The 143,799-nt window shown below is 45.3% G+C and overlaps 2 protein-coding genes across 3 annotated transcripts; both read right to left on the bottom strand.

Moving 5' to 3' along the window:
- Positions 1 to 19,878: 19,878 nt before the first annotated feature.
- SLC14A1 (solute carrier family 14 member 1 (Kidd blood group)) lies at positions 19,879 to 44,637 on the bottom strand. 2 transcript variants are annotated; one of them, XM_016225041.2, is made up of 10 exons: positions 44,560 to 44,637; positions 43,837 to 43,900; positions 38,210 to 38,366; positions 37,474 to 37,663; positions 33,746 to 33,874; positions 31,766 to 31,958; positions 29,056 to 29,203; positions 28,722 to 28,856; positions 23,846 to 23,895; positions 19,879 to 22,182 (listed from the first exon to the last, which is right to left on the bottom strand). In XM_016225041.2, exons 3-10 carry the CDS (start codon positions 38,343 to 38,345, stop codon positions 22,009 to 22,011), a joined length of 1,155 nt encoding a protein of 384 aa, XP_016080527.2. In that variant the 5' UTR covers positions 38,346 to 38,366; positions 43,837 to 43,900; positions 44,560 to 44,637; the 3' UTR covers positions 19,879 to 22,008. The 2 variants fall into 2 exon arrangements, with proteins under 2 accessions (XP_016080527.2, XP_016080526.2); XM_016225040.2 differs by lacking the exons at positions 43,837 to 43,900; positions 44,560 to 44,637 and adding an exon at positions 41,320 to 41,550.
- Positions 44,638 to 68,805: 24,168 nt separating this feature from the next.
- SLC14A2 (solute carrier family 14 member 2) lies at positions 68,806 to 116,826 on the bottom strand. The gene is made up of 19 exons (XM_016225039.2): positions 116,653 to 116,826; positions 113,653 to 113,833; positions 112,478 to 112,667; positions 110,432 to 110,560; positions 106,253 to 106,445; positions 102,167 to 102,314; positions 100,960 to 101,094; positions 99,211 to 99,260; positions 98,544 to 98,718; positions 82,821 to 82,943; positions 80,643 to 80,725; positions 79,769 to 79,928; positions 78,912 to 79,101; positions 78,452 to 78,580; positions 77,390 to 77,582; positions 74,664 to 74,811; positions 73,885 to 74,019; positions 72,742 to 72,791; positions 68,806 to 69,858 (listed from the first exon to the last, which is right to left on the bottom strand). The coding sequence occupies exons 1-19, from the start codon at positions 116,824 to 116,826 to the stop codon at positions 69,658 to 69,660; spliced, it is 2,787 nt and encodes a 928-aa protein (XP_016080525.2). The 3' UTR covers positions 68,806 to 69,657.
- Between the last annotated feature and the right edge of the window lie 26,973 nt (positions 116,827 to 143,799).

Here is a 143,799-nt window from a genome sequence, read left to right as displayed (position 1 = left end):
GTTCCCAAGTTATGGATGAAGAAACAGAGACTTAGAGAAGATACGGAATTTGCCTGAGGGCACACAGGTAGAGAGAGGCGGGGGTAAGTGTACACCATGGTTGTTTGGTCGCTAGCACCTGTCCTCTTGCCACATGCTAGAGGGTGTCCAAGAAAAGGGGAGAGAGATTGCAGCTGAGTGCTGAGCCCGGGCTTCTCAAGGGTTTGGGAGTCAGGGGTGACCCGGGGTGGGGTTGCTTTGATTTCGGTTTTGGATTTGGCCTCACTGCTTCGGTCCCCAGCCACTGGGATGGTGGCCAACATGTGGCTGAGGGGTGTTTGCTCAAGGCTGTGCCTCTGCAAGGACAGATCTTGCTGTAATTCCTTTTTATTTTCCGGCTTTGATATATAATTGACATATAACATTGTGTGAGTTTAAGGTATACAGTGTAGTGATTTGAGATATGTATATATTGCAGAACGATTACTACAATAAGGTTAGTTAACACATCCATCACCTCCCATAGTTATAATTTTTGTGTGTATGTGAACTTTTAAAATCTATTCTTTTAGCAACTTTCAAATATACAGTCCAGCCTGTTAACTATAGTCAACATGCTGCTCGTTATATCCCCAGGACTTATTTATCTTATAACTGAAGTTTGTACCCTGTGACCACCATCCCCATTTCCCCCGTCTCCACCTCCCACTCCTGGCAACCGCCCATCTGTTCTGTCTCTATGAGTTTGATTGTTTGTTGTTGTTTTTAGATTCCACACCTGAGATCATACAGTATTTGTCTTTGATTTATATCACTAGTATGATGCCTTTAAGTTCTATTGTGCTATAAATAGGATTTTCTTATTTTTTTTTATGGCTGAATAGTATTCATCTCCCTGTCTGTCTGTCTATCGCATTTTCTTTATCCGTTCATCCATCAGTGGACACAGCAGTGTTATCTATGGTCATCATGTTGTACATCACATCCCTTGTAGTTATTTACCTTATAACTGGAAGCTTGTACCTTTGACCACCTCTCTCTAATTCCTCCCCCCCCATTACCTATAGTAACTATAAATCTGATCTCTTTTTCTGAGATTTTTTTTCTTTCTCTCTATCTATCTCTCTTTTGTTAGGTTCCACATATAAGTTAGACCATACAATATCTATCTTTGTCTGGCATGTCACTTAGCGTAATGCCTCAAGAGCTATCCATGTTGTCACAAATGGTAGGATTTCCTCATTTTTATGGTCAAATAAATATTCCATTATATATAGATACCACAACTTCTTCGTCCATTCATTCATCAATGGACATTTAGGTTGTTTCCATGTCTTGGCTATTGTAACAATAATGCTGCAATGAACATGGGGGTACATATGTCTTTTTGAGTTAGTGTTTAGTTTCCTTTGGATATATTCCCAAAAGTGGAATTGCTGGATCATTTGGTAGTTCTATTTTTAATTTTCTGAGGGTCCTCCATACTGTTTTCCACAGTTTACTTCTTTTTTCTAACTTAAAATTATCAGAGAGGCCAGGCAAGACCTTATCAGGTATAGTGGTCCCTCAGTTTTCGAGTGTAATCGTTCTGGAAGACCGTCCGAGTTCTGAAAGGTTAGAAAACCGAGGGATCCACAGCCAACAGCTGGGCTTCAGGATCTTGCCCTCAGCCGAAGCCATGTGGCATGTTCCACTCCCGAGACGGGTTCGAAAACCGAAGCATTTACTCTGGGTTTAAGGCGTTCATAAACTGAAATGTTCATCACAGGAGATGTTCGAAAACCGAGGCACCGCTGTACTTTGATGTTATCAGAACAGGCCTTCCTGGTGAGACCCTCCCTCAGCCCCAGCACCAGCTTGCTGATCTGGGTTTGTGGCGCCTCCCGGGGGCGGGGGCCCTGGCTGCGTGCGTTCGTGTGTGCGCTGCTGGCACGAGTGCACGTCTGCCTTTCCACCTGCCTCACTGCCACGCCGGGCCCCTCAGGTGAGTGGATTGCCCCACAGAAGTGCACTTTCATACTCTGGTGTTACTGTATTTCCATTCTTCTTGCTCAGGAGTGTTATGGTCACAGTCTTTGGGATGGAACAGATCTGGATTTCAGTGCTGTTTTTGGCACTTAATTATGTGACCCCAAATAAGTTACTTAGCCTTTTGGATCTGTTACTGCTCATCTGAGGAATACGGATAAGTTGAGCTGAAAGTGAGAGTTGGGCTTTTGTGATGGGGGTGATAATGCTCAGTCATCTCAGGAATCCCAGGGAGGAACCCCTCCCACCCCAGCATCACAAACACCACTCAGAACTCCACCCTTTCCTGTGCCCCAGAGGAGGACGCGTTTTTCTTCCTTTTCTTCTAGAACCAGAGATAAGAGACTCTAGCTCCTTGAAACTATTCTAGGCTGAGAGGTCAGTGGCTGATAGCAGATCTTATGAGAGTGTGTTTTGTTAAGGAGTAAAGGAGAGAGAGAGAGATCTTGAGGGCTGTGAAGCCTGAAAAAGGGGTGGGGGTGAGAAAATAAAAAAGAGGACAGGGTGGGAGGCAGGCCATAGGTGTCTTAGCTTCAGATGCTCTGATGATTGCTTCATCTTTAGCTATTTCCTGGACATGTTTACTGAGCTGATGCCTTATGGCAGAAGCTCACCCAGGCCTACATTTGTGTTTGTTTATTTTTTTAAAGATTTTTAAAATTGATTTTTAGAGAGAGAGGAAGGGAGAGGGAGAGAGAGAAACATTGATGTGAGAGTAGAATACCTATTGGCTGCCTCCTGCACGTCCCCTACTGGGAATTGAGCCGGCAACATGGGCATGTACCCTGACCAGGAATAAAACTGGCAGCCTTTCCTTGCACAGGACAACACCCAACCTACTGAGCCACACAGGCCAGGTCTACATTTGTTGTCCTGAGCTGGTTTCACTGGCCACTCTTTGTGTACAATAAGATGAATGGTTTTGAGGCAAGGAAAACAATTAGATTTCAAGGAGATGTCTCCTATCAGGATGGGCATAAAAAGGTGTGCAGTGAATCTGAGCCACAGGGTATCTATCATTTACTTGAAAGAGTCCAAGAGGGTGGGACTCTCTGGGTCCTGAGCTTCCATCCTGGGGACATGCTGGTCCTCAGAGGACTTACATGTGTGATACTGGGAAGTTGGGCTGAGCTGCTGGGAGTCACAGAGGGGCTGACAGGTGATGGATACAAATGGACAAACAGTTGCCCAGCACCTGCACCTGCCTGCTCAGCAAGGGTGAAGGCTGGCATCCCTTTCTCTAGTTTCCAATAGCCTGCAGAATGACACCAGATAGAAGGCTGGTGAGTATTGAGAGGTCCTGGGTGTAAGAATGTGATCGAATTTAGGAGGATAAGTGAGTGGGTAAGAAAAGGCACCTTCTCTGAAGACTTGGACAAAAGTTTTTGAGGACAAAAGTGGGGCAAGAGAACCCAGGAAAAGAAGCGTCGACTAGGCCAACTTCTTTCTTTATTCTGAGCAGAAGACTTTGCTGCCAAAGAGCCAGGGTAGAATTCAAGGACGGCCAATGTTCATTCACTTATCCAACAAATAAATACCCATCTGGCAGCGACTGATGTGTGTTAGGGATACAGAAGAGGCAGTCTCTGTTCTCAGGTACCTCATTTCTCATTTCTATCCCAAGCATTTGCTCACACATTCGTTCTGCCTGGCTCTCTCCCTTGTCTTTGCCTCTATTTCAGGGTTTCTCAGCTTCAACACTATTGACATTTGGGGCTGGATAATTCTTTGTTGTGGGGCACTGTTCTGTGCATCATAGAATTTTAGCAGCATCCTTTGGCCTTTACCTACTAGATGCCTCCTCCCAGCTGTGACATCCCAAAATGTCTCTGGACACTGTCAGATATCTCTCAGGGGGCAATGGAACCACTGTTCCATTTTGAGTTTATCCATATTTCACAACCTCACTCCAGTCCCATGTTCTCCATGAAGCTTGCACTGGCTACTTTCGCTCATGTGGGTTTCTGGTTTCTGCTTTCTTTGGTCTCCTGTACCAATCATTGCTGCTGCAATGCAACTTACCATGTCACCTTCCACTCCCCTCATGTGACCTCTGTGAGAAGACAGTTCCGGAAATGGTCCTGGGGATATAGGCTTCATTCAGGCACCGTGGCAGACTCATTACTCTGGGACAAGCTGCTTCCATTGTGCCAGGGAGACCCCAGTTTCCTCAATTGTCAAATCAAATATGGTATTAGATCAGAAAACTTCAACCATGTATCATGAAAGATATGAAGGAGCCAACTGGGCAGGTTTCTAGGTATCAACTCTCCTTAAAGTGAAGCAGATTTTATGTTTTAGACATTGGGTCCTGTCTAGTGTTTTGTCAAACACGACTGGATTATCGTTAAAGGCTTTTCTAATGTTTGATGAGATTTTATTTGTATTAATTGTATCTCACTTAGATGTGAACGCCTTCAATGCCTGTTACCTTAGTGATTGGCAGCCGGCTCAGTGCTGGGCTCACAGAGGTTTCAATGAACATTTGCTATTTGATCATGTTTTTATTCTAAAGCCAGAGATAATTTTGCTCTGAGGCTGGGTCCTGGCATTTGAAATCTCCCTACATTAGTTAGGAGTGTTTCATTTGCAAATGATAGAAAGCCTAATCACAATAGCTTGAACAAATAGTGGTTTTTATTTCTCACCAAGGAGCCACGTCAGGGCTGGTGTCTTAGGGACTTTCTGGGCCTCTCCCTCCTCTACGTCTCCTCACACAATGGCTGCTCCAACTCTGGGCAACACATCTGAATTCAAGTCTGGAATTGGTGCCAGCTCCCTTAGTCTCTTTTATCGGGGACAAGAACTTTCGCAGAATCTTCCCACCAAACTCCTGATCAGATCTTATTGGTCAGAACTGTATCACAAGACCACCCTAGGATGAAGGGAGCCTGGGAAAGTGAAGATTTAGCTCTCCTTCCCTCCACAGTGGAAAGAGCCAAGGGAAAGGAGGTGGAGGGCAGACACCATTCCTGTTCAGCAAAACCTCCAGCAAAGCCTCAGGCCTGGAAGGCAGGCAGCCAGAGGGTCACATGCAAGGCCCTGGGCCTTGACTGGCTGGCGCTTCTGCCTCAGCGGTGCAGCTCCTGTCCCTGAGCTCCCCCATAGTCCCAGCACAGCCTGGGGTGGCTGTCTGAGGGCAGGGACAATGAATGGTTCATGGTTCCTGGAGTGAGGGTTAATCTATCTGTAGCTTAGGTTTCCCTTTTCTCTTGGTAGACTTTACAGCTGGAATTGAAGGCTCCCCAACAAGGAAGCAATTAAGTAAGTTAGACAATACTGCCTGTTTTTGAAATCCCATGGGTTTAACTAAGCTTAGAAGTACCAAATTGGGCATTAACCCAAAAAATTCTTTGATCCTGTATGCTGGCTGAAACAAGGGAAGGAAACCAATAAAAATAATCTTTTTCTTCTGTTCTTACTACTCTACTGACCCCTGCAACAGTCCCCTCAATCTGTACATCACTTTTGAATTAATTTCTGCTCCTATGTCCCTCCACTGCTCACAAATTCTGATCTTCATCTCTAGCCAGAGCCCATATCAGACTTCTGCTTCTAGCAGCAGCAGACTAGGTAACCTGGACCAACTTTCCTTATGAAAACAGCTAAGAAAATGAGAAAAGAAAAAAAAAAATTCCCCCTAAAACATCAAAAAGCTAATAGGATAGCAAGGAATCAGCAAGCCCAAATCTAGAAGAGAGAAATCCAGAGAGGTGAGCTTGGCATGTGGTGTTCCTTTTGCCCAAGGGGCACTGGCTGAGATAAGAGGAGGCTGAGAAAGGAGCTGTGCTTTTGAAAATCCTAAGGGGCTAGGGGTCTAAAAGTTGGTATCTACAGCTGACTTTCTTTTTCAGAGTAGAGGCCCAGGCAAATTACTTGGCAATTAGAGTTGGGGCCCTACAGTGCTGCACTGTAGGAAGAAAGTAAACCAGAAGTAAACTGCTCTCCTGTGGAGTGCAGTCATGTGAGTGGCCTGAGTCTGAAGCTTTGACTTTGGATTGAACTAATCTTGGAATGCTAGTATCCCTGGGTGCCTGGCAGAGCAAGTGAAATCCTGGCTGGAGGAAATTACTATCTTAGGTCTCAAATTATTTCTACAGATTATTTTTCAAAAATAATGCCCACCACACAATAGAAAATAACCAAGCAAGCGAGTAATGCCATCAAGCCCACCTTCAGTGGCGCATGTAGTGGGTACACCAGTTATGTCTTTGACTTCCACAGCTCCCTTTCATAAGATCTCCGCTACAGCTATGGGATCTAGTCACTGTCCCTGACTGTGCTGGGTGTTCCTGTCCCTGTTCATTTATTAATTTAGTGCCTTCTCCTGGGAGGCCCTGACCAGTCTTCATGCATTTCTGCCTCTGCCACAGTGATGTGCCCAACTAGCTACTCTGCCACCCGTCGTCGCTCCTCTGGCCACCAAGATCCTAGAGCCTTAATGGACCAACTCACTCAAGATTGGATTTATTATATACTGTTTTATAATGTGGTTTATTTGGAGGATACATTTTATTTTTCCTAGAATATAGGTTTACTGGAGGACAAGGATCATGTCTTTAATAACTTTTGTATCTTCCATTGCCTATCACAATACTTTACACAAAGAAAAAACTAAATAAGTAATTTTTAAAGAAATAGGTTACCATGGAAAGCCATTTAATATTTGTGAGTGGCTTTGTCATCTGTTAAAGTGATTGAAACAATATCTACTCTAACTTCATTCATTAGATTGCTGAGAGGCTCAAATGGGCAAATAGTTATGAAAGAACTTGAATTATGTAATATGCTATAAAGAATTAGTAACAGTGATAAGCATGATGATGGAGGGAGCAATCATTGGGTATTTACAACATGAAGAACATTAAACTATCAATGATTAGAGATGAACGAGAATCCAAACTCCCCCTGGCCCTGTGTGGCTCAGTTGTTTGGGTGTTGCCCTGTGCACCAAAAGGTTGCTGGTTTGATTCTCAGTTGAGGCACATGCCCAGGTTTCGGGCTTGGTCCCCAGTGGGGGTTGTGTGGGAGGCAGCCAATTGATGTCTTGCTCTCACATCAATGCTTTTTTCTCTCTTCCCTCCCCTCTCTCTAAAAATCAATGAAAAATCTTAAAAAAAAGAATAAAAATTCATTAGCTGAACCCTCAGGTAGCTGACACCAGGATTCAAGTCATCCATTCACTCACCATGCAATGATGCTTACTGAGGACATACTATATGACTTACATTGTGTCAGAAATAAAACAGTTTCTGCCCACACCTAGCTCAGTCTGGTGGGGGTCTAGATAAAAGTGGCAAGTGATATAACAGAGGTATTTATAAAGTTCTAAAAGAGCACAGAGGGGAGACACCTGACCTGAGAAGGGAGGTATTAGGAGGCCTTCCCAGAAGAAGTGACCACTAAAACAAGTCTAGAAAGACAAACAGGAGATAGGTGATGGAAGAAAAAGCCTTCAGGAAGATGGAACAGCACCTGTAAAGGCCCAGAGTTTCTAAGCGCAAGTCTCTTTAAGGAAATGTTTAGTAGTTTTATGCAGATGTGGGGACTTGGCTGTTACATGGGTGCCAGATTAGTGATGGCCTTGTGTGGCCTTATGAGCCATACTAAGAAAGATTAGTGCTCCTTTTTCCAGGGGATTCTGAGGATTATCTAGTCCAGCACTTCTCAAACTTGAGTATGAATAAGATCTCTTGGAGGGCTTGTTAAAAGACAGATTGCTGGGCCCATCGCTGAGTTTCTGATTCAGTAGGCCTGGGGGGACCTGATAATTTGCATTTCTAATAAATTCCCAGGTGATGCTGATGTTGCTGACCTGGGAACCACTTTGAGAACCACTGCTCTAGTCCAACCTTTTTTTATTCTAAATGAACAAGCTGGGACTTGGAGGGGAAGTGCATTAACAAGGTCACATAGCTAAGTAAGGCAAAGTGGCCAAATGACCAGAGCCAGCACCTTCCCCTCCCCTCTCACAGAAGAGTCCCGCATTTCTGGACCTTAAATAGCCTTACTTCCCTCCCTTCCCCTTAATAATCCTACCTTCTCATGTGCCACTTTTAGCCATCCATAAGGGAAAGGAATTAGTTGTCCCAACTTACGTTAAAATTCTTCTTTAAAGAAAGTCCCTAAAGAAGGTTTTGGTTTTTTTAGAGAGGAAGGGAGAGAAAGCAAGAGAGCAAGAGAGAAAGAAACATCAATGATGAGAGAGTCATTGATCGACTGCCTCCTGCACGTCCTCTACTGGAGGTTGAGCCAGCAACCCAGGCATGTGCCCTGACCAGGAATTGAACCTCGACCTCCTGGATCTTGGGTTGATGCTCAACCGCTGAGCCAAGCCAGACGGACAAAGGCTTTATTTATTTATTTATTTATTTATTTATTTTTAAAACTATCTTTATTGATTTCAGAGAGAAGAAAGGAGAGGGAGAGAGAGAGAGAGATAGAAACGTCAATAATGAGAGAGTCATTGATCGGCTGCCTTCTGTACACCCCTGACCAGGAATCGAGCCCACAACCAGGGCATGTGCCCTGACCGGGAATCGAACCCTGATCTCCTGGATCCTAGGTCAACGCTCAACTGCTGAGCCACGCCTGGCAGGGTGGCTTTTTTAAAAATCATCACCCAAGGATATGTTTATTTATTTATTTATTTACTTATAGAAAGGAAGGGAGAGAGAGAGAGAGACAGAGAGAAACATTGATGTGAGAGAGAAACATCAATTGGTTGCCTCCCATATGTGCGACTGGGGAGTGAACCCACAACCTAGGCATGTGCTCTGACTAGGAATGGAACCTGCACCCTTTTTGGTGCGTGGGACAATGCTCCTACCAACCCAGCCACCTGGCCAGGGCTATGTTTTAACCTAAGGGAGTGCATCTTTATTAGCAGATGTGTAGGCAAGCACCCGGGCAGATGGCTCCTGACACACTGGTGGGCACTGTCCAATCTCTGTCCAGAAGGACATCTTGCTGCATATTGTGGGGGCACAAAGCTGGGGCACATGCGAGTCCTATGCCCAGCAGCTCAGTGAGACAAGCCCTGCACCCCAGAAGGAGAATATAAGAAAGCACTGCAGCTGTGACAAGCGCGGGCTTAGCCAAGGAGCTTAGCAGAGGGAGGTGTGGCGATCCTGGAGGACTCTGTGGGAGATCAGTAGCAGGAGGAGACAGTCCCGGCTGCAGGGTAAGCAGAGGAGGTGCGGGGGAAACTTAGGGATGTACAGGGGGTGTCAAATAAGGTTCTTGTGGGGCAGGGGGTTAGCTAAGCCTGGGCGGTCAGTGGGACAGACTGGAATTTCTGGAATTCCGTTCTAAGCCTTTATTCTGCTTGCTAGTTTTTCATAGTTTTCTTCTGAAATATTCTAAACAAAGAACTGGCTAGAATTTAAAGGGGCAGCTGCAAGCAAGGCATTTCACAGAGGTTCATGTGACTTTTGCATGCTACTCAACAATGTTTCCGTGTTTATTTTTGATATAAAACCCCCTCCTCCTCCTCCTAGAGAGAGAGAGAAAGGGAGAGGGAGAGAGAGAGAGAAACCTCAACCTGCTGCCCTGACCGGGAATCGAAGCGGCAACCCTTCAGCGCAATGGAAGATGCTCAGCCGAGAGCCACACGGGCCAGGGCTAAAAATCTTTTCAATTACTTCTCACTGGATAACAGGGAAGGACGTGGTGTGTGTTATCCTTCAGTTTCCCTTCCTCCAGGCATATGGCCTCACCCTGCTGAGCCTGGTGTGAGATGGGGGGCCCTGGGGTTTGAGAGGCACAGATGGAGTGAAAGCAAACGCTCACAGCAGCCTGACGGGCGTGGGGACCAGGGAGCAGTCGCTGGAGAAGAGGGCCTGGGAGCCCGAGATGAGGCCTCCCTGGAAGAGCTGAGAATAGACACCTCGACAGCTGCAGACCAAACCCAGCTGCTGTTGCTGCTTGTGTGACCTGGCGAAGGTGTGATATTTCTCAACCTCAGGAGCCTTCGCCATCCGGACAACGAAACTCTAACAGGGCCTACCTCGGAGGGCTGGTGGGATTTGATTAAAGGAGATAGTGTGTCTACAGCGCCTGCACCTCAGAGATGTCGGGAGCCCTAGTCTTCCTTTCCAGTCCTCTTTCCTTCCTCTCCACTCTTCCCTGCCTCCCTCCTCCCGCCTCCAGCATGGTAGAGCGGCAGTGGGAGTGCAGGGGAGGAAGAAATGGCTGTGTCTCCTGTTCTACACCCTGCCCCCAACTTCCCCTGTACCTCTAATCATTTATCCCTAGCCCCAGCTTCCTCATGTGTGGAATGGGAAAACATCCTCATGAGGTTATTATAAGGTTCAAATGAGATCACATAGGAGCCCTGGATAAAATCTCAGTCATTTCAATGATCCCAAGTGCCTCCCATCTTTAAAATAATCACCCTCCCATCTCCATCCAGCTCCGGTTGCTGCCCTCGTTTTGAACTCTTTAGAAACTTGGCCAGTGTGGCTCAGTTGGTTGAGCATTACCTCGTGCACCTAAGGGTCACCCATTCTATCCCTGGTCAGGGCACATACCCAGGTTAAAGGTTTGATCTCTGGTTGGTGCCTACAGGAGGCAACCGATTGATGTTTCTCTCTCACACTGATGTTTCTCACTCTCCCTCTTCCTTCCTGTCTCTTGAAATTCAGTTAAAAACATTTTTTAAAGAAACTATCAAAGGTTTTCCAACTCACTATCTCTACTTCCTGCCTTCCATTCTCTCTTAAATCCACAGCTCTCCAGCTTTTGCTCCCACCATGCCAAGCTCTGCCTCCCAGGGTCACCAGAATCTCATGGACGTCCTTTCAGAAGCAGAAACCACTATCAGCTCCCTTCTTAAAATCCTTTCTTCTCTTGGGTTTTGCGGCACCCACTCTCCTGGGTTTCCTCCCACCTCTTTGGCTACTGCATCTCGGCCTCTCCCCTTGCCCCCTTTCTTCTGTTGCAGTTTGAAGGCCAATTTTCTTGGGGCCTCATGTTCATCTTCTTCTTACTTCCTATGCTCTCCTGGGTCATTTTATTGGCTTGTGGTCATGCTTAACTGATTCAGTTGCCTATTTTTTTTTTTTTTGGAAATACAATCTATTGAAATTAAAGCTCAATAAAACTCATCAGGTTGGCAAGCATATACAAACAGAATGGGGAAGTCTTGTAAAAAGCTGGCCGGTTTCGCTCAATGGTTGGAACGCTGGCCCGCAGACTGAAGGGTCCCGGTTTTGATACCTTGGTTTCAGGCTCGATCCCCCACCAGGGCTTGTGTGGGAGGCAACCAGTCTATGTGTTTCTCTCACATCGATGTTTCTTTCTTTCTCCTTCCACTCTGAAGAGCAATGGAACAAATATCCTAGGGTAAGGATTAAAAAAAAAAAAAAAGCTATGGTTTAGTAAAGTTCAACTCAAATGTCCAAGGTTCGTTGATTAGTTGGGACTCTCAGGTGAGAAAAGACAGCTATACTTTGTACACTAGTTTACGCAGAAAAGGTGAGGAAACTCACAGAATCAAAAGGTGAGGAAGACACCAAGAATTAGGAATTTATGGGCACCTTGGGGACTGGAACCGGAGACTTGGACCTTCTAGAACAATCACAATCTTAACCAGGTGCCTTGCTCCCTCCTATTCTAGATGGCCTTTCCCCACATAGTGGGGAATCAGGGCCACTGACAACCTTAGACTCACATTTTCTTGTGTCATCGAGAAAGGAAGAAATTTTTGCCCACCAGCTCCAGCCAGAAGAATTGAGATCAGCAGCTGCTGCCCTGTGACCTTCCTGAACCAATCACTGTGGTAAAGTGCAGTGATTGTTCTAACTCGGCTCATGGGCCTCCCTCCGCAATCAGGGGTTCAAGGTCTGTGACCAGAAGGGTCAAGTGTGGGAGGTGGGCACAGACTGGATAAAGCTAACAGTCATTTTGCTGCCCAGCTCATACACCCCCTTCTTTCCATATACACGATTTAAAAAATGTCCCTGTTTAAGATAAAACCATATTGCTGCCTGAGCCAGTGTGGCTCAGTTGGTTGAACAGTGTCCCATGCACCGAGAAGTCGCTGGTTCAATTCCCATTCAGGGCACTGGCCCAGGTTTTGGACTCGATCCCCTGTAGGGGGCTTGCAGGAGGCAGCCTATCCATGTTTCTCTCTACCTCTCCCTTCCTCTTTCTCCCTAAAATCAATAAAAATGTATTAAATAAAAACCACATTGCTTATACCTCCTTCCCCCTTGGAGACAAGCAGAAGTCTATTGACTATCCCACCCTGTCAGATCTGAATGTGCTCCTCATGACCTTATAAAGGATAGGTGTTCCACTCCAACACACCCAGTATATAACTGTTATGGGGGAGGGACAGGATAGCAATAAAAACTGCTATTTTAAAAAGGGGAAAGGGAACAGGAGATGACAGCCACTGGCCCAAAGGACAGCATATCCTGCTGATCAGGAACAGTGAGTAAGTGGGCAGACATGCTTGTCGACTCACTGTTGGCTGCAGGTGAGTCCACAGTTGGTCACTGTGGCTTCCCTGTGCTCTGCTTGTTGGAGTCTCCATCTAGGGTTCACCTTGGCCACACCTGAGGGGCAGGATTTTGCTGGTGGGGCTGGGACTTGAGGCTCACTCCCTCCTGACTTGGGCCCTGGTACCTGGGTTTGCTTTGCAGTTGACAATCAGAAGCTCTTATTTGTTGAGCCTACAGTGTCTTTGGCAAAAAAAACTCTCACTGATTACATTTAGGGACGTGTTATTGACCAGTAAGTTATGATGTTAAATCTAGGCTGCATCCTTGCAGCTCTGTCCTTAGCTCATCTCCCCAGACCTCAGCTTGATGGCTTTGTCTGGCCTTTGCCTTAAATCCAGGGACCAGAGCTGATTTGCTTCCTACTGGGCTCTTCCTTAACATTTGCCGGGCAGAGACAAGAGCGCAAAGAGGTCCCTGGTCTATCCCCTTCACCCCTTCTCTTCCCACTTGCCTCTGCCCTGCAGAGTGGGGCCTCATATACCCATATGGACAACTCAGTGGGCATATCTAAGCTCTATTCATTCCCCTGACCCTGTCAACCATCTCCTAGCAAGTACCACGGGCAAAGTGGTGTGTAACCTGAAACTCAGTGTTTACTCAGAACAATGACTCAGGGAATGGGCCCTTGTGGGCCCAGGGAAGCAGGCTATGGGGCGTTTGCGCAGGGTATTCTGTGATTTTGGGTGCTTGAAGTATGGTCTAGAAAAAGGTGTTAGGCTTTAGGTGGACATATCCTTTTGTGTCCATGGCTCCTTGTTCTGTGGGGAAGGGCATGAGCCATAGGAAGGTCAGATTAGGACATTTTAAAGCATGGGGACTCAGGGTAGGGCCCTTCTTGCCCTAGTTAGAAGCCAGTACTGCCCCTGTCCCCGGACTGTTCCTCAGTAGGTGACACAGAATCATGGCCATGAATTGCTAATCTTTTTTGGCAATGAGTAAATTTTATAACAGAATGTGTTTGGGAAAGGCCTGAGACCAAACCTCTCCATTTCTCTTCATCTTCTCAGGTAGCTGCTTCTTAGTCAGGCCATTAATTTAAGTGCAGGGACAGAACTCAGCTGAGGAAGGGACCTCCAAGGGCGCATGGTGGGTCAGGTTACGGGAGAGTGACAAAAAACTGGAAACTACTGTTGAAAGTGGCAAATCCCTTTCCTCTCATCCTGCCTCCCAGTTCCTGCTGGTGCATACTGTTAGCAGAAGCCAGCCAGCAAAGGGGAAATGTGGGTTGTAGAGTCTCAGCCCCAGCATCACAAAGCAGAGTACAGAAGGGTGTGTTTGGAGCTGGGAGACAATAGCTTAAACCGCATATGCAGGGTGCACAATTATTCAACCCCCTAGGGGTCTGTTGCATTTGTTAAAGGCAGAAAAAGAATCTCAACATACATCCTGCTTTAATATAAGTCAGGAAAAGTAGCCAGAGAATGCCAATATCCTGACATTTTCCTGCCAAGCCTTTTCTAAAGCTCTAGCCATGGGAACACATGGTTTGGATCACAATATACATAAATCAGTTAATAGTTTAACCCCATATAGCAAGGACTATCAGATTCCCAACTGGGGTGGTGGGGGAGGGGGCGGCTCGCTTAGTTCCCTACCCCATCTTGACTTAGCCTATTTGATGTTCTAAATATGCCACTTGCAATGTTCTGGATCAGTTTTGGTTGATGGTTGCAACAGAAACAGGTTCTGATCCATTTAAGTACCAATTGAACTTATCAGAAAGATATAGAGATCATTCACTACATGAAAGTAATAGTCACCTGGCCTTGGTGGGTGGGGTGGGGGAAGAAGCCAGGATGGCTTTGAGTGTTTTCTGCCCTTTCTCCAGATCACCTTCGTCAGATTCAACTCCAGTTTCCTTCTACCCTGGGATGTCTGCTCAGATTTCATATTCCTACAGGGCAGAATCTGACTGGCTCTGTTTGGGTCAGTGGGTATCCCTTGGGCCAATCCCTGTGGCCAGGGAATTAGGGTACATTGATAGGCCAGGTTTGAGCCACTGTACCTGGGAGTAGGTATTGAGGTTGACAGCCCCAAGAGAACCCCATGATCGAGGAGGGAGCAGGTCCATAAGGAAAGAGAGGTGCTATTACCAGAAAGTGGGAAGTAGTTTGGGGAAGTAAAAGCAACAAGCAGCCATGAGGGCAGGCAAGCTAGGATTTCAAGATTATGGGAAGAGAAAGTAGCCACATTCTAAGTGGCATGAAGGAGGGAAGCTGCTTCTTAGCCCACATGGACCCATAGACTGTCCTGTTGGCAAAGGCACATACCTGATTGGACTCCTTGGTCCTCACCTCCTGGTTTCTCTCTTTACTCTGATGTGTTCAGCAGGGAGTGTGTTTTGATCATGCATTGTCCTTGGTTTTCTCTTTCTGTTGTATGTCCTTCCTCCTGCTCTTTCCTCTTCTTTGCATGATCACTGCCTTAGTTCCGGATGACGGCCTTCCTTGGATTTGCCCATCAAAACTAATCTTTCTAGAATCTTTTTCCTCTAGGATCTGCTCTTGCCAACTATGAGGTGGCAAGAGACCAGATAAAGTAGTTCCACAAGGATTTTAATATCAGATCTTTATGAGTTGCTGCTGTCACAGCATAATGTTCTTTTACTGAGAATTCAAAGGAGAACTTTTAGGCTTCATGGAGGACTGCCAGTGAAGGCATATTAGGGTCTTGGTACCTCTCAGATCAGGCAGGTGTTGGCCTGATCTGGTCCAAGTGTGACTGTGTTGATCCTGATACCAGGTGTATGCATGTCCCTCATGCACCTAATGCTGAGGCCTGGGTCCTGAGAGCCCACCTTGAAACCTGGAAAGAAATAATGCTTTGTACTAAATTACAACCAGCTTTAGGCATGCAAAGTCTGTGCATTGAACTGTTTGACCAAATGCATCGCGGGGTGACATTTGTAAACTTTAACAATTGGTCTGGCAAGGATACTGAGCGATCAGATCCAGGATGCTGAAGAAGGGTCTCCTCAAGCTACCTTGGGTCTGTGTCTCAGAGCCTCTGAGGGTCCTGTGATGGGCTGCAGGTGACAGGATACAGTCCATGAGGAATGTGAAGGTCAGAGGTGGGACAAATGAGACAGGTGTAGACATTGTAGGAGGTCCCGGGAGAAGAATGGAGAAAGGCCTCCCTGTTGGGTTGGCTGCTCCCATGGCTGGCCTGTGTGTGCTCTTGTTGCTCCAAGATGCGTTTGCTCTTGGGCCCCTGACTCATGCCCTAGCTGCCATTGTTTTCTCTGGTCTCAGAGACTTAACTTTAGCCAGATTTCCTGGCACAGTGTCAGCTTTCCTCTGTGCTTCATTTCATCCCTTTCAAGTCCTTGCATGTCACTGTAATATAATTCAAAACCTTTATGGGCTAGGATCCAATGAACCCAACCCAAAGAGGAAACTGGCTTTCTCATTGTTTATTTGGAGCCATGAAGCAGAATATGTTGGACACTTGTTTTCAATGCTTCTTTGAGCCGGAAGTGAATTGAAACTCAATTATTTCCAATGGGGCCTTCCAACGTGGAGTGATTTAGAGGCTTCAAATGTTAGATCAAGAGGACTAATTAGAATATGAAGTGACCTTAAACTTTCATTGCTCCGATCGTTATCACAGGCTGTCTCACCCTTTGCTTAGATTTTTGTGAGTAAGTGGTTACAAAACCTTGTATGGAGCTGGGTTATTTTAAAGTACTCTGGGAATATTCCAGTAAGTACCCCACTAAGTGTCTTTGTGTAAAAGATCTTGGTCTAGGTCTCTGGCCTAACCTTCTTTGTGAATCTCACAGCAGTCTTATTTGTCACTACGTGGCCCTACCCAGTGTGACCTGGGCCGTAGGCACTGCGTAGTGTATGGTGGTGCTGTACGCTGCTGCAGCAAACATGCTGGTTGCCTGTCCAACAGCCGTTCATCCTGCTCTGGCTGCAGTATAGCAGAGCTCACCTGCTACAGTAGAGGTTGACAGTACTAGATGCATGCTTTCCCAGACTCTTCTGCAGCCAGAAATGGCCACATGACCCAGTTCTGCCAAAAAGACATAAATGAAACTATTCCCAGAAAGCTTCTGGGAAAGATTTTCCTCCCTGATAAAAAGAGAGTGACATGAGAGAATTGCCCTCTTACAATTTTTGTTGCCTCCTTCTTCCTGATGTGATGTCTGTAACCAAGGCAGCTATTTTGGGACCATGAGGCAACAAGCCCAAGGATGAAAGTGGAGTCTTCTGAGGATGCTGAGAGTGAGGAGGAAGATGGGAAGAGATTGCATCCTTGATGACATTGTTGAGCAGCTGCACCAAACCTGGGAAACAACTTCCTACGTTTAGGAATGAAACTATTATTGTACAGAGCTCTTTTAGGCAGGTATTCTACTTACTGCCAAAAGCATCCTATTACTATGGCTGCCTGGTATTTAATATGTTCTTGTCTTCTGTTTCTTAGAAGGAAGACGTCACTGGACCTTGTCGCCTGGCTACCTCCTCCTCAGCCTTATCACCACACTATTCCATTTGCTCATTTACTTGTTAATTCACCTCACAAAGTTTTGGTGAGGGCAGAATTCATGACTGTTGGGTTCACTACTGCAGTCCCAGTTCCCATTATGTAATGAGTAGTCATTCAATAAATATTTGCCAATGAATGAATGAATGGGGGCTTTCGAGGAGGTAGAATGCTTAGAATGTAGCTTTTGCCTAGAGGCGAGAGAATGAAGTCAAGGGTGTCATGCTGTTTCTGGCTTGTATGTGTGGCTAGAGGGTGCTACCCTTCCCCACTCGTCAACATGGTGGGGAGAGCAGAAGAGTTGAAGAAGACAGGTGTTATCCTGTGTGTAGCATGAGAAGCGACTCTTCAGTGCTCCCATCTCATTGTGTGGCACCACCATCTATCTTGTCACCCAAGCCAGAAATCAGGAAGTCATCTTGGGTACCTGAGTCTCCCTCAGCTCCCACATCAATCCATCACCAAGTACTAAGGCTCTACTTACTGTCTCTCACCCATAAACTTCCCTCCACCCCCCTTGCCACCGTTGGAGTCCAAGCCGACCACCTCTCTCCCGCACTATTGCAATGGCCATCTAATTGGTTTCCCGAATCCACTCCAGTGCCCTCTCACTCACTGTATTCCAGCCACACCAGTCTTCCCTTGCTCCTTGAAAGCACCAATCTCCCTCTTGTCTCAAGACCTTTGCTTATGAGTTTCCCTCTGCCAGGAACTCTGCTCCATCCATCCTCCACCTGCCCATCTCCGGTCCAGCCTCAGCCTAAACATCACACCCTTGGGGTTATTTAACTATCTTTGACTATTCCCTATTCCATTCACCTTTGTAGCTTCAGAAATTTAACTTTGTTGGAAAGTTAAATGGGGTGATTGGGCTTTTGGTGACACATAGAGACAAATAAAATTTTAAAAGACTTACGTATCAAAATTAAATTATTAATTTAAATGAAAATGTAAATATTGAGGATCAGAAACTTACGAGTATGGACAAGTACATTTTTTCCCCCAGAAGGCAAATCTACACAGAAAGTCAAGTAGCTTGTGAGTACATGAGCAGACAAGGGCAATAGCTGCATGATTTAAATGATGAAATTTGCTAAACCATGTTACGCCAGCACACCCATTCCCACCACAGAGATCTCCCCTGATACCTGTTCCTGGGACACCACCCCAGTGCTGAAGACTCCCTGCTAATGCTTGCTTCCAATTCCTAAGCTTCAGTAGTTAATATGTTACCTCATCAGACTTAAGTTGTTTTAGATATGTTAATTTCTACTTGGTTAATACTTAATTCGGTTAAGGTCAGACCTGGGAGCAATTTTTTCTTTTAGATGACTTTGCATATATCTGGCTCTGATCTATTGTATGTATTTTATAGTTAAATTTTAAGAACTGTGAAAACAGACTCTTGTAGCGCTGGCCCAGGTTTCGGGTTTGATCTCCTGTCTGGGTGCGTACCGGAGGCAACCAATCAATGTTTCTCTGTCACGTTGCTGTTTCTCTCTCTCCCCCTTTCCTCTCTCCCAAGAAAAGAAAGGAGATTCTTATAGGACTTATTATATTCGCTTCTTTAAAAGTCTATTATTTACTCTATTTGTTTAGATTCCTTCAGGATCTGCATTGCTGATTGTTTTAGCAAACATTGGTCTGTGGGCATGTCAATGCAAGTTCAAGTAGATTTAACTCTAAAGATGAAAGCCTTTTGGAAGGTAGTTGTTAGATAAGGGACAAGGCCAAAAACATTCATATACATAAAACTTTGTTTTGTACTCAACAACTACAAAAATATTCTTGCAAAGTTGTCTGTAAGAGACCCCTTGGAAAATCCTCATCTTCTGTGGAACTTAACCGTCTAGCTGAAGTGATTCTATGCTAATCAGGTGTCCTGGGAAACAAGCAAATTTGCACCTGGAACTCCTACAGGTGAGGTATTCAATGGCTGGAGTCCTTAGCAGAAGAGTCTCAAACCTTTTCTCTATTTTCTACCTCAGATCAAAGGGGACACTTAATGACCAGATCACTCTGGTAAATTTATTATCTTGAAACAATAAGCAGGGAGGTTTTGTTTTGACCCAGGATACCGCAATGGGCCAACACATTGTGGCCTCCTTTTGTTTCCTGTTTGGGCTGCTTTTGAAACGTGGAGTAAATTTCCATTCTTACCATGCTTTCTTTCAAGTATGCTAACCATGGATGAAAGGAGGTGGAAGAGAAGTGCTCAGGTGGCAGAGACAAGCACTGGCCCCACGGCTTGTCCTAGAGAGCTGGCCCCTGAGGAGTGCCATGGCCCAGCGTCAGCCCTGATGGGGCGCCCAGGGCCTGTCTGGGAATGCATGGAAGCTGGCTCTCAGGATACGCATCCCTAGTGTTAGGAGCATGCCCTGAACATCTATAACTCTCCTCAGTCATCCATTCTCATCCTTGAGTGAGGAGAACAATGATAGTTGAGGGGATACTCCAAGGGATGGGACCATAAATCTGAAATTTAGTCCGGCTGGTGTGGCTCAGAGGTTGAGCATTGACCTATGGTCCAGGAGATCACGGTTCAATTCCCGGTCAGGGCACATGCCTGGGTTGTGGGCTTGATCCCCAGTAGGGGGCTTGCAGGAGGCAGCTGATCAATGACTCTCTCATCATTGATGTTTCTCTCTCTCTCCCTTCCTCTCTCTCTGAAATCAATAAAGTCATAAAAAAAATATCTGGAATTGAACAGGCTTTGCTCAAATACACCTCTGGAGCTACTACCAAGTATAAGAAAGGAGTAGGATTCCAGCACCTAGAGATAAAAGCAATATATATTTACACGTCATTGTTAATGTACACGACAGCTATAAAAGGCATGCAACTTTTAAACAAAATTTACACCAAACGGAGCTGTGAGTATAATTTATTCGTATTCTTACATTGAAATTTGTTATGCAGACAACAGGAGAAAATACAAGTGCTCCTTAAGAAAACTCATAAAATACTCAATATCAGGCAAATACTTAGTAACAAAATTAGCTTGAGAAAATCAATACCTTTTAAATTAGACAATGTGTGAGGCTTTAAAATGTTCCTATTTACAAGTCCGTGTGAGCACACAGGAAAAGGTATGTAATTAGCACACTGGGTAGAGCCCAATCTGAAGATGGCCTTGGAGACACCTTGGAGGCCTTTGGTTCACGCAGACACTGCCCAGGTTCTTCACCCTGGTTATCCTTGGTGATGTGCCCTCCTCCCTCAAGTCTTAGTTCGCAAATTCCCTAATCAGAGAGATTTCAGCTCAAACACTGAAAATTTAGTTTTTCCACAGGAATATGTGTGACTCTATGACAGTCGCAAAGTCATGGTTTCTAAAGGCTTTGGCTACAGGGTTTTTAAATTAGAGCAATGTTTTCCTGAGAAAAGGAAGAAATGAACTTCTCCCTATAATATTTGTAGGTTTACTTTCCTTTTTATGTTTATTGATTCAGCAAACTGTATATTTTGCACCCAGCCCTGCAAACCCAGAGGAAAAAAACCTTTAAGATTCCACAGTTTCACTTTTTGCATCCTACAAAATACTGAACTGATACATGCTGAAGGGGGAGGGGATAACCAGAACTTTCCACCGCCATCTCTAGCACATTTGGTTATACAATCATTATAGAACTGATAACTTTTAAATGGAAAACAACAACAACAACAGAAAACACAGGCGAATCCTTTATCTGGATGTCTTTTTGGTGGATCAAATATCATTGGTTCCTGAGTGAGAATATTGTGAGTGCTCAGAAAATAATGAATTTTTTTAAAAATTGAAATTCAACAGCTTCTAAAACCCAGAAGCAATCTGATCTTAACTTTTAGTCTTTGTAACATGTAAGATCTCCTCAAAGGAATTAAAAATGTAATTTTAAAGGGCCCTTGGGTGTTGATGACTTAATTCTATGCATTCGTGGCATTTACAAGATCAATGTGGGGATTAAAGTAAAAATAGCTCCCTGCCAGAGTGGCTCAGTGGTGGAGCATCTACCTGGGATCCAGGATATCGAGGTTTGATTCCCAGTCAGGGCACATGCCCAGGTTGTGGGCTCAGTCCCCACTGGGGCGGTGTGCAGGAGGCAGCTGATTAATGACCCTCTCATCATTGATGTTTCTCTCTCTCTCTCTTCCTTCCTTTCTGTAAAAGACAATTAAAAAAAAAAACCAAAACCCTAAAAAAGAAATGTAACTTTTCTATACTATTTAGGAACTGATTAAGCCAAGAACTTCCCTTATTTTATCTCACTGAAGACAAATCCATTCTCACAAGAAAAAGAGAATAAACTCCACCTAAAAAAATCCTTTGCAATCTCCAAGAAAAGTAACAATACAGAATAATTTTGACTGACAAAAACCCTTTCTCCCTAATGCAGCTCTGTCACCCTGAAAAAACCAACCATCTCCAGTAAGTGAAATCTGCATGACAACCCAGAGGCTGCTGGCAGAGGAGCCGGGGAGCCAGCTCAGCAATCAGCCGCCCCCCTGCCGTGTTGACCCAGGCTGCAATGTGTAACTTGCATTGACTTTTCACAATCCAAACAGCTCATCTGAGATTTCTGGGTTGACTTTGATTTTATGACCATGAATTCCATTTCCTTAAGGCTTAGTTGCTTTATAGAGTTTAATTTTTAATACTGTTAACACCATCTAGCCAACCAAACATCAAAAATATCAATAAATATCAATAATTAGCTCCAGTCTCAGTTCCTCCTTCTGCTGGAGCATTTTGGCTTTATAAATATATTACAGTCTTCTTGCCAACACCCCATGAAGGTTTAAAATTCCATAGCCAGAGCACATGGTCTGGGTGTGTCTCTCATGTTTGGGGATGTTCCTGAAGTCTAAAAGAAAATTACAAAGTGAGCATAAGGACAGATGGCGATGGGTTAGTGGGAAAGTGGTTACCAGCGAAAAAACAATGATGCGCTGAAGTTCTGGAAGACAACTGGGGCAGTCAATCAGAAATGGCTGTGACCATGGCTGCGGAAGGAGGTCGCTCTCACAGAGGGCTTTCGACCATCCTTTTCTTGGCTTGCAGGTAGAAGATGCGGTTTTCTTCAGGGTAAGTGACTTTACTGAGGGGCATCTTGTAGATGTGGGGGTTTTTCGTGGTCAGCAAGAGGAACAGTAGTGCGGCCAAACAGAAGGGCCAGGTGGCAGACGGCAGTCCGAACTGAGGAGGAAGAGACAAGCACACCCTCCTTTGAGATCCCCAGGGAAAGCTAATCTACACACAGCACCACCTCTCACTCCACCCTCACTCCGCCCCGGGCTGGGCCCAGGGAGCGGGGCGGGGTGGGTTGCTCTGGACTCTGCGTCTGCCATGGAGACTGAGCCTGAGCTTAGGGCATTTAGCAGTTGAACTGTCATCATCGGTTCTTTCAGGGGGTTGGTTATGTTCCCATCTTGTATATCTTTCCCTTCCTCTCATACACTTAGACTTCTGACACCAGATGTGCAAAGATGATACCTGGCACACAGAGATGACACTCAGCAAAGCCCAGTGGCTCCTGACCACTCACTCCATTCACAAGGCCCACAATGACCTTTCTCTCCTTGACTTTCACCCAGACTAGGTCTTGGACTCCACTTGCTTTCTTCTTTTCATTCTGTCTCCCAACTAGACTCTGAGCTCCTTGAGGGTAAGTCTTTTGTGCTATCCATGGCAACTGATGGGATTTTGAGCATACACTGTGGGCTTGATAGTCTGTCCCTATGCAAGGACCCTGTGGGTGGGACGGTACCCAAACCTGACTGCACATCAGAATCCTCTGGGAAGGGGGTTAAAAAACACAGATGCCCAAGTACCAGGTCAGACCCACTCTATCAGAAACTCCAAGGAACTGGGCCTAAGGATCTGTATTTTTGCAAATCTCCCTAGCTGACTCTGTTGTGCAGCCTGTCCAATTCTGGTCCATGGACTGATACCTGCGGACCTTTGTTGGGATGTGAAGGGCCCCACAATGCTCAAATGTACTGCCCATCATGCCTGTAGTGGCACTTTGACTTTCCACCAGAGAGATACTGTGTCTCCAGAGGACCCTCCCAGATAAACTCTCTGTGCTGCTGAGAGGACTGATCCTGTCTTGACCCATTAGCAGCCGTGACCACACCCACATGGACTGAGCTATCAGAAGCTGGCTCTGCATGGCCTGCAATGGTGTGTGAAGAAGAGAGAAAGTCCAGGGCACTGGGAAGTGGGGGATCCTGGAACAGTCATACTGGGTTCCTCAGGGGAGGGGGAAAGAAGGTCAGAGGGCTGGACAGGGCTGAAAAGAAAGAAGAAAGAGTGGTAGGGGATCCTTAATGGGCAATGATTTTGCCTATTAATTAATTCAGCCAGGACATGGGTCTAAATAAGTCCTATTGGTGACTGACTAGGGATTTAAAAAAAAGATAAGGGGTATGAAAAAACTATTGGCTTGATTTTTTAAAAATTTGAGTTTTTAGCTAATTATCCTTCTTCTCCCTTTCCTGCTTTCTCAACTACTACACAGTCCTGGCTTTCTGTTTAAGTAAAAGATATTCTAAAGTCAACTTCCTGACACTCAGAGTTATCAAGTATAAACTTGATAATATGTTATACAACCTAAATTTTACTTCCTTAAATCAAACAATCTGATATTCTTAACAAGCCAGGTGATTGTAATTTGAACTAAAATTTACTATGGTGCTGGAAGGTGAGGACAGACAGGTGCAAGAAAAGGGAAAGTGGTGGCTGTCACAGTCATGGATGCTGCCACGGGACACCACCCACATGGACTTCAGGAGGGTTTCCATATCACTGATAACTGATCAGTCGTGCTGATGATAAAGCGAGACTAAAGCAAACTCACCACAGCCATCAGGTGTGACATGCTGATTCCCAGGTAGGCAGTGAACAGGGCTACAAAAAAGGAAGACAGAACAATGCTTGGTAGGTTTCATTTCATTGGGAAAGGCTGCCTTCTGGCATAAATCCCCTGGAATGTAAACATCTACCTTTTGCCAGCTAGACCAGTACCCTGGTTTCAAGTATGAGTTTCGAGTCAGCAGCGCTGGGTTCAAATCCAGACTCCACCACTTTGGAGTTTGGTGGCCTCTCTAAGCCTCCATTTCTTCACTTGTACAAAGGAGGTTATGTTTCTCTCACAGGGCTGGTGCGAGCACAAAAGAACGTAATGCTAGGGCTTAGCACACAGAAAAGGTAGCTTTTCTGTGGTTACTGTCTTGTTGCTGCTTTGCTGATACTTAAGGAAAAGTCCTTCCATAGCAGATAAACTTCCCTGTTATTTTACCCAGGTGTAGTTGAATGAAAATGAAACTTATGAATGCCTCTTCAGATAGTATGGTTTCTATACTGCATCTGACTGATCTAAGATTCTCAAACTAATTCACAGTCACCAAAAAATCATGGTATTAAAAAAGAAGGTACTAATTCAGAGATGAGCAGAAACTGAACACAAACTTGGGATTCCTCCCCAGAGTAACTTTTTCCCATATAGCATTAAGTTTGGCATCTAGGTCAATGAGTAGACATGCTATTTCTAAATTTACTTTGAGCACAAATCATAGAGTAGCCAATTTGAGTGTATGTGTGATTTCCAATGTAAAGCAACAAAAACAAAGATCTCAACTAGCCAATCATTAATTCCTCAGTTTTGGTAGAAGAGGGGGCTCGAGAAGGCTCAAGGAAGCAGCCTGAAGAATGACGTGCACACACCCTTGGGCCACCAGCTCACACTGTTAGACACATTCATCACCCAGTTTTCCTGTCTGGTGAGAAACCACATCAGCTACTTGGGGGCAGGAGAGGAAATGGTGGGAGGAACTCTGTGATCTTCATTTCCATCCTTTTATCAATATTCTGTCTTTTCATTCTGGTATTTTTGTTCAACAATACACCTAATTCTTTCACATATGAATTGTCTCATGCTAGTGGGAAAGGCTTGTCTTTGGAAACAGTCTGAATTCAAACACCACCTCTGCCATCTTGTTTGTTGTACAACAAATCACCGAACTCAGAATCTAGTTTCATCGTCTGTAACAAGGCCACTTGGAGACGTGCTTTACAAGGGGGTGGTGAATCTCAAATGAAATCATGTATTTCCATAACAGCAGCTATCAACTCACCCCTGTCACCATGCGATCGAGATACTGCCCTGAGCAGAAGGGTGCAACAGCTTGGGTTGAAAGGGTTTCTGTGCTTGGTTTCCATAATTTTATTCTTTTTTTTCCTTCCATTTCATTCATTCATTCATTCATTCATTCATTCATTCAAAAAATATTCACTGTCCCTCGGTTAAGCATCAAGGACACTCTATCCTTGCTCTCTTGAGTACCAGCTCTTCTATGACACCTTTTCTGAGCACATGAGACCTTATTGCCATTTCTCTCCTTTTAATACCTATTGCATTTCTAAGGCACAATCTTGGTGTTCAAGCCTCATACTGCTCTACTGTTGCAAAGTGATCTACAATTCCAAGTTGTTTTTCTGTCCATAGTGAAGGTCAGACTATCTAATAGCAACTGCCCATCAATTAAAACTTGCTGAGTTGGACTGGGAGAGCCTTCATTAGAGCTGAAATTCTGCACACCATAGTATCTGGCTGATGACCCTGACAGTGTTCTGGATAGTTGAGGGAGAGAAAAGGCCCTTGAGTACTGAAGAGAAGATTGGATTTCCACTCTTCAAAGACAATGTCCCTCCCAAAAGACCACCATGTGTGAGTCATATTATGATACCCTGGCCAAGCAAAAAGAGATATGAAATGTGTTTACAGTTTGCATTGATAAAATAACAAAATTGAGGAATTCCCTGGCCATACGGTTTCTGGCTAAGAGGCAGGAAGGCAGCATTGCCAGGCTCTATCAGAGTTAGCCAAGTCTTCTTTCCTGATAAAGCCATATAAAAGGGCACCTCTGTAACAAATGCCTACTATTTATTTACCTTGGCTGACAAGGTTGGCTTTTGTTTGACAGCATCCGGGTGATGTGGGGAAGTTGAAACTTGCGTTGGCATTTTATATGTGATATTTACTTTACAAGAAGGTGCTGGAGGTCTGTCTCAAAACTTGATGTCTAAAATGAAAACAACTGATGGGACCCAGTGTGGTGAAACGGACACTCTTGCTCACTGTTGGTGGCAGAGGAAATTGATATGGCTTTTGTAGGGTAATTTGGCATCTAGTAAAATTAAAATGGGCAGAGCTGGAATTTTGGCACCAGGGTCTGGGCTCTTAACTGATTCAATGTACTGCCTGAACTATTACGCTAAACTAGTAAAGGAAATCTCACCTCTCAAAGGAAGGGAGGCATGGTGGGCGGAATCAAGGTCCCCAAAGATGTCTAGGTCTTAATCCCCAGAACCTGTGAATATGTTACTTTACATGGTAAAAAGGACTTTGCAGCGGTGACTAAGTTAGAAATCTTGAGGCATGGAGATTATGCTGGGTCATGCAAGCGGACTCAGTGCAACCACAGGGTCCTTATAAGAGGAAGGCAAAAAAGCTCTATCCAGGGAGCAGGATGAAGATGATCACTGTTCAATAAGCCAGTGCTACTTGTATAGTAAAGAAAAAAAATGAAGATATTCCTGCTTTGGGGAAATATACCCACAAACATCTTTGGTTTCACCCCTTTCCATGGTCTGTCATCAACAACTCTTGTGACCAAAGCAGTTTCTGCTTGATCTTTAAGGATGTGCTCAGGCTGCCCCAGGCTGGCCCGACCACCCTCTCCGCCAACAAGGATTTCTCCTCCATGTTAAGGACTTATGGAAAAGCCAGCTTCTCTCAGAGGTGCTCCTTGATTCTGAACTGTAATGTTCCCCCCAAAATCTTGCACTGTAGATGTCTGCTCGTTCTGCTGTAATCATCGCTACGGGCTCCTGTGGGCTCTCTCTTACTCACCTGGCCTCCTCCCTTAACTGTGACTCTGTGTGCAGGAGCCACCTGGGATCTAAAGCTCCTAAATCTCCAGCTCTTACTACTACTGTCTGGGCCGTATCATGAGTGTTGAATATGTATTTGCTGCTATTGCCAACACAGAAAAAGATAAAGGTATGCACTCCAAACAAAGGTTGAAACCTCAAACTAATCTCAGAATAAAGGTGCTAACCCAGCTGAGCGCAGGTGGCCATGTAATCTGTTACAGCTTTCTCTTTTGCCCTAAACTGATGAACAAACATGGAAAAATGAACAAAAAGTTTTGACAGGGTTATTAGGGGAAATTGGCAAAATGACATATAAGTGGCCACTTGAGTTTTGTTATATTTGCTACCGGGCCAGGAGATCAGAATTGAACAAGGCCTTAGAAATCCTTGGTCGCATCCCACCCCCACTGCAGAAATCCGTCCATTCTCAACCTTGCCTGACACATGGCCCATCATTTTAAGAATGACTTAGATGCCTTGGGTTGCTTAATCTGGTGATAATCTGACTCTAGACAAATATTCCCATTAGATTTGAAGTAATTTCTGCATTTCCACTATCTCTGCACCCTTTATCCCCAAGGGAGTGTCATTCCCTTCAGTCTAGCACAGAGATTTTCAATCGGCGTGCCGTGGCACACTGGTGTACCGCAAGAGTTTTGAAAACATGCAGTACCTGACTATTTAGTCAGGGGCTCTGACCTCTTTTCCCTTAGATTGTCAAATAAAAAAATTACAACAGCCAACACAACAATAGCTGTCCGGTGTGAGTGAATCAAAATTAAACCTTTTTTTTTTATACATAGGCCAAAAAATATAATTTTTTTGTGTGTAATTAGTGAATGAAAAAGGTTGAAAATCCCTGCTCTAGCACATTATTTTAAATGCTTTTACTCGTATTGAATTAGGAATATCAGAGGTGATGGGGAAATACACATCCCTTACAAGGGCCTGAGAAGTTCATCAGCTTTTCAAATCTAAATCACTGGAGTCTGTTTTTCTTCCCTAAGGCCTGAATGCTACTAGAGGGAAGCAGAGTAGCATAGTGAGTGTAACTCTTCAGGTTGTTAGCAAAGGTGGATTCTGGGTTTGCGTTTACCCCCAATTGACTGGACGTTGCCAAGAGTAAAATGAGAAGAATGGAGTGGAGCTCTCCAGAGCCCCTTCCAGCTTTCACTGGCTGAGTCTGGCTGGAATACAGTGGTCTGAAAGGGTTAATACAGCAGATCTCAAAATGCAGTCGGCAGAGCACCAGCATCAGCCCCACCTTGCACTTGGTCAGAAATGCAAACTCCATCCTCCACCTCTAACAATGGAGTAGGGCCTGAGGGTGGGCCCAGCAGCCTGCATTTTAACAAACCTTCCAGGTAATTCTGATGCACACTCAAATATGAGAGGAGCTGGATTAATGTGATTTTCAAAGGGCTGCACAAAATTCTACCTGATTCGCCAGGGGAAATAGCTCTGTATTTAGCTTGAGTAATTTCCTTTTAGTTTCTCGGATGAAATGATTATTATGAAGAAGACGGGACAAGTTGAGCTTTCATCCCCTGACATACATATATTGTAAATGGCTAGTACCGCTTAACAGGCTCTCCCGTCTCAACAACCACCCAGCTAGCAGAGCCGACCTAGATACTCCCAGAGAAGAGATGTCACTTGCCCTGGTCACACACTTAGATAGCATGGGGCCCAAACTAGAACCCCAGCCCTAGTTCCTCATGCATTCTTTTTTTACTGTTTGTTCTAGATTTGGATCCCATAGTCACGACAACCCTCCCCCAGATACTTGGGACACTCACCACAGGCGAGAGCCAGGAGGTGGGTTTGCCAGGTGAGCGCCATGAACATTCCTCCAATTGCAATGCAGGCCAGAGAGCTGTTGAAACCCCAGAGTCCAAAGTAGATGTCCTTAAATGGAGCCGAAAGACTGAGTGCTGTTAGATAAGACAGGAGGAGTCAGAGTTGCGGACGAAAGGCAGGATGCTCTGGAAGGAGTCCGGGTGGTGGGAGCAACTGAGAACTCCCTTGGAAGTATTGGTCCCTTGGAAGCAGAGACCTCAAGAAAGGTCTGGAGTATAGAAGATGCCTGACACAACACCTGGGGCAGAGGAGGTGCTCTCAATGCCTGCTTACCTGCTGTTATCCCCACCAACGATCCGATTGTAGCATGCAGGCACATGAGTGGGGAGGAAAGTAGGACGGCACATAGGAAAATGAGCCCTGTCCACAGACTGTCACAACCATATATCTGAGCAACACCCACAGGCAGGGATTTCAGTAACTGCAAAAATAATTTACGAAATAAAGTCATTAAAACAACTGGATAGAAACCAATAGGACACCTACAAGCACATACAAAGTAACTTTAGATTTAGCATATCTAAATCTAAAATTTCATATCTCAAATCTTTTGAAATGAGTGCTATTAATTTTAAAAATTCTCCCTCTTTACAGAAAAATCTGTCATATTTCTGCTTTATTCCCAGAGATAGATCAGCTCTTCTCTGGAGCATGCAGAGCATGCCTTCTCACTCACTGCTCTCCTACTTGTACTGACATTTGGCCTTTGTAACTGCTAAGCTCTGTGTGTTGTCACTGTCCCCACTGTGAGGATCTCCCATGCCTCCCCGTGAGGATGGCAGGGACCTCAGCTTATAATACTTCTACTGCTTTCGACTGTTCGTCCATGCTGAGGCCAGCCCATCCACGCATCTCTACAGTCCATAGAAATATTATTATTCGTATGCAATCTGACGGTTAATGCTAAGGCCAGAGACCCAAATTCAGGTTATCTTATCCACAATTCAAAAGCAATTATCAGCAAGTTTGTGAATCAAGACCATATTTACACTTCTGTTGTTTACTAGAATGTGTTGTTTTAAACTAAGATATCCTTAGCTTATTCTAGTTATCGACACTGTCAATCCTCAAAGCACAAGAAAACATGTAAGTGTCACCATTCTACTTTCTGGCTGAAGCCTGAATTCAGTTAATGTGTTCACAGACTGGCATTTAAGGTACAGGGTCTGATTTGAGCTAACAAATGATGATTCTTTTTAACAGCACTCAGGTAGGGCCAGGATATGCACAATCAGTCATGTCAGCTCCCTCATGATCAAGGCCATTTACTGAAAGATTCCTTCCCCAGGTCATGTGAGCACCTTTTGTCAAGGACCTTCAGGGGGTAGTGACTCTGAAACCGAGAGAGTCCCAGTTTGGGCATGAGGAAGTGTCCTTTACCTTCATGCATTAGGCTGGATGGAACATTGGCTTCCAAATGCTGGCTTGGTCCTTGCTCACTGCACAGGTCCATACTGTGAGCTCGATTCTACCCTAAGAAGGACCCTAAATTCTTCCTGCCCATGCTGGATTCTCATGTCTACACAGGATCATTTCCTGTTTCTTCCAGACCAGGGGACTCGACACAGGCACATGCAGCAGAACTATCCCTGAGGGAACCAGGGAGGTGTGGAGTCGGGTGAGGTGGGAAATAAGTGTGCTGATGCTGAGGTGGTAGTTCAGAGGGAGGGGAAGGACTAGGCCCCCACTTCCCTGGATCAGCACTGCCCAACAGATTTAGCATATCTAAATGATATGCTTTCCATGATCTTGGAACATTCTGGATCTCTGCTGTCCAGTACATGTGGCTATTGAGCACTTCAAATGTGGCTAGTGAGGCTAAGGAACAAAACAGTAATTCTAAATTTAAATTAATTTTGCATTTAAATTAAAATAGCCACATGGAGCTAAAACTACTATATCGGACAGTGCAAATATAGATCAATCAACAAATTCTATTTTATAATATTTTGATATCATTTTCATGGGGAGTTATAATACATTTTTAATTTTCCTTCTGAGTTATTTCCAGATACTGCCATTCATTTTCTGGGCAAGAAACTAAAGAAAAGACTACTTGAGCTTCTCACATGTTTTGATTGCTCAGCACAGACAGCAAAAAGTGTTTTATAACTGGATAGGGGGAAAGCCTGTCTTTTGCACAAAAGAAAAGGTAAAGTTTCTTTGGTTTTCTTCTGATTTCAAGTGCTCTTGTTTTTAATAATCAAGCCAACTTAAAGAGATTTATTAAATGAACACCAATAGAAAGAGCTGGAACTTTATTTGAGTTAGCCAGGTGTTTAAAAATGGTGTTCTCTCTATGCACATCTTTAAAGAGATATACAGTATCCAGCCTTGATAGTGGTTCTCAAACTCTGGCCCACATTACAAGTGTTTGGGGAACTTGTTATACAGGTTCCTAGGCCCCACCCCCAGAGATTATGATTTACAGAGTCTGAGATGGTCCCTATATAGGTATTTAAAAAACAATGATTCTGATGCCCATTGAAGCTTGAGGGTCTGAATTATTATTGTACTTATTCTGTGAGATCGACCATAAGAAAAAGCAGAACAGAGAGGTTCTGTGGTGGATATAACATAAGCAGCCAGTTCTTTTGACTGGAGGAGGGAGGCCATGGAGGACTCAGCCCCAGGCTGGAGGTCCCTGCATCAGTGGCTGGCCCCCACCACACCCTCCCAAACAAGGGCCAAGTTTGCAATACAGTGTCTGATTTCCAATGGAGCTATACTCTGGAATTAGCACTGCAGATCTTAGGAAAAGAGGGGGGAAAGTTAGCTTTGACCAAATAGTCATTTAAAAAAATCCCTTAGAGCCCAAAGCTTTGGAGCAGGACAAATGCTTTAGCTGGCAAAATGAAAATAGGAAGCTCCCCCTTGCCCCCCAAGCTGAGTCTCTATAAGGCTCCGTTGCCCTCGAATGAGTAACCAGGTGGACACTGGCTGTCTTCCAGAGCTGGGGGAACATGAAGAGAGTGTATCTTACCTGCAGGCCACTGAGGTCAGACCAGGTGACATTGGGAACCGAGGTTACAGGTGTGAACAATATGCTTGGGAAGAACGGATTGTAGTGTCCCGTGGCCGAAAGGTACATGGACAATGCCATGTTGAAGGGAAGGGTGAAGACAGGGAGGTCCCATTTGCTGAACACGGAGCCCAACGCACTTGATAAAAGTGGACTGAAAACAACAGAACAGAATGGAAGAGTATGTGTGACTGCCATGTGGACAAATTGAATCTCTCTACTATGGAGGGCCTTTGTTTCATCATAAAATATGTCCCTGAAGTGCTGCATTGGAAAACTTTTCACAGAAAAAATAAACAAACAAAAAAATCCAAACACACTTGGAATAAATTCTGTCATAGAGAATAATTCTTACATCAAGTAAAAAAATCAACTCCGTTTATTTGGCTTCTGAAAAATTACATCTGGGATTGCTCACAGTGAGCTGTAAGACTCTAGGTTTCATAAATATTTTTCTAGTATTTATTTCATATGTCTTATTAGACACATGAAAGACATATGAAATAAAATATTATCTACACAGTTACAGTCGCCTGTGTAACCTATTTGATCCCATGCCCTTCCCTCCCCACCAGAGGCAACCATGATCTTGAACTTGTCTATAATCTTCACAAGTCCTTAGTGTATGTATTTTTGAAAAAGATAAGCAATTATCCAAGGGAGGATGCAGGTGATGTGGGCTGGATGAAAAAGGCCTTAAACTCAGGGGGGCAGAGTTTTAGGGCCTTGGACAAGGCACTCACTGCTCCTCAGGATCCTTGTCTGTAAACTGGGGGGTTGGATTAGTCGGTCTCTGGGATTCTTTTTCTTTACTCACTTGTTGACTCACTCAAAGGGCCATCACTTAAAGATCAGAACTCTGGATTTCGTGGGTTGTGGGAGGGGTTGTGGCGAGCACCTCAGGCAATGACTCCTGCCCTTGAACCTGGTCTGCAGAGCAGGCTCTAAGTTACTCCTGGGCAGGCTGGCTGTGCTTGCAGGTGCTCCCCCACACACCTGCAGGTGCAGTCAGGGTGGGTGGCTGTCCTGCAGGCACTGTCCATAGTGGGCTTTACTTCTTATTTGTGTGGGAATTAGTATTTTATATTCTAAATATGCTATAGTACGAAGGAAATGTTTGCTTCCAAAAAAGGAAAAAAGATTTAAGACACTGTCAACATAGAAACTAGTTTGAAGAATTCAGGTTTTTAAAAAAATAGGAACTGAATTCAGTAAAGTGTTTTTTCTCACTCTGCCATGATGCTAAAGCCACTCCTCAGTAAAATAATTTTTTGAAGGGGTGGGGCAGGTGGGTAAGGGGAGTTCATAGAGGCACAGTGGTTCTCAAAGCGGGATCCCTGGCTTGGCCATGTCAGCATTTTCTGGGAACTTGTTAGAAATGCAAATTCTCAGGCCCCATCCAAGAGGAACTGAATCAGGAACTCTGGGGAGGGGAGCAGCCACCTGTGTTTCAACAAGCCCTGCAAGTGATTCCGATAGTGTGCAAGTCTGAGGACCACTGAGGCAGTGAGAGGTTTCTAGAACTTTCTGGGGGCCTTTAAAACGCCCAGGCAACACCCCCAACCAAGGCCGATTACATCAGAATCGGGGAAAGGGGAGAGAGAGGTGGTATGAAGGGCCACATGCATCAGTGTGTTTTAATGTTTCCTTTTTCCAATAGACATAACCTGAATCTAAATTTTAAAAAAATATTTCTCTAGGAGTTGTATTATATACACAACATGAAATTTACCATTTAACCATTTTAAAGTGTGCAGTTAAGTAGCAGTAGGTACTTTCACATTGCTATACAACGATCACCGCCATCCATTCTCAGAACATTTTTCATCTTGCAAAACTGAAACCCTGGACCTATCGGCAGTAATTCCCCATTCCCAACCCCCACCCCCACCCCCACTATAATTTTTTTTAAAAGCATTTAGAAGACCAGGTACAACTTACCAAGTCATGGACATAGCAGCTATAGGGAGTAACAGCCACCAGAAATAGTCTCCCTTCTCTGAAAAGACAGCCATGAGTATTCCCACGAGGGTGGCATTGTAGCCGTGCAGCCCGGCTGCAATCGCTGACCTGTGAGTGAGAGGCACAGCATGGACATTTCCCCTGCGGATGTTGGCTGGACTTGCACGTTAGTGACACTTGTCAATTCCAGATCATATTCACATTAGAAAAGGAGATTATATTTAGAAATCTATTTCAAAGACTATAGAAGCCGAATATGAATAAAAAAATAAATAAATAAAATATATGTAGAAAAAATACAAATGTGCATTTGGAACAACCCCTTACAGAGGCATCATAGCTAAAGATTGAACTTCAGCATCTAGGGGAAAAAGGGAAACCAGCAAGGCAACCGGTTCTGTTTCCTTTTAGCCTTTCCTTTGGGAAGATATTATTTCTTTTAAATCGTTAAGGGCCTCTGACTTGAATAAAGCTTTTAGATGAAACTGTTTCCGAAGTCTGATTTTCTTGATGAGAGATGTAAGATTCTTGAAATGTGAATTCACTGTCATAGTGTCTTTGATCTTATAAACATTAATCTTCCAATTTAGCATCTATTTTACCTTCCTGTGCTTCCATTTTGTTGTCTCCAAGTACACATTTTTAAGTTAATGCAAAGAAAGAAAAACAATTACTTTTCTTTTACTTGGCAAAGTGCTCCATTTGGTTTGGTGCATATTTAGCACCTAATCCTTTCTGGGGTCCCTCTTTGCTTCAGGGCACAAACACTGCACCAAAGCAGAGACCACAAACCCCCTCACTGTTATTATTACCATGTTAATTGTTAACTGCTAACTATCCTACACTGGCCAAAGTAAAAGAAGTATGTAACTATTCCTTTTACTTTTTATCCAATCCCAGAGACTTCCCCCTTTGCTTTCTCCCTCCTCCCTAATCTATCATCAATGGGTTTCATGTAACCCCCTTACCTCTTCCCCTTTGATTCTAAGGTATAAAATAAGTGGTAAAACTGCCATTCTCTGGAGCATTTTCTCAGTCCCTTGAGATTTTGCTTCCTGGCACTTGCGGTCAGTTTGGCTCAAATGAAAATTCTTACAGGTTTGGACACTTCTTATGTTGACACTCTGGCCCTGTAGCTGCATGTCATGAGATTTAGGGATTCTAAGGGAATATGCTTTTTAAAAAATTCAATTTATTGGGGTGACATTGGTTAATACAATGATATAGGTTTAAGGTGTACAATTTTATAATACGTCATCTGTATATTGTATCGTGTTCACCATCCCAAGTCATGTCTCTTTCCATCACCATTTATCCCCTTTACCCTTCTCTTGCCTTTTCTCGCCCTCATTTCCTCTGGTACTGACCAGACTGTTGTCTGTCTGTGAGGTTTGTTTTTTTTCTTAATCCCTTCACCTTTTTTACTTAGTTCCCCACCCCCCGCCCTCCTCGGATAGCTATGAGTCTGTTTCTATTTAGTTTGTTGGTTTACTCTGTTCATTAGATTCCACATATAAGCAAAATCACACGGCACTTGTCCCCCTCTGACTGACCCACCCCACCCAGCGCAATGCTCTCCAGGCTCATCCACGCCTCTGCAAAAGGCAAGATTTCCTTTCCTGCCGTTGCCGAGCAGCATCCCACTGTGGGAATGCACCACAGCTTTTTTATCCACTCATCTGCCAATGGGCACTTGGTAGCCTCACTTCTAAAAGCTGTCTTATGTGTAAAGTTTCTACTCCTGGTTAAAACGGTTCCCATGTCATAATTGGGAACTAGCCACTGGCAACATCTGTCACCACAAAGGGCCCAGCATTCAAGGTTGAATGAGGCCACAGATGTGAAGATCAAAAAGTGAGCGGGTGAGCTGAAATGCAGGGCCTGGTGGGGAGGTGATGCAGTCAGTGAGCCACACCGCCGGGTATCAGAGGATGGCCTGAGAGCTCTTTCTTGGCTGTTCTTAACTGGAGCAGGATGCACCAGTGCATCAGCAAGAGTGAGGACATTAGAGGAAGGACTCCCTGATCAAAGGTCCTTTGTGTACCTTTAATAACCCTCCAGGCTGTGTAGGAGGTGATGCAATTTGTATTGATTTAACCCAGGAAGTGACAAGCTGACTCCCTACAGAATTGGGACTAAACATGAGGACAGTGGAAAACTAATGTAAAGACTTATCCTCTCAACAAATGACTTTCAGAATTAATATTTGCGTTTGGTCAACACACTTAAGGGCAATGCCTGCAAGTTGTGGAACAGCCTGGTTAAAGCAACAAGATGCGTATTCACTTAAAACAGGATTGCTGTTTTAATGTGACCCTTTTTAAGACTGGGGAAAAGAAAAGAGATTTGTAACCTAGCATTGTGAATGTGGCTGGTCTTCTAAAATATACCTGATAAGGAAAATAGGTCAACTTTCATTGGAGTAAAGCAATGAAGGAATATCTGATACTGCACAGTCCTGGACCACATCTCCAAAGTGAAAAGATAATTTCTTGCCATGCACTGGAATAGGGTTTAATCTAAGATACTAAATCACCCTCGACAGATAACAAATCAGGCTCCTAGGACCTGATGCAAAAGTGGAGCATTTGCTGACTCTCTCACCAAGAATCTCCTAAGGCGATTCACAGGAAGAGTTATAAGAACTTAGTTGTGTCATAACAATCCACTGGGGATTATGCATTGACCTTGAACACCTGGAAGGCTGGCAGCCTCTCTGAAGGAACTGGTGAGTCAGTAGCCTTCTGCACCCCTGGTGGAGTCAGCTCATCCCTCTTCCTCCTTCTCCTCCTCCTCACTTTTTTTTTTTTTTGAAATATATCTTTATTTATTTGAGAGAGAGGAAGGGAGAAGGAGAGAGAAACATCAATGATGAGAGAGTCACTGATCGGCTGCCTCCAGCACGCCCCTGACTGGGGATGGAGCCCGCAACCCGGGCATGTGCCCTGACCGGGAATCGAACTGCAGTCTCCTCCATCCTAGGTCAATGCTCAACTGCTGAGCGCCATCTGACCGGGCCTCACTTCTTATTTTAACATTTCAATCACTTTTAATTCAGTAGTTTTATTATAAAATGAGACTAAGACTGCTCATCAGAGAGAGGTCACCATATAACAATATATTTTCAAATTGGACAATTTCCATATATTTATTATTTTTTAAAATACCATAAAATATTTTAGCCACTTGACAGACCAATTTATAAAGTAAGCGCTGTTTCTAACCGGGCACGTAGTTCAGAAGACATCCCAACACTAAAGTCAGAACGTGCTGACTTGGAAAGTGTGGTTACTTATCTCTCTAGAATCTGAGCAGACGACTTTACCGAACGAATCTTGGAAACGAGATAACGGGGATTATCAAGCCAACAAGACTTTTCATGAACTCATGCATTTTTGCCCAAACAAACAAAAAAAGTGTTGATGATAACTAATTGATCCATTATTAAAGAAGATCCCATCAGAATCTCTCCTAAGATTTCCTTGTAGCTCAGTTGCGGTTCCCATGTACTGCTATAAGAATCTGGCATTGTTCAGGCTGGCTACTTATTCAGGTACCAGGAGTAAATGATACCCTAACCTTTCAGTTAAAACAAATATAAAGAGTTCTGTGGAATAAAGGTGGTTTCTCCTGAGTGGGCCTTTATTAGGGCTGCCCAAAGTCACAGGTTGGCTCAGTGAGAAGAGGGCTTAGATGGATGCACCTACCTGTCCTGACTGAGGATCAAGGCTGTCAGGGTGGAGACCACCGTTGCCATACAGCCACAGAGAGCCCACCAGGGGTTCTGGACCAGGAGTCCCACCAGAATCAGGATTCCACTGATGGAGTTGTTGACGAGAACCACCTGGGATATGCCCCGAAGAATCCAGTCCAAGAACTGGAGCACTATGGGTTTGTCTGGAAAAGATGAGATGGGCAGAGCTAAGAAAGCAGCTAAGTGCCCCTTCCCAAGTCTAGGGCCTTCTTGAGCAAAATCATCAAAATCCTCTCTAATTTTTGATATTTTTTGGAAACTTTTCCCTTTAGTGGCACCCAGATTCCTAAAAGCATCCAATTTTATTATGTTCAATCCATACTGCCCCTACTAGAACCTCAGCTCCAGAAAAAAAATCAAATGCACTTATTTACATGCTTAGATATACATACTTTTTAGCCAAAGGACTGAATTATCAATAGTAAAATTTTAGATTTTAAGTACTAAAAGTATAAAATGGAGCCAGTTGCCTTCCTCTGATATTAGCAGGACAGTGGCCCTGACCACTGTGTCCATAAAAAAAAGTTTGAAGAGGCTTGCAGGTTGGAAGATAAAAAGTTAAAAAATGGAGAGGAAAGAGGTAGGTAGAAGGTAAGTAAATATAGCTAAAGATATGAGTAGAAGAACCAGCAGACAATTTCTCCCAAAGTCAATTCTCACATCTCTCCAAGGGATGGGAGCATAAATACCTTTAAGCCAGCTGGCAAATTCTTTCATATCACCAGTGACATAGCCAAGAGCCTTGGGAAAGCACCTTCTCCTTCCACATGGTGAAGTCTGGTTTCTACCCCGGTCCTCTTTAATCATAGAGGGGCTGTCCTCCATGGCTATCTCTTCTTCTGGCCCCTTGAGGAAAGAAGAGAGCTCATAAATACCCTAATGCAGAATTCTCCAGACTGTCCAGCATTGTGCCTGGTCACAGCAGCCACAGAGGATGAGTTTAAAGGCATTATTTTATCTGGACCATGACATCCCATCATACTAAGAAAGCACCAATTTCCTCTTGAAATATCATCATGGAGATTATTGCCCACACCCAAATTCCATCCTACTTTTGTCATTACTGTCTTTGATGCTACCATGAGAAGGGTCTGGCCTTTGTTTTCGAAAGGTTCAGTTTCTAATTCAACAAACATTTATTGAGCACCTATATCCTGTACTCAAAGATCTCACTCAGCCTAATGGAAAGACTGGGAAACAGTTAATTTCATCATAATGAGTCAAATAATAATATAGAAAGAGCTAACATTACATGCTTAAGCTTCATGGTGTCGATTAAAGGAGACAGTTATCAGATTACAAAATGGCCCTCATTAATACAGACCAATTGGCTACTTTCTAATACCAATAGCCTTTTTAAATTAAAATTTAATTTTATGAAAAAAGGATTTATTTTTAAAAGTTCAAAGAGAAGAAAAAATTTAAAAACAGTTTGTGTGTGTCAACACTGCTTAAGAAACCCCTTCACAAGTATTCTCCAAATTCAAAGATTTTACTTGAATATGACCTCACATCAGGCAACTGTCAGATATTCCTTATTTTTGGAATTTGTTATTTAAGTGTTTTAAAACAAGCAAGAAAAACATTACACAAAGGTATAGAAAACAGGTAAGGTGGGAGTGGACCAAGCTGTTGAAAACCAAAGAGCTGTAATCTAAGAACTATACGATATAAATATATCCAGGGCATAATTATAATAAACATGCTTCAGAAAAACACTAACAACATAGCCATGCCTTGTGTTTGCTTCTCATGATTAGTGTTAATAGGAAAGCATCAACATCACCAGAATATAGTGCTCTTTAGATAGAACCGGTTCACGGTGTCGATGGTAGACACAAAGGAATACCAATGATGTAATCTCAGAGGTAAGCAAAGGGAGAAGACAATGGCAAAACCACCTTGAGCATGCAAGAAAAGGCAAGTGCACAATCAGGAGGGTGTGAAATAGGTGGACACCAAAACCCTCAACGCCAGGAAGGCATAACTGAAGCCGCAAGAACATAAGACACGACCACAGAAATACCAAAGCCCATGTGGATAAGCCAGCTCACCTTCTACCTGTGGCCAGGCTGTGAATAAGGGATTCTCATGGCTACCTTTGGCCCCATCACTGTTCCATTTACCATAGCAAACAAATGGCTATTAACAGATAAAAAAGTTATAGACCAAAAAAAAAAAGTTTTTTTCCCCAATCCTGATCCTAGTTTTGCCTTCTATTTTTATTAATCCTAGTAGGGAAATCAATGTGGGTAAACTGATTTTTTACTAAGTAACAATTGTACTTTAATTGTATTATTCCACTGCCCAACTAACCATCCTGCTTTCCAACAATGGTGAACCATTAATCATAACACAAAATAGAAGATATTTATGGAACACATTCTAGATTAAGCTCATTTTGTCTTGGCAAAATTGTGTTAGATTCTTGCATTTGTGAGACTTCCAATGAACCTTTGCATTAAGAAACTCTTAAACTGAAAACTGCTGGAGGTCAGGAGCCAAAACTAAGTCTATATGGAGCTCACTGGCCCCATAAACATACAAAACTGAATTACTAAGCAATTATGAAAAGTTGTCGTTTACTTCGTAATCTCAGTGATGGCTATCATTTATTTTCAGATATTCTCTTTTTTAAATCTCATTACTGAAAATATTGCTTGGTAAGCCCTTTCCTCAGCTACAGTGACTCATTTTAAAAGCCAGGCCAACTTATCAGAGGCATCAGGCTTCACTCCAGGCAACCATAAAAGGCTCAGATACAACTGCCTTAGGTTTCTCTAAGTGAGCCGATCAGCTCACTGGGATGGAAACATCAAAGGGGCATTTTCCATCGCGTACAGTAATGATTAGGTATATATGAGTGATTCCAGGATGAACAAATTCATGTGCTCAAAATTTCCAGCCTATATTTATTTATCTTAGAGAGTTTTAAATACACCATTGCCTCAGAGATTTTGGAGATATAGATACAAAACTTGATAGCATAACTGGCCGGACGTGATTGGGAACCTGAATGACCTGAGTTCCCTGTGGAGCCACCCAAAGTTAAAAAAAAGACTGAATTTTCATCTGGATCCACAGTCCACCATGAAGAAAGCTCATTGCCAGCTGTCTCTCCAGGATCCACACACTGGGATGGGTGGTATGGCCTCCGTGTCTTACACAGGGGGACCCTCTCCTGAGCTCACCAGACAGTTGCTGTTGATTCGGAGCCCCCAGGAATCATTTGTTCTGAATGATGAGAAACTTCTGGAGGCCCTGCGAGCTCTGTCTACTCACTTTGGAACTCAGGCAAGAGTTATAGTTATATAAGAGAAACTAGTAGCTTAAAGGCTACAGTTCATCCTAAAATTTTATCGCATTGATTGTATGCATTTCTTTAGGGAACTTGAAGAATCCACACATCCTAATTGGAAAGGCAGTGGAGCAGGGACCACCTACTGATGCTCAAACTTCTCAAATTCGACTACGTAGGAAGGCCATTAAACTTTAACAAAAATGCAGGACAAGAAAACGCAAGGGAGAAACCCCAACAAAACAAAAGCAGGATAAAAACCTCAGGCTACATTTGCCTAGCTTTTCCACAGCTACCAAAACCCCGCAGCTCAACTGTCCAGCATCTGAACCATGAGAAGTGCCATGGGAGTTCCTGGACCAAGCCCCGCGTGCATCCAGCCAGCCCAAGCAGCTCTGCTCAGCAGAGCACGAGGACCCCACTTCCCAGGCTCTGCTCAGGAAAGACACCGGAGCGCAGGTGCTAAGCCCCCGGGGACGGGGCTGCAGGAGGGGAGCATACCTGTTCAGGCGGCCCGCGGGCCAAGGCTAACTTTAGCCCGGAGAAGCCTCCATGCGTTGCCTCACCAGCTTTATTTCCAAAAGGGCCCCTCCAAAGAGGAACGGGAGAGGCGTCACCAGTGCCGCCAACCAAAGAGCGTCCACTCATCTTCCTCTCCACACTCTCCATATACGACAGAGGGCAAAAAATACAAGAATCAGCAGGCCGCGCCCTGGCTCCGATGAGCAGCTGAAGCTGCAGGCTCGGGGGAGGCAGAAGCGCACGGGCGGGCTCCTGGGAGAGGGGACCCAGACAGGGACCCAGACCAGGACCTCCGAAGGAGAGGGCCATCTTCTCCACCAGCCAAGACCTCCACCAGCAAAGAGACAATGAGCTGCCCACAGACACCGTGGTGTGTTCATTTGACTTTGCTTAGAATGAACCAAACAAAAAATGGTGGCGAAGCGTTCTGCACAGATCTTGTTCTGCTGCGTTTCTTCCACTGCCAGGAAGCTGGCAGATCCGAAGCCTGTTCCAGTGGGGGGGGGGCCTTCGGGCTCTGAAATGCTTCAGGGCAAACTGTTAGGGCCCCATCGTGGGGATCAAGGCCAATGCAGCAATCCCCTCGGTCTTGTTCTTTACAAATGTGGGATGGAGGCATGGTGTGGACTCTGTTTTCTGTAATGAGATACCAGCTACCCTTAACCCACAGCAGTGCATCTAAGAGAAGGACACCCGACACTTTTTTCTTGTATGTGAATAACAATCGTTAAATACTGGACATCATCTTGTTAATAGCAAACAATTCTTTGCTGAATTCCACAAGTGTAGCAGCTCTTTATGTTTTCTTTTTTTAACTTTTCGTTGCATCCAAGGATGTCTTTCTTCCTTCAGTATTTCCAGAGAAGTTGTATGTGTGGCATTTCTTCCCCCCGCTATTTAATTTTTACTTTCTTTTACCAGCTGGATATGAAACCTGAGAACTTAAGCGCTACTAGAGTCGTTCAGAACAATCTACAGTTGTGGAAAAGATCACTGCCACATCCTAGAAAAGCACCGTGTGCTTATCCGTGGTTAACCTATCTGGTTAGTTAAGCACCAAACTGATGTGTCCATGGGTTACATTATGCATGTTTTTGTTTGTGAAAGAGCAATGCAAGACTCTTGCCTTATACAGGGTTAAAAAAACATAAAGAAGAAAGAACGAGAAAAGGAAAGAAAGGGAAGCGCAGGAGCTGTCACATTTGTCAGTGTAGGTGCTTAGCCCTTCTGCCCCTGCGGGTTCCTGCCTCTCCCTCACTGCCAAAATCACACAAACCTTGAAGAATCGCATTCTTTGAGCTCAATATCAATATTTTCTTAGAACCAAGAGATGAAAAAAATTGAGAGCTAGGTGCTGTTTTGGTGAGTGCATAGTTCAAGCCTTCATTTTACGGAAGACAAAACTGAGGTTCAGAGTGGGGGCCACCCAGGTTCACTCAGCAGAGTCAGCCTTACGGGAGAGGAAAGCCGTGGTGGTTCCTTGTCTGCCAGCCTGGAGCACATTAATGCCTCCAAAGATTCTGTTCAAGTCAACAGGCTGAGAAGGAGCAGCTTCCGAATGCAGCCTGCAATAGGCGCTAGGGCTCCGCGGTGTCGCAGACGCAGCCTGACTCCGCGGCTGCCTTGAAATAACTCTGAGGTGGGGGTTGAGCAATGACAAAGGGCTCGACCATCCCCAGTTTCACCCCATGCCCTTGCTGGGACCAGTGATGGTTCTGACAGATAAACATCTCCCGGTGCCTCAAAGCAAACCTCCTTCTCCTGAATCGCTGACACATTCACAACACGGCCTGTGTGTGCTGAACTTAACATGCTGAGAATATTCTGGAAGCTGCTTTCTGGCAGGAGTCAGAAAGCCTAGGTTACTAGTGAAACAAAACAGTGCTCATCATTCTAATACAAGGCAGTGTCAAAATTTCAATCCAACCAACATTCCCTATTTTATTATACAAAATAAAACTCTTTCCATTGTCAGCATATATGAAAAATTTGTGCAATTGGAAAGACCTCAAAGTCTTAAATTTTCTATGTCTCAAGTACAGGCATAACTTGGAGATATTGCAGACTCAGTTTCGAACCACAGCAATAAAGTATCTCCATAAAGCAAGTAGCCCACATGTTTTGGTTTCCCAGTGCATATAAAAATTATGTTTACACTATACGGTAGTCTATTAAGTGTGCAATCGCATTATTTCTAAACACACAATGTGCACACCTTCATTTAAAATAACTTATTGCTAAAAAATTGCTAATCGTGATCTGAGCCTTTGGTGAGTCATAGTTTATTTTCTAGTGGAGGGGCTTACGTTTAAGTTGGAAAAAACCCCACAATTTACACAAAGCACAATAAAGGGAAGTGTAATAAAATGAGTTATGACAGCATCACTTAAAAAAATGGTACCAAGTTTTGGCTATGGATACAGAAGAGAGAATTTAAACATTCACGCTCTTCCATAGTAAAGAGACTTTCAACATGGACCTTTTTTTGGTACTTACAATAATCTTTATTTTAGGTAGTTTTTGCTATTAAGTGGTGGGAGGTGCTCAGTTTCCTTTCAAGCTGTAAGCAGAAACAAAGAGAATCCTGTCAGTTATTCTTGTCTCCCGATTAAAATACTTTCCTCTTGGGAACACATCACTCCTAGAAGCCTTGAGGCCTGAATTCCACTGTGGAAAGTGCAGATGCAAAGACCTGCCAAATGCATGGCTTCAGTGTGACTGCTGAGCTCTCCCAATGCGGAGCACAGTCCCTTCAGCAGGACAGCACCTGCCCGAAGAGCCATAAAACCAGATCGGAAAGGGCCATTGCCAGGACCCCACTTTTTTTTTTTTTTTTTTGGAGTCATATAGATATGTCTCCAACTTAATTATTTCAAGAACACAGCCTGAAACTCGCATACGGAGCGGATGAACTCAGAGTCCTTTGGCACGTCCCGGAGACACCTCGCTGGAAACCCTCTTCCACAGGGAGCTCAGGTGCTGCGCCCCCACCCCCTTCAGAGATCACAGACACAGGCATCGCCTTCAGGCTTCCAGGAAGCAGCCTGGGGCTTTGGGAAGTTGCTTTCTAGTCTACCAGGACTCGGACTCGGCTGTGTCTACTCAGTTCCGACCGTCTGAAACATTTCTCCGTTAAAACAAAGAAAAGGGAAAAAAACACAAAATTTAAAGTGGACTGAGCGCCCCAAAGAAGTGAATAGAAATAAGGAGGGTACTCACACTCCAGCTGGCTCCCCGGTGGCAGGAGGCGCCGGCTGATAAAGCCCCGCCGCGCTCTGCTGAGAGGGAGGGTGCTTAGGAGGAGGCAGTGCTGGGAGGGAGGCACCCAACAGTTTTATACTCAAAACCCCACTCTGCATATCCGCGCTCTCGGCTCTCTCCTCCCACTTTAGGCATCAGTGCCAAAGCATTGCTGAGAAGCTGGTCCCTGTCCTGGACCTGATCCGCGCCCCCCTCTGTTCTTGATTTGGTGCCAGCATCTTTGCCATCCTTTCCATGGTATTTCGAGATCTTTGCTCAGCCATAATTCTACTCAAATTCATCTTTTTCTTCTCCCTGCTGTTTCCTGTAGCTCCTACCCTCACCCTGAAATAGTTTTTGGCAAATTTGTAACTGAAAAGAATCAACAGAGTATCACGTTAAAAACCAAGGGGCAGGTGGCTATGCAATGGACTCTGGAGCTAAGTGACCGTGCGGTGTGGGGGTGGATTTTCTCTTAGAGTTGACACAGCTGCTGCACAGGTGAATCCAGCAAGGTCCCCAGGGGCGGGGTAGGAGGGTATGGAAGCCAAGCTGCCCTTTCCCTAGTGAGGAGAAAAAAAAAAAATAAATGTTTCTCTGGAATGCCCCTCTGTCTAGGTGAGAATCCCAAGTCAATTTCCACTGCCTTTTAAAAGTGCAGAGGCTCCATAGTCAACAACATTGTGATACGTTCACAAAGGTGACAGATGATTACCAGAATTAGTGGGGTGATCACATTGTAAGGTATAAAAATGTTGAATCACTATATTGTACACATGAAACTTATATAACCAATATAAGATTGTATACAAACTATACTTAAATAAAAATAAATTTTAAAAAAGTCCAGAGGCAAACATTCCATAGCAGGGGAATCTACAACTGAAGTTAAAAAAAAAAAAATCAATTTCTTCCTCATTCTTCCTAAATGTCAATTTTGTGGCATGTTCTGTATGGCAGGAATGTAGCTCAGGTGCACTTCAAGAGCATAGAATTTTAAAAGCTTCCAGAAAACTGTGCAGATGTCATCAGCCTTTCTCTCCTCTGGGCCTCCCGCCCGCTGCTGGCCTGGAGGAGCTGATAGCCCCTGTCAGCGGTGAGCAAAGCAGCGGCAACTCTCTGGCTCCACCCCCTGGACACCCGCCAAACCACAGGGCTCCGTGTCCTCTTGGGGACTCCCTCCCTCCATGTGCCTCCTGCAGAAGAGGGTGTTTGTGTCTGGCGCCTGGGATGGGGAACATAGTTTTGAGGATCTGGCATATTTCCCTCCAACACTTTTTTTCCTGGTAAAATAAGGGGAAAGAAACTCCTAAGGTTACCCTGAAAGGGGAAAATGAATCACAAGAGGACAGTCTGAAGGACTGGTACAGGAATGAAAGGAATCACACTAGTGTTCCTTATGCAAGTTACCTACAGTCCCTCATAGTAATAATAATGATAGTGATTATAATGATAAAAATTTTGCACAGATAGTTGAGCATTCACTCTATGCAAAGGCGAAATCCAAATTTGTGCAGCCTGATTGGTCCACATAGCACTGTCCCGATTGCTCAGAATTGCACATTCTTTTAAAAAAATTTATCTTTATTGTTGAAAGTATTACAGATGTGTCCCCCCCCCCATTGATCCCCTCCACTCTGCATCTGCCCCCACCCAGGCCTTCCCCACTCTATTGTCTGGGTCCATGGGCTATGCATATATGCATATAAATTCTTTGATTAATCTCTCCCCACCCACCCATCCACCCACCGCCTTCCTTCTGAGATGACAGTTTTACTTCCTCCTTTCCAATGTGGATGCCTTTTATGTTTTCTTCTTGTCTGATGGCTGTGGCTAGGGCTTCCAGGACTATGCTGAATAAGAGTGGTGAAAGTGGACACCCCTGTCTTGGTCCTGTTCTCAGGAGAAATGGTTTTAGTTTTTGCCCGTTGAGTATGATGTTGGCTGTAGGTTTGTCATATATGGCCTTTATTATGTTGAGGTATGATCCCTCTATTCCCACTTTGCTGAGAGTTTTTATCAAAAATGGGTGTTGGATTTGTCAAATGCTTTTTCTGCATCTATTGATACGATCATGTGATTTTTGTCTTTCAGTTTGTTTATGTGATGTATCACATTTATTGATTTGCGAATATTGTACCAGCCTTGCATCCCTGGAATAAATCCCACTTGGTCATGCTGTATGATCTTTTTAATATATTGCCGGATCCAATTTGTTAATATTTTGTTGAGGATATTAGCATCTATGTTCATCAGGGTTATAGGCCTATGATTCTCTTTCTTTGTAGTGTCATTATCTGTTTTTGGAATTAGGATAATGCTGGCCTCATAAAAAGAGCTTGCAAGTGTTCCTTTCTCTTAGATTTTTTGGAATAGTTTGAGGAGGACAGGTGTTAGTTATTTGAATGGTTGGTAAAACTCCCCTGTGAAGCCATCCAGGGCAGGGCTTTTGTTTGCTGGGAGTTTTTCTATTATTGCTTCTATTTCATCAGCTGTTATTGACCCATTTAGGTTCTCTGATTTTTCCCGACTCAACTTTGAAAGATTGTATTTTCCTAGGAATTTGTCCATTTGGTCCACATTGTTCAGCTTGTTTGCATACAGTTGCTCATAGTATTTTCTTACAATCCTTTGTATTTCTGTGGTGTCAGTTTTTACTTCACCTCTTTCATTTCTGATTTTATTTATTTGATTTCTCTTTTTTTCTTGATGGGTCTGGCTAAAGGTTCATTAATCTTGTTTATCTTTTCAAAGGACCAGCTCTTGGTTTCATTGATCTTTTGTATTTTTTTTTAGTCTTTATGACATTTTTTTCCACTCTGATCTTTATTATTTCCTTCCTTCTACTTATTCTAGGCTTTTCTTGTTGTTCTCTTTCTAAGACTTTAAGTTGTAGTGTTAGATAGTTTATTAGAAGTTTTTCTTGTTTCTTCAGGTAAACCTGTAGTGCTATGAACTTCTCTCTCAGGACTGCTTTCACTGTGTCCCATAGATTTTGGGTTGTTGTGTGTGCATTTTCATCTGTTTCCAGAAAGTTTTTCATTTCTTCCTTGATCTCTTTGGTAACCCATTCATTGTTTAATAACATGTTATTTAGCCTCCATGTGTTTGAATGTTTTTGAATATTTTTACTGTTGTTGATTTCTAAGTTCATGCCATAGTCCGAGAAGTTGCTTGATATGATTTCAACTTTCTTGAACTTGTAGAGACTTGTTTTGTGTCCTAACGTGTGGTCTATCTTTGAGAATGTCCCATATGCATTTGAGAAGAATGTATATTCTGCAGCTTTGGGGTGAAATGTTCTGTAAATGTGAATGAAATCCATGTGATCTAATGTGTCACTGTTTCCTTATTGATTTTTTGTTTGGAAGATCTATCCAGTGAAGTCAGTGGGGTGTTAAAGTCCCCTACTATGACTGTATTGTTGTTGATCTTTCCATTAAAGTCCTCCAGAAGGTTTTTTATACATTTAAGTGCTCTTATATTGGGTACATATATGTGTATCATGGTTATATCCTCTTGTTGGATCAATCCCTTTAGTATTATGTAGTGACCTTTATAGTCTCTTGTTATGGCCTTCATTTTGAAGTCTATTTTGTCAGATAAGAGTATTGCTACCCTTGCTTTTTTCTTCATTTCTATTCGCATGGAAATTTTTTTCCATCCCTTCACTCTCACCCTGTGTGAGTCTTTTGTTCTGAGTGGGTCTCTTATAGACAGCATATATTTGGGTCATGTTTTTTTATCCATTCAGCCACCTTATATCTTTTGATGGGAGCATTTAGTCTATTTACACTTAAGCTTATTATTGATAGGTACTTATCTATTGCCATTTTAATTTTTTATGCCTGTTTCTCTCTCTCTATTTCTACTTATTACAGCTGTCCCTTTAACATTTCTTGTAATGCTGGCTTGGTGATGATAAACTCCTTTAGCCTTTTTTTTTTTTTTTTTTGGTCTGGAAAGCTCTTTATTTCACCATCTATTTTGAATGATAGCCTTGATGGATAGAGTAGTCTTGGTTTCAGATCTTCGCTTTTCATTGACTTGAATACTTCATGCCATTCTCTTCTGGCCCATAGAGTTTCTGATGAGAAATCAGCTGACAGCCTTATGGAAGCTCCTTTGTAGGTAAAAGTTAGCTTTTCTCTTACAACTTTAAGATCCTCTCTTTGTCTTGAATTATTGGCACTTTAATTATGATGTGTCTGAGCGTGGGCCTCTTTGGGTTCTTCTTGCTTGAGACTCTCTGTGCCTCCTAAACTTGTGTGACTTTTTTCTTCACCAGGTTAGGGAAATTTTCTGCCATTATTTCCTCAAACAAATTCTCAAACATTGCTTATTCTCTTCCCCTCCTGGTACTCCTATAATGCAAATATTGTTACATTTTATATTGTCCCACATCTCCCTTAAAATGTCCTCCTGTTTTTCAATTTTTTCTTAATCTCTGATTGATTTTTTTCTACACTATCTTCTAATTTGCTGATCCAACCCTCAGCTTCCTCTAATCTTCTGTTTATTCCTTCCAATGTATTCTTTATTTCTGCTATGTCGTCCTTCATAGTTTCCATATCTTTTCTCATGCTGTTGAGCATCCTTATAATCAGTATTCTGAACTCTATATCTGATAGATTGCTTATCTCCATTTCATTTAGCTCTTCTTCTGGAGAATTCTCTTGTTCTTTCATTTTGAGCTTGTTTTTCTTGTCTCCCCATTTTGGCTGCCTGTTTGGGTTTGTTTCTATGTATTAGATAGATCTGCTAGGACTCTCAGTCTTTTTGGATGGTCTCTGGTGCAGGCCAATGTCAGACACTGTTTATGACTGGCCTTGTGTACCCTGTTTGGAACTATCAACAATCTACAGCTTGTGGTTCTCTCTACTGGGGCTTGGTGCATTTGGACAGGACCAATATGAGCACCAAGGTCTGCTTTTCCAAGTCTCAGATCCAGAAGCAGATCAGGCAAAGACTCAAAGCACCCAGCAATCTGCCTTTGCCTGCAGGTTGATTAATCTGAGTCTCTTAATGGGCCTTAGGCTATAGACCACAGCATGGCATAAAAGCCACAGGGTTGGGTGAGAGGTTTTCCAATGTGTGGGGCAATTGCTTTCCCCCAGGGAAAAGCTGCCTGGCTGGCAAAGGTCTGCCTGAAAAAGATGTCCTCTGCAGTATGGGGGAATGACTCAGCACAAGAATCCAGATGGCTGCTTTCTAAGTTCTGTCCCAAGAGCCAGCATCCCTAAATTTTCCTCACACAACTCCAGTCTACTCTGCCCTCCCTCTGCTGGAGCCCAAGATGAGTGGCTACACACGAAATTTTGTGCATTGACCCTTTAAGAGGGTGCCTGCAATTCCAGTCGTCTCTCCTTGGCAGACAGAAAGCCTGTTGCTTTTCACAGCCAGATGTTATGTGGGCACCTTTCTCAGTTCTGGTGCTCTGGGCTGGGGAGCCCAACTTGGGGTTTAGGCCCAGAGTTCTAAGTGGGAGCCTCCCCACAGCTTAGATATCCCTCCAGACCTTCAGCTGCTGCCTGTGGGATCCTGGCCAGCCCTCTTGTGCCTTGGCACCTCCTACCAGTCTTCAGTTGATTATTCAGGATGGTGTTTCTGTATTTTAGTTGTAATTCCAGTTAGGTCCTGAGGAGAGTGTCAGTGTAGCTTCCACCTAATCTGTTGTCATCTTGAAATCCCTCAAGAATTGCACATTCTGATTCATCGCTATGGAGTGCTGATTGATGGATAAAGATACAAATGAGGCTATAGCTGTACAGCTCTGATTGGATGGGGCAGATCTCAGCCCATTGGTTGAAATATGATTCCAGGAACTCTTTTATAAGTGTTGGCTCAGCCATCAGAGCACAGTGGGGGAGTCTTGGCAGCCCAGCCTGCTGCTTTTCCCTGAAATGCAGCATATGTCAGAGCCCCCTGTAAACAATGGCTGCTACACTCTGATTATAAATTTGGGCCCATTACCACAAGAAATTTTTTTTGACAGGTATATTCCTTCTTGAAGCCAAGAAGAGAAAGCCCAAAAAACATTTAGTTCCCGCCCTCAACCCCAATAAAAGCAAAATCTCAGGTCCATGAAAGACTGCACCCTTTCTCTCTCCTCATGATCCCATTGTGTGGCCCCAGGTATGCTGTGCAATTAATTTCCAGGTTCTATGAGTAATAAACCTTTATCAAAGTTTCCTGATGGTCATTGCTGAAGAATGTCTTGCAGTTGTCATGAGAACCACAGGTTCTAGCCACAACACTGGTTATTGATAGGCTGAAACCAGCATAAACCAACCATTGACATGCCTTGTTTTGTTTGGTGCCCCAACTGGGAATCAAACCAGCAAACTTTCAGTGCACAGGGTGATGCCCAACCGACTGAGCCACACCAGCCAGGGTCATTGACATGTCTTTATAGACCTTGTCCTAGAGCCACCTCCACACATACCCAGGCAGCCTTCTGCTTGAGTGGCCCTGGTCAGGGGCTGTGGGTGTCAAGTCTTCTTGAAAGAACCACCTCCTCTTTTACCCCTTCTCCTTGAGCTCTTCTTGGGCCCTATAAAGCCATACCTTACTACTTTATGTGCTTCTCACAAAACACAGCTTTGCTATATGGTATTCATACGCAGTGCAAAGCTGTTGTGATTCTGAGTAAGACAGACCTGAGTTTGAATTCTGGCTCCATCCCTTACTAGTTGTGTCCCTTACCTAAGCTAACTTTGGGTATGTCACTCATCTCTGAACCTCACTGTAAAGTGGGGTAAGTTTACTTCCTTTGTAAGGTTGTAACAAAGTTTGGTGATGATGTATGTAAAGCTCTGTATCTGACATGGAGAGGTGCCACCATTCTGATGACTGTTTTTCCATAAGGGCTGGCTTATCCTTATGGGGGGGTCCCTCTTCCCACCTTGAACCAGGGGAAATCTTCTTCCTGGCTCTGACATCAGAAGGGGTGTAGTTATGAGCATGGAGGGAAGTATTGAGCAAGAACCCTGAACCAGGCAGGTGGTTGATGAGGCTCGCCAAGTTCTCATACTGCAGGATCCTAAGATGCCAGGGTCTGCTGTCAATGAAGTGCTGTGGCTTTGGAAAGAGCTCCTATGCTGAAGATCAGAGGGACAACTGGGCTCCCAATAACAGTGCATACATGGGTCCTTAGGTATTTTAAAACAGTCCTAATTGCACAATTCAATGACTTTTTCTCAGTTCTTTCTCCAGTACCGCCTGGTATCATTTATGGAGCATCATTTGCTGTTTAATCATTGACATAGTTTGCCCTTCCCAGCTCCCCTGTGTGTTTTCCAGTGCTTCTCCTGGTTGTGCGTTCCTCTGCTCTCTTCGTTCTCTGGACTCATTTTCCACTTCTCTGGCCTAATCACAATGGAACTTACGAGAACTTTCCTCCTTGTTGAGTTTCTCCATAGAGTTTTGGCCCCTAGAAGGTTCTCTTGCTCTTCTTTCCCCATCTACTTCCTCCACCTTGACACCCAGCTTTAGCTTCTCTTCTATTTGGATTTTATAGCAGACTTCTGTCCACAATGGCCTTCTGGGAACTTAGAGCAATTCGTGTCAATATCCCCCACTAAGCAAGTGACCACACCCCCAGCTCTGCGATCAGCTCTGGTATCATCTTTTATTAAAAGACAATTACGCTGCACAGTTCTACCTGGGCTGGAAGATACCGGATGACAAGGTCAGGATCTCTTATTCCTCTTTATTCGTAACATCTCTTCCTCTCCAGAGAGGTTTTGAGGAAGTTCATAATATATATGTAGGAGGAGATAAGAATAGGTGAAGAAACGGGGAAGAAAGAAGAAAACTTTGGATAATGACATGATTTTAATGTTTCTTCTACAACATCTTGCATTTGTAGGTATTTCTCAGGACATGTTGTTTGACTCAGAAATTATTCCAACTCTTTTTCATGTTGATTACTGCTTGGCAGCGATCGAGCCACAGGCAGTTAAACGTTTCAAATCATTTGTACCACAAGCCTACGGGGCAAGGCCGCGCTCAGGAATTCTGATGGCAGGACGGCTGCAGAAGTCCCTTCTGCATCCTGCATCCCGAGCAGGCCTTTTCTAAGTGGAAGAGAAAGTGTTAAAGAAAAGACTCTCCCTCTGCTCTTTCTGTGCTCTCATCCCCCCATGAAGAGAGAAGCAAAGGAGCACGCCTGGAACAGAACGTTCCTCTGCAGTGTATTCCGACCCCACAACGTTTAGTTTGGTAAACAGCCAGACAAAGGCACCAGATCAAAGCCCAAACTCCCAGAACACCACTGGGGGTTACCCTTTGTGGTAGGCATTCCCTGGCCAAGAGGAGCCAAGAGGCAAGCGGGCACACAGTACAAATGCCTCTCTCAACTCTTTCCCCCTCCTCTGCCTGCCCTTGCCAGAGCAGCAGGAGGATGGGGGATGCCAGGAGGCACTGCGGTGCCTCCATTTTTAGCTCTTAAATGCACTTATTCAGTTGTTAAGTGCTTCTATTCAGCTCTATTTAATAGCTGGGGGTTCCTCCTGTACACAGCAGAAGAGTGAGGGGATTTCTTTCCCTACCAATGACTTTTATCAGATGTGTACACACATCACCTTTTTTCCCCCAGCTTTTAAGTTAAATTCAGGCCAGTGTAAGGCCCATCAGGTAGGACTCTGGCATCTACAGCCAGTGCCTGAGGGTGTGTAGGTTGTGCACCACACAAATGCACTGTGTCTAAGGGGCACCATTAGCATCCTCCTTTTATGTATTTACAGAAAAACTCCTGCAGGTGGTGCTAAAATGTCTTGAGAAAGGGGTGCCAGGATGCCTTTGCACAAAGGGGACGTTTTGGCTAGCAATCGTCTTGCTGGCGTTTAAAATTTTTTTTCCCCAATGAGGATTAATAGGGAAAGGGGTAGGAGGAGAATCATTTAAATCTCTTTATACTAGGTTGAGGAAGGGAGAGGTGTTGGGAAAAAGTGAGGGTTGGGGCTGGCATCTCCCTGTTTCCCTGATCCTCTCCCTCTCTCTCACCCCCCCTCTTTCTTTCTCTCTCTCTCTCTCTCTCTCTTGTTAATCCTCACCTGAGGGTATTTTTTTCCATTTTGAGAGAGAGAAAGAGAGAGAGAAAGATCGAGGTGAGAGAGGCACATCTACTGGTTGCCTCCCACGTGTGCCCCAGCCAGGGCTGGGGATCGAACCTGCAGTCCAGGCACATGCCTTAGACTGGTAATCAAACCCTCCGGTGCACAGGCCAGTGCTTTAACCACCGAGCCACACCGGCCAGCCAGGGCTCCCTGACCCTCTCTCGAAGGTAATTCACAACTTATTTGATTGTTTCCTCATAATTAAAGATACAATGGTACCTTGGTTTTCGAATGTAATCTGTTCGAGTTCTGAAATGTTGGGAAACCGAGGGATCCACGGCTGACAGCCAGGCCTCAGGATCGTGCCCTCGGCCGAAGCCACGTGGCTTGTTCATCTTCCGGAGTGTGTTCGAAAACTGAAGCATTTCCTTCCGGGTTCACAGCGTTCGTAAACCAAAATGTTAGTCGACGGAGGCATTCGAAAACCGAGGTGCCACTGTATTGTGATATTGTTCTGGCCAGAAGAATATACCTAAGGAGCTAACAGTAAAGGTAGAACAAGATCCCTACTGTACAGGACAAGGCCCGACAAGCCCGCCCAATAATTACCGCCTCCCCCTGAGTTCCCACAGAAAGAACAAACCAGTCACGCTCCGGCCACGCATAACCCCATTACTCATTGTAAGACATTGTGTTTAAATCGTCCCTTTTGTGTTGCTAAAGGTCCCCCTTGTTTCCTGTAACAAAGCTGACAACCTAACAAATTCTTGGAAACCCCTTCACCGCTGTGCCTTTGTGGTTACTGAGCATAAAATGAAGGACGAACTAAGGATCGGGGCTGCAGTTCGGCCCTCACGTGGGTGAGACGCCGCAACTGTAGCCGCTGGCCAGCTAATAAAGGCTCCACAATTCAAACACAGACTCTGGTGGTCGTCTGTCGCGCGTCCCCCCAGAACAATATCGCCCCAAACTTACGCAGTTGAACTTTAGTTTATAATTAAGCCATGAAGAAGGAAAAAAGATGGGATGGCACCACCATAGCAAATGGGGCTTTCTGCACCAGGGGGCTGGCCAACTGTGAGAGGTTCTTGGCAAAGACATGAGCCCCCAGAGGTTGGGTGGGATGGGTTGAAGCCATTCCCAGCCAGGCCCCCGGATCCGGGGTTACTCAGGGGGCATCACGGAGAGGGCTGGAGGTATGTGCTGAATAAAGCGAGGCCGCCCTCTGGAGCTCAGGAGTGGCAGCTGGCTCCTCACGGCTGGTTGTCCCAACTGGAGGCTTCATTACCGCCTGATTGAAGGACTCTGGTTATCAGAAGTGCTCCCTATCACCATCCCCCTGCCTTCCACCATGGGCAGCCAAGAGCCAGAGAGGGACTGAGTGTCTCCACCCCCGCCCCCCTTGCCTGTTTCCCCTGTGCTGGGAACTGAGACGGACTAGTTCCCACGAGACTTGTGCTTCACCCACCAGCTTCTCACTTGCCTCACTGATTAGCAGAGGAGTTGGACGGATTCTCAGTCTTGTCTGCACGCTGGAATTACCTGGGGGGAAGGGGGGCTTTTTAAAAATGCTGAGGGCGGGTCTTTTTCCTGGAAAGTCTGATGTAATTGGTTTGGGTATGAGAGCGGTAAAAGTCCTCTTGGTGAGTCCAACATGCAGGAAAGGTTGAGAACCACTGGGCTGAATCTAATCCTAATTCCTCACCCTCCAAAATAAGACAGTGTGTGTCAGGGTGGGACCAGGTGGATTTTGGAGTTTGACAGACCAGGTTCAAGTTCCAGCCAGCCATAACACCCCTGGGAAAATTACTTCACCTTTCCAAACCTTAATTCCATTAAGAAATTTATGGAGGGCAATAATACGTACCTTGCCAAACAGAAAGATTAAACAGGATCGGGACACATGATAGGCATCCAAGCAAAGGTAACCTTTATTATTATTCCTTCGTAAAGCAGTTCCTACCTCTGAATTCCTTATTTCTGCCAGTGGTGCTGTCATTATCCGAGTTCTTAGGCTCAACAAATGTTTGATGAGTGAGCCCTGGATGGTAGATCTGACCATCTCACCCATGAAGGAGAAGGGAAGGTTTATTTCATTCACTATTTTTCAGGTTCTTAAGTCTTCCCAGTGTGGTCCACAGACCAGTAGCACCCACATTCTTGGGAAGTTGTTTAGAAATGAGGATTCTCAGCCTCACTCGGACCTTCAAAATCAGAATGTGCATTTTAACCAGATCCCCAGGGGGTCTGCATGCGCATTTAACTTTGGAAAGAACTGATCTCAAGCATCCCTGTCCTTGAAACTTAGTGAAAAGGAATGAATTGAAGCCCCTGGAGTGGTGACAGCTTACAAATTCCAGTGTCTCTGTTGGAGACACCATGGAGAGTCCAAGTGAGTCATGGTTACTTTCCAGCAGACAGCGTGGAGCAGGCTGTCACACGCTGGGCCATGCTGGTGGATGGCAGAGCTCTAGGCACGGCCTCATCATTCCATTAGGCTCCATCAAGCCACTCCATCAGGTTCCACCCTCTGCCTGGTGCTAATTGCTTCACATGGGCTGGGTGAGAGCCTTACCGCCCCCAGTCACTATGAGAGATTACCACAGGTCACGAGAGGGTGACGCTTGCACGCATAGGGACAAGCCACTTCCTGCCCAGGAAGCCTGGTAAAGGCTCCTATGGTCCAGCCAGAGGCCACAGGACGGACACACCCTGCACTTCAGGAGTGACCCCCATACCCAGGGTCTTGGGGATGGTCCCTACGCATTTTCCTGGTTGGCCTCCAGAGCTTGGTTCTCCATCTTAGATTTCTTGGCCTTTTTACGCAGGACCTTTGCAATGATCTCCGCACCCCCACCCCAATACACAACTCCTTTGCCCAAAAGGCAAAACGCCCTGTGTGGAACTGTACTTTCTATAGCCTGCACTGCAACAATAGAGATGTTAAATACACTGTTCAAATTACATTTGCAATTCCTCTAACCCCAGGGCAGGGATAGGTAAATCTCTTCCATTAAGGCTCCTCGTGGGAAGGTGACTCTTCAGGCTAGGACTGCAATCATTGGCAGGGTGTTTCTCTTTGCCTCACAGCATTGATCATTAGTTGCGATTACAAAATTGTGTGAGTACTTGCTTCATCTAGTTTGCCCACTAGAACGCAAACTTCCTTAGGGCAGAATCTGGGCTGGTTTTGTTCATAGCTGTAATGCCAGTTTCAGGCTCAGTGTCTGGTTCGTAGAGATTCAATAGCTATTCATTGAGTATATGGCTGAATAAATGTGATTCTCTGGAGACTTGAAGGGTTAGGGTGAGTATTTGCACAGTACTGAAATAGATGTGTGTGTGTGCGTGTGTGTTTGGTGTGGCAAGAGGGTGGAGATGAATTTGCCCCAAATATAATCCTCCGAGCAGGCTACAGCATTATGACCGAGACATGTAGTCCAGGGGGCAGTGCTCTTGCCATCTGGAACACACCAGATGACCACTCCTACCATAGGTCAATCAGCCTTGGGGATGAAGCACCCAGCACTCCAGCTTTCTGGTCAACCATACTCAAAGGCTTTGGCTTGCCTCTCCGTGTGTCCTAAAACTGGGGAGGACTGAGCCCTAGCTCCAGGTATGCAGGGTGCTTGGTTCTGTTAGGATAAGAAACTTGGGCTCAGAGGCATTTGACAAACTCCCCAGGCCTCACAGCTAATAAGTGTTTTTCTTAGCGGTTATGCACTCTCATGTGATCCGGCGTCATTTTGGGAACCAGTGAGGTGGGGGACAGGTCTGAGACCGGGAGACTAGGCCTCAGGGGGACAGCCTGCAGTGGAAAAGGGGAGCAGAGGAGCCTTGCGTGCGTTTTGGAGGTGCTCTGGCGCCCTCTCGCGGCAATCTGTATCATAAGCCCCAGAAGAATAAAAAATGCTTAGCCCGCCTGAGTTAAGTGATCATTCACACAGGATGTGTCAGCACGCAAAAGGCACAGCAGCAGGCAGTGGAGATGCCAAGGAAAAGGAAGGGAAGATGGTAAAGATGATCCGGCTTGGTCCTAAGTACCTGTCAGCCTCTGCCGCTCATCTCTTTGTAGACACCTTGGCTCTCTTCCTTGATCCGAGGATGAGCAGCGGCTCTCAAATGGGTGTTCACAGAATCACAGGGCAGCCTTGGAGAGCAGCCTCTGGGCTCCAGCTCCAGGGTTTCTGATTATTAGGTCCGAAGGGGCCCCAGGGTCTGCATTCTTAAACCACATCCAAGTGGTTCTGATGCAGGTGGTTCTTGGACCACACTTTCAAAAAGCCATACTGTTTAATGTTAATATTTAGCTTAAAAAAATGAATTCTTTAATCATAAATTAAAAATATGGTTCCCAAACCAGTTGCTAAAAGGAATTCAGAGGCACTCACAGGTCTTATTTCTGTTCTGACCTGGGAAAAGATGAAACATACAACTCTACAAAACACTTATTTCTCAAAAAGCAAAGTTAAACATCTTAACAGAATTCAAATGAATAATTTGAAAAGAGTGCATCCAAAACTTGAGTTCCTTGGAAGTGTGCTTCTGGAGATGTTAGTAAGTGGGCACATAGAAAGCCTTCTCTGATAAGGCAAGGATGACAGCCTCGCTGAAGCATGCCGGCATTAGAGTCTTCGAGAAGGCCACAACAGAGAAAGATGCTTAACTTCATTTAGCTAATGCACCTGGATCTTGTTGAATCGTGTGACTTTTTTTCTTTTCTTTCTTTCTTTTTTTTTCTTTTGGTTACACGTTTATTAAGGTTCATGATAGACCAGTTTGGGAAATACTATCCTAGAACAATAGGAATGTAAATTAAATTTTTTTCTGGGTTCTGAAAATAATTCTTATAAGTGGGAAAGAACAGTCTTTTCAATCAGTGGCTCTGGGACAACTGGATACTCACATGCAAAAGATCGAGAATTCTACCTCTCATCGCATACATAAGCTACCTCAAAACGGATCAAAGAAAGACCTAAATATAAGGGATAAAACTAGGAACTCTTCGAAGAAAAGTCTTCACCACCTTGGATTAAGCAGTGTTTTTTTTTGTTGTTGTTTTTTTTTTAGATATGACACCAAAAGCACAAACAACAAAAGAAATAATAGATTAATTGGGCTTTATCAAGATTAAAGAAAAACTTTTGTGTTTCAAAGGGAAAAGACATCCCATAGAGTGGTAGAAAATATTTTCAAATCATATATCTGATAAGAAACTTGTATTCAGAATATGTAAAAAACTCTTACAATAATAATGAGACGAATAACCTAACTTTAAAAATGGGCAAAATATTTGAATGGATGTGTCTCCAAAGAAAATATACAAATGGCCGACAAGGATATGAAAAGATGCTCAACATTAGCCACTAAGAAAATGCAAATCAAAACCACAATTAGATATCACTTCCTACCCACTGGGATAGCTAGAATCCAGCTAGAATCAAAGAAGACATAATATAAGTGTCGAGGAGCAGGTGGAGAAAATCAGGGGCCATGTCAGACGACGCAGTCACACTGGAAAACAGTCTGACAGTCCCCCCAAAGGTTAAACATATAGTTACCACATGACTCAGTAATTCCACTCCTATGTACAGATCCAAGTGAAACGAAAACACACAGAAACTTATAATAAATGTTCATAGCAGCATTATCACAATAGCCAAAAAAAGTGGAAACAATCCAAATACGCATTACTTGATGAGTGGATACAGAAAACAAGGAACGGCAATACAATGGCTTATTACTTAGCAGTAAAAATAAATGAAGTGCTGATCCACGCTCCAGCGTGATGAACCTTGAAAACGCTATGCTAAGTAAAAGAAGCCAGTCACAAAGGGTCACGTGTTATATGGCTTCATATACCTGAAATGTCCAGATTAGGCAAATCTATGGAGACAGGAAATAGATTAGGGATTACCTGGGGCTGAAGGGGTGAGGGAGTGGGGAGTGACTGCCATTGGATGTGGGGTTTCTTTCTGCCAATGAGTGCAGGGTTTCTTTTGGGGGTGATGAAAATATTCTCAACTTAATGGTGGTAATGTTGCAAAATTCCGTGGATGTGCTAAAAACCATGGGTTGTATGCTGTAAGTGGGTGAATCGTGTGGTATGTGAATTATATCTCAATAGTTGTTGTTAAAAAATCCTCTAAGTTCCTCCTCCATAGAGGCAGTGGAACGATCTTGAAAGTTATATATGAAAAAGAATCTTTATTTTTAAATTGAGTTTTCAAACTAAAAGAAGAGCTGCTTGCTGCCCAAGCTGACATGGTGAGAGGGACATAAAAATACATTCCTGGAAAAGAGAATGGGAAACATTATCCTTGGACTAAGTCTGCTAATGTGCCCAACAACACTTCAGGCAGCTCAGCTGAGAGTATGAACAGCGTCTCGCCTTACAGTTTCCAGAACACATGCGATCCTCAGAGCAAACTCCTCGCTTGCTGTGGCTATTCGGGGTCTTTTGTGGTTCCACATAAATTATAGGATTAATAATTTAATCCTAGTTCTAGTTCTGTGAAAAGTGCCTGATATTTTGATCAGGATTGCATTGAATCTCTAGGTTGATTTGGGTGGTATGGACATTTTAACCGTGTGATTCTTCCCATCCATGGGCACGGGACAGGGTGGGGCACAAGCAGGTTTACGGTTGTCCCCACGGAAAATAATACAATAATTAATAAATAATGACACAAGAATGAACTCTGTGTTTTGTGTACTCACAGCCGTAACCCTACTTTGCCCCACCCCTATACAGGCTCCCATTTATTTATATCTTCTTCAGATTCTTTCTTCAATGTCTTATAATCTGCTGAGTACAGGTCTTTTACCTCCTTGGTTAAATTTATTCTTAGGGATTTTTTTTTTTGGATACAATTGCAAGTGGCTTTGTTTTCTTAGTTTCTCTTTTTGATAGCTCATTATTAAAGTATAAAATGCCACTGATTTCTGAATATTTATTTTGTATCCTGCTATTTTACTAAATTCATTGATCAGTTCTAGTAGTTTTTGTGTGGAGTCTTTAGGGTTCTCGCTGTATAGTATCATGTCATCTGCAAACAATGACAGTTTTGCTCCCTCCTTTCCAATCTGGATGCCTTTTATTTCTTCTTCCTGTCTGATGGCTGTGGCCGGGGCTTCCAGCACTGTGTTGGGTAAGGTGGTGAAAGTGGACACCCCTGTCTTGTTCCTGGTCTTAAGGGAAATACTTTAATTTTTCCCCACTGAGTATGGTGTTAATTGTGTGGGTTTGTCGCATATGGCCTTTAGTATGTTGAGGCATGTCCCTTCGATTCTCACTTTGCTGAGGGTTTTTTTTTTTAAATTATAAATGGGTGCTGGATTTTGTCAAACGCTTTTCCCCCATTTATTGATATTATACGATTTTAAACCTCTATTTTGTTCATGTGGTGTATCACATTAATGGATTTGGAAATATTGGATCAACTCTACATCCCAGGAATAAATCTCACTTGATTATGGTGTATGATCTTTTCAAGGTATTGCTAAATTCGGTTTGCTAATATTCTGATGAGGATTTTTACATCTATGTTCATCAGGGACATTGGCCTATAATTTTCTTTTTTATAGTGTCTCTATCTGGTTTTGGAATCAGGGAAGACCAGCAACATTGCCATCACTTGGGAACTTGTAAATTGTACCATCTCAGGCCCCACCTGTGGCCCACTGACCCAGAATTGGCATTTTAACAAGATCCTCTGGAGTTTGTGTGCATATAAAAGTGTGGGAAGCATCACAGCTTAGTTCATTTGATTCTCCCAGCAAACCCATGAGGCTGTTGCTGTTATTACTCCCATTTCATGGATGGTAAAGTGGAGGGCAGCCGAGAGAGATCACTTGATGCAAAGTCATGGAGCGGATACAGCCAGCCGCAGGGCAGGGACTGGAAGCGGCTCTGTGACACCCCAGCCCTCACCGTCACACTCAGACACTGTTTTCCTCTCCCCATGGAAGCCCACCCAGCATCCCCTTTCTTCCTTCAGACAACAGTCTCAGGAGCCCAAACATCAACTGAATCAAGCTGCAAGGATTCTGGCGCCCAGCAATATGTTCAAACCCAAGAGTATGTTGTGTCCACATAGTTAAAAGATGAAGTCCCTGGCCGCAGATTTTGTCACCTTGTCGAGGAAGACCCACCCAGATGAAACAAGCAATACCAGACACTATAAAAGGAAGGGTTAAATTGTAGGGTCAATATCACATTGTATATTGAAACTACAGTTTTCTTAAAGAATATGAAAGCTGCTAAAAATTTATGCTGAAGGTAAATTGAAGTTTCTTAGGGGATAAATGCACAAAGCATTTATATTTCCTTAAGTTGTGCCAGACCACAACGCGACCCTTTCCCTCAGTGTCGGCAGTGACCGTGACACCCACAGGCTCTTCTCTGAGTCATTTGGGGACAGCTGTGATAGTGGGGAAGGGTCGCACAGGCCCTCCTTGCCACACCTGCTCAGGCCACCTGCCCAGGCCACGCTGTAAATGACGTTCTGGTGGGTCCTTCTGCCTCAGACAGACTCCTCAAGAAGCAAGGGGTGGAGAAAGGAGTGAGAACCGCCCCTGTCCCTATCCCACCCCCGGCCACACCAAGCAGTTCACAGAGGGGTGGAGCCTTGTCTCACTATCAAAACTCACCTATTGTTTTCTCACCACCAACGGTCTACTGTTTGCCCTCTTTCCGTTCCAGGGCCCCCTGGCCCCCATGCCTGCTCTATGCATTTCTCTGTGCTGTTTTCCTCCGTCTCCTTTGCCTCTTAGCTGTTTCTCTGGGCCGGCCTTCCTGCCTGCGGTCTTGGTGGAGCTCCCTGTCTATTTGTCCACCTGCTGTCACCGCTTCCCCACCCCTTTCACTTTCTGTCCCCACCCTGAGGCAGCCCATCCTGTACCTGCTCACACAGCATACCTGCAGCCTCTTACCCGGAGCCACCACTCTCCTCCAGGCCAGCGGTGCCCATAGGGCCAGGGAGATGGACCCCAGACTGAGAGCAGCTTGGGGCAGAGGTGCCGCTGACAGTCTCACTGCTTTACTCTTCCTTTCTGGGTCAAGGCCGCCCACTCAGCCGGCGTCAGGGGCCAATGTAAAACCTTGCCTGTCTGCTCAGCCTACTGGGCCGGATGTTTCCTGTTAGTGGTTTCATTTCCTTTATATAGCCTCCTTGGGTTCAGGACTGGGGCCAATAACACTGAGAAAGAGGTACCCTTCACTTTTGAGGATTCTCTGTGCTTCCCGTGGGCTCCCCTCCTGCCTCCAGGTGCCCAGAGCCACTCACTTCACCTATGTCAAGGCCACTATGTCAAGGTGGATTAAAATCCACCTGGGGCTGAGGGTGGCGACGGCTTAACAGTCGGTAGGAGTGACTGATTAGAGGCAGGCTGAGGCCCAAGAAACAGACACCATCATTGTTTGCAACCCTGGCTGCACACAGAAACCACACTGGGAGCTTTAAAAATACCTGTTCCCAGGCCCACTGCTGACGAAATTGGTCCTGGAGAGGCCCTGGGCAACAGAATCAGGGGATCCTAATGCAGCCAGGACTAAGCGCTGCTTCGCAATGATCTTGAAGTCTGGACCTTGATCCAGCAGCATCTATATGATCCATGAGTTTGTTAGAAGCTCAGATTCTTGGCTCCACCCAGAGTTACCAAATCAAAATCTTTGGAGTTGAGGTCCAGAGATCTGTGTTTTAATTTAATAAGCACTGTAGACGGTTCTTATATGCACAAGAGTTTGCAGACCAGTGCATTCCTGCACTCAACGAAGGGAGCAGGGATGACTGGAGGCAGCATCCTATTTTTAAGTCTACTCCGGTGGTTCTCCAAAGGTGGTCCCTTGGACTGGCATCAGCATCAGCATCATCTGGGAACTTGTTAAAAATGTAAATTCTCTGGTCCTTTCCCAGACCTACTCAATCAGAAACTCTGAGGATGGAGTCAAGCAATCTGTTTCACAAACTTTCTAGGTGATTCTGACGCATGTTCAAATTCGAGTGCTCCTGGTCTATTATTTACCTGCCTTACCTGAGACCATCGCATGATTTGGGTCCCAACAGTGGAAGTTCTGTAAGAAAAGGATGATAACAGAGGATGTTTGGAGAGGCTTGAAGTTATTGCCCATACAATGATGAAATGCTTAGGGTTAGATGGCGTGTCCATTCTGAGGAGTTCTTTCCCTGAACACTGTTCAGGGAATCTGTGCTGGGAGGAGGCTACAGGCCGGAAGCTTGGGAAGCGAGATTCAGCCAGCTGGCCTGCCTGAGATCCCATGTCTATGGTGTGTGTGTGGTTGGGCGTGTGAAACAGGTCTCCAGTTCCAGGCAGAATGAGTGAATGGGCTCTGTAGAGGGAGAGAGAATGGGGATGGCGGTGTTTCAGTCAGTTACTCAATCAGTTATTTCTTGGGGCTACTACGTGCCCATAGTGGGCTAGGTCTATGAAGAAAGGAGACAAAAACAACTGTGTGTGTGTGTGTGTGTGTGTGTGTGTGTGTGTAGATATACTTATATACAGGGTGGAGCCAAAGTAGGTTTACAGTTGTGAACACACGGAACATAAGAGTTTATTCTTGTATTATTATTTATTAATTGTATTATTTCCATACTAACAACTGTAAACCTACGTTTGCCCCACCTTGTAGATGGGTGTATATGTGTGAATGCATAAGGCAGGTGTACACACACATGCGTGTCTACATCTGTGTATATAGCATGTGTGTCTATACCTATGTGTATATGTATGCATGCAGGTATATGGGGGTGCATGTGTGTTGTGTGTATGTGCGAGTGTGTCTATTGCAACCACTATCCTCACAGGACTTGCGATCTCATTGGAGAGAAAAGGCCCACATAATGGAAACAGAACAACTGTGTGGTGCACTCCATGGTAATGACTTCAAGGGGCCTCTGGGAGGTTCATTTTGAGGAAATTTTCCTAAAACAACTGGCGCTCTGCTCTGATGAAGTAAGAAGGGGAAGGAAAGGGATAGCTCAAATGGTGAAACGAGGCGCAGCCTTAGTGTACCCCCACTTGGATAGTCAGCCAGTCCTTTTCTTAGCATCTTAGAGCTAAAATGGGGTTCTGATCTGGCCCCTCTGGCCCTGAACACTCACATTTTAAAGAAAACCCATGAGATGACGCCCGGGCCCTGCTGGGTGTTTCTGGTCACTGGGCCTGCCTGGGAATCGTGGGTAAGAGGGTGGGCCCCTCTGTCCCCCCGTGCTGGTGGGCCCCGCGGCACGGGCTGGTTACGTTACCTGGCTCCCATTTAGCCTGCACAGCCACACTGCTTCTAGGCGGGTAGGATCCTCTTTTTGAGATGACAAGTTGCCGGCACCGAGAGAGCAGCTTCCCGCCAGTAGTAACAGAGAAGGGCTGGATTCCAACCAGGTTCCTCTGGTTTCAAAGCGTGATCTTTCCACAGTGCCCCTGTTTGTCTCCCCAGGTAGGTTTCATGACTGTGGGAGTGTATGTGAATGTGTCATCTTTGTCTTAGGTCCTTGCTCTTTCTGAACTCAGTCTATATCCTGCATCTTTTATGTTCACGAATGTGTTTTCTTTCCCACCTTTCCATAATTTCAACAACAACAAATTTCCCCTTATTTCCACATTTCATCAGAGATTTAAAAACATCCTAAAAGCACAAATAAATACATATGTTCATTACCATTGTTACTCTGGGGATTAAAGTGTTCATTTAATTTGGAGGCAAAGTGCAGAACCTTTTTTTTGTATGTAGTGTGTTTCAAAAAAATGTGTACACATTTTAACAGCTGAGAGCTCAATTGATGTTTCTTTCTTTTCAGGTTTAACCCATTGGAAAGAATAATTATTCAAAGTGTGTATACATTATTTTGGGACACCCTGTGTACATAAAACCACTTTGTAGTGTGGCCCGATGCTTCCAAATGCTCGTGGAGGCAGAACAGAGCGCTAGGGGCTTTACAGATGGTCTCTGCCCCAATTGTGGGCTCACTCGGACACTGACAACCAGAGCCTCTGATGGGCAGAGCAGAGCACACACTGTGCCCCGCCCGTTACACATTTGTTGACCGGAGAGTTGAGCTGATCCTGTGGCTTAGTCCCTGCATGTTATCTTCATTGGTCTCTCCAAGACTCCTCTCTTGAATATATGAAAGTGTGTCTGTCTTTTCATTTTTACACTCTACTCTCTTTTCCCCTCAGCATTTCAATGTGCCTTTTTTGTTTGTGTGCGTGGGAAATACGTATTGTAGTTTTGTGTGCACTTGTTTTTAATTGATGCCAACGGTATTTATTATAAACATAGTCTTCTTAGTTTTACCCCAGCACTAAATTCTTAAAATCTATCTTCATCACTACATGTGTGGTACTGAGAGTCTACCTGCTGGGTAGGACTCCACGGTGTGTCCCACTCACTTTGCCTCTGCGCTTTCCTCCAGCCCTCTGCACCATGGCACTGGGGTGAGCAGCCTTCCTGGGGGCCCACCTCGGACATGGGGGATACTTTCCCTGGGAATTTCTAGGTCACAGGGGGTGCTTATATTTATCCTGAGGACCTGTTCTCCGAATGGCTGCGCTGGTCAACTTCGCATTAGCATAATACATGGTCTAGTTTGTAAATATTCTGCGTGCTTAAAAAGAATATATGTTCTCTGTTTTTTTTTGGGGGGAGGGGGCTGGATGTGAGTGGGAAGATGTAGAATCTTACATGTATATTAATTCTATTGTTTAGATCCCTGATATCTCTGCTCATTTTTTGTTCTCTTGATGTATCAGTTTCTGAGGCTCTGGTAAAAGCTTAGCTACAATGACTGATTTGGTTATTACTCCCTGCATTTCAGTCAGTTGCTGCTTGATGCATTTTGAGGCTGATTGTTTAGTACGTTTGTGTTTATAATTATGACGCACTCTTGCCCTATTGCTTATTTACATCATTCTTTGCTCTTTACCTTTTTTTGCCTTAAATTTCACTTTTCAAGCTATTATGGTTGATACCTTAGGTTTCTTTTCGTCCATACTTGTTTAGTGTATCTTACTGCATCTTTGTATTTAAATATTTTGTGTCTTTCTGTTTCAAATGTGTTGCTTACAAAGAGCAAATTGTTAGCTCTTTTTAAAAAATAAAAGTACAACCCTTGCATCTCTGTCTTCCAGTGGTAAATTTAATAGTTAACATTTTTTTTTTTTTTTTGTCAATTATTGTCATATTATGACTGATTTCTGCATTCTCTTTATTTTTTGTACTTACTATCTTTTTTAGGTGACTTTCTAGAATTCTTTTCTCCTTTTCTGCTTTCCATTGGAAAGAAAATTTTCTTTTGGCTGAAAATTTATATTTCTAATTTTGTTCTCGTGGTGGTTGCCCTTATCACCCATGCTTTTTCCTCCCTGTGGCCTTTTTAAACTTATCAGCTCATGTACAAGCTAAGTCCTCTAACTGCCTCTCCTGCCTCTTTTGTCTCCCTCCCCCTTCCTGCCATCATTCAATATTCCAGTTCTAGGTTGTTATAGGCATATTTCTTCCATTTCCCTCCTTTGGTCCTATTAAACAATGGGCATTACCAAGGTATTGATCACCCTACAGTATTCTCATGTCTCTAGTAGCATTTCCTAGATTCATATTTTTCTATTTGTAGCATTTTCAGTGTAGGACTCTGTGGGTAAATCTTCGGAGGTCCTTCTATGCCTGAGGATGCTTTTTGTATGTGCAGTGGCATCCATATAGGACTGCTGGATTGAATCTTCTGGCCCTAGTTTTTGAGACTCTGGTTAGAAGCCTTGCAATTGTCCTGGTAAGCTGGCTATCTGGGGGAAAGGGCCTGATCTTTAGTTTGCCAATTACTGTGGTATAAATACTCCTATCATGGCCAATTTCAAGCCACCCGTGTGATTTCACTGAATGTGGCCTTGGGATAGATGCACTCATGTGCACCATCAGTTCTCAGGAGCTGGCACGAGTTGGCTCCCTCTCTCCTCTGTTGATGCCCAATTGAAGTGCTGGAATAAACTTTTGTGGTCATCGTATATTTTCTTAAGTCAAATTCTTTTGTCTTGTCTATTTCTGCCTTGCTTGTTAGCCTAGGCCAACTCAATTTGCTTTATAGGTGAGGATATTGAAATACTTAGAAGAGCTAAAGGGATTTGTTAGTGGTCAATAATCAGAAAGGCATGCATGTGGAGGTTTCCTGCTCTTAATAAAACCGAATTATAACACTTTGGTGGAAAATGCATGAAAAGTGGTATTTTAATAGTTCTATGTCATCACTTAGAGGTTCTGGGGCAGCTGAGTGAGCTGTGAGCATAAACAGTCTTCTGGTGAAATTCCTGGATGCTTAATCCTCAGAGAGCCATAACTCCATCGTCATTAAAATACAGCCTGAGACCTTCTTGACCTCAAGGTGTGACCACAAACTCAGAAGTAGACTCTGGAGTGTGACTCTCTCCCCTTTCCTAGGTGGGAGATTTATTTCCAGTAAGAAGTGTTCCATTTTCCTGGAGAAGTTGTAACTGGATAGATATGACCTGGAAGACAAATGGGCAGCCCAGTGGGCTGGCAGATCATGGCCGGGATCTCAGGGCAGGCAGAGAGAAGAAAAGAGAAGTGTGGGCACCAGTTTTTCCTAATGATGGATTTTAGTCAAATGTAATTCTTTCCTTAAAGCTGCATTTCTGGAGGGTCTGTTCCCTCCCCTTGCCTCTTTCTTACACCCCCATCTTGTGTGCTCACCCCATCATGCTAAACTGGAAGTGTGTGAGATGAGGGGATCCCACAGAAGGGCTATAAGAGGTTCATCCACACTCCTTTGGGGGATGGGTGGGAAAGCTGAGCCACCTGGCTGCCCCCAAAGGGGTCCTGTGGTTTAGGAGCTCAATGCTACAACCAGAGTAATTAAATAACAAAAGGGTCTGGACCTGTAATTTTGAGGGTGCAAGACTAAAAAAATATGCCCTAAAAAGTGAAATGGGTTAACAACCTAAACTTTAACTCAAGCAGAAAAAATGTCCACTGTCACTCTGTATAACAAATCACACCTTCTCTTGAGAAGTTTGCACTCATTCTCATCTCATTTCAGACACATGCTTGACTGTGGGAAACCCCTCAAGTGGGCAATGTGTGGACAATGTGAGTGAGCTGCATTTCAAGAAAACCTTGATACCAACTTGCAAACTTAACAGTTTAATGAGGGTTATGTTTGTGTCTATTACAAAAGGAAGCACGTTTAAAATATGATTTGCATGTTGAAGATCAATTTTCATCCTATGACATTTCCAGAGATATTTCTGTTAGGTAAAGAAAAGCCCATTGGGATTTCCAACCCCAAGTCTGGAGAACATCTTCTCATGACTCAAGAATAAATCTCCATAGATCATTAAAACTGTTCTGCCTCTTCTCCAGGTAACCCTCCATCTCTTACTTAACTCAAAGTCATTACTTGCTGGTCATGTTGATTTCGACAGTTTACAGAAGAAAGAGATGAATCAACACTTCTAAGGTGGAAGGGATGACAGAGTCCCTCCCTGTCACAAAACCAATAAGAAACTGAGGCTGAGACAGGGGATGGATTCACTCAGGACTGTAGGAGTTCACTAGTGTCAGAGCCAGGGCAGAAGCAGCCCTTTTGCCTGCTAGGCTAATGCACATTTCCTGACACTGTGAATCGCTGCATTAGATGACTGAGTTGGATGACCATGTCACCAATCTCTGTCCCCTGCTTGGTGAGTTCTCGTCAGGGATGTGGCTTATTTTGCAGAAGAAGGAAACTTCCCATTAAAGGAAGCTCTTATGGGGCGAGCTGTGCGCAATCTAAACTAATTGTGTCTTTGATAAGTGTTGTGCTTCTTAGGACAGAGAGGTTCCTGAATGGCGACTACACAATATTTCCCTGTGCTTGGTAATCAGTGGCGTTAGGCTTGCTTGGAGGAGAGTTACGGACGGACGGAGGAGAGGTGAAGTGGCCTTCAGCCTGGGGACCTGCACAACCTGCTGAAGGCTGAAGTTACAGTGACTTGTTTTGGAAAAGGCAGCTTAGGAGACATCATAGGCCTGGTACTTTGTTACGGTTGATGCTCTTCTGTTTTTCTCCTGGGACAGGTAATAGATCCGGTTGGCCTCTGGGTAGGTGACTTTGCTGAGCGGAAGCTTGTAGATGGCCGGGTTGTTGGTCGTCAGGAGCAGGAAGGTGAGTGCCGACAGGCAAAAAGGCCAGGTGCAGGGTGGTAATCCAAACTGGGGGGAGAGCACAGGAGAAGCCGTGGTTACGTCACACGCTGTGCCCATGTCCTCAGCCCTAACCAAACACCTCCAGCCTGGGTAGGGGAGGGGATGCTTCGTGGGCATTGGTGGGAATAATACTTAAGTTATGACCAATATAAATAAGATCGTGCCAGTGGCGTCAGTCTGCAGTGTAACAGGTGAACACACGTACTTCGAAATGCAGCCACCGGAGCCTATTATAATATGCCTTTATGCAGGAGGGATGCTTTGTTTTGGGTTATCCGGGCAGCCCATACCTCCAGCTCAAGGAACTATGGCCACCCCTGCCTTCTCCCATAGGCCCTGTTGAAGGAATGGCTTTGTTGTTCAAGGCCTTTTTTCTTTAGTCACAGCTGACTGGGCCAGAGACAGACACCGGGCTCAAATGCAGCTTCCCCTAGGCAGATGTCCTGGGAGCAGAATCCCTCTCTTGAGAATTTGAACTAGGAGGCACAGAGACTGCATCCAGAGGCTCTTGGTCTGGGTGGCCATTTGGGGGCTGTGTGTAGCAGCAGAAACCCACCCAGAGAGACACAGGAGAGAGGCAGAGATGTGACACCCTAGTTCCAAGACCTGCAGTTGGACAGTAGCTACCTCTCCTCAAGGCTCTCCCATTCCCAGCTTCCTTTCTCATGATGTTGGCATGTTTCTTATTCCTTAAGATTCCCTGAAGCTTTTAAACACCCCTCCCCACTCTTTGTTTGAGGTAAGTTGAATGGATACGTTGCTAACATAGAGTCTGCAAGTTCAGCTATGAGGCAGATCAAAGCATGCCCCCTCTCCCCCAAATATCATTTTATTATAAAGAATAAAGGCCTCAGGTAATACATGGGGGTAACAATACCAGTCCTGAGAGTTCAAAGATGGCTCTTTTGGTGGGGACTAGCCGAAGAACAGAGACAGCCTGGTACCAGAACTGCAACTGTAAGGAACACCCATGAGTGATGAATTCCACTCAACGAGTCTTTCCAAAGCCCTGCTAAGACTGCACAGGGCGTTTGGGGAAGGATCTCCTTCGAGTCCTGTAGCGGGAAAGATGTGGAGTTCCATAGACCCAGATCCAAATCTCAGCTCTGATCGCCTTGTTGTAGTCATTCTATTTTTCTGAGACCCATTTCATCAATAATAAATTAGAGGTAATAATATCTACTCAGAGAGTTGGTGCCTAGAGCATAGCACATACTCAATAAATGGCCCTCAGTTTGTGGTCATCATCAGAGGGTGGCAGAGTTGAAGACATGGGCTGCACAGACATGGGCCAGTTAGAAAGCAAAAGAGGCAGCTCCTAAGTGCTCTCTCCTGTGGAGGGCTTGAATGGATTCTCAAATGTCGCTCAACATTTGTATATCCACAAGGGGATTGGAAAGTCCTTCAGAGTGTGTTATTAGCCTGCACAATTTTGTATCCCTGAGACTGGATAGTCGGCACACAGAAAGTAAACTTGAATTTGTTTTGAAAAATATCTAAACTGAGTGCTATAACCTGTAACTTCCCTGCAGCAGAGGAAAGGGCCAGTGATCCTATAGATGCCAATGAACAAGAACCAAAGCCTCCTGTTTCACATCCTTTGCAGTACTGTGTCCAAGGAAGGCACGTGACATGTGCTTATTGGATGGACAGTTGGGAGAATTGATGAAAGCAAGAAAAGACGGGAAAGCCTAGAGCAGACAGGGGCCTCAGAGGCTGTGCTCCATCCACTTGTCCCCAGTCAGTGTTTCTGATGGCCAGCTAGTTAGTTTCAACTCTAATGGTGGAGCTCACTGCCTTAGGGTTTCATTCACTCAGCATTTCTTGAGCACCTACTATATGCTGGGCACTGTAATAGGTACTAGAGATAAAGATGAGTTTGTGACTGGGCCCCTGTTCTGAAGGAGAACACGGGCCGAGGGTGGAACAGGACCGATGTGTTTTTGAGTCATCGCAGTACTTATATGTCACATGTTGTAGCAGACGCATGTACAAAATTTGATAGGGCTCAGAGGAGGGACTTAGCCCACTGGGGGACACAGGATGGTATCAGGGGAGACTAATTCTATGCTTAGAAAATTCTTTTCCACGCTAAATTCAAATTGCCAATCTCACTAAGGAGGTATTTAGGCAGGTGTGAGTAGAACGCCCACCTCCATCTCTACCCGCAGGACCAACTGGACTTTTCCTGGTTGCCCATATGAGGAGTGCCCTTGAACCCTTATCTAAGAGGGGGAGGCATCGACTGCTGGCTGAGCCCTGAGCACCCTGTGCTGGGGCCTGGGACCCTCCCTGTGTATGAGGGGGTTTGGGGCTGGTCATGTGGTGCCTCCTGACCTCACACACCACCCTGCCTTGGGGCTCAGAGAAGGGGTCCTTGGGTTGCTGCATGTGCCCATAGCCACAAGTTCTAGCTTCTCCCAGGCAGGACCGGGGCTTGGCTCCCTCTCTTCCCAGAGCCTTTCCTCGGGTCCCTGACACAGTGCTAGTTACTATGGACAAACAGCTGGTCCACAAGCTAGGTGGGCAGATGATCTATAAACATGCAAAAAATTAAATAATAAAGATGGAAAACTAGTTCTAGAGGATGACAGAACCAGAGTTCTATCAAAAAAGAGTGTGATTTATAAGATAAGGCTCTTGAAATTTTTCTTCTATAGATAGTTCCCCTGGCCCACTGACGAGGGGATCAAACTAACCGACTCTTGACATTTGAACTTTTGAGACCCAGCTCCTTCTGTCCAGCAGGTGCTGAGGTGAGTAGTGAGATTTGAGCGAAGAGGGATGAATTGGGGAAGGCTTCCTGGAGGAGGGGTGTTGTGTTGACTTTGGGGAGACGAGGGAATACCAGGAAGGGTGTTGTGGACCATTCTTAGCTCACGGACTCACCACAGAGAACATGTTGGCCAGGGCAGCGCCCAGGTAGGCTGCAAACAGTGCTGCAAAAGAACCAAGCAAGAGCCAGTGACTGACGGCGCCTCAGGCTTCGTCCGCGTATATTCCCCCCCAGACGGTGGAGCCACACACGCTCTCTCTCAGAGCAGAAAACTGAGTTCTGTTTCCGTCGCATGGCAGCTTAGAAAAGTGTTAAATTCCATGCAGATGCTGGCACACTGAAGGCAGCAGATGAACTTTGTTAAAAGGGGCCAGACTTGAGTTGTTACGGTTCTCTTGGGTCCCACCACCTTGCTTTCTAGCAAAGGAACATTTAGCGGCATAAACCATAAATGAAAATTTTACTATCCAGCCGAGACGAGTGAATCCCAGGACTCCCTGCTGGCATATTTCATCACAAGTTATGAACATAATATGGGTTTCCAGGGAGGAGCAGCATTCTGTGAACTTGAGGAAGACCAAATATGCCGACTGCCCTGTCTCCCAGGCTCTGCGTGGGGAGGGCACGGCCAGGCTGGCCACTGGGAAGAGCCAAGTGCCAGCTATTGGTGAGGTTCTGTGAAAATGGGTCAGCGTAATTGGGCTTTGCTTCTGAACCTTTGGTTTCTCAGCTAAAAGCATCCCAATTGTTCTTAGGATGTTAATGACAAACTATTACTAGAGAGTTACCCAGTGCCCAGAGGGTAGTAACCTGACCACATTCTACAGTTTAAGCATTACTGGAAGGTCCTACGGTCAATGTTTGGGTGCTTAAAGTTAATCTCTGTATGTGATGTAAATCACCCAACTCCAAATATAAAGATAAATTTGCACAAGAGTTGCTCTGTCAATGAGTTCTAATCACTAGCCAGGAAAGTAGCAATCACAGGAGACAGCCACAAGCAACAACCAAACAAGCACAACTAAAAAAACATGTCTTCACGTGGCTGAACATTTTGTGTCCATTAGAAAGAATTTTTAAAATATTCATCAGGAAACAGTCATTCAAAACAGTTTTCAATAAAAACCCTTTTATAAAGCAAACGATCCTCCCATTTGTCTTTGAAGAATCTGCAGAATTTTCACAGGGTGGTTTTCCTTGCAGGGCTAGACGAGCCATCTGTTTTGGTGGGAAGGGGATTCATTGATACCACTTACCACAGGCGATGGCAAGGAGGTGCGTCTGCCAGGTGATGACGTAGAACATGCCCCCGATGGCGATGCAGGCGAGCGTGCTGTTGAAGCCACACAGGCCGAAGTAGATGGACTCAAAGGGCGTTGCGATCGTGAGAGCTGCGAGAGAAGGCAGGCATCCCTGCTGGGTTTGGGGTCCCCCAAGGCTCACCTGCCAGCCCTGAAACCCACCATGGTCCTCAAAACCCAGACTAGTTATCCTCTTAGGCATTTATAAGAAAGAACTTAGGATTTTATTCAGTGAAAAAATACCTAAAGGAAACAAATGGCCATAGAGCCACGTGAACATTAGTGGGGAAGCTGTTATGGTAGAAGAGACCCTTTGAGTAGGAACTCTGAAGTCTGATTTAAACAGTCCAGAGACAGTCCTTTCCTGGCCGAGAAACAGGACGACATCTAGTTCTTCATCGATATCTTAACTTTCTCTAACAGAAAAGACATCCTTTTATCATCATTAAATATAAGACTTAAAATGTTAACACGCCTGGAAGAGCCCCCTCCCAAACTTTAAATTTATACTAAGGTGTAAGTGACTAACACCAAAGCTCTTCTGGAGGGCAGATTTTGCTCACAGGAGCATAGGGCACTGGCACCCATAATAGAAAAAACATGGTGCAATAGAAGGAGGGAAAGTTTACGGAAACAAGCAGGTGAAGCACTGAAGACACATATCACTATTTTCTTTGGAGTCAGCCCCAGGCGCTAACATCCTTATGGCCCATGAATAAGAAGATGACACTAACCTGCTAGCATCCCCATGGTGGATCCAATCGCAGCGTGCAAGCAAATAAGAGGTGAAGCTATGAACAAAGCTATGAGGAAGATGCCGCCAGTCCAGGGGTTATCGCAGCCATACACTTGGCCGATTCCAACAGGGATGGCTCTCAAAAGCTGTGGGTATCACAGGCAGAGACAACTTTAACCTTGGCTGGAAAAGATTTGGTGCCAAACTCTCCACACTAGCATTTTGCAGCAGGTTTCCAAGATATTCAAATAGGTTAACTCTAAAAGGAACATGAGCTTTGTTGTTTTAACCTTGAGCTCTTGGAACATGAAGGGGTTGGGATGTTAAGTGTCCTTGGTCTAGACACATGAGTGTAAGGCGGTAAGCCCTCAGGGAAGAGAAACAGGAAACTTTTCAAATGAAGGTATCACTCATTAGAAAAATAGTGGATGTCTGATCAAAGTTGGGGTTTTAAAACTCTCTGGTAACCTTTTTGAAGCTAAAATGATGACTAGAAGGCTAAAGATGAGATGGAAAAAAATGGTCCTTTGTGTTTTCGAGAACAACATGTCTGGGCTGTGGTCATGTTAGTCCATCTGGGTGAGCAAGTGGACTAGTGCCCACAGGAGAGCCCCGAGAAGGCATCTGATAGACGAGCGCCCTGCTTGCACCAGGCTTCCATGTATCCCAGGGGTCGAGGGCCTGTCTGTGCGTGACAGAGGGTTTGAGGGGGTCAGGGGCCAGGGCCTGTGGGCGCTGGCACATGTGCTCTGGATTTGGGAAAAGGATCCTCCGCAGGCAGCCTTCCCCGGTGACTTGGATTGGATCCTGCGTTTTGGGAGTTTAGCCAACGGCCCTTGAGCTGGGAAAGTGTTTAAGGGCAAGACTCTGGGCCAGGCTGGGATGCACTGGGGTTCATCTCACCTCTTGGGCAGTGAGCTGAGGAGAAGCAGAGTGTGTGTATATATTATGATGAGGCAACGCCCACACCCTCTGAGAGGACATGCTCCCTGGGGGTGTGCGGAGACAGGAGGACACTGCAGGAGCCTGTGGGCTGGCCTAGAGGGCTAACCCTCCAGGCTCAGGCTCCTGTGACCCCAGGAACAGAAAACAGAATAGGGGCTCAGGTATCACCATGTGGGGGAAAGGCAGGGTATTCAGGAGTTTAATGGAGAGGCAGTGACACTGGTCAACTTCGTCCCCAGCTGGTCCCACCCTCCGGGGGGCTTTCCAGGAACACAAGAGCAGAGGAACCCATGGGTCTCAAAACTGCTGGGAGTTTTATCTTCTCTTTGACATTTACCGCCTGTGTTCCCAAGACTCCAGGCTCTAATAAGATGGTCGAAAGACAAAACATCTTCATCATTACCGTAATCCATTCAATTATCCAGGAAGTTATTTCTAAAGAACAACCGCCCCAAACTGAAATTTTCTTTCCTGGAACTTTGGGGGGTTTTAAAGTATTTGTATAGGATTTCCTTTTTTTTAAATTATTTCTCCAAAATTCTTAGATAGCATTTCCATTGAAAATGTGGCATGGAGAATGCACAGTATCTTAAATTTAGCTTTTATAACATCATCTCCCTGTAGCACACTGATTAGAGTAATTTTGCCTCCCAAAGACATTGCTGGGGTCAACAGCATGACAGGGAAGCCGCAGGAGTGAACTGCCAACTTGTCACCTTTTCTCACCTCTGGCTCATGAAGGTCCTCACACACGCATGCACACGCACACACACACTCACACACATACATACATGCACACGCACACGCACAAATCAACAAGGATGGGGCTAACACGACTATTTCTCTTCCTAAATGATGATTGTGCACGTGTCGGGCCCTGTCTGCTCTGCCCTGCGGCTGCAGACTATGAAACGCTACGAGAAACGAGGCAACATTAGTTCTAAAAGTTCTTTCAGCAAGGGCAGGCGGCTTCGTGGTTAGATGATGAATTGCCAATAATGAAGTTTCCGAATGAGCCCGGTCTTGGGGGGGCGGGGGGGCTGCTCAGTGTAACGGAAACCGGGGTGGTGGTGGCTCAGAGAAAACGTGTCCACTTAGATAAGGCGGCTAATGGGCTCATTTCTCCAGGCTGATTTAATGCTCTTAGCGTAGCTTCTTATTAATGATCTTGGCAGACTGCCAGCGGCCAGCGTTATGTACAGGGCCCCTGTCGGAAACTTGAAAAGCTCCGTTATGCTCGCGCGTCTTAAGGGAGGAACACCTGCGCTCTCCGACGTGCGGGGGCCTCAGAGAGCAGAGGGGAGCCGGAGGCCAGAGCGCCCCGAGCCAGCAGATGGCAGTGTGACGGGTGCGTCTTTAAGGGCTCAACCCGGCCGCATGAAAGAAAATGCACAGCGTAAGGGGGGCGAAAACTGGAACAGAGCATCGAAAAGGCTTCTACAAAAAGGAAGAAAAGGAAGAGCCAGGTCTAGCGGACAGGAGGTCAGAGTTCTAGTCCCGACTTTGCTCTTCACTAACTGGCTGTGCGACCTTAGGCGGTGTCTCAGCCTGGCCTCAGTTTCTCCCACTGTAGAACCAGAAATGGCCTTTCTAGCTCTTAGTTAGAGAGGAAGAGAACAGGATGGTGGCTAATGACCAACTGTATGTAGAGTGTCTCGCGCTGTGTAATTGTTAATAGCAGTTATGGCTCGTGGGCATTCCTGATGTGCGAAATAAGTAAATGCCACTTTAACGCCAACTTTGGACAGATGCTGTCCTTCCACCTTCCACCGTACCTACCAAAGGCACTTGGACCTCCGACCAGGTGATGTTGGGCACGGAGGATGCAGGCTGCAGCAGGGTCGTGGGGAAGAAGAGGTTGTAGTGGCCCGTGGCCGCCAGGTACAGGGTCACTGTGATGTTGAAGGGCAGCGTGAACACAGGGAGGTCCCACTTGCTGAAGATGGTGCTCAGGGCACTGGAGAGGATGGGGCTGGTGGCAGAAGCATAGGAGATGCTCATCAAGAAGCCCCGGACCCTGGCGCTAGACTGAGCAGGAGTGGGTGCTCCCGGTGCCTTCCTGGAGAAAAGCAGCCTGTCGGCACGCTCTCTGCTCCTGTCTGGCCCTGAGCAGAGGTTTCCCAGGGCCTCTTCCTCCCTGTCCCTGGTACAGCGACAGGGTGGATGCCCAGGCTGAACTTGAGAAGGAGGGTTTTCGGGGGCAAGTCTGAAGGCAGGAATCACAGAACGTTCTATAAGAAGTCATACAGCTCCATGTCCAGGCATGAGGAGAGAGGACAGGTGGGAGGAGTGACGAGGCAGGGAATGACATTCACTCATTCAGCGAATGTTGTTGAGCAGACGAGAGCACTGAGCCTCATGGCCAGAGTGCCCTGCGATGTCTGGAGGCAGAGGAGGGGCTGGGGCCTGGGCCTTCCGCCTGCACTGGGAGGCTGTCCCAGTTTGGTTAGGGGTCCTGAGGACAGGGAAAAGCTTGGCAGAGGGTAGGTGGGAGCAGGAGGAATGAGAGTAGCAGAAACTGACGGGCCCCGTGGTGTGGCTCTTAACCTATGTGCCTCTCAGTCTCTTTTCCTGTGCTCCAGCAGGGCAGGGCCAGAACCCCTTTTAGATCTTAAAAAAGACAGAAGAGTAAGGGACTGGTAGGTGACGAGATGCCGTCCATCAGCCCCCTCGCACAGTGCTGGCACTGTATGGCATTAGCTGTTACTTCCCGTGGATGTTGCCGATGTTTAAGCTAAACAAATGCCACTTTCAAAGCGAGTTTAGACAGATAGTCATGGAGTTGGGATAAAAAGATCGGCAGCCCCTGATCTTCACCCACAGCCTCAGAAGCCAACTTACCAGGACATGGACATGACAATGACAGGGAGCAAAAGCCACCAATAATAGTCGCCTTTGTCCGAGAACACGGCCATCAGCAGCCCCACCAGCACCCCGTTGTAGCCCTGAAGTCCTGCCGCGATGGCCGATCTGGGGGGAGAAGGGAGGGCTGGTGAAGTGGGGGGCCCCAAGGTCCAGTGTAGGGGTGCTGCCTCTTTGAATTTCCTTCTGAGTCAGACTTTTCTCCACTGGGGCTTGACCACACACTCCTTCAAACGATCGGCCCCTCATCCCATTCCCCTCGACGACGTGCAGCGGTTACAAAATCATCGGAGAATGGTTGTGTTTAGTTATTAGTGTCCTTAATTTTGAGGGGTTTCTGAGCTGGGAGCCAGGCAGTGAGGGGATGGGAAGGTGGCAGTGGTCCCGCAGGGAGTGACCTCTGGCCTCATGCTGGGGCCCTGGTTCTCCTGGAACTTACCTGTCCTGACTGAGGATGAGGGCACTCAGAGTGGACACCACGGTGCCCACGCAGCCTGAGATGGCCCACCAGGGGTTCTGGACAAAGAGGCCAAAGACGATGAGGATGCCACTGAGGGGGTTGTTCACAAACATCACCTGAGATGTGCCCCGGAGCACCCAGTCGAGGAACTGGAACACGGGGGATTTTTCTGAAACGGAACCAGGGCAGGGAGTCAGTGCTCAGAAGGATGGCCCTGGGCCCAGCCCTGGAGGGAAACTCCACACCCAAAGTGGGTTTGCAGGGAGCCAGCCCCCTGCTGTCACCTGTCACAGGAGAGGGCAAACCAAGAAACCCAGAGGGCACTTGACTGCCCAGGGAACTCTTTAGATGGCTGTGGGTTTTGGTTGTTTCCCAGTTGTGGATCGCGAGCTATCTATGCTCCTGTGAGAACGGCATGCATTTCAAGAAGACGGATCCAGAAAGAAGACTCTCTTGCTACCAAGAGGGTGTCAAACCCATGGCCCGAGCTCTGGGGAGATTGCCCGAGAGAACCTCTTGGAATGGTAGGCACAGCTCTCCGGCGAGCCGTCCACGGGGCAGGCATTTTTTCTAGAATGCTGGCTAAGATGCCCAGCTGCACACCGTGATGGGCCATTTGAGAAGCATGGCTGTGTGTTCAGCAGGGAGAGCCCTGCGCTTACAGGCGCTGCATTTACATCCCAAGAGATTGTGTCTGTTCTAACAGCGAAACTCCTACTTTTGAAAGATAGAACTCAGTCTAGTCTATAGAGAATCACGGCAAAGTGTCTCCTAGGGGGACGACTGGGGGTGACCTTTGAGGATAGGGTCAGGGGTCGCTCCCGCAGGACCTTTACCTTTGAGCCCCTCTCCACACTCCTTCATCTCTCCTGTGATGTAACTGAGGGCGTTGCTGATGGTTTTCCCGCCGGCAGCCAGGTAGCTCTGAATCCTGGAGGTCCTGGAAACGCTCGGCTCCACCTTTATCTCCGAGCTCTCCTCCATGGTGTCCAAGTCCTGCCCAGGGACAAGAGAGGGCAAGAGGTCCCATGTTCTGTGCTTCTCACACGCAGAAGTGGCACTGTGCTTGCCTGGGGCCCAAGCTAAGGTTTTCATTTGGTTTTCAGTGAAATTGCTACTTAATCATCTCTGTGTTCCTGTAGCCTGGAATATCTTTTGTTTATTATGCCACCTCTGTTAATAAGAGCAACAATCTTCAAATACAACATGACAATATCTTTATTCTCATTCTGTGGATGTGGAGAGGTTTTCTCATTTGCAGACATCAAGGCCAAACAGTAGAATTCGGATTTAACCACAGATCTTTAGAGTCTTTTTAAAAAACAACCTTACTTCCACTATAGCACACATTTTCCAGATGAAATCACCTCTCCAACATTAAAATGCAACTGTCCATAAAATTAAACACGTAAAGATTCTGTTTTTGAAAATTGGCTCCAGCTCGCTTCCTAAATGCGTAAATGCTGCATTTAGAGGAAGATGGATAATAAAGAATTCAAATAAAAGGAATATGAAACTTTATAAAGTAAACTGTGAAAAATGCACATTTTTTTTTTTTTTTTATCCCAGGTAACTATGTTTCTGGAAATATGAATTCAAGAAAAGTCTGCCCAAACTAGAGAATGCCTTTCCCGGGCCTCGGCTCCCTGATCTGCCACAGGCTCTGGGCCTGTGGTGCGCTGCCACTCATTTGGGCCCCTCATTACTCACCAGCAACTCGACCGTGGGCTTCCGGTATTGATAGGGGAAAGGGTCTTTGGTTTGCCTCTCCTGGTGGTCACCTTTCCCAAACACTGGAGTTGGAAGGAAAACAATCATCAATTAGGACACCTCTGCCCTGGCATTGAGCAGCAGATTTTGTGGAGGCTGATGTTGGAATATCTGTCTTTCCTGTTCCACTAGAGGAAGCCCAGAACCAGGGCACCTTGCAGCTGGAAGCTCCAAACCACTGCCCCCCCCCCCCTTTTTTTTTACTGGTTATGAACCTATTTGGTCTCTCCCTTTGGGGGAAAAATGCACTCCCTCATGTAAACATTTTACAGGAATTTAGAGTCCAGAGATTCCACTGACCTTCAGTTAACATGCTCTGATTTAGCTCAACTCTTATGAGGAAACAGTGACTTGCCCATGATCCCCGAATCCACTTTCTCTTGTACCACACAGAGAATTCATAGGTGTGCAAAGGAAGGGACTTGGACACTATTGCTCATGAAATACGAAGCTGCCTGAACCATGTAAGGTCTGTTTGCATTTGCCTCTTCCCAACTGGATGACCTTGGGCTGCTTGGGTCTCTTTTTTGGTTGTATGTCTCAGAATTTTAGGTATTTTAGCAGCAACCGCTGGTTGAAATAAGACAAGTGATATCCATGCCATTGCTTGAACTTGACTTTGGCATGCCCTCATAATTCTAGAAAACTTGTAAAGTAGCTCTAAACATATTTTTCATTATTACTGGATAATTTATTTTTAAAGATGACCAGTTTCAGTAGGGTTTTTATACATTGTAAAAGAAGCTATTTCAGTCTTGATGCTCTGGTTCCCTCTTGTGGTCAAGTATGAGAATGGCAGGCTGGGCTCTGAACGCAGGTCTTTTCAGACTGAATAGGCAGGATGTGTTCATGAGTCTTTAGAGGCCCTAAGCACTAGAAGGAATGCGTCCAAGCACTGTGTTCCCACTCTGGAAGGAGCAGGGTCTGCAAATACCACTGTGGTTGGGAAGGTACACTGTGTAAGAGAAACAAATGAATGTTTGGAAGCTTAGGAAGGAAGAGTTAGGAAGCAAAGAGGATTCCTCTAGACTTGAGGCCAGTGTGTGGGATATCCCCACAGACCCACTGCTTCTCTCGGAAGCTCCTGCTACCTGCCAGCTCTTCAGCAATTGCGATCAAGCTCTACCTCCCAGGCTCCTTTGCACAGGCTCTCTGCTAGGCCCTTCCCCACCCCAGCCCCGAACCAAATCAGGGCTCCTGACAAATACAAACTCCTGGGCTAGAGGGGCTCTTCACCTTGTGTGATGTTTTCCATAGCGCTAGGCCCATTCTCTGGGATGACTACTTTGAGTGTGAAAGAAGGAGCCTCAGATAACCTGGAGCAAGAAAGTCACTTCTGGGAAGCATGTGATGTAAAAAGGACAGTGACCTGGGAATTGGTTTTATCCCTCGCAGTGCCCCTGGCCAACTGGGTGACTCCAGGCAAATTGGCTCTCCTCTCTGGGGTTTGGGGGCAGAATGAGATTGTCTCTCTGCCCTGACTCTTCAAGAGGTTGCTCCGACCTTGCAAAGGGCTGAGGAGACCCTCCAGCAGTGCCCTCCCCACCCCCGGCTCTTTCCTCTCTGCCACAACATGTCTGCAGCTTCTAAAGCCAAGGTTTCTGACTCCCACTGGCTCAGCTCTAGTTGCCCTCTGGACCCCGTCTTGGCCTTGGGGAGCCTCCTCCCCTCCATGCCTCTCTACCTGCTCCCCCGTCCTTACCTTCCTCACCACCGCGGTACTGAGAACTTTTCACCCCCAGCTCCTAGACCAGTGGTCTGTGACGTGGCAGCAAACAGAATCTCCTGGAGAGCTTTTAAAGCTCCATAAGCCCGCCCAGGTTGCTCCCCAGCAGAATTAAATTGGAGCCTTCCAGGATGGGATGCAGGTGACTCCAATGTGCAGCCAAGTTTGAGACCTCCTGGCCTTGACCTACAGAGCCCACTGCCTGTTTAGTCTCCCACCCAGGGAGAGTGTAGACACTGGGACCTTTGACTGGGGTCAGAAGTCGGCTGTGATAAGAACAAGCCTGACCCTCATGGTTCTCCCCACCACCCTGTGAAGCAGGTGCTGCCATTGCACCCATTTTACAGATGAGTAAATCAAGGGCCTGGGAGCGAGGGGGAGGAAGTGCACACCTTTGCTCCTCCTGCGAATGGACGACCACTCGATATGGAACACACTCCGGGGCTTGGGGAGCACGGCCTCCGAGCCCTCCTCCGCCTTGGGGCTCGTCGTGACGGGCTGCTCCCCACCGCCACCTAGCCAGGGGCAAAACGAGACAGGTCAGTGGCCCACCCCGTCGGCAACCCTGTGAGAGCCAAGCAGAGAGTGCGGGGAAATTCACATGCAGGAGCTGGAAAGGAAAGAGCGGCGTGGCCTGAAGCTGCACAGGGACTGCATCTATCTGCGGAACATCCAGCTTCTTCATTCCTCCGCGAAAGCGTCCGCTCCTTTCCCCACAGAAACCGGACCACAGACACGTATCGGTGCCGAGAGACGAGCCAGTCTGCACGTTTCTCCAGCAAGGAACTGCCCTAAGGCTCGCTGAGCCAGCCCCTGGGCTGGCCTGGGTGCTGGGCCCTAAGCCAGCGCATGGCTCCCCTCTGTGGCCTGGAGCCTGTTGGGGGGCGCCCCTCAAGGCTGGCTGTGCATTAGAATCACGTGGGTGCTTTAAAATGCCTGAACCTGATCCCAGACCAATTTAAAAAATTAAAGTTTTTAAATGCTCATAGCGTTTAAAAGATGGCTGTAATGGGCAGCCGGGGTTGAGAACCACTGAGCTAGGTTCTTGCTACTCCAAGTGTGCTCCCTGGACCAGTGGCATCTGGGAGCATGTTAGAAATGCCGCATCTCAGGTTCCACCCAGGCGGATGGAATCAGAATCGGATTTCAACCAGGTTCCCTCAGGGACTTCCGTGCACATTAAAGCACGATGAACACCAGTCTATGGGGCAGTAGAGTCCTGAATTGGTGACCAGCTACAAGAAACCCTCTGCTGTGGCTTATTATTTTAAATTTGCACACATGGGGAGAGCAGAGTACAAATGCCATATGGGACGGGATCTCTCAGAGCACGTGGTCTGAGACCTGAAAGCCTCACACTGCCTTAGTGGCAGGTTGAACTGCATGTTCCTGTGCCCACAGGGCCATTAGTTGGAGCATTTGTTGGCCACGAGCTGTGCAGTTTTAACAATTCCCGCGTGGGGTTCCAGTGCACGCTATGGTTAGGTGATCTAGCGGTTGCCAGGAAGAGCGGGGACATTCACACCGTTGTTACATTTGCACACTTTCTAAGTTAACTCACTTGGCTCCTTTAATAGTACCTTCTAAACGGATGGAGTAGGCAGTGTTAGCTGCAAAAGATGGGAAAGGAAGGCTCTGAATAATTTCTGAAGCAGCCCACACACAGTGAGCCATGCGGCTCTCAACTTTCAACCCTTTTCTCTCCATCTTTGCTGCCCAGAGTCTGGTTCATGGACCAGCTTCCTGGATGTCAAAGCAGCTCCCAGGATCTGTTTTCTAATGAGGTTCCCCAGCTGACGTGTGTGCACATCCAAGTTTGAAAGCCCTGGTCTAGATCACACTGCTCACCTAGAAACGACTTCAGAAAGCTCAGAGCACATCACGGCCAACAACCAGAGAGTATGCGGGGCATGTATCAGCAAGGACAGGGGCCTGTCTGCACTCTCAGGCTGCAGGGCAAACATGTGGCCATCTCCCTTCCCTCTAGCCTTAGGATGGGGAAGAAGCCTGCGATGCAGCATGCTGTCTGGGGGTCAGCATTGAACCCTAACTCCCGAGGCTGGAGAAGCCCTCTCGATGTGCTTCAGAGACACCTGGAATGCCATCCTGCCCTGGGACACCTCTGCAGACAGGGTTCATGCAGGGGGACACGGACCAAGGAGGGGGATCATCGCATCACCTGACAAAGCGGGGCATTTCCCCAAAGCGCCAAGCCCTGTGCACGCTGCATGGCTGGAAGGGCACCTCTGCCTGCCCGTCTCTCCTGTTCCTCATGTGCTACCTGTCAGCTACCCAGACACACCCTGGGCACACCGCTGTTTTGATCTGACCATCACAGACTCGTGGAGTTTCAACATGATACCTTCTAGATCAGAGAAATCAACTCGCTCAAGTCACTCATTCTCCACGGTGCAGCCAGACACTGCACCCAGGCCCCCGACTTCCAATGCGCTGCTCCATAGACGGCTGCAGGAGGCCTGGCTCACCTTTCGTGCCCTGGCTCTGCAGGACTCATATTACTTTGAGTTCCAAGAGTTGACATCCCAGTCACAAAAGACAAAAACCAAAGGCATCTCGCTTTCTTTTAAAAACATTTCTTGTCCTTGTTTGGGATGAGTTGGGAGGTGGCACCAAGTATGGTCTGATACGGTGTTGGTCTGGGTCTCTCTCAGGTGGGTGATACTTGACTGCCAGGCTACAGACCACCTAGGGAGGCAGCAGCCCCTCCAGGTGGACGGGCCAAGAATTGAGAATGAAAGGTGGGAGCAGATGCCATGAAGAAGGTTGGAGATAAAGTAATAAATTTCCTGAGGCTGTGAAAAAACTTAAAGCTAAGGTGACAGCAATTTACTGATACTTTGGGGACCACATAGCTGGGCCCAGGGACTGTGGCCACATCAAGTCCCACCTGGTCGCGTAGAGAGCCGAGGAGGTTGCTCTCTCAGGCCCGCTGTGAGTGTGCTGTGGCACACGGTTTGGGCAGCTCTGTCCTCGATGACCTGCGGGTAAACCTTAGCAGCTGAGTGGCCCCTCGGCATGCCCGCCTGGTGTAGGAACTGCCGCCCTCTCCTACTCTGACAAGCTTTTTAGGTGTCCTGGTGCATGTAGCTTCACACGGGGCCGTTCAGGACCATTTCAGGGGCATGGTCCCTGTCCTCCAGGATTTCTGCCACCCATGTTTGAATAGGCAAGAATCCAATGGTGTTTTCCACCCATTGACTCAGAGAAGGAAAGAACAGTGAAGAGCCACAATGATTTGTTTGGAAACACTTTTTCTGGAGTCCTGTCCCACAGGACTCACGCCCCTACTGACTTCTACTGTACAGAAAACACCAACCATTCAAATAACAGGGATGAAAGAGATTTAGGAGAAGAGCCCACCTGTCAAATACAATTTGGAAGCTCACTGCAATTTCTTTGAGGGGCTCAAAACAACCTCAAACCATCTATGACATCTTTCAGCAGAGGAAAAAAATGATCTAGCTGATCTTATTGAAAGCCAACCTTTTTCTCAAACAGGTCCATGCTTGTACACTTTCCACAAGCTGTCTTTCTCAGGTTTTGGACAAGTTTTGCTATCTCCTGGAGGTGGATCGATGCTGTCCTTATATCACTTGCAATGCTCAACATATGGAGCATCTGGAACCTACCATTAAGACCCATTTGTCATCCCTTCCCAGCTCCCTGGGTCTCCTGTTACTCCAGCCTACACATCACAAGGCAATTTCCTTACTACGCCAGCATGACTTTTTTTTGAAGTGACACATTATATATGATTTGATTTTTTTTCTTCCTTCATTTCTACATGGTTACACGTTGGCCACAATTTGGGCATATTTCCTTATGCAGAAGTTGAGCTTTGCACTGTGTGTGTGTGTGTGTGAGAGAGAGAGAGAGATATGGATGGATACCTGTGGGTGGTAAATGCAATGGTATTTTTTGTGTGAAGTTGTGTTTAGTTGACATTTTTAAAGATCATTCTTTAAGCTAGCAGAGGCCTTGAATGTTAGAATTGAAAACTTTTTTGAGATTATCCACTCCAGCCCTCTCATTTTACAGATGGTGAAACTGAAGCCTAGAAAAACAGAGCGATTTACTGGAATCCACACAACTGATCATCTCTTGCCTTCCAGTCCAAGACTTATTTCCCTACACCTTCTTTTCTGTTAGGGATTTGTTTTCGGTCTATCAATTCAACCCTGATTTTGGGGGATTCAAGAAAAACCCATGAATCTTCCTGAGCCTTCCTCCTATAGCTGCACTGGGAAGGAGTTGTGAGGGACATGGACAGAGTAAAGGTGGAGGTCAAGTCCATGGGAACACTTGGGGATAAATTATTTGGAAGTCCCAACTTTTAAATTGGCCAATTTTTAAGAAGGTGGGGGTAGAGTCACTGTAATCCTGAGATAAGCGAGATCCCATCCTCATAGTAAATGCTTTAAACTATTTCTCTTCCTCCTCACAGAGCTCACTAGTTGGCCAATGGACTTGTCTAGATTTTGTTTGGTTTTGCTTTGTTTTTGGTGTCTTTGGCTCACCCCACGGAGAAGACATTAATAAGCATAAATGAGTTGGTATCTCATTTAACCTCAAGATACCTTATGATGACTTCATAAATGAGGTTAAAGTACAACAGTCAGAGCAGGCTACCTGTGATTGGGGTAACACCTGTCTGATCTTCCTCCAGAATGACTGTGCACTCTTCTCCCCCTGTTCCAACCCCAGCCCACACCCTCAGAATTGAATGTCTACACTGTCCATGTTCCTGATTTTGATCTCTCCCCTTTCAAACCATTCTCTGCTTCAACCATGGGCCATATCATTATGTCACTCTCTTACTCAATAATCTACATGGCTCCCTATTGCTAAGAGTATAATGCTTGGGCTCCTCTACCTGGCTTTCCAGAGTTTCCACAACATAGCTAACTTCATCGTCCAGCTCTTCCAGTTCCTTCTCAACGCGCACCCTGCCTTGGCACTCTGGCTTCATCACTGGCCCTCTGTTTCCTTCCTGTTCTTGCCTAATTTCTATTGACCCTTCAAGGTCTGATTTATGCTCTACTTCCTCCAATGATGCCATCCTTGACTTATTTGGCCATATGGATCATTCCATTCTTTGGATTCCCATTGCATTTGTAGAAGACTTTAGGCTACATGTTTCAAAGTTAGGGGCAATGTGAAGTTTTATATTTATAGTTACCATGCACATGAAAAGTTAATAAATCCTTTCCAATCTAATGAAACTACTTGGAATTATCAATCCTTGACCAAGTGACCTGCCAGTCTGGGCACTGACAGAAGGAAACTGAGGTCCAGAGGGAAGTGGCTCACCTGAGGTCACATATCTAGCCAGTTGTGGAGCCAAATTTTGACTTGGTGTTGATGCTTTGCTCCTGCATTGTCGGTGTTTTACAGACAATTGGAGCCTTCTCAAATGGTTGAATGGATTTGTGACATTTTTAATTTTAAAAAAGTATGAGTTATTTTATATCTCAGAAGGAGAAATAAAAGTTACCAAAATAAAACACAAAAGCCCACATGTGTACCATTACATTTGTGACACCCAATAAAAGGCCAAGGAAAGTTCTGCGCCATTGTACGCCAACTTCTACTCTTGTGGCAATATTTCCATACTCCCTTTTCTCACATTCTCCTCTCCACCACTACTTCTATTATCTATGGCAAACAGCTAACTGATCATAAGCGTGTTCCTCGTAAGTTTCAACACAACCTCAGAATTCTTCTTAACACAGTGCTGCAGACAATCAATACCAATTAGTTAGAATTGGCACTTGATAGTAAACGTATTTCCCCTCCTCTAACCTTGAAGAAAGGTGTAGATGCTGTACACGTTTGAGAGCAGGGGTATGTCAAGGCCAGGGTTGACAGCAGGCAGAGGCCTGGCCATGGGCACTTCCAAGTCTCACCGGATAATCTTCCCCCACCCAGCAAGTTCACCAAGGCACATATCCTTTGGTGCCAGTTTTGGAGGAGATCACATACCTTACAGGTTGCCCATTCTTTGATCAGATAACTTCAATATCCTGAGATGTCAATCCTTAAGGCACAGCTATCTCTCTTCCAGAAATATCCACTCAGAATATGTCTATAGTAACCTAAGATGACCATGTAAGAGAGGGGCACCAAGAAGATAGGCGGTGAACCTGGGGTGTTAAGATGTTTGTGGATACTGAGATAGTCTAGTTCTATAGGCACATCTGTGGAAGGGGTTAGAACCTGAGGAGAGAGGTTTAGATGCCTGGACCAGGTTTCATCACCCTAGAAGCAGCAGCTAATGATTCCTGGGAGGAAGGTTTTTGAATCCACCTCATTAACATCCCACAGCTCAACTCAACACAGTGCTGCCCTGGGGACCATACTAATGTCAGAGCTGTGAATTAGAGAGTTGTGGAAAGGATGACAAATAATACGAAGGCTCATCCAGTGGGCAGGTATGGTGGTAAGGGGATTTGAGAGCTGATGGATTCACCTACTTCCAGCACCAGGTGAGCAAGAAGAGCCCAAGGTTGTGAGTTAAGACTCCTGGGCATGTGTCCAGGCTCTTTTATCATTCGGACAGGCCCCTGGACAAGCTGTGGTTTCCTAATCTATAAAGTGAGGGGTTTGAATTACAAAAAAAACCCCAAAAAACAACAAAAAAAGAGCTTTTTCAGTTTGAAGCTTCCAGAATCTAAACTATTTTTAGAGTTCTTAGTAAAGTTTCCTGTCCCAAGACTGGCCTTCCCCCAGATACCACAGATCAACAGAAGAAAGGAACACAAAAAGATCAGCCTTTCTTTTTACTCTTCCTTTGAAAAGTCAGGCGGTCCCGTTGACCACAGGGTCTACATGGCCCATTTCTCTCCCCCCAGGACCTCTTACCTGGGCTCCTTTTGATGTCCTGCACAGGGCTGGAGGAATCTAGACCACTGAGATTTGGAAAGAAGCTTCTTTCTGATTGGGCGGCGTCTCTGGTCCTCAACTCCAGGCGGTGGACTTCTCCCTAAACCCAAACCCCTTCAATTCCTGGAACCCTCCAGCCCATCCTCTTGCTGACTTTCTGTAAATTCCCTTTGCATTTCCTAACCCTATGCCTGGCGCATGCCTTCCAGTTGAGGAAGGGTACCATGGAGGACAAGGGAGAGGAAAGACAGATGCTCTTTCTGCAGCTTGCTCACGCTCTCTCTGGCCTTCTTGACAAAAGATTACTTCCTAAACTCCCCAGGGAATCCTGGCGCCAGCTACCATGGTTCCCTGACCTGGTTTGATCAGGCAGGTTTCCTTTAAAGGGGCAGAGCCGGGGACTATCTAGCAGTAGCTTTCATGTCCTTCAAGCGTTACCATCCAGTTACTCTCATTAGAATTTTCACTCCAGCATTTGCCTTTAAAGCAATCATCTAAGAGTTATCTCCTCGGGGGGCCAATTTGCCTTCCAACCTCAATAAACTCTCTCAATTCCCTGTGCAGGCAGGGCACCGGCTGGGCAACAGTGTTCCATAGGCATCTTGATGGAAATTTCTGTATAGCCCAATAGCAGACACTGTCTTTCTGGTTCTGTGGAAAAATTCAGGCCTTTCCTCCTTCTGACTTCTACTGACTGGTGTCCTGGAGACTCACCATGGGACCCGCTCCGAGCAAGAAGGGTAAGACCTAACCCCCGCCTCCAGAAAGGATGCTGAGCTCTATATATTAGGGAAGGCGGCCCTCCCAAGTCCCATGAGCCCTGGGGTCTGGAAGGCTGGAGTTTGGGGAGGGGGCCCAATCAAAACACGTTTTGTTTGGCTTTGCAGTGTGATGGGTCAATTATCACCCGCCCCCCCTCCCTCGGGCTTGTGTATCCTCCCGGCCCGGTCCCCCCACTCCGTGACAAGGTGTGAGGTGGCCTACCCAGGTTCAGAAGCAGAACCGCGCACTGCAGAAATTAGCTACACCTGAGTAGACAAACTGCCCACTGACGTCAAACCCCCCGAACCACCGTGCCAGGTGTTTTGGAACTGCCAAAGAGGGGTCCTGATCACCGAGGCCTTCAAAAGAAGGAAAGCAAACACATTCCAGGGACAGGTGGGAACTGACTGCAGGCCAGTTTCCCGCACAGGGGGCCCTCCCCTGTTGCTGCAAGTTCAGGGTCCATGGCTGTCTACTGACAATACTTTTTCTTGTTCTCCAGCTGGCTGGTCTTTTGGCTCAGCCCTGGGTGCCCTCGTGTGCTGGCCTCTCCTGAGGGCTTCTGAGATTCTTATGGTTCCCTAACTAGAGCCCCCTAATTATTTGCACCAAAAGTAACAAGGGGATGCTACCCACGCACAACATGTAACCAATTTGAAAAGACAGGAAATGATTATTCCTGAGGAACCGTCCAGGAACCATTCACACGCTGCGCCGTGGGCTAAATGGAACCATGGTGCTGAGAAGTGTAGTCACACACTAGACACAGGGTGGGGCAATCAAGTGCCCTCCTAGAAGGCAGAAGACCAAGATGGAATCTTGTCTCTGACAGGTCCCAGAACTTTCCTTGGCCTTTTACTGGGTGTCACGAATGTAATGATACACAGGTGGGCTTTTGTGTTTTGTTTTGGTAACTTTTGTTCCTCCTTCTGGGGTATGAAATCATTCATAATTTTAAAAAATTAACTAACAACTCCCCAAGAGATCTGTCTGTACCTACAGATTATTTCCTTGAGGCTCAGTTAATCAGAATTCACTTCAGAATTAAGTTTTCAATGCTCACGACTCCCTTCAACTCGACATTTCCACCCAGAGGGAGGAGGCTGCATTGACCGCCAGGGGCTAAGCTTGGAGAAGTCAGATTCTTCAGAGGCATAAACGCCAGCTGAGCCAGAAGTTCTCTGAAGAGCTACTTTCTTTACTTTATCGGTTCTAGCAGCCTGTACACCTGTAGCAGGGGCCTGAGGGCTCCTAATTATCAATTCACGGAGTTTAAGAAGGACATTTCTGGCAGTCTTCTCACCTTTCCCCCTCCCTGGGACATTGGAAAGACAGAAGGATTCCCTATGGATTCGTCGTCTATCTTCTCTGAACGGCAAGGGGCAGGAAAAGGCAGGCAAGTAAAAAATAATCTCACATAAAAATGAAGACCTTTAAAGTTGCCAAATGAGACTGAAGTTTATTGAGTAGAAATCATAGTCACCCTGAAACTACCCACTCCTAACTGGTCTTAGGTTATAGTTGTCCCCAGGCCCTTGCAACCTTTATGACCCAAGAAAACACAGACTCTTACAGGAAGCACACACAAAAATGGAAGCCCACGGGTTTGATGTAGCCATAGATATAGGCCAGGAAGACTGAGCATCTCGATGGGCAGATCTTAGAGGCTGACCAGAAGAACCCCCTGAGAGGGGACACTGATCAGGAGAAGGTGAAGTAAAGGCACAGCTGAGTGACATTGGTCCCTCAGCTTGCACCCACGCAAGCAATCATGTTGAAAGTTTTGGTAAACCGACCGGATGACTAACTGGGTAAGCTCTAGGGAGAGCTGTAAAGGCAACAACAGCATATTTTGGGTACATCTGATTTCTATGTTCTTAACTTTTTGCCACCTCAGTGATATCTCCTCCTCATTTCTCTGCAGGAACTCAGGGCCATGGAATCACAGAAACTCAGAGCTGGAAGGGAAAGTCTACAGTGGTTGTTTGGTCTACCCCCACCCAAAGCAAGCATCCCCAGTCATTTCTTCTTTTCTGAAAGCCCAGTACAGTGCCCTCATTATCATCACCGATGAGCCAAGGGGGCCCAGGCCTCATTCACCCAGCTCGGCCTCATCTCAGGGTACCCTTCCTTGCCAAAGGCTCTCTTAAAATGTGCTACCCATTTTTTTCTTGGTACTCTCCCCTCCTTTTTCATTCAACCTATTCTCAGAAATGATTCCTTCCACCTAAGATGCAAATGACTAATCATGCTAACTGGGGTACCTTCCCAGAACCGTTTATATTTTAACAGGTTCAAAGCCTTCAGCTGAAGGGATGGCTGGGAATGTTTGGGCAGCAGGTAATGGCAAGATAGAAGACAAGAGGAGGATGGGTACAGAAATTTCCCCAGGCCCTTAAAATCATGCTTGATGCTTTTCCTGAACAGAAGGCCAACCCAACCAGATAATTCATTCAAGATAATAAAACTGATGCTCCTAACTTATGGGGCTCAGGCAATCTGTGGTGTGAGCCTCATTTCCACCTCAGGTGAGACTACTCACCTGCCCAGGCAAATCCCCATAAAATGAATTCCTTGAAGGCAGGGACTGGTCTGATTCTTTCCTGGTTTGTTGTCAAGTAGGGGCTTGAGTAACATATTAATAGCTCCTCACAAAATGTCACCTGGATGAACGAGTGAATGAGGTCAGGCCGCAGGGCAGAGCTTCCAGGGCCTTGACTCGTGGCAAGTGTCCTTGAGCTACCAGGACGGGGGCCCACGAATCATGGAGTAAGAGGAATAGGCAGAAACCTGGGGCCACGAGTTGCCAGAGCTGTGTCTGATTTATGGAGCAAGAGGAGAGAGGTAACAACAAAAGAATAACATATACACCCATGGAGATTCAATTTTGGCTCCCATCCCAAAGACAGTGAGAAATGAAAAGAATGAGTTTTGAACTTAAATATTCAACTAATCTGTTGCATTGAAGAAAAGACAGGTTACTGTTGTGATCTGAATCACTGGTCTGGAAGATTAAATGGAAGAAATATCTCAAGACAGAGCAAAAAGACGCACGGCGGACATTGCGAAGGAGACGAACAACTTGGAGCAGAGCTCAAGAGCCAACCGAAGGATGCCAGGCACCCCAGAAACGGCACAAGGGAGGGGGAGGAAGAGGCGAGCGAGGCAAGCGGGAGCCGAGCAAGGCTTGAGTTTGCAGCCTCACGGCAGCGCCGATGAAAGACACACGCTTAGGCTTAGCGTCCCCAAATCGCTGCACTCCGAGGGGAAGGCGAAAACCTTACGACCTGATGGAAAGAAAGGACAGGTTGTTTCCAAGAAGGAAAGGATGAGACCCACATCGGATTTCTTATCTGTAACACCTGGCGGCCAGGAAAGGACGACACGGCACCTGCAGACAGCTGAGGGGCAAGGCCACCGCCCAGGGGCCCGTCCCCCTGAAACGCCGCTCACTTCAGAGCAGAGAGAAACGGGGGACATGCGAACAGTCAGAGAGCACGCCGCCTGTATCCTGTCACTTATTATTTGAAGAAATTACTCAAGAAAGGGTCCTAAACAGGTAGTTAATGATTAAGAACAAAGATCACGAACACAGGGGAAGGCAATGAGTAGAGAAACAGTGGTAAAAGGTAACGCGCCCAATATACATAAATAGTAAACTCCAAGTGGACAGGGACAGAATTCCTGGGAATGTGTGACACAGGCGTTAAGCAAGGATTCTTGTAATAACAGCGAGGAATACTGCAAGAGAAAACTGAAAATGATAAATGAGCTCAGCAAAATCTAGGGGTGCAAGATATTGGAGAAGTGTGCCAGGGAGGGCCTTGGGTAGGAGGCCAGGGAAAGCAGTATAAAGATTTCATTCCTCTGGGTGAGGAAGGAGCATTGGCGAAATGGGCTATCTTGTGAGGATAAATATTTGGCATCTTGTTTTTATCTAATAATAGAGAAATATGGTTTTGATTATGAGCACTGAGAAAGGAGCAGCAACTTCTAATGGGATGGAAAGAAATAGCAGACCTTCCAAATGAACAAAAGAAAGGAAGAGATAGTAAGTAACATAATCCAATGTGCCAAATGAGAAAAGTAAGAAAAACAAAAGCAGTAACAAAAATAAATAGTAAAAAATAAAGTGGAAGAAATAAAACAAGCATATTGATTGTTACACTAAATATGAAGAGGTTGAATTATCCTATTAAATTGCATAAACACTAAGATCAGGTTAAATACAAAACACTGCTTGGTTATTTTTAAGAAATATAGTTAAAAGAAAATGATAAAGTTAAAAGAAAATGATAAAGTTAAAAGGAAATAAAAATGGTTAAAACAAAGGTATAAGAAGACGTAAGAAAGAAAGTAGGTGTGGCAACATCAATGTGGGATGAGCTGAAATGAGGTTAAAAGCCCTAATGGGCAGTTGTAATAGTAAAAAATAAAATCTGTGAAGAATTAATGATAGTCAATAGGCACCAAACAATGTACCTGCTACATACATGAGACAAGGGTTTTAGAAATACAAAAGAGTTTAATAAGCTATACAATTATAGTTGAATTTTAATAAACTCTTTTAATAATTCAGGTCCCATGGACAAAAAATAAGCACATAGAATTGAATGATGCAATTAATAAATCAATTTAATGTCTTTCTTTCAAATAAAAATTTGCATTTTATATGTCCAAAATCAATCAAGTAATTGGCTACGAAGAAAAATTCATAAAATTTTAAAATAGAGATTTTACAAGTCATATTCTCTGCTTATAATCCAATAAAACTTGATTATATTTAAAAGTATCAAAAGATCCTAAATGCTGGAAATTAAGAAACACATTCTTAAGTAATCCTTGGATCAAAGAGAAATCAAAACTAAAATTACAAGCTATTTAAAAACTCATAAAAGTAGAATATTTTACCCCAAAACCTACAGTACACAGCTAAACGTGCAGTCAGGGGGAAATGAATAACCTTAAACGCCTTTGTTGTTAAAGAAAAAAGAAAAAGTTTCTCAAATGAAGAAGCTTTATATCAATTTTAAAACATTTGTTAAAAACGAACATTTAGATAAACCACGAGAAAATAGGAAAAAAATCAATAAAATAGAAAACAAACCACAACAAGTAGAAATGATAATGCCAAACTGCTTCTTTGACAAAGCCAGTAAAATGGATGAATCTCTCACAAACCTGATTAAGGAAAAGAGAGAGCAAAATTACATAAGATTAGAAATTACAAAGGAGAGAAAGCAGAGATATAGGAGAGACTGAATTATTGTGAGAACATTATGAGTAACTCTATGGCATCAACATTTTAAAACTAAAGAGAATGGATTATTTCCTAGAAAACAAACTCTCAAGTTTGACCACAAAGAAGTAGAAAACTTGACTATGTCAATGATCATAGAAGTGATTGGAAGGATGATTTGAGATCAATGATTTAAAAATGCAGCAGGACAACACTGTTCTACACAGACAGTAGAACTTTTAGTGTAGAAGAGATGAAAATGCCAGGGGGAGATGGTGAGTCCAGAGGGAGAGGAGATGAGATTTGGGGAGGAGACAGTGGAAAGGGTGTGCATGATTGAAAAAGAGTGTTTAAGACAGTGTTTCCTCTAAAGCCCCTTCTCCCCAGTCCTATACGTATCTTCCTTCTCTCTTTAATGACTGCTTATTAATGTTCAGCCACAAGTGATTATGTTTAGCTATAATTTATACAACCGAGAGCTACCGTTGGTAGTTTGGGGTGACAATGGACAATATCCAGAGGCCTGCTCCCTTGCAACCTCCTGTTGATGGTGAGAATCTGTAAGTTTAGGGCTCCTGCCTCTACTCATTCAGGGCGTCAGTGAGATGGGGAAGTGCTGGTGAAGGCGGAACAAGGTCACTCAGGGTACTCTCCTGTCCCCTGAGACTATTTGAGCTACTTCAGAGGACATCTGGGCGTCTGTCCATGGCCTGTGGACAAGATCACCTGCACTGGGCATACTTCTCAGAGGGATGGGGATTTTCACTCTGTCCCACCCTTACCCACACCCAGGACAGAGAGATGTAGCATCTGCCCACCGCCTGTCTTAATGAGATTTGTTCTGTCTCCAGGAGGTCCTTGTTTAACCACATTCGGGAAATGCCATCAATTTCCTGCGTCTTAGCCCCAAAAGTGTTTTAAAAAAAAATTTCATCACTTTTGTCTGACTTCTCTTGGCAAAGAGATGCAGTGATTAACTTAGGCATTTAAGCATTTCTTATCTCAAACTAGTAGATAATTTGTTTCTCTATTTTTGCATAAGTATCTGGCCATCTTGCTCATGGTGTTTTATAGAATTTCTGGAGACCTGTGTTTTTTCCAGACTTGGTGGGCATATTTTTCCCTTTTCTGACTGACTTAGCTTTTAATCCTTTGTCTTTAAATGAGCTTGGCAGCTTGAAAGACAGTTAACTTTTCATTCCTGGAGGGGCGGTTTAAAGTGGGAACTTGGGAGGGGAAAAAACCCCAAAACCCAGATCCCTGTGACCAAAGTGGCACCTTGTAAATGTCACACTAAGAAGTGGGTGGGAAGAGAAGGGAGGGGAACAGATAATGTTGCCCAAGTGAGCAGAAAGAATTTTCTTATCCACTAGTTTTCCTCTCCTAGGAATCTAGTAAAAGACAGTTCCCATCCAATTCAGTTCTTGGGTGGAGCGTCTCCAGGGCTGAATGGAGAGGAGGGGTGATTTCCTAGAGCAATGATTAGGTTATCTCTGGTTCTGCTATGTCTTGTTAGAATACCTTGGGGTCTCCATTCCATTGTGGGTAATTGAGCCCCGACTGGAAGCCTGGCTGGCAACTGAAGCCCCCATGCTTCCTATAGAGGATCATGCATCACAGGATGGGGGACCACCTGGCTTCCACACTCCCTTCCAACCCTGAGATTCTATGAGCCTCCCTGCTCTTGCTGCTGGAAACTCCTGGGCTTCTGAAGAGTCACATTTTTTTCTTTCTTGCGTGGTGGTGAGTCAGTGGCCTGGGGGAAACAGAGCGAGGAGGTGGGGGACGGAGAGTCTTAGGAGTGGTTCCAGACATTAGTGTGGCAGGGGGAATGGTTTGAAACTGCACCCGCTAGTGCGCATCACTGGGTCTGTCATCTCTGAGAGCTCAGGGCACATCTTCCGGAGTCTGGTCATGCTAATCTCATTTTCTTATGTCCGCTCCACTTCCAAAGAATCTTCACACTGTCACTCAGCAGGTAAATGTCTGTAATACAGAACTAGTGGTGTCCTTGGGCCTGCCCGCTGCTCATCAACTCCTAACCATTGCTAATGTTGATTATGTGTATCAGGCACTGGCAAACTATAGCTTTACTCCAAATCCAGCTTGCTGCCTGTTTAATGAAGGCTTATGGGGACACAACCACACTCATTCATTTATATACCATCTAAGGCTAATTTTTGCTAAAATGACAGAGTTGAGTATTTGCAAAAGAGACTGTATGGCCTTCAGAGCTGAAAATATTTACTATTTGACCCTTTCCAGAAAAAGTTTGTTAATTTCTGATCTGTATATAACTAAAGACTGAATGCAAGCTAAAGACTATATTAATTGATAAGTCAAATTATAAAATTCATGGATAACTGTTTGTTCTTCTAGAGTCAAGATTAACCATTTAAGTATCATAGATCTCACAGAGCCTCCAATATCCACAGGCAAATATGAAAATGGAATAAATTTCCCTAGCTATTCACAAATGAGCTCAGGTATTTTCCTCAACTGAAATTTGTACCCAAAGTTGCTGGCTTGAGCTACACTGAGAAATGCTTATCCTTCAGAATAAAAGTCACATATAGGATTCTAATTAATTAATTCCTCCCTGCTGTGGAATATCATCTTGCCCTTTACTCTGACTACTAAATGTTCGAGACTCCATGTTTAGACACTGCCATTGCCTAGTTGTCCCTATTTGGACTTTAAAACTTTATCAGTGTGAAATTCCTCTTTTGTGTAAAGCTACATGTGTCCATCAGCCACTAGCACTGTGCACTATGGTGCCTTCAATTCTTTGCAAGTGTCCCCTGAAATTTCACCCACTCTGTGTCTGCCTAGGAACCATTCAGCAAGTTCAATTTTATAGCATCTATTATTTAGTTAAACATGCCAATGAGATTATCTCTTAATCACCTTCCCAAAAGACTAAATACAAAGAATGTTCTTGGTTTAAGTTGATGACACTTAAAACACAAGCCTTGCTTCTAACTCCAGTAAGCTCAGTATTCTAATGTCACACAATGTATAGTTATGGCAATTTGGATAGGGAGAGAAAACTGGCACCAGAAAGAGAGTTATAGGTGTGTTTGATTCCACACAGGTGCAAGGAGAGGCACAGAAAGCGGGTGCTGCTGCTGATGGACCTAGAATTGAGACCACAGGGAGCAGACACAAGGTCCAGGCAAAGAGCATTTCTGCCTAGAACTTGGCTAGTCACCACTGGGGGACTTCTCCTCTTCAGTGTTTTTCAATGTCAAGTAGTAGATTCGGTTGGCCTCTGGGTAGGTGACTTTGCTGAGGGGCAGCTTGTAGATGGCTGGGTTGTTGGTTGTCAGGAGCATGAAGATGAGGGTGGTGAGGCAGAAGGCCCAGGTGCCTGGTGGCACGCCAACCTGGAAGCAAAAGCACTGGGGTCTGAAAATGCTCCTGGGCTCCAAGGACTCAGAGAAAAGGATGTGGTTGGGGTTGAGGGTGGGAACCCTTCCTTAGTGACAGCACTGATTTCTGGAATCGTAAGGACAGAGGAGTTGGTCTAGGAATTTGAGGTATTGTCACCTTTAGACACAACTAAAATTTTTTAATGATGGAACCTGAAAATTGGCCTAGGAATGGATGACCTCCAACAGCCAGCCAAACACAAGTACTTCTATCTGTGCATCTTTTTTCACTTCTGGTTGCATATCACACACACTCACCGTGCACACTTCAGAGGCACATGTACCCAATTGCCAGTCCTTCTCTGGACAAACCCTGGATAAACCTTGCCAAAGGCGTTGTGCAGAGTATCAGCTACCTTAACCCACTCAGGATTCTTTCACAAGACTCCAAGCGTCCTGAAGCCCTGGCTAGGGGAGGGCACAGTGCTCAGGAGAGTCCAAACTTACCACTGCCATTATGTTGGAGAGGGCTGCTCCCATGTATGCACAGAACAGGGCTGTGGAAGAGCAAAGATCGTCGAGTCAGCTCCAAGGGCCCACCCGCAACCCTCCCCAAGAGCAGGGATCCCAGCCTGTCTCCAGCAGCCTCATCTTGACATGAGGCCCACCTCCCACCAGACTACGCATTCTCTGAGGGCAGAGAGTAAAGCTTACGTATCCCTTTATCCCCTCCCACTTCCCTGGTGGCCTTGTATAGAGTCAGGGGTTGTTAAGCATCTTTTGCTTGTCCACACTGACCTTGAAGATGGTCTAACACAAGCTGGATGACTGGATGATTGATTACCTGTCTGGGGAGTGAGTGGTCAGACTACAAGTACAAGAGCTCCAGATAAGGCCCCTCTTGTCCAAGATTCTGAGCTACCATGATGCTATTGGACCTTCACTAAGTCCCATTAGAGCTGGACTTTATTGGTTTATGAGTCCATCCCTAGGAGCCAGGCATCTGGGTTCAGCAGCAGGATGTGTGTTCCCAGGACACTTAGGGGAGCTCTGCCATACACCTGGTGCCTGTGGACAAGCTCCTTCTGCCTCTGCCCCTTTGCTCTCTTTGTTCTCTGTCCAGGACACCTTCTCCTCTCTCCGCCTATCCAAATACCACCCTGGAAGTGTTGAGATGAACCTCAGCCTCCCTCTGAAGCCTTCCCAGAAGGTTCTAGCCACAGGAATCTGCCACTTCTCTGAAGGCCAAAGGCAGTTCCAGTCTGAACCTCAAAATACCTGATGCTTTTCACTTAACAATATTTACTGAACTCACTGTCTCCATGTCCACCCTTGTGCTGGCTGCTGAGGGGGATACAAGGGACATGGAACTCACTTAGCCTTTTCACACTGAGGTGTGAGAAAATAAGAGAAAAGCTCTTTTGGAAGCTGTTCTTCCTTTTACCTGTCTCTAATTTTGCTTATTAAAATCCTGCTGTTTTCAGAGAATGTAAGCAAACCAGGGCAGGAAGGCTGGTGGAAAGATGGGACTGGGGTTTGAATCCTATTTCTGCCGTTAATTGTCGAGTTCTAGCCTCCTTAAGCCTTCTGAGTCTCATTTCTTCATGTGTAAAATGGGTTGACAATCTATTGCTGGTAGTGATCCCAGGATTAAGTGAGTTCATATGTTTATATAGCACAGAGCGTGGTGCTGGGTGCAGATATAATAAAGATTGTGACCAATTTCTCTTTGGCACAGCATTCTCTCTCTACTCTATGGAATTCAAGCTTCCACAGAGCTATGTTATATTTTTCTCAGATCTCAGTGCTCCCAGGTACACCATTTCACTAGATTTTCCCAACAATCTTTTAAACATCACAACTTAAATAATTGTGCAATGAGTTCTCTTCTGCTAGACTATGTTTTTATGAGGATGTGGACACGACTGTGTTTTCCATGTCTTGCCTAGGGCTGGGCACCTAGTGGTGCCCTACAAATCGTTGTTGAATGAAGAGTCACTGAGATCAAGAATGCTGCACATGAGGAAATTCACGTGTGATTTCCTTGTGAACTTTCAAGCGCTGTGTAAATATAATAGCAGTTATAGTGAGGAGGAACCTCAAGTCCCCCAGCTGTGAAAGACCCAAGCCACTGCTCCTTCTATCACTGTTGCTCACTTCTTAGTAGTGGTCACATGGGTTTCACATCACCAAGGGTGGGGTGGGGGAGGGAGGAATAACAGAGTGACTTAGTTGTCAGCTTTCCCAAATACCCACCACAGACGAGGGCCAGCACGTGGGTCTGCCAGGTGAGGGCGTAGAACATGCCCCCGATGGCGATGCAGGCAAGGACGCAGTTGTAACTCCAGAGGCCCATATAGATCATCTCGAAGGGTGTAGCCACGGTCAGGGCTGTGGGACAAAGTGTGGTGTTTCTGGCTGGCTCTGGGTCACAGCACAAAGGCCACCCTGTGGCTGGTGCTGGGACTCAGGGTGGCTTCATTCAAGCCTTTGTCCCCACCCCACCCCTCCTACCCCTACCCATTAAAGGAGCCTCTACAGATGGTGTCTGGTCTTTGGAAACCAACAATGGAAACCAACAAACAGTGGTTTCCAAACTGTTTTTCAGAGATTTCGCAAAGATGTATGACTGCTTCTGGGGAGGGGGGTAGGGGCGGGGGGGCGGAGGGGAAGGGCAAGGCCATAGGACTCCAGGCCCTCCCTTTGGCCAGAGAAGTTGCATTTTTAGCAAGAAAGATTTCAATTAAAAATGTTTAGCTTCAAACGGTTGAGAAAAGGTATGAATGTGCATAGATATATGGAGATAGAGAAAGACTACAGCAAATAGTAGGATGTGAACAATTGGTGAATCTGGGTAAATAATTATGGGTGACTTTTGTGCTACTTTTATTTTTGATCAGTTTGAAATTTTTTCCAGATAATTTTTTTTTATAAAATAGTTCTGCTTCTAAGACATTTTTGAAAAATCTTAGAAAAAAAGTCAACAGGTTCCTATTCCCAAAGCCCTGAACTCTAACTTCCGACTCTATTGTCCATATACATGTATAGATGTGTGTACACACATATACATATATGTAGAAGTATTAAATTACATTTGTCAAGTGGCAATACAATTTTTGAGAACTTTTTTCTTTTAGCTTACTTCAAATTGCAAAGTGTTGGCTCACTTATGCCTCTGTCTGGTCCGCTTCTGCTCCCACCCCCTTCTCCTACCCCTCAGCTCCTAAGGACTCAGTCTTCAGGCCAACCAGTCTTCGTTCCCCTCGCATGTCTCCACATGTCCCACTACTGCAATCTGCTCCCTTTGGAAAGTCAAGAAAGGGAAAAGTAAGTCCCTACCCCTGATAGTGTTTAAAATAGTGTTTAAAAACTCCAGTGAAGATGGTAAGTCTAGAATATTTGCTGTGTGTGTGGGAAACTGACCTTAGGAAAATGATCCCTGCGTAGAGGGGCCCTGCCCTACCTGCCAGCATCCCCACGATGGAGCCAATGGCTGCATGCAGGCAGATGAGCGGTGAGCAGATGAACAGAGCCACCAGGAACACGCCGCCTGTCCAGGGATTGTCACAGCCGTACACCTGGCCGACCCCGACGGGAATGGCTTGTAGCAGCTGCAAAGTAAATAGAATCCAGATCACTGGAGTGTGGGTTGAAAATGCAAAGACCAGACCTCGGGGCCAGGATTGAGTCATTCCTGGGGTGGTGGCAGGGTAATGGGGTGGAACGGGAGTATGGCTGTGCCTTGCAGCATGTGAGAGAAGATGGGAGGGCATGAGCTGGAACAAATGGCTCCTCATTCCACCACCTAGCAGGCATCTGAGCGTCCCTCATGCAAAGCCAAGCAGGGCTTCCCGTCACAGGGGCTGGGTAGGGTGTTTCTGAGGGACAAATGGCTTCTGCTCTGAGGGGACCAGAGAACACCTCCTCTTTAGACTGCCATTGTGGGTTTCAGGGCCCTATGAGAATCCTCTAGACCTTCTGAAATCCTAGAAATATCCCAGGAATATTAGGAAGTTCCTAAGTCATTATGATGGATGATTGGACCAAAGATCACTCAGCACATCGGTGACCAAGCCCAGGCTACAGCCTCTGAGCTTGACCCCTGGTCTATTGGTGGCCGCTGCACAGTCAGTGCTACCCTGGGGACTGTGAGGCCTGGGAAGGAGGAGGCGGCACTTCCCTACTGTGGAAGAGCTCTCAGCACTGAAGAAAGAGAACGTGAAGAGCATCTGGAGAACAGCACGAAGCCAACCGTCCCTGAGCCGAGCGTCATTTGTCATGTTGGAATAGAACATGATTAATTGGCAGTGATGTCAGATGGCCTTTTTCTGCTCAAGCTGAATCACCCACATTCTGCTGTCCTTTGAGGGCAAAAGGGAAGGGGGGAGATTGGCAGGGTAAGGAGAGCACTGGCCTGGGGGCTGAGGGCTCCAGCTTTCAGGGAGGCTCTGCACAAGGTTTTGTGTGACCATGGGCATGTCATCTCCTCGTTCTGGGCTCTGATGCCCCCCTCTGTAACGAGGAGGCTGCCCTAGCAGATGATCTTCCAGCTTTAAAATTCTGCAAACTCTTTTCTCCACTACCAGGTCATACGACCTCTTTGAGGGCAGGGCTCCCTTACGGCTGGGTACATAAGAGGTGCTTAGTAACTATGTATTGATTAGCTCAGCGGTTTCTAGACTTTGCACTGAAGTCACCTAAAGATCTTTAGAAAAATATTGATGCCTGGCTCCTCCCAGACTTTCTAATTTAACTGGTATGGAGCATAACCAGGGCCTCAGGGATTTTGAATGTGCAACAGAGTTTGGGGACCAATGAATTAGATATTGATAATCTACTATAGATGTTGGGCGTTAATTGTCTTTCTCCCATTGGTGAAATTTTGTACCTTTTAACAACTTGATTGAATTCTGAAGTTAGTCTGATTTCTTTGTATGAGGAGTCTCAGAGGGCTTTTAAGTTTTGTCTACCCTTGTCTCTGAGTATGTGGCCTTTTAAAAACCAAGCACTGTTTGGGCCAGACCCTATAGACTTGTGCAAGGGATGACAGGGCAGGAGCCCTGTGTTATTTAAAGGAACCCTCAAAACACTTTGTACCAGTCCAGGGAACTCAGCTTAAGTCCAGGAATAGATTGGAAATCTACTCAATAAATATTCCACGACTTCCCAAAGTCTGAGGAATGTTGGACACCAAGGAGAATTCGGCTCCCACCTTCTCACCTGGAAACACAGGTTTTAAGCCTAAGCAGTCAAGAATGAGAGGAATGAGGCCACAAGCTGCCTTGGAATGGAGCCTGGATTTAGAATGAAGCTTCCTCCACCGGGACTGTATTTTAGCCTGGCGAGCATTGGCCCCGGGGCAGCCTGCCCTCCCCTCCACGCTGCTCTCCAGGCCACAGCTGACACCCTGGTGTGAGGGGCAGTCAGGTGTGCAGTGGAAATTTACTGAACACCAGCCTCCTCATACTCTGGATAAACCTCATATAACAACAACTTGCCCATTTCAACAGAAAAGGAAGTCACTCCCTCATTGTTTGAAAGAGAAAGAGGGAAATGGCCTTGATTAACCCAAACTCAGGTCTGGATGGTGTGGAAGAGGAGCCTGTTGTCAGAGTGGTGGTATCGTCGGAGCTCAGAGTGTGAGCTTGGGTCTCAGGGTACGTGGTTTGGGGTCATGCCACTTTCTGTTTATTTGGAAGATGAATGAGAGGCATCTCTTCTTTGTGGCCTTTTCCACTCGAGTCCCCTCAGTGCTGGACTGTATAGCCACACAGTACAGGATGGATGGGAGCCTTTCTCTCTGGCAGTGTCTCACGGTAGGGCTCAGGCACAGCAGGTCTGTGCCCCAAAGGCAGTGCCTGGTTGCCAGAGGGCTGATCACTGACGATTCTATCAAAGTTAGTTTTGTCCCAGGCATTTTCTGTTTCAGAGGGCAGGCTTTTCCTTAAACATAGGCTTCTGTCTTTCCTGTTTTGGATTTAGGGCCTAACCCTGCCTCTGATCCTACTATGGCCTCAGCCTTAGACGAAACTTTAAAAAGGTTTTGTACTGTTACCAGCAGTGTTTGCCACCAGGGGTGGGGGAGCCTCTCCTTTCCTGGTGGGGCGAGATTCAGCAGTGTGCCTGTCCCTGGAGGGCCTGTGCTGTCCACCTGCCCAGCAGCAGGGCCACACTGAGCTTTAAGCATCTGTAGACAACAGGCATGGCTGGGGGGAGAGGGCTCAGAAATCAGGTCGCACAAACATTTGAGGACATAAGTAGTTTTTCAAATATTGAAATGGTGATTGTGGAAACAATATTCTAACTTACTCTAAAAAGGAGAGCTAGAACTAATGGGTAAAAAATAAAGGGAGACTTCTGAGGAATGTAAAGAACACTCCAACACTTAAAGGTACCTTATAATGGGTGGCCTGTGTTGAGAAGCAGAGGGGTTCGCCTCCCTGTGATCTTCCCAGCTGAGCGCACAGATCCGCCATGGACTAAGGGGGTGGTGGTTCAAAGCTTGGGCTCAGGATGCCTGGGCTTTAAGTTCAGGTACTAGCTGCAGTTTGACCTCGGCAAGTAACCCTCTCTGTGCCTTAGCTTTCTCATCTGTAAAATGGGGATAATAATAGTATTCCTAGTATGGGGTTTTTATGAGGGTTACATGAGTTACTAAGTTGAGGGCTTACAACAGCTTTTAACACATAATAAACTTGCCTTAGTGGTAGCTGTTAGCTATATCAAGGTTTGTTAATGAGGCCAAATTTTTACCATTCTATATGTTTAATCTTATGTTAGATTTCTATTATATCTCTTCATCTAGGATGTCTAGAGATAAGTAAAATAAATGAATGTGTACATTTGTGATAGTAGGATACAAAACATGTTTTTTCAACTTTGGAATTATCGACATTGTGGACTTTGTTATGGGAGAGGGCTGCCCTGTGCATGGTAGGGTGTTTAGCTGAGTCCCTGGCCTCTGCTCATTAGATGCCAGTAGCACCCCCACATTTCCAGTCTTGACAATTAAAAAAGTCTGCAGACATTGCCTACTGTCCCCAAGAGGGCATCATTTCCCCTGCTTGAGAAACATTGATATGGAAAGCTCATGAAAATTCACCCTCCAATTCTATTGATAATAACTTGTAAGTCCTAATTTTAAACCTATGTTTTAGTTTCTTGCCTTTTCACCCAACTATCCATCTATGTAATATTTCCCCCCAATCCCACCATTCTCTACGGCTGACTTAACGCTGGTATGGACTCCTGTTTATTACGTTTTTCTGTGTGGAGTGTAGGCTTCTCTAAGGCAGGGATGTTGTTGTCCCCATGTATTCCAGTGTCTGATAAAGTTCCCGGCACGGGTTAGGTTTTCAATAAATGTTTGTTGAAAGAACATGCGAAGGTAGGTGGTGGTGACCCTTTCCGGCCTCTTCTCCACCAGACCCATCATCTAAGGGAGGGACATCTAGGGAGGCCGAGAGCCTGGGAAATGCACAAACCAGCTAGTGAGGAGGTCTGTGGTGGAATCAGGGCGTCCCAACTCATCTGTCATTGGGCAACTTACCAAGTGTACTTCAATCTCTGTCCAGGTGATGTTGGGCACTGAAGACACGGGCTCCACCAGTGTTGTGGGGAAGAAGAGGTTGTAGTGGCCTGTGGCTGCCAGGTACAGGGTCACCGCAATGTTGAAGGGCAGCGTAAAGACTGGGAGGTCCCACTTGCTAAAGATGGAATTCAAGGCACTAGAAAGAACTGGGCTGAAGATGGAAGAAACAAAGGGTTGATCACTGTGGCCATTCTTAGGTCTACATTATCTCATCAGCTCTGGCCACTGTGCCATTTACTGTCCTCCCTTCTCTTTGGCACAGTCATTCCTGGCTCCCTTGAGACTCTAGTAGTCCATTGACCTGCGATTGGGAATAGGGTGTTCAATTTAAGGCTGCACCTTTGAGAAACAAAATTTAAAAGTAGTATAAACTTGCTTTGAATAGAATACTTCATAGAATAATTTAAGTATTTCCTTGTTGGTTAAACCAAGAAAGCTAAACAAAATGTAATTTTTACAAAATATCATGTCTTACCTTTGGATCATCAAGATGTTCAATGGCTACTATGCTGAGCTGTGATAATGCTGTAGGAGTCTGACCTCCTAGGAGGAGGCTGTTATGGCACACACGTAACACACAGGATTGGATTCCGTTAAAGTACCTTGAGCTACTGTGGGAACCACCATGTGGAAATGAAAACCTGAGTTGTTTATGTTCTCTCTCTTCTTGGCCTCTTCCTTGGAAAGAACATAGATTTTGGAGAAAGAAGGAGCTAGGTGCAAATTCTCACTACCGGCTGAATGAGCAACATTCAGTAATTAATCTTCCTTAGCTTTGGTTTCCTCTGAAGGGACCAGACACCCTAAACACCTAACACCCTATGTCTTCCACACTCAGTGAGCGCAGGACAAAACATGAAATCACATGATCTGGTTGAGTGGTCTACTTTTAATTAATGACTACGAGTCACAAATGGGTGTTTAAGACCGCCTGAAACACATCCCTAGAAAATTAATTCTCCAACTTGCTGAGACAACTATTTTACGCTTCCTCCTTTTTCCTCAACACTTCATGTCTGGGTCCCTGTAGTTTCAGCTAACCACCTTGCTTTACTTCATTAAGAAAACAGAAATGACAAGATGAGAAATGCTTCATTTCCTCAACTGTAAGATTCACACTCCGACTGCCCTGTGTCCACAGACTCTCCTCTGTGCCTTTCTCGTATGATGGAAGTGTTCCTCCTCTTTTATCAGGCTAATTTTCCCCCCTGTACTTTGGGATCCAATCTGTCTTAAAGATTTCCCTCCTGCCATTCTCTCCTCTCTCTCCTTTTCCTCTGGATCTTTCTCATAAATACACAAACCTATTCTAGTATCTTCTACCTTTAAAAATCCTTCCCCTTTCATCTGATGTCTGCTCAGTTATTGCCCCTTTTCTCTGCTTTCATTCTCAGCAATACTCCTCAAAAGTATTGCCTATCCTTGCTACCCCAAATCTTTCTGCTCCCATTTTTTCCTAAATCCACTCTAATCAGAGTTCTCCCCACGCTGTGGAGATGACTCTTGTCCAGTTCACCAATGACGTCTACCTTGCCAAATCCATGGTCATTCCCTGCCCCTGCATGTGACTGTTGGACCCCCTGATGGGATTGAAACACTTTCTGTCTGGGTTGCCACGGCACTGCATAGTCTTAGTTTTCTTCCTGCTTCTCCAGCGGCTCCTTTGCAACTCTGTCAGCTGCTCTTCCCCTCTTCTGCCAATTTTTAAATATTAGAAGATGACTCTTTCTTGGGTTTTTTTCCTCTCTCTCTTTTAAATCTTCTCTTTCTGGGTAATATCTTTAGTCCCACGGTCACAAATATCTCCACTATGTTTCTGCCTTCCAAATCTTGACCATAGCACTAAGTTCCAGATTTGCACATTTAATGACCCACTCAACATTTCTACTTGGAAGTTTAAAGTTTAATATGTCCAAACGGAACCCTCAGTTTGCATCCTGTCTCCAACCACCAACCTGTTTTCCTTAGTCTTCTCCACCAAATTCTAGGAGTATCTGAGTCACCCCCCACAGCCCGCATGCTCCACAGCCTCTCAGGAAGTCCTGTTGCCTCTGCCTTCCTTAAAATATACCCAAGCCCAACCACTTCTCTCCACCTTCTGGATATCACCCTAGTCCAAACCACTCTTATCCCTCCTGAGCTATTGCAGTAAACTCGTAACTATGCCTCCAGCATTTACTCTTAAAATCCATTCTCCACACTACAAGCAGAGTGAATGGTTTAAATGTAAAACATATCCTGTCACTCCTCTGCTTAAAACCCTTTAACTGCTTCCTATCACAGTTGTAATGAAAATCCAAAGGCTTACTGGATCTACAAGGCCTACGGGGTCTGGCCCTCATCTACTTCTGCCCTGACCTCCTGCAGCTCCTCTTCCATTCAGGGCTTCAGCCCCACTGGTCTTGTCTCTTGAACACATCACACTTCTGCAGCTGGGGTCTTTACCCGTGTTGCTGCTTCTGCGTGCAGCATCCTCCACTCAATAAGAAGGCAGGCGACTTCTTAGCATTTAGGGCAAATGCCCCTCTGCAAAGTGGCCTCCTGACAGCCACATCTGGAATCACTCTCAGTTCCATTTGCCTCATCTTGCTTTCCTCAAAGTACTTATCACACATTGAGACGGTCCTTTTAATTAACCAGTTCATGAGTTTATTTCTATCTTTGCCAAGAAAAATGTAAGCTCTAAGAGGATGGAGACCTTCTCTTGCTCATAATGATCCCCAACACCTAGAATAGTCCCTGCACATAGCAGGCACTCGGCAAATACTTGTTGGATAAACCTGGAAAATGACACTACTCATGCCAACCCTATGAATTGGACTTCAAGGACTACATGAGATGAGTGAGCAGCTACGGTAATAGCACAGAGCTCAGCTCAGAGTAGAGTGCTCAATGGTGTTTTATCTTTAAAATTGGGAAGTGAGGGTGGGTTGGGGAGACAAACTGCCACCCAGTGCAATGTGGCTCAGCTGTGCCAAGGGGCTTAATCTATTCAGTGCTAAACCAAATGTATACAAATGAAGACAAGTCCTTCCACTCCTTACACTCGGGCCTATGGGAGACATTAAGGAAATTCACACAGAAAAGACTGCTCTAGCTGTTTGTCCTGATAGATTAAGAAAGAAGCCCTAAGAAAAAACATAAATTGCCCAGAATGCTTAATGTAGTAATTTATTTGCAAGAACTACTAAAAAGTAATGGAACAGTACTTAAACTAAATTAAACTAACTGCTTTTAGTAACTTTAGACTTTGAAACTAAAGAAAGACATTTACTTCTTAGAGATGTTCAAAATCAGTGGGCATGTCTGAGGAGGTGAGCACAGGGGTTGGGGACATGGGTTCACCTCAGGCTTTCTGCCTCTGATTGACAGTGGGCACTACGATGCCCTTGGACTCTACAGGCCTGCTGCCGATGCAAGTGAACTAAGGCCCCTATGAGTAAAGGGCCTCACACACACTGCACTCGGTGGATATTTCTTTTTAATCTCCTTCCAGGCTGCTTTTCCCTTCCTTCTGCAAAGTGAGGTGATTTCACAGTAAGATCTCAACTGATGCTTCCCATCAAAGACTCTGTGCTCTAAATACAGGTATTCTGGTCCAGGAAAGTGCAATGCTTCTGTCACAAGTGAGTTTTCAGTGTTTGGGCTTTGGTTAGGCCACAGGACAGACGATTACCTTATAGCTTGGGGTTTAACAGTGCAGGCTCTGGGTTCAAGGCCAGCACTGATAACTTTTAGGGTGTGATCTGGGGACAAGTTATGTAACCTTTGTGTGCCTTGGCCTTTCCCTTCTGTAAACGGGGAATAATAATAGCTCTACCCTGCTCAGTACTGTGCATGTAGGAAATACTCAAATAAATGTTAGCCTTTCTTATGAAGCCTATCATGCAAGGAAGAATCAGCACAAGACCAAACTTGTGGTGCTTTGTTGCTTTGAAGGGTCCCTGTTATTCTGGATTCAAACAAGATCCTTTGGGGTTACAATTGAACTTGTGGACTTTCATAGCACCCTTCAAGACCAACCAGCCTGACTATGAATACGCTGGGCCCCGTGACGGTGCCTGTCTCAATCCAGTGTAAGACATAGTCATCTTGGGGCTTTGTGGGTCTGTGAGAAGGAAGAATGAGGCATCTCACCAGGCCATGGCGGTGAAGGTCACGGGAAACAGAAGCCACCAGTAATAGTCAAACTTCTTGGAGAACACGGCCATCAGCAGTCCAACCAGCATTCCATTGTACCCGTGGAGTCCGGAGGCAATTGCCGACCTGGAGTGAAACAGAATTACTCTGTGTTTGAATTCAGTGGTCTCTCCCTCCTGCTACTCACAGAAAAAAGTCAATTTATTAGATGAATGTCAGGCAATCACATAGCTGCCAGCACCTTTCTAGATATACACATGCTTGCACGCAAGCACACGCACACACACACACACACACACACACACACACATCTTGATTACCTTTGCTGATGTAGAATTGAATTACGCACTTTTGTCTTCTCTGTGTGTAAACTCTTCTCCTCAGGGGTGTCTCAGGTTGCTACATATAGAGGGGAATCTAAAAGAAACCTGAGGTATGACACCTGGAACATGTGTGTGTGTGTGTGTGTGTGTGTGTGTATGTAAGAGAGGGGGGTGTTTGGGGGTGGAGGCCAGGAATATATGGGGCATCTGCAGATGGGGTGTGGCTTGGAAGAAATGGAGGGGCAGGGAAAGCCACTGGTGTTCAGAATCTCCTTGGGACTAGAATAACTATCTGAGGAGCAGCAACTGTGTTTTGGGAAAATCATTACTTTTCATTGGGCTTGCATTTTCTCTGTGCATTTTCTCATCTGTGTTCAGGGTTAGAATTGAGTACTTCTTTTGTTTTAAATACCAGCTGCTTCAGGCAAACTGAGCAAAGACAGTTAGCCCATACTGATGAGGCCCTTCAGCCCCCTAGGTATACCGGGGCAGTGGGAATAAGTGAGGGAGCTCAGGGGAGATAAAATTGGGGCACCCCTAGGAGCTGCCTCCACAGCTGCCCTTCCTGTGGAGGGTGCCCTCCCAGAACTCTTCACCAAAACGCTGGTGGCTTCTGGATTTGGTTGTCAAAAGAAAACCCATTACCTTATATCCCTGCTCTGACCATTAAGAATATAAAATTAAGTTCAACCCCAATGCAAAAGGGTCTTCATTAGGATCACGTTCCATCAGGACACTGCAGCATCAGCGTTGCTGACCTTGTACTATCTGTAAAGTACAGTGTCCTGATTAGTGGGGCTGTGGTAGGGGGGGTGGGATACTTGGGGTGGTGGTGGTGGAGCGGGGTGGTGGAAGTTATGACCAGGATATGCGGCTGTGTCAGTGGTTTATTGTGGACAGTGGTGAAGTCATGGCTCTTTGGAAAGACGTGTGTGTAGGGTGCCTAGAGTTTTGCACTTATGGTGTAGAACATGGTATGGACTTATTAACAGTGAAGTTCAAATCTTTTCTAGGCACTGGAGTGGAATATGGAACATGTGAACTGGACTTCTCATTTTGAACATGCTTAGATCATAGCCAGGGAGAGAAGACTCAGAAAGTGATTAGAGAACCATCCAATATAACAATGGGGTATGGTCTATGGTTGTTCAGAGAGAAAGGAAGGGTCAGAGTGCACAAGGGCAATCAGGGGTGGCTCCATGGAGGAGGAGAGATTGAGGGAATGGTAGGATTAGAAAGGCAGAAGCAAAAGTGCTCAATTGAGGAAAATGTTGAGTAATAGGTAGGGTGGGTCCATTAGAGAGACTTTGGGAGCCAAGTTGAGAGGTTGGATTTTTATCTGATACATAGTTGTCTTAAGTTTGCCTTTTCCAAACTCTCCACTGCCTGCTGCCTTGTACTGTTCTGAGACATTTCTTGCCTGTTATACTTGTCCCCCTCAACTAAGATTGCAGGCTCCGTGAGGGAACCGCCCAAGTGTTCTTCTGCACTTGCCCAGAGGAAGTGTTTCCAGAGCTCTACAGTCAAGTGGAGCCTGGTCCTGTCATTTGCTGTGAGCACAGGAGTAGATTAATTCTTTAAGGACCTCCAGGGACCTGTTCACAGCCGAGACTCAGGAGACCTTGGCCTGGCTGATAGGATTAGGTTGGCTGACTGCACAAGTGATCAGCTCTCCACCTGTCTGCCCCAAGACCCAAACCCAACATAGAAAAGAACCCACCTGTCCTGGCTCAGGGCGAGGGCAGTTAAGGTCGAGACCACTGTCCCCAGACCCCCAGCAATCGTCCACCAGGGATTCTGGATCAGGAGCCCTATGAAGATGATGAACCCGCTGAGAGGGTTGTTGACGAACAGCACCTGACCAGTCCCCCTCAGGACCCAGTCTGTGAACTGCAGGGCCAGTGGCTTATCTGAAAGAGACAGACAGGCAGAGCCAGAGCCATCAGCAGGGTCCAACTTGCGCTTCCCCGCTGGACCAGTGGTTGGCGTGGCAACCAAGGCAGACAGGGAGGCATGAGCCAGGCCATTTCCCCTCATTTATCCTGGCACCCAGCCCATCTCTGAGCGGCCCGCAATCAGTCCTCAGTGGGTGTTGGTTTTTGCCTTACAGACTGAGGCACCGTGCTGAGGCCAATTTAACGCCGTTCCAGCCATTGGCTTGCTTGGCAAGGAAGCCCCAGGAGCATTCCAAGAAAATTTATTGATCCAAAGGAAGGGGTGGAGAGCGAAGGAAGCTCTTTTTGTGTAGTGCTGTATGACTCAGTTGAGGGCTGGTATCTGAGCAGCAAAGAAAGTAGTCTGGAGAAAGGATGCTGGGGAAGATGATTTTAGCCCAGCTGTGAAAATCAGCATTGAGTCAGGACCCGGAGGAAGCCGGGGCCAGAAGAGGGGACGTGCTTTCTGCCTCATTGTCTGGTTCGGTTTCCAGGACAGCATGTACAGGTGGGGCAGGGAGGTGAGGCGTGCTCGTTGGAGCATTTAGTTTAGGGAAATGAGGAGAAGGAAAACATTAAAAGGAAAGAACTTGGGGAGGGTGATGCCAATCCTTTCTTGGCACATAAGGCATGGCCAGGAAAAGTGAAAGAAGGATCGGCTTGTTTGGGAAATGGCTCACATGTAGCTAAGTGCTTGTCCTAGAGCTATTTCGCTATTCCATGAAGGAGTGAAGAATTTTCAAAGAACTAAAATTAGTGAAATGCTTTTAATTTTGAACCCTTTGGAATTGCAAGTTAGTAGGGTATGTTATGCCTACCCGAGGGAACTCAGGGCTGGAGCACCCCAACTGTGGGAGCCCTCACCATGGGTGAGTGAGGGAGCAGTTTCCTCGGTCCAAGCCAGAGGGAGGGCTGTCTCCCTGGCCTGGCCTGGCTGCTTCTTCCCCGGGCATTTGCTTACCTTTCAGCCAGCTCCTGCACTCCTTCATCTCGCCTGTCAGGTAGCCCACTGCTTGGAAGAGACTGATGCCCCCCCGTCCTGCAGAGCCTCGGGGGGCTGCCCCACTTTCTCTCCTTTTGCTCCTTTCATTGGGTTTTTCAATTTTCACGATGTGGCTCTCTTCGTTGGATGACCGGAGATCCTTTCAGCAGAAGCCATGATAAAATATCAGATAATTTAGCTTTTTGAGAGCAGAGGCATTTGGGGATAAAGAAGGTGGTCAGGTTTTTTTGATATGAAGGATCATAAGACATATATGCACTGTCTAATGGTGCTCAGAGTGCCCCGCACAGGCCTGCTCTTCCCAGGATTTCCACACATTCTTCGTACCAGGGTTTCTTAACCCTTTCTGCCATCGATCCCTTTTGATAGCTTGGCAAGCTTATGGACTTCTTTATAAAATGTAAATGTTTGTAAATGAATAAAGTGAGTAGGATTACAAAGAAAACCAATCACATTGAAATGCAATTATCATAATATTAAAAAACACTGTGATACACATATAGACGTGGCAGATCCAATACCCATGATACTTTCAAAATAGTGAATATCTGGGGCCTCTTCACTCCAACTCAGGACAACTCTGTATAGCCCTCCCAGCTCAGAGCTCACCATAGGAGCAGCAGAGGCCTCTATTGTGCCTGCATCACAGCCCAATGTCTTCTCTAACCCTGCTGCCTACCTTACTTCTCTGCAAGTATTGACTCCTATGGCATACCCCTGTGCATTTCTTAGAGGCAAATCTCCAAGTCAGCTTCTTAGGGGAACCCAATCTGTGACAATGACAAAAATCTCAGATATGCTAATATGACTTGTTTATTTCCTATATTCATAATTGAAGTAAAGGCTAAATATTTTGGTGAATAATAAAAATAAAGATAAATTATTTTTCCCACTCAAGTTCATACTCCTATTCTATCCGTGGCCCCCTTGGTCAGGACTCCTTGCTCTAGAGCTGTGCTGTCCAATAGAGTAGCCAATGGGACATGTGCTATTGAGCACTTGAAATGTCTAAACTGAGATGTGCTTTCAGTGAATTTTAAAGACTTAGTATTAAAAAAGAATGTGTAAAATATCTCAATGATAATTTATATTGATTATATATTGAAATAATATATATATTCATATATATTAAGATGAGTAAAATATATTATTAAAATTAATTTTACCTGCTTCTTTTTACTTTTAAAAAATGTGTTAATAGAAATTTAAACTTAGATATGTGGCTCACTTTCTGTTTCAATCGTACACTGATGGTCTATAGATTTCTCCAAACTCCTCCCTGCATCAAAACTTAAATGCCTTGAGGATATCACTGAAAATGGTGGAGCAAGAACCTCCAGAAATTCTCTCCTCCATGAAGGCAATGAGAGCACTGGAAAAAATTGTGGCTGAGATGGTGGACAACAGTTGGGGAGAGCAATGAGCTAGTCAGAAAGCTTAAAAGGATAAACTGGGGAATGAGATGTCCAAAGAGGGTTTTAAAAAGCTTGGGCTTACTTCTGTGAATCTAGAAGGCCTCATGCATGTTAGGGCTCGCACATGTCCAGGACAGTGTGCATGTTCTTTGAAAACTGAGAAGTCCCTAAGCTCTCACCTGGCTGAGTCTGAGTTTCTGTGAGAGCAGAAAGTGAAGGCTAAGGTACAGTTGAAAACTGCCTGGATGATTATTGGAGATATACCCCAACATGCACACAGATCCCTTAGAAAATGTCTGTCTAATCATTAGCTGACCAGTAGGCTAAATGAGCAGAGACGTCAGTGGCTAGACATGACAAAAAATATAGACTATCCAGAATTATTTCAGAAAAGGCATCAGACAAACAACAATTGACTTTAAATTTTCTGTTTTTTTCTGACTGCTTCAACCTGACATTGAGCTTTTCTAGTAAAATTTTCACTTCTATTATACTTTTCAACTTCAGAATTTCTAACTTGTTTCTTTTTAATAATTTCCTCTTTTTTGATAGTCTCTATTTGGTGAAATATTATGGTCATACTTCTCATACTTTCCTTTAGCTCTTTAGACATGTTTTGTTGTTGTTGTTCCTTGACTGTAATTAAGGGATTTAAAGTCTTTTTCTAGTAAGTCTAATGTCTGGGCTTTCTCAAGGACAGTTTCTATTGACTGCTTTATTTCCCCTGTTCCATATTTTCTCCCCACACCCCCACCTTTTTTGTTGTTAATCCTCACCAGAGGATATTTTTTCCATGGATTTTTTTGGAAGAGTGGAATGGAGGGAGAGAGGCACAGAAAGAGAAACATTGATGTGAGAGAGACACATTGATTGGTTGTCTCCCACACGTGCCCTGACTGGGGCTGGGGATTGAGCCTGTAACAGAAGTATTGCCCTTGACTAGAATCGAACCTGCGATCCTTCAGTCCGAAGGCCCACGCTCTAACCACTGAGCAAGACTGGCTAGGGCCATACTTTCTTGTTTCTTGGCATGTCTCATTATTGTTTATTGAAAACTGGATGTTTTAAATGATATAGTGTGACAACTCCGAAAATCAGATTCTTCTGTTCTACAGGGTTTGTTGTTGCTGGCTTGTATCCCTCTTCACTGTATCAGTAGCTATAGTCAGGCTATCTCTGTGCTGCTGTATTCAAGGAGTGCAAAAGGCTGGCCTTTTGAATGAAGGCCTTCCTTTTAGAGACAATAGGTAATTCAAGAGGGCAGGCCTAAGGAGCAAGATTTTGGAGACTGGTTGGAAGACTGATGCATGAGTGTGTGCATTCCTTACTTGTCCTTAAAATCATGTTGCACACAAGCTATATTTTCTATCTTAGGCCAAGTAGGATCAATCATGGGAGTGACTATGTATTGACTTGGGCAGAATATTCCTGAACAGTGGCCCCTCTGTGCATTGGGTAGTTGGGAAAGTAGCATCTTTCACCACCCTTCTCCTACCCAACCTCCACCCCACCTGGGAAACATCCTAGGAGAAACATTCTTCACCTTTTCTTCAGGCATTTCCAGGAGGGGCAGGGCTGGGTGTGTATCCTGGGGGCTGGAGGGCCAGGTAGGGCTGGATAACTCTGACTCGTAGAGTTTGTATCTGCTGGAAGGAAGCTCTGCCAGAAGAGGACTGCTGTGAGTTTCAGACATCTCCTTCAGGGGGCGGCTGCTCATTGGTCATGCAACTGGTGGAAAAAAAGAAAAAAGAACAGGCTAGTCAGGATCAGGTCCACATGGACTTGGCCGAAGCTGGATAGATGCCTCAGGAGGCATAAGGTCTGTCCTGACACACATGTGACCTACTGTTCCAGTAGTTTGTGCTACCAGAGGGTTCTGAAGCCATTCCTCCACCCGTGTGACCTTTACCTTTCAAAATTCCCCCATTCTTCCAAGTCCTGAAGAAAGTCCATTTCCATTGTGAGGATTTCCCTGGCCACCCAGTTAGAATAGATGCCTCTCCTTTTTTCCTGATTACTGAAATATTTTTCTCTACTTTTTATATTATTCATTGTACTATCTTATTGCGGTAGCTAGCTGTACATATGTTTTCCCTTGATACATACACATAGGTCTGGCTCTTCCAACTTAGTGGGGATCCAAGAGAAACTTGTTTTCTTAATTGCTATGGATCCTATATTGCTTACAGTTGACCTCCAGCTTCCCTTCTCTCCCCTCTGCCCTCAGTGCTCTTTCCATCTCCTTCTCCCCTTTCCTTCCCTAGAAACTTTGGTATAGTCTATTTGAAACTGTGTGCACCAGGTTGGACATTCTCCCCCCTCTGTGTCTGACTGCTAGGGCCAGGGTTTATGCCATGACTTGCTTTTGGAACAACATCTGCCCAAGTTCCTCAGTTCCCCAATTTATTTTCGTGTCCCAAGTAGTGCTGTGCTTCTCCCCCTCCCATTCTCTTTAATGATGCTTTTACCCAGGTGAACTCAGCTCTCGCTATGGCTTGATCTTCCCTCTGTATGCCCATTGGATTCATTGACTTAATTGTTTAGCTTACACTTGCAGGTGGATGTTCCAGAAGTAACTTAAAGTTAATCTACTAAAACAACTCATAACCTTTTTCTCCCCAAGTCCTGTCCTCTTCTCTCAAAGGTGCTCATCCAAGGATAAGTCCTCCCCCCATCCAAACTGTTCCTTCAGAAATCTCAGGAGTCAAACTTAATATTCCCTCTTCTCTACTCTCCAAACCCAGTAATTCTATCTCTAAATACACCTTCATGTCCAATGTTACTATTTGGCTGCCATCACCCTTTGCTCCTTCTCTATTTACTTCCAATTGGACATCCCACTTCTCAGATTTCTCCTCCAAGCCATACTCCACAGGGCAATCAGAGTTGTCATATTAATACTCAAATCAATTATGTCGGTTCTTTGTTTAAATCATTTCAATGGCTACAGATGAAAAAATATGCCTTTAACATGGATCACCAAGTTCCCATTATGTTTAAGTTCTCTTGCCCTTTGTCTCTGGGCTCCACACTGGCTTCCTTTTAGATCCTAGAAAGTGTTAAGTAAGTACTTTTCCACCTCAGGGTCTCCGTAAATGCCGGCCCATCTGCCTGGAAGGTCTCTCCCTTGTTCTTTACTTGGGTAAGTTCTACTCTTCTTTCAGGTTTTGTCTCAATGATCGCCTATCAGAGAAACCTTCCCAGATCCAACCCTGACTGTGTTCTCCTGTCACATGCGGTCAGGGGACCCATTATTTTTTCTTATACATTTTTTTTTGCCCTACTCAATGATAGATTTATTTGTATATTTATGTGTATAGTATCTACCTCTCCACTGGCACTTAAGATGCATGTTCTGTTTACTGCTGTATCCCCAGCTCCTAGCACAGTGTAGGTATTCAATAAATAGATAGTTAAATGAGGGAAGGAAGGCAGAAAGCTACAGGTGTCTACTACAGTGGGACCATTTCCTTGGAGAGCTTTATGAGTCATGTGGGTCTCAAGAGAATTGAATGGCTTACGAAGGGTGTGGAGCTACCCACCAGACCTGCATTTCTGAACCTGAACTCTTCTGTGTCTAGCACCAGTCTTCATTCCCAGGAGGAGCTCATTTACACAACATCTCATTTTTAGTGTAGGTCAGCAAATATTCAGATCCAACGAACTCCTCTTTCTGATGTTGTCATTGCTCTGGAAAGGGGTCTTTTCCTCTCTTCTGGCCTTGCCGGTAAGTGTCAGTGAGTTTCAGACTGCTCTGCAGGGAGGCTGAGGGAAAGGTTTGAGAGCAAAAGCCAAGCCTGACACTGTCCCTCTCCAACACTCTCTCTCCCTCTGGTGGCCATGAGGTGATAAAGCATCCTTACCCGTTGGTGCAAAATTCCTTCCAAGCCATCCAGATAAAAAGTAAGGAGCAATTAGATATCTAGACATATGATTTCCGTGACACCACACATCTGGATGAAATTGAAATATTTTGGAAAGGCCCTGTGTTAAATTCAGTGGCTGTGAAATTCATTAAAATTCCAGTTGAAAAATAACTTTTTTCCAAATTTATTTCATTGAATCTAAGATGCTATCAACTATAAGAAGTGTCTTTAGTTTGTGTATCACCGAGAAAGAAGAAAATTCTGCCAATCAAAATTGTAGGATACATCTTGATTTCAGAAATGTTAAAATATAAAAACAATGTATGTCATCTAATCAAGGAAAAATTGTGTTTGTTTTTTGTTTTTTAAAGTGATGGAGCTCGAGTACATAGTTAGGAGATGAGAATGGGTAGATTAAAAAATTATTTCTAACCTCTAGGCTGAAAACATTTTTATATTTTTTTTGATGGAAAATGTGGAAGAGGGCCTGTTACCTTGTTGATTTCTGTATTTTCAGGGCCCAGGAGAAAGCCTGACACATAATAAGCCTTCAGTATATGTTTAATGAATTATGGAAAGACTGATTGCACAGGGATGTAGTCTCCAGAATCATCTCCAAAAAAGCACTTTTTTCCCCACCTTTAAGTCCCTCCTTTATGCAAACAATATTCCCAATTACAGATGGAGAAATCAAGGTGCAAGAAAGCAAAACAGGTGTTTCTCACATGGATGCAAGTCTCCACACTTTCTGAAGCAAGCTCTCCACCTCATGATGGACCTAGGAAGCAGAGACCTAGAAAAGCCAGCAGCTTGCTGCAGAGTTAAGATTAGATCCAGTCCCCCTCCCTGGGCTCCTTCTGTTTCTCCAACTGCCTTGGGGATGCAGCTGAGGGATGCAGGGGAGGGGTGGCCCCTGAGCCCAGGCGCAGGCTTTCAGCCCAGTGTTCTATTTCATAAGCCTGCATCGCCTCGGCGGAACAACGTGATTGCATCTCCTCTGGGAACACAACGTTCCTTTGCCATGGGAATGTTTATCCTGTTCCAACGGGGGAATTTTGGCTTTGGGGTAGAAGTGAGACGTGCAGCAAAAATGACCTTGTAAAGAGAAGGTCGCTGTGTCTGGAAAGAGCACAGGCTGCAGGTCTGATGCCCAGCTTCACCATTTCCCCTGCCACCAGGGACTGCATGGGCCTCCGTTCCTCCCTTTTTCTAGGACAACATGGGATTCCCAGGACAGTGAACTTGCTGACTTGGTTCTTGGCACCTAGGCAGCGCTCAGTGATTTTTAGCTTCCCCTCTTCTTGTGCTCGCAAGTTGAAGGGAAAGATGGCTGGGGCAACCAGATGAAGGACAAGCTGGCTGGTCCCAAACAGAACGCCTTTCAAAAGTTTCCACAAGGCGTCGGCCACTTGTTAGAACTGGACGGCGAAATCCCTGCCTGAGCCACGTCCCGTCTGAAGGCGCAGGCCTCGGAGCCCGTTCCCAGCTCCGCTCTGAGCCAGTCCATTAAACCTGCTTCCAAGAACACATAATTATCTGCTTGGCACACTCACGCTCTCCTTGGCTGCCCACACCTTCTCCTCCCTCAGAAATGCGGACAGAAAGGGCTGTTTGGATCAGCCTCACATCTCTGCAAAGAACCAGGCTTCGAATGGTCCCTCAGTGAGGCTCAGAAGCAGTGCGACTCCTCCATCCTACTTGTAAGAGCACTCTTTGTTGAGTACCTACTGTGTGCCCTTGGGCTACCCCAAAAGGAGCAGAAGTGAGAGGCCCAGGCCCTGCCTGCAGAGAGTGGCAGAAAGAGAGGAGTGAATAGACATTCGTTAGAGAGAAGCAGGGTGGCCAAGGGGAGTGAGGGGAGCTATAGGAGCAGCGAGCAGCTCCCTCACCTCCCAGCCCTGGGGAGACCGGTGCCAGGCTTTCATGTTGGGAAGGGGCAGGAGCACATTCCAGGCCAAGGAAATGCCTGAGAAAACACATGGTTTGTGCCAGGAAATCCCAGTGTGGACCCTGCTGGAGTGTGGGGAGGGTGTCAGCAGGCAATAAAAGATGAAGCAGAAGCCAGGCTTTGAAGAGTTCTTGGTTCCTGTATTTGGACCCCAGGTCTCCTTCCAGTGTTTAGAAAACACGGCTCTGACTCTATTGTACTAACTTAAAACTCTTCTCCTGGCTCTTTTCTCTCAAAGACTGCCCATTCCAGGTAGAAAGGCAAAAACATGTCCATGCCAATGGGGACAGGCTGGGCCCTCTCTGGCATGCTCTTGCTGTCATGGGTGGAAAGGGACCCATAACTGGAGGGGTTTCTTGAGTTGCTGCTGTGAATTAGTGCAGATTCAAGGCTCTCTCTTCCCTATGACCTACTGGGCTTAAGTAGGCCAGCAAACCTGCCATAGAGGGGGTGAATCTAAAATGGCCTCATGTATGTCATATGCCAAGCAACTGAGTTATTGAGGTCATAGCAGCTCTGGAAAAGAAAAAGCAACCAGCAGGTTCTCCAAAATGTTTGTTAAATTAAATAATTTTGCCCAGGACTTTGTAACTGATGCAATTAGAGAAAAGGAGACTTTCCAAAAAAATTTTTATAACCTAAGGACCAAAAGGGACATTCTTTGTCTCCCTCATATAATGAAGAGATCCACTTTTTAGTGCCTCTGACTGTTGACTGGGGTCCCATGGCCCCAGGGGCAGGCTGTTTTTAGTGTGAACAGCTCAGATTACAAGAAAGCCATGGATCTCTGGAGCTGACCTCAAGTCCCAGGACTTTTACCCATGACCAGTTCCAGTGCTGTCCATCATATCAGCACAGGACACATGGACTCCTTTCTCCACCTGAGAGCACTTTGGAGATTAATCCTAAACCTTTTTTTCCTCTCTAGGGAGACCTCTCAATTTCCCTTATGTTTGACTCACCAGACAAAGCCCCCAGACTCTCTGCCATCCTGCCCCTAGATCAGAGATAGAGACATCACCCCGATAGGACCTTGCTGAGTCAGGCTGGGTCCCTGGGCCAGGGATTCTGCTGATCCCTGAGCCGGGTGGACAGCTGCTGAAAGGGAGAGATCAGCTGTGCAAGGCTAAGTGGATGCTGGAATGGGGACAGAACAGGCTCATGGGCTGGTGCCTCACACCCCTGGAGGCCAGGGAGGGGACAAAGCCAGGAGAGGCCTGATGACTAGACGGATAAGGCAGGGGAACAGAGGAAAGGGCTGGCCGGCAGCTGGGCTAAGGTGAGAGGTGCCTTTCTCAGGGCTGGGTTGTGTAAGAGGTTGGCCGAGTGCTGCCTCTTATTGGGGGTAGGGCAGAGCTTTCTTAGCAGCTGCAGCCAACGAGTCTGATGTGGGCTGAGAGGAGCCTGACTCACTGGGGCCAGAGGGTCAGGCCGGGTGGGACCGCAGTCAGGAGGCAACACAACCTCCCCTGGGCCATCTGCAGGCTGTCGGCTTAGAGATGGCTGGTGGCCAGTGCACTTGGGGCTGTATCTTTCTGAGTTCTCCACAGGGCCAGCTGGGAGTAGCAGGCCTGTCTGGGGAGCTCTGGACCTCAGCTGAATGGCTCAGGAGCCTAGTGGGGTGGGGTGGGGGTTAGAGGTCAGACTTCCTTTTATCCCCTAATATATTAGAGTGTGTTTGGAAGGACACTTGGAGGACGTGGCTCACCCTTCTCAGTTGATACTTGAAAGTGGGATGAGCCTTCCATGCACTATGTCCAGCCCCTGCCTCACTACCTCCCAGCAATAGCAATTACCAGGCTGTCAGACTTTCCTTCCAGAACGTCTGTCTGCATCAGTCTATTTTCTCCCTCTGGGCCAGCCCCTTCCCTGTCCAGGTCAGCTCCCAGCTGGTCTCCCTGACTTCAGGCTCCCCAGCCCCTCTCCACCTCACCACTGGTGATGGACAAATTATCTTAAAACACTACTTGGTCATGCCGAGGCTCAGAAAGCTTTTGAGGTGTCCGTGTCTGAGTCGCTTGCTGCTGGAACTGGGCATGTTATCCCTGGGGGTGGCCCAGGCTCAGAGTATGGTGACCCCCATGTTCTGGAATGCTAGTTGTACTGGATGGGAACAAATATAGACTATAGGTACTAGTTGTATATTTAAGCAAACAGGGCTTATAAAAGAGTAGAATGCAAACCTTTTTGTTTTTAAAACAAAAACTTCTGGGAAGGCACTTTGAGTGGGTGGGCCGGCAGCTGCCTCAGGTGTGACCTCAAACCACTTGGGGATGATGTGTCCAGTCTCCCAGGAGTGAGGGTGCTTGGGAGAAAAGTTAAGCAGCCCAGAAGGCAGTTTCCTAATGCTCAGGCCGAGACTCTTTTCCCAGCAGCCACAGGCCCTGGATTCTTCTCTGAGGATGTCTGTCCTCTTGTGCAGGGACTGGGGGCTCACGGGTATTTGATTCTTCCTGCCACCTGGCTTTATATAGTTTAGGTTTCTGGTTTTGGGGTTCAATGTGTACAAACACACATCTCCTTTCAGGAACCGGACCGTGGTGAAAGCGGGAAATTCCCATGCACAGCCCAGGTGGCCTGTAGCTCCACCCTTTCTTGGGCAGGGCTGTAGTTCTGCACTTGACCTCTCCAAGGACTCAGAGTGGCATGTCCTTTAGCCTCTTGAGCTACCTTCTTTTTTTTCAACAAAACCTTGATAATATTTTTCTTTGCACAGATGTTTATTTCCTAAAAGCCATACTGATTAAAGTGGGGAGGCAGGGCTGTCCCTGGGAGGGTGTAGAAATTGGGACAGATCCCATTAGGCACTGTCCCTAGAGCCTCTTATTCAGGTAAAACTCGATTAAAGTCCTCTATAGACAGAGTGGGGTGTTTAAAGGGATGAGGGGTTGTATTGGGGGGGGGTAAGGGGAGGTAATTAATGGGCTGGTGTTAAATCTCAGATCTTTCTTAAGCACCACCCCAAGGGGCACAGGAGCTGGGTTCTCCTCCAGCAGCCTCCCACATGTCCCATCCTCCATGCTACAGACGCTGCTTCTCGGCATCTGTCATGTGCTCAGGTCATCACAGACGTTGGCTTTCCCTGAGTCACCTAGTCTTCCAACTGGCCTTACATAACCCACCTTCTGCACATGATGAACCCGACCCATCTTTTCCTGCTTTGGTGGAGAACCAGCTGGGTGAGCGGAGGGCAATGTTATTTTGGGAGCACTTTCCTCTTTCCCTTCAGCCGGATGCAGATGCTCCTTCCTTTAAACCAGAAAGCGGAGATCCACAACCTGGACAGCACTCAGTCACCTGTCATTGTTATCTGGGAGCTTAACAAATACTGATGCCTGGGCTCCTCCTCCAGAGATTCTGACAGAAGTGGTCCAGGGTGCAACCTGGGCATTGAATTGTTAAAAGCTTCCTAGGTGAGGCTAACATGTGGCCTAGACTGGGAAGCACTGGCCTCGGTCTCTGTATTTGTTCCTGCTGCACCCAGTTTATTCCCTTGCAACTCAAGGTGAGGGCTGAAGATCAGCTGCATTTCTAAATGCAGGATCTCAGCCCCATCCCCAGACGCAGGATCTGCATTTGGACAAGACCCCGTGGTGGTCTGTCTGCTCACGCAGGTCTAAGAAGCCCAAGTAGGATTCTCACTGGGCAGGGCTGTGAGAGGTGGGCTGTGAGAACGCAGAGCTAGAAGGGGGGGGGGTGTGTGTGGCTGCTGGGAGAAGGCCTGGAAACAATCTTCATTCATTTCAGAACTTTTGCTTAGTGGTCAAAGCATTCAGTAAACAAGCAAGAGCAGATTAGAGCTAGGAACAGCAAACCCCAAATGAAACAAAAGCCAGATTTATGACTTTAATTAAATATTTTTTACATCCTTTATCTCCAGATGAAAGGAGGTGGCGAATGCCCCAGTCTTTTCCAGCATGTGTCTCGGCCTGTGCAAACGAAATCCCTGTTTCCCATGCACCCTACTCAGGGTCGTAGCCACAGCTTGCTCCCAAGGAAGCTAGCTGTAGGGTGTGCACAATTTCAGAAATAAAAATGCACTATTTATGGAATTGGAGGCTCATTCAATGGTTGAAATCTGAACTGAATGCTCACCTTTGCCTTGTAAGCTCATACAAGACCGTAAAGGGGAGACAGATGGGTCACTGACTTGCCCAGCCCTGAAAAGAGCAGACACGTGGGGGCTAGTCAGAGTTAGGGAGTTTTGGTTATGGGCCCTCATGCAGCCTTGCTATGAACTTCAGCGGCGAATGCTGGGCAGGGGAGGCAGGGATGGGAGCACTGGCACAAACCGCCAGCAACTAAACGGTAAGCTTGTGCACTATCAGGGGAGGGAACAGGGAAAGCTGTGCCAGGAGTAGAAAAGCTGTACCAGGAGGGCAAAAGGGAAAGAGGAGAAGAGAAGAGAAAAGGGAGAGTTGCAGCAGGAGAAGTTGCAGCGCTGGTGGTGAGGTTTTGGGGGGGAGGCAAACCAGCTGAAGAGGAGATGGGGCCTGGGAGAAATGGATGCTTCTGTGCATGTCCCTGCTCTGAAGGAGCCAACAGGCTCCAAGCTGTCAGCCTCCTGGTAGGATTGCTCTTCTCCCCTCCTCCAAGAATCACGGGAAGGAGAGAGCAATGATCTTCCCTGAGAAGAGGAATTGGGGTGCTTTTGTATCGCCCTGTGGCTCCTGCATATCATCTGGACTTAGAAATAGACAGCCCCTGGCCCAGCCACGTGAGAAGGAAAACCAGAGCCACCCTGACTTGGAGAAGGGAACTTAACAATTCCACTCTACCCCACCCTTTCTCCTCCTTCATGCAAAGCCAGATTTACTAAATGAGCTTTCTTCAGGTCCCCAAGAAGCCACTCAGGGTTGTGTCAGTTGAGTATTAAGGAATGTATTCATTTTGGAAGTGGCTGAAGGCATTTGCCAAGATGCTTGTCCTCTGACCCCCGTGGCTTGACTGAGGTAATGGAAGAGACAAGTTGGCTCTATTTATACAACCAAGACTTTGAAGGGATGGAATTTGTCTGGACATCCTGGAAAATAAATCAAGCTGTTGTGAAATCTCTGAAGATGTGTTTTCTCGAGAGCATCTGAAAGGAGGGTGCGTGTGGATGAGCAAACCCCATGGAAAGGATTAGGAATCCAGCCAAATCCCAGCTCTGCCATTTACCGTGGTGCCACATCAGGTGCAAACCCCTCCTCATCTGTGGGGCAAGATGCTGATCACTGCTTCCTAAAGCCACATGCAGAAGGCCTAGTGCTTTGCCTGGTATGTAGTAGGTGTCAACAAGTGTTAGTTTCTGTCTCACTCTCCGGTGTTTTCTGGGGTTGCTCACAAGCTCTAAAGGCTCCAACTACCAGGGGTTTAATGAGAGTGAATTTTTATGATGTAAATATTAAAAAATGGTAATCTTCCTAAAACGCCAACATCTCCATCTCCATAGCAAATCCTATATTGGATATTGTTTGTTCACTCAAAAGTGTTTGTTGAGCACCTTTACTATGTGCCAGTCACTGGAGATTCAACAATGAACAAGAAAAAGCTTTCTGTCCTAATGGAAACCAGAAGGTAAACTGTAAGTACCAATGGATGGCACTGCCCTGGTCCCCACTGTGGGAGAGGGGAGTGTTGAAGGAAGGTAGAAATGAGGAGAGTATCTTATGACTAAAGAGCACTGCTAGTATTTATTGGTTGAAGGCCAGGGAGGGTAAGGTTATATGACACAGGACTGTCCCACTCAAAATGCTCAATGAGAAACCCTGGGAGACCAAGGATGAAAAAAGTCATGAAAACTAAAAACTTGTCTCTTGGCAGAAAGATTTTTAATATCATTTTCCTAAGATCCACTTTTAAGAGATTTTTGACTTGGGTGTTAAGGGGTCCCGTGTCCTGTTTCTTTCTGGGTTTCAGATTTTACAGGTGCATTCCTCTTCTCCTGGGGCTTTTCCTTCCACTTAGCTATCGTGTTGCTTTTTTTCTTTCTTTTTCGTAATGTTCCTAATTTCTTCATGCACAAGACTGATGGACCGACTGTGAACTAAGAAGTGGGATTTGATCAGGATTCCAGGAGTGAATCCTGATCAGTAATTTCCATTTGCAAGAGGTTCAGCTCTGGTTAGGAGTACAGACAGGATCACAGATTTGGGAGAAGACAAATGGTTTATTTGGGAATCTGAACCCATTGTCTTTGGCTGCAATTAAGTCTACACTCTAACCGCTAGTACAAGAAGCAGGCAAGCAGACCTCTACAAACTGATGGCCCATCTGTAACATCTTCAAGGGCTTCTGGGTTTTAAACATTTTGGGGGATAAGCATTAAACTGAGATGACAGTATATTCTACCACATAATATTCTTTTTAAGTCCTTCGCTATCATGTTCATAAAACTGTGCATATTCATGGTGAAAAGTTCCAGTACTAAAGAGCATAGGAGAAAGCAGACATTTATTGCCATTTCCAAATGCAGAAAAGGCCCCCATAAACACTGGGGTGCTAACCTCCAGATGTCTCTGTGCTCATATTTTCAAGCAGCAGAAATGGACAGACAATAATAATTTTCTAGAACCAGGATCATGCCTTAGGAGTTATTCTCTAAAATTAAAAGTATTATATTTAATTTTACATGACTTTAACAAAAGAAAAATGAATTAAAGTGAAACTAAAGAAACTGCGAAACTTTAGCTTAATGTTTATTCATCATGGAAAGTATTTTTAGTTTTTATAACCCTTTAAGGTTAAGAAAACAGAAAAACTATTTGGAAAAAAAATTAAGAACTTAGTATCTTTCAAAAAATTCCATGCTTCATATTTAGATAGTATTGATTGCCTTCTCACTAAAAAAAATAAGGAAATTGTTTTTCTTATACTTTTATCAATTTTTAATAATTTTATTACTATTGTTATTTTTGCTTTGTTAAGGTTTATACCATTTCATTTTATTATTTCATTGTAATTCACAATTATCATATTTTTATTTTTATCCATTGAGAGAAGAAAGAATATTTATATGTAGAATATATATTTGTGTGATATATATACAAGGGTGGACAAAAGTAGGTTTACAGTTGTGAATACACAAAACACAGAGCTTATTCTTTTATTATGATTTATTAATTATTGTATTATTTATTTGCATTACAACCATAAAACTACTTTTGCCCACCCCTGTAACCTTCTTTATACATATATTCATATGTATATAGGAATTCAGTGATCATCTCTACTTTTTTTATTATCGCTTACACATTCCCAGGTTCTTTATTGTATTTCATTTTGTGGACAACAATTTGTCACACACACATACACATAATTCATGTACATATATATTTAAAAGAAAAGGCTCATAGATACTCTATCCCTTGAGTGGCTCCATGTTTGGGAATGCCTACATATTGCTTAAAGCACAAGTTTATTCATTCTTCAGATATTTCCTGAGTGTCTAATAAATGTACTCCAGAGCTAAAATGCCACCAAAGACTAATTCATCTCTTAAGAATATTGCACAAAGTTGTACTGAGACATTCAAAATCTCTCCCAAATCACAGTTATAGTCACTAGCAGAGCTAATATATTAGGCTCTTAATAGGTGTGGCAGCCAGCCTCCAAGGCAGTGCTCAATGATCCCTGCCTCCTGGGACTCACAGGGCTGACCCGTGTAAACAACAAGGCACTGTAGAAATGATGGTCTGTGGCTTCTGAGGTTAGGTCATCAAAGACATTGTCACTTCAACCTTGCACTCTTGAGTCACTTACTCTGGGGGAACGCCTGCCATGTCATGATGACACTCAAGCAGCCTTAGGAGCTCCTCATGGACAGGAACTGAGACCTCTTGCCAATAATCAGCATCAACTCAGTTGTGTGAGTGAGCCACCTTGAGAGCGGATCCTGCAGCCACAGTCAAGCCTTCAGATGACAGCAGCCCCAGCTGAAATCTTGACTGCTATCTCAGAGGCCCTAAGTCAGAACAACCCAGCTATGCTGCTCCTGGATTTCTGGCCAAAGACATTTTGAAGATAATAAATGTTTATTGTTGTTTAATCTTGCTTAGTTTTGGGCAATTTGGTACATATCAATAGGTTACTAATCAATAGGTTACTAATACTTTAGCCATTAATACCTCTTCAAATATCCGATTAGCCAGTCTCCTAGCAGGAACCCAGAAAGGCATATTTGTTACGGATGAAAATATTCTTTGAGGTAAAAAACCCATTATTTATTGAACACGTACTATGTGGTAGGTACTGTTACCTACTGCAGTTTGGCTTGCTCAGTCCTTCTTCTAAGGCACCTTATTTTACCCAAGAGTCTGGAAAGTTAAAAGTCAAATTTCTCAGCATCCCTTGCAGCTAAGATTTTAGGAGAAAATGAGGTTTTGCCAGTTAGTGAAATTTAGACAAAATTTAGAAGGTGGAAGTGAAGCAGAAGTCTTGTTCTTCCAGCTATTTTCTCATAAAAGGTTACAAACATATATTTTCTGTCATTCAGTGCTCAGCCACCAGCTCTGCAAGGTTTGTGAGGCAGTAGCTACAGGAACTTCATGATTTTGGCTTCCTGATGCTGGAATATAGTGGTGAGATCTTAAACTCAATAGTCTCAGTGGTGGCCTCAGAGGCAGTAGCTCCTGTGGCAGGCAGATCAGTTTTGTAGTGTTCCAGGAGTCATTTCTGCCCTAACCAAGAGAGCTTCCTCCTACAACTTTGCCCCCTAATTTTACAAGCCCTTAAATCCTTGTATTCAATCTCTTTCTGCTTAAAATGCCTGCAGTGGTTTCTGTTGCTGCACTAGACCCTGAGTGATCGATGGCCTAAGAAAGGAACCAGACTCAAGAAGCTGAGGCAGGGGAGGAGAGGGAAAGGGTAATTAGAAGATTTGGGAGGAGGTAACTTTTTAGCATAAAGAAAGAAGGATTTCAAACAGTCCAGAAGGAGAGATGAAGGCTCTGCATGGGAGTGATTACAAAAATTTGTTTCTCTTTCCCCAGGTTGGTACCTCCCTATCAATGTCCATTCTTCAGTTGGGTGGATTATGGTTTTTATTAAGGCCTGGACTGGAATGAATAGTTACTTGGAGTGTCTATTTGTTATCACTGGAAGTGTGTTATTTCAATATAGGATTCAATACCCAGAAAACAGATTGTCATGGAGCCCCTCATGGATTCTGCAAAGATAAATACATCTGGAGGAGGCAGTACTTTTCCCTTCCTGTGGCCTCCCTTCATCACCCAGCTGGAAACTGCAGGCTGCTGAATGGGCTTAGCTCCTGATCACCTAGCTCCCTGGGGGAGCATAAAACAGAGGGACCAGGTGTTCTCTGACATGGCAAATCAGAAGAAAAATCACTATATTGGGAGTGAGGAGACCTGGGATCTAAATTTAGCTCTGCTGCCTACCAGCTGTTTAACCTTGGGCAAGTTTAATTAACAACCAAATCTTTACTATCTTGTGACTCTGCCCACTTCTATCCATTTTAAAGGCTGCAACCTTACCTAAGACCATGATAATTTCTCCTGCCATAATTCCTGCTCTCTGTGCATGCTCCAGAATTTATTCTTCTTGGGGCACCCAGGCTAATCTTGTAAGAATGCAAATCAGATCATGTCACCTCTTCTTTAAGACTCTTTAATGCTTCCCAGTGCCCCCAGGATGTCAAAACTTTGGGGCAGGACACTGAGTCTGATTTGGTGTCAGTGGGCCTCGCTACCCTCCTCTCCAGCAAAGGCTGTGTGTTAAGGTGAACTAGAACCAGTGGTTTCCCAAATGGGGCGTTCATCTTGAGGGGTACCCAAGACAGTCCAATGGGGTATGGGTTGAAAATATTAGACCTTCTATGTGTATTTTTCTCTAAAAATTAAGAAGATTAAGCTTTACTACCATCCAATATACGGTGTCCTGGCTCAGATCATCTTCAAGTTGTCACATGTCATGGATGAACTTTGTGTATCATGTGTAAAGGTCAGCATCACAAGGTTGAGAGGTTGGTGACTGCCTGTGCAGGCTCTGGAGACAGACATCCTGGATAAGGGCTTTTATTGGTGATTATTATTATTATTATTACCATTCTGACAAAGAGTGGAGCTCCCATGGTGCACAAGGAGTTACACAAAATTGACAGAAGATTAAGAAGATTCTTGCATAGAGGCTTCAGATGATAAAGAACAATTGACTAATATAAGTCCAAATGAACCCCAAGAAAGTGGTGGGCTATTGCTTTCTCAGTTCTGATTATGAACTCATCACTACCACATTAGGAAGTAAAGACAACCACAACCTAACTGGCTATAATTAGAATTAGGCCAAAAAAACAAAGTCAAAATTATGAATGCTACTTAAAAAAAGGATTTACATTCACCGTCATTAAAGATGACCTGCACCTGGTGTTTACTGTGCTTTGACATCTTGGCTGTTTTAAGTACATATATAATTTATAATTAAACAAATGTCTTAGAGGTGACTGCTCAAAAATTTTCTTCTGGTAGAATTGCACAATAAAGAAATTTGGAGACCAATGAACTAGGCAGAGACTTGGGTTTAAACTGTGTAAGGACTTGCACTAGATTCAGGATATGTTCTTTGGCCTAATGCAAGAAGGTGGACTCCTTGGTCATCGGTACTTCTAATGCATTATTAAAGCAGAGTTGTTACTCTGTAGTGTACCTTCAGTGGGCTTTAAAGAAGTAGTCGTTAAAATTTGGAGTATTTTATCTGCAAAATCATTTGATTTGGATATTGTCCTCCAATATTTACTGAGAATAAGAGAAAAAAGGGAAATATTATGTACCATACGAAATTATGTCACTGATAGGACGGGTTATGGTGACTTGCACCCCCATGATGGTGAATTGTCTCCTGACATTAGAACCAATTGGTTCACACACCAGTTCCATCATTTAGAACCCAGTGAGCAATGCCTTTGCGCACCACGGTCATTCCCAAAGTAATTTGTTTATCCCAGCCATCAGGACACAGTCAATAAATGGCAGGGATTGACAAAGTGGTGCTGTAGAGGCAACAGAGGGAAATTGGAAAAGTGAATTGTAGGTGGTGAGAGACTAGCAATAAATAATCAGCTTATTCCCATTGCAGAAACGTCTGTGATCAGGAGAAAATTTGACCAGTGGAAAATCTGAATAGGAAAAATATGGGCCACTTAATTCTGTATGAATACATTCAAGAGTGAATATATTCCAATTCTCTAAGCACAATGGCTCTTCATAATACCTGGTTTTGTTAAAACCTCATCTGCTGACACTTGGACACTCTCCAGTTACCTGGCATCTGAAATTATGCCATTACTGATTCACTCTTTGGAGCTAAACACAGACCTCTTCCTGTATTCTCCTTTGAAAAACAAGCACCCCTGGAAGGAGTTAGCATTCAAGTCAAAGACCCCTTAGTGTGACTTGGTTTATTAAATGGTTCCACCTGTGGGGAGAGCTCTGGGACAGTAGTAGGGCTCTGGGCATCCTGGGAGGAGGCGCCTGAGGAGGTGGTGAGCTGCTGAGTCTTGGGGAAAGAGTAAAGGCAAAGAGTGCCAACATCCAACTGTAATGATTTCACTTTTAACAAAGAAAGTACTTAATGAGAACTTTAGTTCAGGTCTAAAATAGACTATGCCAACCACTGAATTTATCACAGTCTTCTGGACTTAGGTAGAAATCACATCTCTCAGAATTAATACAGTATAATACAACATTCGAGGGACCTCAATAAGTACGGTAAAGCTTCAGTTTTCAGCGACCCTGCCATCGGCTTTTTGATTGTCGGTAGGCAATCTGGGATACAAATCACAGCACTCTCTGGGCAATCATACCCACTTTCTTATCAGTTAGGGACAAACAAGAGACAAGAAGGTGAATTTCTAGGGAAAAAAAGAAAAAAATGCTCTTCAACATACAAAATTGTTGTGATTAGGGATTACTTGTCATACATTTTGCAAGATCCTCTTTTTCACTGTTGTTGTGGATGATTGCACAGTGGTCATTCTGATGAAACCTTTTGATGATGTCATTTCTGAGTCACCTCTGCTGGTTCAGCAAGCTGACACATCTGTTCAGTAGCCCCCCCCCCATGTAACTGATTTATTTAGTAGATTCAGTGAAAAAAGAAATCAAAGTTGTTTGACAAAAATGTACGTTTTTGATAGAAGTGATTCATCAGTTTCTAACTAAATTGATAGGTTATTTTTATCTTGATTTTTTATTTTTGTTTCTGGAAATAACAGGTTTAGCTAACTAAAAAGACCAGGTGTCTAAAGGACGTGGCTGGTTGTGTTGACAGGTATTTGATATGACATCAATTGACTACAGTGATGGGAACTTGAACGAGTTCAGTCAAAATGTTTGAATCCATCAGTGAGGAGTGTCAACCAATCTTTGCTTTCGAGAAAGCACTCAAGTGTCTGCATTTTACACCAGGGAAATACAAGGTGCTTGGCCTCAAGAAACAAAAAGCTAATTCAAAAGGAGAATTCTTTGGAAGAACCTGAGTAATTTCTTTGTGTCTTCTGATCTCTTGCAGGGACCTGAGCTGCTCAAGGAAAGACCACTCTTGTCTCTCTCTTACTGTGTGGCCACAGAGCAGTGAAGTTACAAAGTTATGAACACTGTCCCCTGTGGATACTTGGGGCCAAGATCAGTTGCCTAGAAAGGGTGGGGAAGAGCCTGGGAAAGGAGGAGCTGGCTCTTCCACTTGTCTTCTAGATGTTAGGTGACACTGGGGCTTCCACATAAATGTGACTTTATGATCCCATGCTTTTTATTTTCCTTACAGTACCTCCATGCTGCGGGTTGGGCTCAAGCTCAGAGAAACTTAGTGAGTTGCCCAAGGTCACACAGCCAGTTGGTGGCTAAGTCAGCAGGATGGGGGAGGCTTGAATGTGTACTCTCTTCTGCCTTTTCCACCAGACCACATGGAAATTTGCTGATAATTTGCTGACCCCTCTGAGGGGAGGCAGTCACGTTTGGTGGAATAAGGAACCCATAGGGAAGTGATAAAGAAGGGAGCTATGAGTCCAGGTGACTGAGCTGGAGTCTTAGTGTCCCCCACCCCTTCCCCCACCCCAGCATCATGACCTTGGGCAAATTACAGGGCCTGTGTTCTCCCATCTACAAAATGAGGACAGTGGTAGTATCTACCCAGGATCAGCTTCATGGGCAATCAGCCAGTGCAACTGCATATGGCCTGTGCTTAAAAGGGCCCCAGGCTTGGAGTTTGATGCTCTACAGTTGCCATCTTTAAATTCTTGATAATTCTAATATCTTCAATTATTCAGTGAAGTCCAATAGGGTGATGGGTCACGAGTGGGGAAGGCTTGGGTCCTCGGCTCACACTTGGTTCTGCCTCCTGCTGCGTCTCTCTGTTCTTAATCACCCGCCCCCTCCTTTCCCTTCTAGCTCTCACCTGGGCACTGGCTGCTGCTACCCCTGTGCACAGGTATGGGGAGGGTCTGAGCTGGACGATGCACCCTGTAGCATCTTGGTGCATTCTGGGTACCAAACACATCCTGGCTCAGAGGTTGCAATCCCTTGTGGGCTGCCCACTCATAGCGGGTTGGGGCAGAGAGCCTATGGCAAAGGGAGATGCCTGGCTCAACTCCTCCGCTCTGGTTGGGGCATGGGGTATCAGTCTGCTGGCTGGTGGGAGAGGAACCTAGCAGCCAGTGGGCCTTTTGTAGATTCACTGAGTTGCAGGGTAGGGCCTCTGGGTGCCTGTGAGGGTCTACAATCACCTGGCAGGTAGCCTGGTGCCCCAGGAAGTGAAACATTAAATAGCAGATAAAACACCATCACAAATAGAGAGAGAGAAAGAAAAAGAAAGTGAGAGGAAAAACCACCCCAAGAAGAGTAAAAAAGTCTTATAATTTAGTACTTTTAACTGCACTTTCCCCCTGCTGTTTGAACAAGGGCCCCCATTTTCATTTTGCACTGGGTCCTACAAATTCTGTAGTTGGCCCTGATTCTACATTAGGGCTGTGATGGGGATTAGATGGGTAAGCATCTGATTCTGAAAGCGCTCAGAACAGGGCCTGGTGTTAGACAGCGTTCAATACACTCTTGTCCACCTGGGCTCTGTTCCTTTGGAGAGGGCAGGCCACAGTCATGCTCCATGGAGGGCTTCCCTCAGCCCTTCAAGCTCATAACAAAACAGAGAATTATCTGCTCTCTTCCTTCTTCCTGACATACTTCTTTAATTCGGGCCAGGTATTTAGTGGTAACTAATTTTGCAACAGAGCAGGTCGGGACCAGAGCTGTGGCAGGCATCTCGCTGAACCCAACTGCAAGGGAGCAGGGGGATGTCATGTGGTCACGTCCACTGCGACTCAGCTCATTTCCAGCATGATAATGAATTCAAGAACGAGCTTCTAAAATGAACTCTGGATCAGGAGGGAGGCAGTAATTGTGCTGGTTATTAGCAAGTACTCCTGGATGGGGGTTAGGGGTGTGAGCAATAGAATTAAATGAATTTCCTTGGAAAGTTCTGCTGTGCAAAGTAAGAGATATAAATGCTACATTATGCATTTAAAATACCTCCAGGGTTTGGTTTATAGACTTGTTTATATTTATATATTTATTTGAGTGTTTATGGCTTTCTCTCTGTCATTTTCATGTTGGTATCTCTACACTCATTATGGTTTTATGGCCGCTTTTTGGAAATCAGTGGCTGCACACACCAGCACATGATTTGATGAGTGAAGGAGATCCAGAAAAGGAAAACAAGTTTAATATTGTAGTTGGGGGGAGAGCTTTCCCTTGGGGTAAGAAAGTTAGAAATGAAGCTTGAGGTATGCATGCGTTAGAATGTTGGGGAGTTATTGCTAGAAGGCAGTTGAGAGATGATCCATTCTTGTCCCCCCCCTGGAAAGAGGAGGAGGTAGAGGCCTTGAGTGGTGGGGAGACTGACCATAGGTCTCACAGCTTATTGTTCGGAAGTCAGGACTAGGGCCCCTGCCTCCTAATGGCTGTTGCTACTCCAGACTCACGTTTGTTTCCTTCCTATATGTGCAGGTGACTTCCCATTGGGCACAGTGAGCAAAGCGCCTAGAGCCCAGGATGCATTTAAGGACCCACAAAGATGCTTTAATTTATTATAAAATCAGAAGAAAAAGTTGCATATAATCCAGCTTACATTATGTTTATCTTGATACCAATGCAGTCATAAAATATAATTTTTAATATTTCTTTATGGGGGAAGGGACCTATGAAAGCCAAGTGCCCAGGGCCCTCACAAGTCATAATGTGGCCCTGCTGACACAGACCACCCAAGAGAGCTATGGGAGAAATAGGGGGGAGCCCCCTGAGTCACCTCTACCCTACAGTGATGCTGAGGCTCCACTCCCTCCCCACCCCACCCCCTTTTAAGCCCCAGTGTCTCAAATGTCTTTTTGTCTATCTCTCTGCAGAGAGATCATTTCAAACAGGGAAGAGGGATACTGAGCAGTTCCTTATGATGGGTAAAGAGCAAAAGAGAATCCACATTGGAGAGTAAACCCCTATGGACTCAGTTTTGACCAGAAGGCACTTGAGGATATTCTAGGCCTCAGGGTCTCCGTGGTATGTGTGAGTAAGAGCTGCTGTATAAATGTATGAATGACCCATCTGTAGAAGGTTCCATTTAGTAAAATGAAAGATGTGTTGGATACCTCTGGTTGGGTGTATATTGACTGGCCTGTACTTCTCCCAACCTGATCAACCTGGGAGGCTCCCCAATCTCAGTAAAGGAGACTGTCACTCACTGCTGTGGATGGAATGCTTGTGTCCCCCACCCTCCAAATCCACATGCTGAAATCCTAACCTCCAACGGGATAGCATGTGGAGGTGGAGCCTGTGGGAGGTGATTAGTCATGTGCTTGGAACCTCCATAACGGGATTAGTGCTTTTATAAAAGAGACTCAGAAAGCTCCATTGCCCCTCCTGCAATGTGAAGACATAGCCTGAAGACAGGCGGCTATGAACCAAGAAGTGGGCTCTCACCAGACACTGAATCTGAGAGCACCTTGATCTTGGTCTTGGACTTTCAGCCACCAGACTGCAAGAAATACATGTTTGTTGTTTATAAGCCACTCGGTCAATGGTATTTTGTTATAGTGTGTGGAACAGACTAAGACACTGATCTGATACTCAGGCTCCTCTCTCATACTCCACATCCCCAATGCATGAGCAATTTTGGTTAGCTCCACCTCTAACTTACATCTGGAACCAGCTTTTCCCATCACCTTCATTGCTATGTGGCCAAGCCTAAGGCACCATTGTCTCTCCTGGGTTATGTGAGTAAAACCAGTCTCTCCACTTCCTCCTGTGCCTGCTTTCAGTTCAGCCTGAGCTGACTGAGTGATCCTTTGAATAACTAGCAAGAGTCCCTCCCCTGCTCAGGACCCCTGCAATGACTGCTCAGGACCCCTCCAACTCACTCAGACACAAGTCAAAATGCCTCTGGCACCCAACTGGCCTCCACAATCTGTCCTCTGGCTACTTCTCTGATGCAGTGTCCTCCCCCATGATTCCTCCCCTGCCCAGAGCATGCCAAAGCCACACCTGCTCCAAGGCCTTTGCACATGTCATTCCCTCTGCTTAGAATACCCTGCCCTGGTTAGTCAAGGTTTCTTCTCAGAAAGGCATTCTCCAGCCCCTTCTCTGCTATAGCTCCCCATCCTGCCTTTCCTCGGCGAAGTCACTACCACCTGATGCTTTATCATATCACATTTGCCTTTTGCCCATCCCTTTCTAGGGCATAACCTCCCCCCCCCCCCCCCCCCCCCCCCGCAGGACAAGGACCATGTTTTACTGTCATATCCCTAGGCTTATAACAAATTATGTGTTCAAATGATAGTTGTTGTATAAATGGATAAAAGGCTGGGACTATAAAGTAATTTATTCTTTAAAAATGTTTGAACATCTGCCTGTATGGGCAGGTTTTATTTTTATCCCAGATTTGGATCCTCAAATCCTGCCGATCCCTCCTCTTCTCACTGGGACCCCTGCCTAGTTCCATCCCTCATCTCTTTTCAACTGCTTTCCGGAAATAGCCTGGTAGCTGGTCTTCCTGCCTGTCCGCATCTTGCTAATGGAGGGTATTCCTAAGATATAACTGGAGCCTGTCCCTTCCCTGCTGGGAACCCTGCAGAGGCTCCATGCAGCCTTCAGGGTGGGTGACACTGCTCAGACCCACGTCCAGCCTCCCTTCTCACCTGCCTGCCTTACCCTTGTGGCTGCAGCGTCTGTGCTTTGTCCGTTCCTGAACTGGCCCCCCTGCCTCAGGCTATAACTTCTGTATGCCGTAAATTTCCATGACACTTATTGCTCAAAACAGTTCTCAAATTGACAGGGAAGGGAGAGGGAGAAGAAAAAAAATCACTTCTCACCTCAGTGCATTTCAGATGGAACCACGGATAGAGGGAGAAAGTGAGGAGCACTGCAGAAAGAGCTGGAGGTGCAGCAGAGGGCCCGGGATAATGTTCCTGGCAAACAATTTGTCCATTAATTCATCCAACATACGCGGAACACACATTGGGAGCCAGATGGATGTCAGGATGGGTGCTGGAAGGTGCTGCAGAGATTCGATGTTCATCAGTTTGTGGTGGGGGCAGACAGGAAGCAGGGAGTTAGGCTATAGAGTGATGAGTGCCTCATCAGAAGGAAGCAGGGGAGCTGAGGGAGCCAGAGAGGGGGCTTCCTACACCTGGAGGGCATTGTGCTCTGAGCTAGTCTTCAATGGGGAGTAAGAGGCAGTGAGGCAAGACATGTGCTAAGGCCAGAGGAGAGCGTGGGCCTTGATGCTGAGGCTCGAGCACATGTGGGCAAGAGGGTAAGGCCATCGGTGAGAGGGTAAGGTGGGCAGATGAGGAGTGCACAGTTTACCTGGCAGCCACCAGACAGCTGCGGAAGGGGCTGGTCCAGGTACAGAGCTGAAAAATACACTCAGTGTGGATTTGGAGGAGGCAGAGCAGCCAGGAGGCCAATTCAGGAACTCACTTGAGAAGTGATGAACAGTGAGAAGATGTGTAAGCAGTCTGTCTTGGAGACCTGTTCAAGGATTATGTGGGATTCGTTGGCAGACAGCTCAAAGGCCATTCCTGGAGACAGGGACACTAGGGAAGGAAGACTTCAGGAGGTGGTAGAAGGGTCTGAGAGTAAAGGAGGTGGGGGCTGAGTGGCAGGAAGGGCAGAGCAGCTGTGCCAGTCAGCTTAATGCATCAGCTTGGCTGGGCTATTCAATCAAACACTCATCTAGGTGTGGTGTGAAGGTACTTTGTAGATGTCATTAAAGTCCATCACCAGTTGACTTAAGAAGGGGAGATTATCCTAGATGATCTTGGGTGGGCTGGATTCAATCAGTTGAAAGGACTTTTACAAGCAGAACTGAAGCTTTCCTGAGAAAAAAGTTCTACCTGTGGATAGTAGCTTCAGCCTGTATCTGAGAGTTCCCTACAGATTGTGGATTTGCCACCCAGCCCCATAATTGTATAAACCAGTTCCTTGCAATAAATCAATCTATATCTATCATCTATCTATCTATCTATCTATCTATCTATCTATCTATCTATCTATCTATCTATCATCAATCATATCTATCTATCATCTATCTATCTATCTATCTATCTATCTATCTATCTATCTATCTATCTATCTATCTATCTATCAATCATCTCTATCATCTATCTATCTATCTATCTATCTATCTATCTATCTATCTATCTATCTATCTATCTATCTATCTATCATCTATCATCTATCTATCTATCTATCATCTATCTATCTATCATCTATCTATCTATCTATCTATCTATCTATCTATCTATCTATCTATCTATCTATCATCTATCTATCTATCTATCTATCTATCTATCTATCTATCTATCTATCATCTATCATCTATCTTTCCATCCATCCACCCATCCATCTTGCTTTTCTGGTTGAGCCCTGATTGATACACCAGCTATGAAGGGAACCAAGCCCAGCCCCTTGCCTGAGGCAGGCACCCCCAGGGGAGTGCCTCTTCACCTGCCTCCTTTTTCAGGACTCTGGAATAACAGGCAGCAGAGATAAGTCTGTCTGGGAAAGGGAAGCAACTCCCTGTCCACCTTGTGTGTGTGAGTAAATACATGTGCCTACAGTGGTAGTACTGATTCTTGCCTCTCCAAACCAATCTACCCAATATGCCTTACTTTATAAATTACCCCCTTTCTCTTATCCAACTTCTGGGCAGTTCTCTTTGGGTTTAACATATCACAGGAGAATGCCCTTTTTGGCATATTTTCCCCCTTTTAATTCTAATATCTCCCTGCTCCCCTGTAAGGGTTTGAAATATATCCACTGTGCTTTTAATGAAGATCCCACTCTGTCTGCATTTGCCTCCATTAACCAAAATCAATCTCAGGAGTCTGGGGGTGAGATCAATTTTGTTCCAGGTAGCCGTGCCAGTTTCCACTGCTTCCAATAGTATTTCAAAGTTATCAGGAGAGCTTGGCAAGCCAAACATTTCCACATGGTTTACCCATTAATTAATTTAGCCTCCTGCCACCATGGCGAGACAGGAAAGTGCAACTGGGGTGCACGGGGAGAGTGTAAAGGGGTGCTGGAGGGGGGAGGGTCCCTGTGAACAGGCGGGTGTCCTCCCAGAGCAGATGCTTTCCTCCCACCCACAGTGGGTGGTTTTCATTTTCTGGGAGAACTCTGCACTGCTCGGCGGGAGGCCTCCATGAAGCATGAGCAGCACAGGCCTGTGATCCCACTTCGGCACTGTCTTCATGACCGTCGGGGGCAGAAATCCTCCTTCATGAATATGCTGGGGGCAGCCTGCTCAGTCTGACACTGGCTCCCAAGGACCGAGTCAGGTGAACTGGACAAGGGTGCTGCCTGCAGACTGTAGAGTGTGGGCGGGAGGGAGGTGGGGAGAAGAGAAGAGGCTGGAGGCTGCCACGGGCTCACTCCCTAGTTCCATGCGGGGAAATGTGTGAGTCTTGCTCAGCCCTGTTTATTCTCACAGCAGCCCTGTTAGGTAATTATTATTATTATTATTATTTTGCAGAAGGGGAAATGGAGGCTCTGCCTGGCTTTAAAGTCTTTGCCTTTCCCTGTATATGCTATGTTCCTTACGGGGAAGGCAGAATCCAATCTCGAAGCTTGAAAGAAGTAAGGCTCAGTGGAGAGAGCCCGGTTTCTAGCCCCAACCATGTGCCTGGGAAATTCACTTAATGCTCAAGTGCCTCAGTTTAGCTAATGGTTAAATGGAAAGACAGTTGAATACGGTGGCAAAGTGAGGGATTTGAAATCAGACTGCCTTGGGTTCTAGAACCTTCTATGCTACAGCTTTAAAAAAACTATAATGCCTACTTTAAAAGGTTATTGATGAAATGAGATCTTGCATATGAAGTGCTTAGCACAGTGCCAGCCACATTGTTAAATGCTAAGTAAGTGTTAACTATTATTAATCCCTAATAGAGACATTGTAAAGGTCATTTTTTCGGCTCATTTTTAAATGAGCTCCTGCTTTCTGCATAACATTATGCTTGGTACTATACTATATGCAAACACACTGAAAGGGTGTAAAGCATACTATTATTATTTTTATAATGCAAGGAAATAATTTTTAAAGGCGATTGCACAAGTAAGTAAAACTGTTGAGGAGATGGTTGAATAAATGAGGTGGTAAGATTTTGGGGTGATTAATGCAAAACAATTTCATGGAAGATTAAAAGTCTGGGCCGAGTTTGGAGAGAAGGGCTGTGTTTTGGAAAAAGAAGCATTCATTTCTGGAGGGGGGGAAAGTCTCACGGAGGTGGGAGAAAGTTTTAGTGTGTGTGTATTTATGTGTGTGTGTCTTATGTGTGTGTGTCTGTGTGTGTGTGTATATGTATGTCTCTGTGCGTGTCTATATCTGTGTGTGTATCTGTTTATGCGTGTGTGTATCTGTGTGTATGTGTGTGTGTGTGTGACTATGTATATATGTCTATGTGTATGTCTATGTCTGTATCTGTATGTATACATGTTTACATATGTGTTTGTGTAATGTCCATGTGTGTGCCTGTGTGTCTGGCATGGGTAGGGATTATGGACAGTTGCCTGGAAAGAACATGCTCTGATGGCTGTGACCTCTGCCGAGGGCAGTGGAGTCAGGGTAGTGGTGAGCCATGAAGTCCACGAATGAAAGTCTCACTTTGGAAGCGAGACTTATTCTGTAGCGTTCTTGGCTTGTTTCCTAGAATTCCAGAATTGAGAGCTAGAAGACATCTGGCTCAGCCCCCAGTCTATCAGGCTAGTAAATATTATCAATTTTTCACAAGAAATATACTTGTAAGGTGCCAAGAGTTGTGATGGGCCTGCTATCACATACCCCACTTTCCCTGGTCTGTCCCTGTGTCCTGATGCCTTCTGGTAACAGAGGCAACAATCCGTCTAGTAGTGGGTGGGATGGCGGTGGCAGAGAGGAAGGGAGGGACAAACAGGACCCTGTAATTCTAAACATAAATAAGGCAAGTCATGAAGCTAGTGCCAAACCCTGCCGTACAATTCTCTGGAGGAGGCCATGAATTGTTCAAACCCTATTTTCCCCTCACCTTGTGCCTTGCTTCCCTTGAACCTCATATCTAATGTCCAATATTCTATGTCAGGTCCTACACTTAAATCCCCCATTGTTATAGCGCGGCTCCTAACACCCTGCAACCTTGCACCCTCTCGCCTGGTACCCGGTGCTTGAATGGTCTGTGTCACGTGCACCATACCTCTCTGTTACCCGCAAATATTCCATGCCATACACATGAACCCTTCCTCTGCTCCCTAATGCCACGACTCTGTGCTCTAAACCCTGCGCCCATGCAGTCTGTTCTCCCAGCACCCTGTGCTCTTAACTAGTACACAGCACTGAACACTTCATTTGCTGAGGGACTCCTCCCGCAGGTGTCTTTTGTGCTGCCCAATTCCTGCTCCACTGGTCAGTCAGAGTTCAAAATTTTTTATCGAAGGAGCTTAGGGCAACAGTCTGGCTGGAAGGGGGTGGTGCTAGTGTCTTAAAGTTGCATGTGCACAGCAAGCCATAGTTTTTACGTAGCCTGAATATTAAAAATCAGTAAAAATAGCAAAGTTTTCTGAAAAACCTTTTGTTCACCCTTTACACAAGATTGAAGAAATGCCCAATCACCACATCTAAGAACATTATTCTTAGGATTTTATTGTTATTAATATTATTATTTGGGGTGGCTTGTAGGGTACTTTTGGTGATGACCAAAGGATTAAACCTTACCTACCCCCAGCCAGCTTTTGTCGCCGCTGCTGGCATGATGTCCACTGGTGTCTTTGGTTCTCTATCTGTACATTTTGGTACAGTTGTCACCAGCTACATGTGGCTGTTGAGCACCTGAACTGTGGTTGGCCTACACTGCAATGAGCTCCAAATATCAAATGCACACTGAATTTCAAAGACTTAGTACCAAAGAGAATGTGAAATATATCATTAATAATTTTAAAAGTTGATTTCATGTTGAAATGATATGATTTTGGGTATATTAGAATCAATTAAACAAATGATTACAATGAACTGGTCTGTGACTTTTAATTTTTAAAATTAATATACTTAAAATAAAAAAAACACTTTGTTTACTAAAAGTTACATGCATAGCATGCAATGGCTTGCATCATATTTCTATTGGACGGTGCTGGTCTAGAGCCCTGGATCTTTAGTGTTTGGCAATACAGGTTCCAAGGGTTCCCTTGGACTCTGTGAGATTGGAGAAGAGGTCCAGGGAGTGTCTGATTAATACCAACAGTCCCTGAGAAGAACAGCTTCTCTTTATTGCCCACCTGCTCTGTGCCTCGCCCTTTCAAGGAATGATGCTCACGGTAACATTAAAGACCACAGAGGTTGAGTCTGTAACCAAGATCTGGGGGAGCTAGGA

Source organism: Miniopterus natalensis, chromosome 7 (genome assembly GCF_054644295.1).
Source record: "Miniopterus natalensis isolate mMinNat1 chromosome 7, mMinNat1.hap1, whole genome shotgun sequence".
NCBI lineage: Eukaryota > Metazoa > Chordata > Mammalia > Chiroptera > Miniopteridae > Miniopterus > Miniopterus natalensis.
The sequence above is the reverse complement of the archived record's forward strand: the minus strand, read 5'-3'. Positions and strand labels throughout refer to the sequence as shown.

Bases quoted from the DNA above. Each gene is read 5' to 3' on its own strand.
- SLC14A1 (XM_016225040.2), bottom strand. From the start codon at position 41,487: ATGGAGAGTGTGGAGAGGAAGATGAGTGGACGCTCTTTGGTTGGCGGC. The intron at 31,959-33,745 runs GTAAGTTGTACC...TGTTGTTTTCAG, and splicing joins GCTGCTATGTCCATGACTTG to TCCACTTTTATCAAGTGCGT. The intron at 22,183-23,845 runs GTGAGTTTGCTT...CTTCCTCCTCAG, and splicing joins TGTCACACCTGATGGCTGTG to TTCGGACTGCCGTCTGCCAC.
- SLC14A2 (XM_016225039.2), bottom strand. From the start codon at position 116,826: ATGAGCAGCCGCCCCCTGAAGGAGATGTCTGAAACTCACAGCAGTCCT. The intron at 102,315-106,252 runs GTAAGTTGCCCA...TTTACTTTGCAG, and splicing joins CAGAGATTGAAGTACACTTG to CTGCTACAAGCCATTCCCGT. The intron at 80,726-82,820 runs GTGTGCACTTCC...TTCCAACTCCAG, and splicing joins CATTCGCAGGAGGAGCAAAG to TGTTTGGGAAAGGTGACCAC.